Source organism: Xiphophorus maculatus, chromosome 4 (genome assembly GCF_002775205.1).
Source record: "Xiphophorus maculatus strain JP 163 A chromosome 4, X_maculatus-5.0-male, whole genome shotgun sequence".
In the NCBI taxonomy this organism is placed as follows: domain Eukaryota; kingdom Metazoa; phylum Chordata; class Actinopteri; order Cyprinodontiformes; family Poeciliidae; genus Xiphophorus; species Xiphophorus maculatus.
Genome location: NC_036446.1, coordinates 2995236 through 3135164, shown reverse-complemented (window position 1 = coordinate 3135164; position 139929 = coordinate 2995236). Strand labels below are relative to the sequence as shown.

General features: G+C 36.7%; 11 protein-coding genes across 14 annotated transcripts; 7 read left to right on the top strand and 4 right to left on the bottom strand.

Annotated features, from left to right (window-relative positions):
* Positions 1–14627: 14627 nt before the first annotated feature.
* On the bottom strand, positions 14628–19272 carry LOC102225850 (forkhead box protein N5-like). Its single transcript, XM_023332893.1, has 7 exons — positions 19136–19272; positions 18847–18939; positions 18393–18616; positions 16923–16985; positions 15956–16083; positions 15421–15653; positions 14628–15337 (listed from the first exon to the last, which is right to left on the bottom strand). The coding sequence occupies exons 1-7, from the start codon at positions 19254–19256 to the stop codon at positions 15300–15302; spliced, it is 900 nt and encodes a 299-aa protein (XP_023188661.1). The 5' UTR covers positions 19257–19272; the 3' UTR covers positions 14628–15299.
* Positions 19273–20666: 1394 nt separating this feature from the next.
* On the bottom strand, positions 20667–27999 carry atp6v0d1 (ATPase H+ transporting V0 subunit d1). The gene is made up of 8 exons (XM_005816446.3): positions 27792–27999; positions 26434–26605; positions 25501–25679; positions 25336–25415; positions 25125–25202; positions 24832–25008; positions 23770–23847; positions 20667–22019 (listed from the first exon to the last, which is right to left on the bottom strand). Exons 1-8 carry the CDS (start codon positions 27916–27918, stop codon positions 21858–21860), a joined length of 1053 nt encoding a protein of 350 aa, XP_005816503.1. The 5' UTR covers positions 27919–27999; the 3' UTR covers positions 20667–21857.
* Positions 28000–29541: 1542 nt separating this feature from the next.
* Positions 29542–44719, top strand: LOC102222199 (protein NLRC3-like). The gene is made up of 11 exons (XM_023332115.1): positions 29542–30348; positions 30446–30541; positions 32042–32149; positions 32411–32536; positions 33346–33427; positions 35351–35564; positions 37816–39595; positions 39682–39855; positions 41511–41684; positions 41810–41856; positions 42922–44719. The coding sequence occupies exons 2-11, from the start codon at positions 30453–30455 to the stop codon at positions 43488–43490; spliced, it is 3363 nt and encodes a 1120-aa protein (XP_023187883.1). The 5' UTR covers positions 29542–30348; positions 30446–30452; the 3' UTR covers positions 43491–44719.
* Positions 44720–68963: 24244 nt separating this feature from the next.
* Positions 68964–72328, top strand: LOC102222462 (high choriolytic enzyme 1-like). Its single transcript, XM_023332123.1, has 10 exons — positions 68964–69020; positions 69129–69234; positions 69403–69430; positions 69514–69564; positions 70199–70330; positions 70519–70639; positions 70730–70908; positions 71271–71352; positions 71469–71593; positions 71689–72328. Coding segments are annotated over exons 2-10 (780 nt in total). The 5' UTR covers positions 68964–69020; positions 69129–69174; the 3' UTR covers positions 71691–72328.
* Positions 72329–73921: 1593 nt separating this feature from the next.
* LOC102222716 (high choriolytic enzyme 2-like) lies at positions 73922–78312 on the top strand. Its single transcript, XM_014472151.2, has 8 exons — positions 73922–73975; positions 74196–74226; positions 74314–74361; positions 74540–74674; positions 75926–76052; positions 77673–77851; positions 77997–78078; positions 78171–78312. The coding sequence occupies exons 1-8, from the start codon at positions 73922–73924 to the stop codon at positions 78304–78306; spliced, it is 792 nt and encodes a 263-aa protein (XP_014327637.1). The 3' UTR covers positions 78307–78312.
* Positions 78313–80818: 2506 nt separating this feature from the next.
* LOC102222971 (low choriolytic enzyme-like) lies at positions 80819–84815 on the top strand. 2 transcript variants are annotated; one of them, XM_014472144.2, is made up of 10 exons: positions 80819–80870; positions 80954–81033; positions 81486–81516; positions 81599–81649; positions 82140–82277; positions 82664–82784; positions 83636–83814; positions 84060–84141; positions 84348–84472; positions 84536–84815. In XM_014472144.2, exons 2-10 carry the CDS (start codon positions 80980–80982, stop codon positions 84538–84540), a joined length of 786 nt encoding a protein of 261 aa, XP_014327630.2. In that variant the 5' UTR covers positions 80819–80870; positions 80954–80979; the 3' UTR covers positions 84541–84815. The 2 variants fall into 2 exon arrangements, with proteins under 2 accessions (XP_014327630.2, XP_023187890.1); XM_023332122.1 differs by having other exon boundaries at positions 84348–84815.
* A 1602-nt stretch (positions 84816–86417) lies between these two features.
* On the top strand, positions 86418–91647 carry LOC102223227 (low choriolytic enzyme-like). 2 transcript variants are annotated; one of them, XM_023332120.1, is made up of 10 exons: positions 86418–86528; positions 86615–86694; positions 86928–86958; positions 88064–88114; positions 88632–88775; positions 89459–89579; positions 90458–90636; positions 90737–90818; positions 91036–91160; positions 91259–91647. In XM_023332120.1, exons 2-10 carry the CDS (start codon positions 86641–86643, stop codon positions 91261–91263), a joined length of 792 nt encoding a protein of 263 aa, XP_023187888.1. In that variant the 5' UTR covers positions 86418–86528; positions 86615–86640; the 3' UTR covers positions 91264–91647. The 2 variants fall into 2 exon arrangements, with proteins under 2 accessions (XP_023187888.1, XP_023187889.1); XM_023332121.1 differs by having other exon boundaries at positions 86427–86528; positions 86601–86694.
* A 2415-nt stretch (positions 91648–94062) lies between these two features.
* On the top strand, positions 94063–98231 carry LOC102223490 (high choriolytic enzyme 2-like). The gene is made up of 9 exons (XM_014472145.2): positions 94063–94163; positions 94361–94391; positions 94468–94509; positions 95392–95529; positions 95633–95759; positions 96317–96495; positions 96596–96677; positions 97785–97909; positions 98003–98231. The coding sequence occupies exons 1-9, from the start codon at positions 94110–94112 to the stop codon at positions 98017–98019; spliced, it is 795 nt and encodes a 264-aa protein (XP_014327631.1). The 5' UTR covers positions 94063–94109; the 3' UTR covers positions 98020–98231.
* Positions 98232–98637: 406 nt separating this feature from the next.
* Positions 98638–101338, bottom strand: LOC102223741 (low choriolytic enzyme-like). 2 transcript variants are annotated; one of them, XM_023332119.1, is made up of 9 exons: positions 101130–101338; positions 100967–100994; positions 100835–100885; positions 100473–100610; positions 100244–100364; positions 99396–99574; positions 99223–99304; positions 98923–99047; positions 98638–98836 (listed from the first exon to the last, which is right to left on the bottom strand). In XM_023332119.1, the coding sequence occupies exons 1-9, from the start codon at positions 101181–101183 to the stop codon at positions 98769–98771; spliced, it is 846 nt and encodes a 281-aa protein (XP_023187887.1). In that variant the 5' UTR covers positions 101184–101338; the 3' UTR covers positions 98638–98768. The 2 variants fall into 2 exon arrangements, with proteins under 2 accessions (XP_023187887.1, XP_023187886.1); XM_023332118.1 differs by having other exon boundaries at positions 98638–98839; positions 101130–101337.
* A 2087-nt stretch (positions 101339–103425) lies between these two features.
* Positions 103426–107129, top strand: LOC102224003 (low choriolytic enzyme-like). The gene is made up of 9 exons (XM_023332125.1): positions 103426–103516; positions 103675–103740; positions 104048–104078; positions 104635–104775; positions 104888–105008; positions 105687–105865; positions 106395–106476; positions 106563–106691; positions 106791–107129. Coding segments are annotated over exons 2-9 (738 nt in total). The 5' UTR covers positions 103426–103516; positions 103675–103686; the 3' UTR covers positions 106792–107129.
* Positions 107130–108108: 979 nt separating this feature from the next.
* Positions 108109–118172, bottom strand: LOC102224257 (low choriolytic enzyme-like). Its single transcript, XM_023332319.1, has 10 exons — positions 118123–118172; positions 111486–111537; positions 111262–111327; positions 111085–111115; positions 110332–110472; positions 110117–110237; positions 109069–109247; positions 108799–108880; positions 108584–108708; positions 108109–108499 (listed from the first exon to the last, which is right to left on the bottom strand). Exons 1-10 carry the CDS (start codon positions 118170–118172, stop codon positions 108477–108479), a joined length of 870 nt encoding a protein of 289 aa, XP_023188087.1. The 3' UTR covers positions 108109–108476.
* Positions 118173–139929: the final 21757 nt, after the last annotated feature.

Here is a 139929-nt window from a genome sequence, read left to right as displayed (position 1 = left end):
CCTGCAGAACACGTGAAAAATTCAGACAGCTTGCAGTCAGAAAAAAGAAAGATAATGCATCTTGTTTTGATGTTCGCTACTCTATTATTGCTGCTATGACGACCAATTTTATTGGTTTTATAAAAATTGCTGCAAGCTGTAGCCCCGAGTCTTTACCTTCTCTATGGAGTCCAATCCAGATGGGAAAATTCTCATTGTGAACGTTGTTGTAAAGATCAGAACCGGCGATATTTGCCAGCTCTCCATTGTGTTGGTTACAGTACTGCTGAGCCTCAGACCAGCTCTTTGCTTCAGGTACAAAAATATAATCCTCATAATATGGACGGTTGTCCTGGCAGATGAAGAAGAAATCACTTCCACAATTCAGGCCATAGATTCTTTCAAGAGAAACAAAAACAAAGGAGCATAAATAATTACCATAAATTATTGATATAATTAGCCAATTTGTATAAGATTAAAAAGTTATTCTGATTTCCGATGACAGTACATAAACATACATAATAAAAAAATCTTTTTGGTTTTAAAAACTTATTGCTAATGGATCCACTTCCTACCTGTTGATTAGTAGTTTACTGTCGTTAGTGCAGAGCGCCAGCCATGCAGAATGAAGTAAGAAGCAAAGAGAACCCAGAAATGATTAATGCAAACAAAAATAAAAATCATGTTGAAAATTGAGTTATTTCATCCACTAACTGTCATAATCAAAAACTGCTAGTGTTTTTGGTTCTCATTTGGGTTTTATTTTGGATTACTATTGTCACTATGGTGTTTCCATACACATGTATGGTTCGTTCACACCGAACGTGTTTCGACGCTTCAAGTTCGACGCGTTTGCGCTTTGACGTCAGAGGAGTGAGATTTTGCTCTAGACGCGCCTCAAAGCCGCTCTGGGCGTCTTGAGAGGAGACTCCTCAGTATGACTTCCGATGACAGAATAAGCGTTAAATAAGCTTATTCAGCGTTTATTTAATAGCTCAAATAAGGGGAAATATTTTCAAATAGTAAAAGTTATAACTTACTCGACTATCCAGCTTCCTCGCAGGTCCTCTCCCAAGCAAGAGAGGATTCCGATTCGCGATAGGCAAAATCGGCGAAGTAGGAACCTTTAATTTTTTCCATAATACATTGAAACCAACGAACAAAACCTTTTTACAGGCCCAAACATTTCTTTAAGAAATAAAAAGTACTGTATAAACATTTTTTTTTTTACAAATAACTACTGTACTGTAAAAAAATAATTTTAATATGAACTGAAAGAGGATTCCTGTGCCCGAATTGCAGAGATCAGCGCCGCCCCACCGAGTTATTGGCTTAGAACGGGAGAAAATAAAAAATTATTATGAAAAAAAACTAAACAAAGTACAGTAGGACAAACAGTGACTCTTGTGTATTTCACTGCTCTTCTGACTGAGCCGCTGCATCCTGACTCCGCTGTGTAGCGGGTTTTTTTTTCTTCTAAAGCCCGCGGTGCAGGTGGGTTTTTTTGAGAGAAGAACATAGTTATCGGTAGATGTTGTCGCTCTTTTTTCTTCTGGGCAAGAAGATTCTTATAAACCGACATGCCACCATCGATTATGTTAAATTTGGCAAGCTGTTTTACCAAACCACCGCGGCCCGGTGGTTGGGGACCACTGCTCTAAATGAACTCCACATAGTAACTGCAATTAGTCAAAGTCTGAATTTATTGATGCTCTCATGCGACCAATTGTGGGTCACATGAGACCCAACTTTTGGGATTTTCAAGCATATTTAATTGGAATATATTACTAACTGTCATTTGTACGTATTTTCAAACTTGGTTTGCATACAAATTTTCATGCTAATCAACAGATTCATCCTTAAAGCAGTCTCATGTTACCTGTTATCACTCCAGACATGGTAGCTGGCTGCCACACATTCTGCACTGTAGGCCAAGTTTTGGTTTTGAAAAGAGTTGAGATAATATCCCTTCCCATCAGACAACACAAGATCAAACCACTGAGCGCCGTTTCCACCCAGGCCGATCCAGGCGTAATATCGCCCCAGGTTCTGGTACTGCACATCTGCTTTTGAGTAGACGGTGGCCAGGTCGGTGTAGTGGCTTTAGGGAATAAAAAAAAATCAGATTTATTATTGCAAAGTCACAAATAATTTCTTTAATTAATTTCATAGCTCCTTTACTGAAAACACATATACTCAGAAGTAAAACTATGCAGCTGAAAATGTGAAAATCTTCAGTATGAAGTGAGAACATTTATCTACTTACCTGCAGCTCAATCAAACCTCTAATGTTCGACTATCTCACATTTTCCAGAAATCAAAAAACTGATTATGGAAAACTGAGAAATTAGTTGCAAATTCATCCCTCTTGATGTAAACGCTTAAATCAAAGCTTAAGTTTTCAAAATTAATTTCTGTTGAACTGTCACTGCTTCATATTTTTGAGCTTCATCTGGATCTTTAGAAGAAGAATAACTGGATTACTTCAGTCAATTGATATTGTATTTTTCTTTCTTTCTTTCACCTGGGCATGTCTGTTTATGGAACAACAACCATGCCTGAAATGTCTGACATGTTGTGACGCTCCAATATGACTTGAGCAAAAATGAAACAGCAACAGGTAATTCAGCTGTTGCACGCAAGTTGAAAAAGACAAAAATAGCAGAACCTCAAAGTCAATCACCTTCACTGAGAGTTTTGGGAGTTTTCTAAACTCAAACTGAAGTTTCTTTTAAAGTCATGGACTCCACTCATAATACAGGTTCCACACACTGCTCTGTATGCTTTAGAAATCAAGTCAAGTTTATTTCTATAGCAACAAGCCGGTTCAAAGTACTTTAAATTATAAAACAAAACAAAAACAATTAATTGAAACATCAAATGTTCTATTTTTACACAAAATGTTGGTTAATGTTTCACTAATTATGCTTCAAAGGCAACTCTAGCCAGGTGGGGGTTTAGTCCGGATTTAAAGGAACTCAGTGTTTCCGCTGTTTTGCAGTTTTCTGGAAGTTTGTTTCAGATTTGTGGTGCATAGAAGCTGAATGCTGCTTCTCCATGTTTGGTTCTGGTTCTGGATGCAGAGCAGAACCAGAACCTGAGAGGTCTGAAAGGTTGATACAACAGCAGATCTTTAAAGTATTGTGGTCCTAAGCCGTTCAGTGATTTATAAACTAACAGTATTTAAAAGGCTATTCTCTCAGTGGAAGGACTTTCAAACTGGGTGATGTGCTGGGTGTGTGTCTTCCAGGTTTTAGTCAGAACTCCAGCAGCAGCATTCTGGATCAGCTGCAGCTGGAGGACTGATTATTTTAGGCAGACCTGTGAAGACGCTGTGTAATCAGTAATCAGTGTGACCAAAGATAAAAACAGATCTTGCTGAAACATAAGTCCTCTAATCCTGGAAATGTTCTTTACGTGATAGAAGGCTGACTTTGTAACTGACTTTATGTGGCTCTGAAGGTTCAGGTCAGAGTTCAGTCTGATCTCTAGTTTCCAGCTGTAATAACTGGAAACTCTAGATCTATAACTCTAGATCGTTCCTCTTTAGGTCCACAGATAATAACTTCAGGTTTGTTTCTGTTCAGTTGGAGGAAGTTGTGGCACATCCACACGTTTATCTGTTCTAAGCATCTGTTCAGTGATTGATGGGTTCAAAGGTCACCTGGTGACATCGTAATGTAGAGCTGTGTATCATCTGCACGGTTACGGTAGCCAATCTTATTTCCTGTTACAACCTGAGCTTGTGGGAGCATAAAGATGTTGAATAAGAGGACTGAGCCTTGGGGTGTCCCGTATGTGACTTCTGTCCACTTTGATGAAAACGAATAATTTTAAACATAGCAATCCCTCTTCTTCATGTAAGATTCAAACCAGTACTGGATTGGAGAGTTCTATCCAACTCTCCGGTCGTTTCATAATATTTCCTGAATCTTTCTTGGGCTGGGTCCTTGTGAGTATGTAGTTTGGGTTTTGGGCCGGCGCCAGGCCCTGACCCAAACCCAGGGTCCTTCAGGGATTTGATGGACCTTTGATGGACTTTTAAGGTCTCTTCAGAGTCGAGCTGAACTGTCACAATTGGTTCTCATCGCAGCTTCATGATGAAAATCCTGTTATTTCGTCCTCAGCCTCTTTTTTCCCACTCATATTGTGATTGGTCTGAATTTTGTGGACCAATCAGAATTACTCAACTTCCAGAAGCCATTATAATTTAACCACAGAACAGAGCAGATCGTTTAGAAGACCAATTGACACATTCACCTCCCCTTGCTCGGTTCTGGTCCGATGCAGCGGGAGAACGTCTCACCAACACTTTCCATCCTTTTTGCTGATAACACGGAAAATAAAATGAGATTTTCCAGAATTATTTCCGCCTCTTCCAAACGTGTGAACACATGTAAGGTTTTCATGATCGGAGATGCGTGAAGCGATAATTCTGACAAATCTGGTTCTTGGTGCCTGAGTTTGTTTTTCCGACAAAAACAACTTTTCATTCACACCTAGAATTCAACATTGATTAGTTTTAGTAATGAAAAGTACTATACAGAAATCTCGCCTTCTGCAGATGTCCCGCGCGTTCTCCCAGCTGGTTGGATAAACGCTGTACATGTAATTTCTCTCCAGTACTGATTTCAGGGAAAATGCAAAGCTTGTGCTGAGGATAAGAACGATCCAGGATCCAGAAAGGTTCTTCATCATTCAGTTTCTATAAAGAAAAGGCTTTATTAATGCAGAAGGTTAATTCAAAGTAAAGTTTTAATTTAACACACATTGCCTTGCAGTAAAGAGTATGAATAAATAAAATAATTCCAGTATTCCCAGTGTTGTGTGATTACCTGGTGTGATGCTTCGTCCTCTCAGGAAAGTGTTGCTGCTTTACGAGCCACCAGACCTCGACTGCAGGTCCTGTTGTTTCAGCTTCCATGTTTTAAACTCATTATTTGCGTAGCAGACAGAGTGAAAATCAACCTTCAGCCTGGTGTTGTCACTGTCTGTCAGAAATATTTGACTGCTGGCAAATGAACAAAGATGAAGAACAGGGCTGTGAAATTATTTTTCTAGATAAATAATTTTTAAAATTCTGTTTAAGTTTTTGGAGTAAAAGTTTTTAAAGTAAATTCCTCGTTTATTGCTGCATAATTTGAACAACTCATCTTATTAAACTGATTTTTTATGCATCTACCATTTTAAACCAAGAGCATCACAATAATGGGCAACCCCAACAGTTCCTGTAAAATAAAGATAACTAAATAATCTGTAATGTGACTTTGACTTGACTGAAGCTTCCTGTGTCTCTTCAGCAAAACTATGATAGGAAACATCAGCCAATTTTTCCCAACCACTCCACAAAATGACAGACAAGAGAACATACATTCAGCTATAGATTGAGAGGCTTGTAGCTCTCCAGTAAGGAGAAAACTGTGTCTAAATGTAACGCTACAGTCAGTTCAATAATTAATTATGCAACAGGAAACAAATCTAGTTTAAGGTCGATAACGTTTGGGAGTGATTCTGATGTCAAGATGCTAAAACTTGATATAGAAAAACTAATTTTGACTGAATCACTAAGTCCCTCAACACTGCTTCTTGATTTTCCTCAATATATTAATTTTTTTAAGCTTAAAGGTGATAAAATTACCAGATTACGATCTGTTATCAAGTTAGCAGGTTTCTGCCGCATCTAAGTTCCTTCATTTCATCTCCACTATGTTTAAAGTCACAGTTTTATTTTAACAGTATTGTTGCTTTGAGTCATGGCGTGAATAACAATTATGTCAGTAATAACATGGTTTCTATCAAGCTAGATCAGGAACATATTTGATACGACCACGAACATAAATATTTCAAGATTTGGTTTGTGTGCTGATTTTGGTGACATCTGGTGGTGGATTTCCACATTGCAACTATGGACGTTACTTTGTCACAATGATTCAAACTACATGCTATAAACCCACAAAAATAAAAAAAATGCACCTCATTCTTTTTAGCTTAAATTGCTTTATTGTAATTTCTACAAAAGAATCTCAGTTAAACACATGTACAAATATTTTTTGTGACACTCAAAACGACTTCAGACATTTTCTGAAAATTCTGATACAATTTTCAGCTAAAAGTTTGATGTGTCTGCTTGGAAAATATAGAAGAAATTCACAATTATTTACAACTTTATTGCAATAATGGTAAAAGTTACAAAGGTTTTAGCAATAATTTCAATCAGCATAATCTTGCTAACTATATACAATGATTCAAAAAGTAATTTTTTTCAGAAACAACTGAACTGGCACCTTAAGTAAATTAAAATTGTGGCTCAAATGGTTCAAGCAACAAAGTAACAATCCCAACTTCAGATTTTAGAGATAAAATCTTAGCAGTGGACTTTTAATCCAGCCCAGTCTTTCTCTTTCTCTCTCTCTCTCTTATTGCTGAATCATGAACTTCCTGAAGCCAAAGAAATCTCTAGAAGTTGCTTTGAATTGCTGTGGCCTCCAGATGAGTCGACGTTGCAGCAACTTCTCCACCGTTTCCTTATTTTCTCCATCTTTGTTTCTCCTGAGTCACAAAGTCTTAGAAACGGCAGAAACCCTTTCCAGACCGACTGACGACTTGAACCGATGCTTTTTCAGATCCTTTGGTCTACTTCATGTTGTCAGGATGGTCCCATTCTAGTAATTTCTTCATTGAAAATGTCTGACTTTAAATCAGGCCTGGGTGTGGCTTTTGAAATTAAACCCAGAAATGTGGTGAATTATAGTTATAAAACACAGGAAATAGTAAAACATGGCCAAATAAGAAAGATGAATAAAAGCTGATTAAATATTTATGCGTATAAAGTAAACTAAATGTAACAGATAATCTGTGGTATTTGCTAAACTTTAATATCCGTTTCTGTCAGAGGAAACAGATTTTTCTAAAGACCTTTATTTAGACCACAGGTGTGTAACTGTAACACAGGAAGTTTTTTCCCTCTGAACAATCCCTGGTCTCCATGCTGCTGTTGCTTTTGGACAGGATCCCACAGTGTTGCCCCGGGGCGGGGCAGAAGGGCAGATCGGTGTACAACATGTCTGCTCCGTTCACCCACAGCCAATCACCAGCCAGGAAACGCAGGCCGGTCCAAACCTGCAGAAACAACGGATTATTTTTTACAGTTCTGTAGAGTTTGGTTTCAAGTTTAAATATTAAACTTAAACTTGAAACAAGTTGCAAATTAAACATTTTGCTGAATGTAATGCCCCTCAGCCACATTTTAAGAACTAAATATTTATTTATTTTAAAATCTGCATTTATGAGGGAACAAGAAATTAAGACTTGAACAAGATCTGTGAAAAATAAAAGTTGTGTTTTTAAAGAAAATGTTTTCTCATCCTAAATTTTCCTCCCAGCTGGTAAACCTGAGCTGCTGCTCCATTTCAACCTTTAATAATATTTAGAGTGCTGCTGTAAAATGATCATTTATAAAATTAGCTTTTTCTATATAAGCTTCCATATAACACCAAGGGAATAAATATTATTCCATCATTTTATGTGGTTAAAAGTATTACTCCTGTATTTTTAATTAATCTTCATCGAGTGTTTTTTACTTTCACAGTTTTTCTGCCAACAGTTAGTTTGGCCCAAATCTACCTTATTTTCATTTGACTTCTTTTGAATCGTGTTTGATGCTTTAAAATTAAAATCAAGTTCTTCCTAATTTTTGAACACCTTTTATTCTCGTTTACCTTACATTAACAATGCAAATGTCTCATAAAATGATATTTTATAAGACATTCCTCTACGTTCATGTTTGCCTCCCACCTCCTCGGTGTCGGCCTGCATGACCTTGGTCTTGATGAAGTCCTGATTGTCTGCAGGCTGCAGGCTGAGCAGGTCGTAGCGCAGGTTGCTGTTGCTGGAGGAGCGGAGGCCTCTGCAGTGCTCCAGCGCCTCCTCCCAGCTCCTCTTCTCCTTCACCAGGACCAGATTGTCTGCGATGCAGAGGGACGGGAGAAGAGTATCACAGCTTTGGGGCGCCGTCTTCTTCTTCATTGAGGAGAGCGAGCCGCAGCCACTGCCGACACTCAGATCTCCTTCCAACCAGTTAGTATATTCGGAGTCTCCCCAGCTCCATTTCCACGATGCTCCTGTGAAAAAGAGGTGGGAAATTTATTGGCACGGTTCTGTTCAATAATCCTAAAAACACCCTAAACTCTTTATCCTGCACCAACTCTGCAACTTAAACCAGAATTGCTCTCTAAATGTTTGAAACTGTTGACTAAATGGGGTTGAATAAAAAATGCATGCCACACATTTCAGATAATTTTGATCTAAAAAAAAAAGAAGAAAAAAAACAACGAAGCAACAAAATTTAAACATACATTTGCAAGAACATTAAAGGTGTCAAAGGTGTGAAGGATTATGAGATCAGGTCAGTCATTATTTTCCCACTGCAGGTTGTTAAAAACTGCAGATGTTTGTCAATAACATTTATTTATGTGGCAGCAGAGAAACAATATAAACAGCCATGGTAGAGAAACAATAAGACTAATTTAAAATAACGATTCAGAAGAATCTATTCCTGCAAAATACACAAATGAAAAAGAGCTTTTAACAAGGAAGTCACACTGAATGATATTCATGTTGACTTTTTTGTTTGAATTGCAAATCAGCCAAATGTTTAAACAAGCAGGTTTCCTGATTTACTTAAACATGACTCACTGAGGGGCCGAGGGCGGATCAATGGGTTTCTTTCCAATCCTTCTCAGATTATTATTATTACTACATCAAAGTGTTATTATAACTGGTTCAATATTTAGTATTTCTTTGGAATAAAATCCCGATGAAAAATCTAAAGGTTTGCAGTAGAAACCAAAGCTTGGGTTGGCACTGTGAATATTTCAGAAGTGAATCGGTTCAACATGATCATATTTTTTGAAATCATGAGTCTGGTTTCAGCAGTGACCGTTTACCGTCTCTGTGCAGACCGATCCAGGTGGGAATCTCCCGGTCAAAGAAGATGTCGTCAAACTTGTTGCTGGAGAAACTGACCAGGTCGTAATAGTTTGACCTGCAGTACTCCGACGCTTCCGACCAAGTCTTTGCCTCGGGTTTAAAGACGCAACTCCAATTAGACATCCGACAGGTGAAAAACAGACGGTTTTCACAGTCTCCGACGTAAACCCTGTAAAGACAACATCGACATTTACTGAATCATCAACGTTTGAGAAAACAAGATTAACAGAAGATTCTGGGAGTCGTGTTGCAATGTTCATCCCTCATTAAAAATATATTTGGAGGGCTTTGATTCTTTTGTGTGCATTTCAGAAGTCTTTGAATCATTGGTGGCAGAAAATTAGTTGTAATTTTATGTTTTTTAATACGTAGAACAGCTTAAACTGCGATTCAAGGTAAACTTGATTGATTCTCCCACAAAGCGACGCCGTTTCCACCTGGAGGAAATGCTCATCTGCTGATATTAGGAAGCCAGCGATCCTAAAACCGGCTGTAAACGGCATAACAAAGGAGCACTGTTGTGATGACGAGTTAAAAGTGGAGTGTCAGAAAGAGCAGGAGCTTCTTAAAGAGACAGACGCCCAATTTCAAGGCGTAAAATCGTGAAGTTAAGTTACTTTAAAGTCATGTTTGATTTATTGTTACAATAAAGGTCTAAAGGTCTAAAGGTTCAGGGTTGGCAACATAAATGTGTCCAGAGAAAGGAAGGTGGAAATTTAAAATGACTTACTACATAAAGGTGGTTTCACAAACAAAACTAACACTCAATGTAAAATTGAGCTGTGATAAACAAGCCTGAACCCAAGATGAGATTTCTACCATCTTACCATTCTTCTCACAATGAAGAGGATGGTAATTAGTGAAAAATCTAGCAAAAAAAATAATGAAACATTTATTTAAGTCTCCATGTGGCTTTAAGTTTACCCGACAATGTTGACTTGAATCGCTTTGAGTCTCTCTTACTTTTCGTCTTTGTATGTGATAAAAGCACAGTTTCCCACGGCGTTTTCGACGTGGTCTTGCCAGTTGACATAGTGGGTTTGATGGTCAGACCAGACCCACTTGCTGTATGACGGAGTCGTTTCATTGTGCAGACCGATCCAGGAGTAATACCAAGTAAAGCTGATAGCGTTTACATCCGACAGTGAATAGAAGGTGGCCAGGTCAGTGAATACACTGCAGGGGAAAAAAAATTAAGTCATGGATTTGTAAGGAGACATTGCAGAAGATGTGCATGCTGTTAACTTTTAAAATGTATGAGTGCATGAAAAAGTTAAATTATGTAGCTATGTTTCTTTCTTGACTGAAAAATGATAGTAGACAGAGAAGCACAACACAGTTAAAGAATAGATGAAACAAAACAAAGTAAAAGCTTTTTTTTAAAAAGAGGTAAGAATGTAGTGCACCAGTGTTGCATAATTAAAGAGGTAGCTAAATCCAGAGGAGAAACAAGTCAGAGCAAAAAAAAAAAAACAAAAAAAAAACACCTTCTACAGTAATGGAAATGAGTAAACCTGCAGATTTAGAGCAATGTTCTCATAGGCAGTAAGTTTAGTAAGTAGGACATTCTAGACCTTAATTCAATCAGCATTTTATTTTATTTGTACCACATTCAGAATTTTACAGGCAACCATTTCAGTGATGAAGGAAATTCACTGCAGATTTCAGGAGGACTTTATTTTATAGCATTTTCACACTTGATAGTGTGATGTACGGAAGAGGATTAGGGCCACCGAAAAAAAAGTAAAAGAATTCTGAGATTAAAGTCAGAATTCGACTTTAATCTCAGAATTCTGACTTTAATCTCAGAATTCTGACTTTAATCTCAGAATTCTGACTTTAATCTCAGAATTCTGACTTTAATCTCAGAATTCTGACTTTAATCTCAGAATTCTGACTTTAATCTCAGAATTCGACTTTAATCTCAGAATTCTGACTTTAATCTCAGAATTCTGACTTTAATCTCAGAATTCGACTTTAATCTCAGAATTCTGACTTTAATCTCAGAATTCTGACTTTAATCTCAGAATTCTTTTTTTGTGTGTTTTTTTTGGTGGCCCTAATCCTCTTCCGTAAATTGAGGACGGTTAAAAAAAAATGAGAAAAGATAGTTGAGCGCTTTCCTTCTCTTTTTTTATGGATAAAGTGGACTTGAAGAGTTGGCTTTTTTTTCCCCCGAACAAAAGGTAAGAAATGTTTTACTTGTTTTGAATTTACACTGAAATATAAATCTGGAAAGTAATGCGTACTGATAGTGATGTACTGGTGAACTTTTCCTTAGTACTGAAGTCATGCTAAGCCAGCTAAACGTTAACCGAATGCTGGCCGATTTTACAGTTTGAAGGCTTTATCAGCTCCCAAAACAAACTAGTGTGGATGCTTCACTACTTAAACTTTACCTCGGCTATTTTTGTAATGGAGGGCACAACACACCGCAGCTGTTTATTCAGTCAAAATTAAAGTTGAGGACCGTTATAATAAAACAGCCATTTCTCCCTCCATGTCTGGAGCGCGTCCAGATGTGTGAGCTGCTATTACGATGACGTTCTTCCAGGTGAAAAATATAAATTGACCTGTTACTGTTTTTAACACTGAGTGATTTTTCTTTTAATTACCAAGAGAATCATAGTTTTATCAACTGAAGTGTTTTTTTAGCCTGACAGGATAATCACCAAACAACGTCATGTTATGCTGCTTTGTTTAGCAGATCAGAGTCACTCTGGCCAATTACATACTGATGTAAAAGTAGGACTCTGCTGTGTACATGAAATGTAGTCATGATCATAAGAGCTTTGTTTTATTAATTTTTACATTTCGTTGGAGGCCAGTGGTCCAGTGAAGCTCAGATGAGGAATGAATGTAGCAACAGATCAGAACAGCCAGGGACCTCATCACCTTCAGCACTGGAGAAGGAAAACTCCCCACCTGAGCATCAGGACCCACAGCACCTTCACCTGTGGTTAGTGGCACATATAAGAAGATCCCTATACAAGCTAACGTGTGTGTGTGTGTGTGTGTGTGTGTTCTAACCATCCTTAAAGACATTAAGGAGACTCAGAGGGTTCACAGTTGAATGCTACAGTCTCTCCTGAGACAACGTGAAGGACCAGTCACTGAGGTTCTGTTTTCCCTCTCTGGACCGGCACCGATGGTATTAAACCCGTTTCTACACATCTGGTTTCCACACGTTTATTGTCTGGACCTAATTTGGGGCAAATCTGTATGGTGTCATGGTCAGATGTTAAAAGTTGTTTCTGGTTCTCAACAGTTTCAAACAGAAGTAAATAAATTGTTGTTTTCTGTACATATTTACTTGTCTTAGAAGTCTTGATTCCTAGATACAAGTTTACTATAGTTTGCAGTTATGTCTTAGAAAATTATATGAGATTGACATGTGACCTCATATTCATCGTGAGAAGTGAATAATATGAAGAAACTGGACATTTTCATGGTAAAAAAGGTGGTCACATTATTTTATAATTGTATATATACAGTATATATATCACATTTCCATATGTAGAAATGTGTGAATCACATGATTTTACCACAAAACATTCCAAAATCACAAAAAAAAAAAAACGTGCTTTCACATGTGATTCACATCTTTCACATGTAAACATTTGTGTGATTTTCATGGGATTTTTTTATAAGGGTCAGACACTGAATATTCACAATAATCTTAATTCTTAAGTCACAACTAAGTAAATATGAGAATATGCGTCCTTTAGCTACTCCTCGTTTACACGTTGAGTAAATGCATCATCAGGAATCTTACCTCCTGCAGTAGTTTTGGGCACGCTCCCAGGTTAAAGGATATATAATGTGATTGTATGAAATGACCACCACAGATCCCAGGCCGTCTACAACACCGCTGCTGCCGAGGATGAGGAGGAGAATCAAAGGGTCACAGAGGCTGCTCTTCATCTTCAAACTCCGTTTTCAGAAACCTGCTTCGAATAAAGCAGGGAATTAATTCAGAGGCGAGTTTCTGATCAGACATGAACCAAATGCATTACTAGGGAATATGAAAAACTAAATATCGAAATGAACATGATTCAGTTCAAGACCTACAGAAAATCTTACCAAATGTTTTTGTCTAGTTTATAGCACAAATATCCTGTTAAAAGGATCTTTTCAGCAAGACATAAGAGCTTGTTTTAAGTAAATAATTCCTTAATACTGATGAAAATGTTCTAGTTTCATTGGCAAATAAATGAACGTATAACATGGAAAATGTCTTGTTATAAGTGAAATAATCTACCAGAAGAACTAGAACTTTTTCCATCAACATTATGGATTTATTTACTTAAAAAAAGCTCATCTCTTGCTGAAAAGTTACTTTTGTCTTATTTCAAGTTTACAAAGATATTTGCAGTAGAAACTAGACCAGAAGTATTTGGTAAGATTTTGGTTTTCTGCAGAGTGAATCCCGTCAGATTCAAATTAAACTAATTAAAGCATGAATGTGTTTAACTGCCATTACCTGCCCCGATTCTTCCAGTTGAGGATCTAGCAGCTTCTTCCCGTCTCGTGTGTTATTTACGACGCTCACTATAGAGATTTAAACGCAGCCATCACACCCACCTTAATCCTGCAGACCTAGAAAACATTTGACTTCTGGCAAATGAAGGACAGATTTACCTGCAGACCTAAACGACAAAACCATTTAGCCCTGAAGCTTTGGAGGAGCAGGCAAATGACCCAAAAGGTGTCTGTTTTCTGCAAAGCACTAATAACATGAGGTCGGTTCTTACTGAGGTTTACTTGGATCAAATTCAATGTTTCTGGCTTATAAATTCTGACCTTTAATAAAAAAAATTTAAAATATGGGTTTATTTTATTTGTAAAGTTCATTTAAACAAGGAAAGTGTGACAAAATAGACTGCAGTGCATTTATAAGCAAAGTAGTGACATCCTGAGCATCCGTTTAGATTTAGACAAAACTTAGTTTGAAGTTATAGACAATACGTTTTCCTTATTCATAGAAAAGTGTGTAAATCTCCCACTGTGTCACCTAAGAAATAAAATGCAACACATTCTAGTTATTTGGGACAGTAACGGTAAAACTGAAGCATTTTCAAGGAACTTTTCCAGCAGCACACTGTGGAGATAAAAATACAACCAGAAAAAAAAAGTTTCCATTCACTATATGATAATTATTACTGTTATTACTAATGTTATTGAAATATTTGACACACCCACCAATACACCTGACTGGTCTGAAAACAGAATGCTAATTTAATAAAAATTATCTGTAAAAAAATCTTCCCTTTTTTTCAATAATTGTTAAATTTCCACAATATGTTTTTTCAAATTTAGGGTTTTAATCAAATGTTGGATTGCATTTTATAACAAAGTTTGCAGGTTGAATATCAAGAACTTTATACAGAAATCAAGCACTTTCCAAACCTTGAAAACCTCCATTGGAAATTCAAGCATCAATATCAATCAAATTTTATTTGTATAGCACATTTCAGCAGCAAAGCATTTCAAAGTGCTTTACATCATTACAAACACAGAAACACAATATATATATTCCTTTATTTAATCAGATCTAGATGTCATTTTCAAGAGGGACCTGAGCAAAAAAATTTGCAATACAATGCAACATAGAATCAACAATCAAAACACGACATTAAGTCAGGTCTATATGAACCCATTAGCACTCGATGGAGCAAAGATTTCCTCCAGACGACTAAAGACCAAACATTGAAAGCAGAGTCAGATCGCCTCATGACAAATGTTTTATTCCCTTCAAACAGTTTGCATGTGAAACTGCTGCAGCTGCTGAATCAAGATTTCCCGCTTCAGCCTCCTGAGGGACGTCAGGTGGGTGACGATAAGATTCAAGGAGAAACTTCTCTGTAATCCCAACCTGCTGATTTATGCTGCACTACGCCGCCGATCAGGTAAATGCAAAAGGACTGAGCACACGTCCCAGAGGAACTCCAAAGCTCAGTTTGGTGAAGTCACAGTATAAAACAACAGACAAACATAGAAGTTGCATCTCAACTTTCAAAGGAGCAGATATGAAGTGTTTTCTTCCATCTATCTGGAAAACATGTCAGCAAGTCTTTGATCATTTTACCTCAACATCTGTAGATTGATTTAACTTGCAGTGAGATTGCTTGAAGCGTCCCTAGATGATACAGATGTAAGCAAGAAGTTGTTTTTACTTTGTATAAATAAAAAAAGACCACATTTAAAGACAACTCAACTGAATGATATGCATATTTTATTATGCATCATTTTAAGTGCATTGAAACCTGCAGGAATCACATTTTAAGTAAACTCCATATTACATCTGAAATGCAAAAAGAAAAGCATTTACTTTAACCTTTTATCTCACAAATGAGTTCTGCCAGGCCGGCTAGAAATTCAGAAAAAAGGAGATAAAATCAGATTTTTTTCTTAATTGAGATTTTTTTCAGAATGAGGACTTTGTGAGCTGACCTGGGTTGGACATGCTCCTCTTCAGCATCTTTAGGGTTTCGCCGGTCAGCGTGTGGAGCTCGTCCTGCAGCCGGCGGTGGCCGTCCAGCGTCAGGTGCCAGAAGCACGACTTCCTCTTCCCCTCTTTGCAGAGCTGGTTGCAGGTTTTACGGAAGCTGCTGCTGAAGCACAGGTTGTGGCGGATCGTGTTCTTCCAGCCGTCCGGAGCCGTCTGAAAGAAGGGGAAGTGCTCTCTGGAAGAGGAAACGAAGATGAACCACAATGCAAACCAGAAATGTTTTCCAGCACATTTCAAAGATTCTAGACAGAGACTGACGCCCGATCAATTAGTGTAAATTCTCTCTTAAAAATCAATAGAAATGGCTTAATTTCCCCCCCCCCCCATTCTAGTGTCCATCCCCCTCTCCCAGTCTAAAAGATAAAAACTCCCAGTCAAAAGAGCAGAACTTTAATGCAACATGTGGCAGTGGAAGACGGCTCATTTACTTTTAAAGGGAACCAGTGTGACTGCATTCACCAGCTCTGTGGTTCTGACCTGGTGAAGTTGTAAATCTGCTGGACCTTGAGGCTCCCCGTCTGGCTGCTCTTCAGTGCCAGAGCAACCAGAACGCAGTAATTCACCGGCGGACGAGGCCAGCAGCCCGGCTTCAGGGACTTCAGGTCCTGAGAGACGGGAGGACAAAACCAAACAAGATCGATTTGGTGTCAACTTTACATTTACAGAACGACGTTAGAATCACATTCATGTTCCTCTGGGTCTTCAGAAAATGGCTGCTAGTCTGAAGTTTAACAGGTTAGTTCAGATTGATTGGTTCATGACGATTCTAAATTGATTTCTAAGTTTTTGTGAAAGTTTAAAATAAAAGCATAAATACAATGTGAAATTGTAAAGACAAAATACCAATTATGCAAAAAAAACAACCAATTAATCTGAAATTTTCTAGAAATAGTCTCAAAATTAGAGTTTCAAAAGTCAAAAAATGTAAATTTTTTCAGCTTTCCAAGTTTTTTCTAGAACATTTCTGAGATTAATTTAATTTTTTTTTAATTATTGGCTAAAATTTACTCCAATAAGCCGTTGTAGAAAACACACCAGTAGCTAAAATTTCACTTCTATCAGCAGCAGCGTTTCCATTACAAATATGCACAAAACTTTGCCAATATTCCACTAACGTCGAAAAACAATTTTGCATTTGTGGCGTTTCCATTAAATAAGAAAAGCAATTAAAACCAGAGGTGAATAAGTTTGTCCACTCAAGTCAAAAAAAGCAAAACATGCTGAGGCATGATTCATCTTCGCGGTTTGTGCAGCGGCAACATCCAGTTGTTGATCATGTGACTCAGGTGATGGGAAAAAAACAAATAAATAAAAAATTATTGCGCCAAGAAAAGTTTTTTTCGAAACTGGCATGTTTATTTTTGAAATAGAAAATTTCGCCTTTATATGGTGAAAAGAAATACAGCTGCTGCCAAAACCCCGACAAGCTGCCGTTCTTCCTCACCACGACTTTTGTGATCTTCCCCTTCCGTCTGGTCCGGACTGGTTTGCTGGAATCTTCTTGTATCTGAGAGTTAAAGATGAGAATAAACAAAGAAATCCACATTAAAACTAATTATCGTGTCTCAAATGAACATTTAAGAGCCTTAACTACAAGAAATATTCAAATATAATCCTGCCATTTGATTACATTTGTTTTTACAGCAAGCAGAATAAAGATGGTGTTGATGTGCAAGTCTCTGCTTTCATTTAATTAAAAACTAGCTTCTTAATGACACTTTAGTCTGAAATTGGTCTGACTTAGTGGAATAATTTATTTCACCAATTAATATGTTTCCGTTGCATGCACTCTGACAACGTATTGTTCCACTTAAATGTTATTCATGAGAGAAAATGCGGCTGGAAGCTGAAAATGAGAATGGATTTGATTTTCTGCTCCAATCAGGTAGGAAATAAAAGCTGATAAAGCTCCATCAATCACAGGAACAACCGTCAACATTTAAACCGGACAGCTGCAGGTTTGTTCAAATATTTCACACTTGCCAGGAAAACCTTTGAGTGCTTTTGGACTTGGTTGATGCAGCATTTTAATGCAGAGCTATAATTTGCACAGTTCTTCTATTTTTTCTACTTGTACTTAGTTTTTCTTTGCAGCCTGAAATTACTCTCTCTGCAGAAGATACAGAAAAGGTAACAAGCTGATGCTCCATCTTTACCACACAAAAAAATTTTAATTGTGCAGATTGCTTAAGAAATTTGACTTTGTGACTCAAGAAAAAAAACAAAAACAAAAAACCCACATGCAAGTATAAATTTCTGAGAATGTAAATCTCACCTGGGATTGAATCCCATCATGAATGAAGGACAGGAAAATGATAAACATTTACTGCATGTTAAAGGGTTTATTTTTGCCACTACATTGCAAAAAGAAAATTTTACCAAGTATTTTTGTCTAGTTTTTAGTTCAAATATCTGAGTGAACTTGAAATTAGACCCATATAACTTACAGTTGGTTTTCCAGCAAGAAATATGAGCTTAATTTAAGAGAATAATTCCTTAAAATTTATGAAAATGTTCTAGTTACAAGTAAAATAATTACCAGTGGTGCTAATATGTTTTTATCAGCATCAAGGAATTATTTATTTTAAACAAGCTCCTACTGTACATCTTGCTGAAAAGTTATAGTTTTTCTTATTGCAAGTATACCAAGATATGTCCACTAGTAGAGCAAAAATACTTAAGATTTTGTGTTTTTGCAGTGTAGTATATGTAAAAAACTAAATTAAAACAAAAGGTTGCATGTTATTTAACTAGGTAATCTTCAGTTCTTTATGCATCTTTTTTTCTTTTTCTACAAAACTAAACCCTTAATTTATGCATCTATGTGTTTGATAAGTGCTAAAATCCACATGCGGTGCTTTAACCTCAGTTTTTTTAAGTGATTCTCTCAAACAGTAATGTAAGAGTTTGTTACCGTGTGTTTCTCTGTGGAGGAAGCAGAAAGCATCAGCTCCTCCTGATGGGGGCAGGTTTGCGGATCGGATGTGGACGGGCCCTCCGCGTCCCCGGGCTCCAGCTGGAGCAGCTGGTCGGCATGACCCGGCTCAGGCTGGAGGTCAGCGTCCGTCTGCACATACCGGACCGGACAGGCGATGTTGGGATTCACCAACAGCCACACGTTCGGTTTCACAAATGTGTCTGATGGAGAGAAAAAAAGATCAACACGTTGCATTAAAAAAATCTGCAACTTTCATCAGAGGCAAAAGTGGGAAAAATGATAGAATGTCAAAACAAAACCTAAATATTTTATAGCTGCTGGTTCAGAACATGAATCTTCTGTTCTGAGCTTATTTTACTTCACAGATTCATAATGGACAGATTGACAGATTGAGTGAAGCTGGATAAAGTTTCTCTCTGTGTGAACTCACCTGATGTCTTATCGTACCAAATGAACTCATCTTTTCTTCTGCAGGCCCTTGCAGAGGGTCTCTGGGCCAAATATTGATCATTCACTTTGTCTTCTGTCAGAGTAGACAAACCTCACTGACACACATATGAATAAATTACATTTTACACACTAAGAAAAGACAAATCAAGCTCCAGATTCTCACTGAATTTCTCTCTGTTGCATAAACAATCAAATATTCATCTGCACTGTTTCCAGTCAGTGGTTGCATGGCAGCTGCAGTTTATTAAAACAATAATAAAAATGTTCACCGTTACAGTTTTGGTCAGTGGTTGTTGCCAGTTTGAGCTCTTTGTCCATGTCCCAGTCGGTCAGACCCACAGAGCAGTGCAGGCCACAGAACCGGCCTCTGGTTTTCAGCTGGAACGTCATGCTTGGACCTGCTTCACATGGTCCTTCCTCCCTGATGAAGAGGAGGAAAGTGAGGCCTGCAGGCTGTTGATTCAGCAGCTGGAGCAGAACCGCCTGATTGGACCCAATCAGGTCTAATAGAGAGCAGCCAGTCCAGAACGGACGGTTCAACCTGAGGGTGGCTGTTTTATATAACGTTCATTTAATTTGTGATCTAGTTTGAGTGAAAAGCTTCTGGTTTGTGTGGTTTAGTTGTAGCAAAAGTCAAATAAAACTTTATTTTTCCATTGAGGAGAATTTAACAGCTTTTACTGAAACAAGATTTGAGTTGATTTGAATTTATTGACACATTTGAAGAAAAGTCCTTGAGTTGAAAAACCAAATCATCTTGTTTAACTTTCCTGGTCTGAGCGAACAATTTCCAGCAATTTTTCATAAACATGTTTTAAAATTATTCAAGGATAAACTAAGTTTTGTCACGTAAAGTATCAAACAATATAGCAGTCCAACATTTACCACATTCTTATCAACGTAAATTGTAAAATTGTTAAGTTATAGTTAATTTCTTCAAGTTAAACTTCCAAGCAACATCTCTAGATCTACAGTTTTAAGTTTTGCTTTGGACTTTAGCAACATTTCCTCCTCTACGATGGAACATTAGAGCCGAAGCAGAAAGAAAAAAAGGAGCAAATTTCAAGCAAAAAAAGAAATCAGAAATTTCAGATTAATTTCAGACATTTTCTAGGAAAAAAACAAAGACATTTCTGAGCTCCAAACGTTGGAAACTTGCAAGAAAAAAACCTGAAAAAAGTTGGAGATTAATCTAGAAAAGACTTGGAGATTTCTGAACTTGAAAAGTCAAAAATTATGAGATTAATTTGGGAAATTTCCCAGAAATAAAAAAGGAAAATTTGTGGAGATTGAAAAGTCAGAAAAAAAATCTGAAATTTTAACATTAATCAACTTTTGGTGCTTTACACAAAAAATTATTTAAAAAAAATTCTGGAGATGAATCTAAAAATTTCTGACTTTTTTTCTTGCACATTTTTGACGTTTGGAGCTCAGAAATTTCTTTGTTTTTTCTAAAACATTTCTCAGATTAATAGCGTCTGAGGTTTTGGACAGAAATGTTTTTTGTTTATTTTTAATCAATAAGGGCCCTGATATCTAAACAGTTTAATATTTTTTATTCTCTGGAGGCTCAAAATAATTTTTAAATTAGATCTTTGGGTTTGAAAAAAGCTGAGTCCTAAGATGGCACCGTTAATGATGCACAGAGAAAACCTGGAGACAGAAATATCGATTAATATCACTGCTTGGGAGGGAAATATTAAGAAAATCTATGTATTTAAATCAGAGCAAATGTTACTGAAAATACTTTGCTGGATTCATTTTTAATTGGTTGATGTAACGTGAATGAATGAAAAAAGATCCGTTTCTTCAGACTGTTTATTACTGTCACATTAATAATACACATTTCACAACAACAGAAACAAACATTAAGAAATCAAATTTTATACAGCATGAGAACAGAAAATCATATAATCATCTTTAAATATCTATATATCTTTTAAGGTTTTCCATTTAACCACAATCATTCACTTTGTTCATGTACAGAAACGTGACAGCTCAGCTCTTATTTTAATGTTTAACAATAATAATCAGATTCATTCGTTTTACTCGTCGTTTTGTTGGGAAAAGACAAACGACCAGACATGCAGACGAAACACCAGAACAGAAATAAATACGAGCTCTGACGTACGGACAGAGCAGAGGAATGTTTTCTGCTGTGAGCTGGACAGGAACTCCGATTTCTGGGTTTTTATTTTAAGTAACGTCATAAGATGGGAGGTGAGAATCGCATCCTGTGATTATCTAAGCTGGAGGAAGAAAAATCAGAAGCTGATGCGTGCCAACTACATCCTGGTTTTAATAAGTTGCAAATCTGGTCTGGAGTTTATTCAAGCGGCTGAAGGATGGGAGGACGACGAGCTCGGAAAGGTTTAGACAATCACACACACGTGTTTGAAAGTCAAATGGGTTCAAAACAGGAACAAAACGCCTCGGCTGATTTCTTCACACTGAACAACACTAAACCTCACCAAGCAATGGAACCTAGTTTCTGGAGCAAACATCTTATTACACATAAAATAAGAAAACCAACTCAAAAGTGACTTCTTTAACAAGATATAGACACTTGTTTTAAGTCAATAATTCTTTAATATTGATGAAAAAAATACTGTTCCATTGGCAGATTATTTATTTCACTGAAAACAAAACATTTTTCCCATCTAAAGGTTAATTCATCTGCCAGTGGAACTAAAACTTTTTCATCAATATTAAGGAATTATTTATTTAAAACAAGTCTCTATATCTTGTTAAAAAGTTACTTGTAAATTAGTTTTGTTTTATTTCAATTGAACTAAGATAGTTACACTAGAAACTAGACTAAATTATTTGGTAAAAGTTTGTTTTTTCAGTGCAGAGCAGAAAATGCACCACATAGAAAACCAACCTACATCTAGACGAACGTTTCGGAGCCAATTCTGGATCCAGGTTTTACCCTGAGACCAGATGAACTGCCGGGAGGGCGGGCGATGGGAGGAAGGTGGAGCTGAGCGCTCAGAATATTGGGATGTAGTTGTCGATTTTGGCGCGGTGCCGCTGGGCGATGCACTCTGCGATCCACACGATGTTCCTGCACTCCTGCTCCTTCAGCTTGACGTAGGCGTAGAAGACGCTGAAGTGGAACTGGTTGAGGAAAGCCAGCTTGTTCAGCTTCACCTGCAGGAAACAAACAGCAAGGAAATAAAAACTTCCTGTAAAAAGCTGTAAAAATTTATTATACTGCAACAGTAGGCTTTCCACGACAACAAACTATGCTGGATGATAAATTGTCCCAGATGTTTTTGCTGTTTTGAGACTATTTTCAGGTATAATCATAATGTGTAATAATAAAAGTTTACTGTATCAGAGATGAATAAACATTTAAATTTGACCTTCATTTTAAATGCACAAAATAAAACCCGATCAAAAAGAAAAGCCACACACAGCTGAAACCATGAATAACATGCATCATGCTGTCTCTGTAAAAATATGCTGATTATTCTGCAGAATGCTTAGTTTTACGGTTTATTCTGAATTTTGACACTGAGATAAAAAAATGTTTTCCTCTGTTTTACATCAAATGTCAGATTTTGTAACAGATTTGGTTACAATTATTTTCTTTTACTTTGTAACACATGAGGAATCAAACGCCGTGTTGATGGCAGTTTGTGAGAATAATAAATGCATCTCCTCTGAGTCCAGGTAAACATTGAGGTCTGGGCCATTTTCATTGTTTTTGTCCAGAATGAAGGGAAACAGAGAGTCTGTTTCATCCAGACTTTCATCAGAAGGCATCACGAAGCAGTTTTGTTTCTTGTTTTTTTGTGTTCAACACTATAAAGGACTACCTGGACCAAAGCCCGTAAACATTTGGTCCTAAAGAATCGCAGGTCAATGTCTCAGCGACAGCAGAACAAATATTTCAGAGCTGTGATTGTATTCAAGACTGTAAATATTTTACATCTTCAAAACAAAAACACTGGAAACACAAACCATCAGAACCAGATGCTGAGACGATCCAGGTCATCAGGATTTGACTAGACTAAACTAAACGGGTCAAAGCTGTTTGAACCAGTTATCAGTGTGAAAGCTTCAAATGCAGTTGGAAAAACCTAAACCGGGATGCCAAGTTTAGGTTTTAAATACAATAAAATCAATCTAATGTTTAAGATTTAAAATTCTTTTAGCAATTTCCCACAGAAAACTGCTGAGTGGCTCAAGTTTTCTTCTGTTTTATTAGAAAATCGTGTCAACTGCTGTTCAGCTGGCTGAAAGAAGGCTATGTTTCTTTCTCCCTTACAACAGAGACATATTTTCATCTTAAAATGTGTCAAACCTCAAAAACCAGACCGTGGAGCAGCCATCACTCTTATTAAAGTGTCTGTCTGACACAAACTGATGATGTCACATAAAGTGAAGCTAAGAAACAGAAAAATAATGTTGATCTCAGAACAACAAAATATTGAGTTAAATAGAAACTGCTCTAAATAATATGACCTTTTTCCACCATTAGGATTCACTATGTAATCACTATTTATTCACTGGAAAATGTGACTGTTTCTGGCGTTTAAGCAACAGAAAGAAACAGGGACACATTTCTGTAATTAGTAGTAATTTTATTTATGACTACTTAGATTAAAATCTAGTGTTAAATCTACATTACGTCTGGATAAATTTGATTCCTATCATTCTGGATTCAGAACAAATGTTGCTGTTTATGAATAATATACCTGGCAGATTACTTCCTTGATTTATGAAAGCGCTGCATATGACGGCGTGTTTACGAGCGAAAAGCTGTCCCGTTGCCTTTAATGACCTTCTCCTGGTGAAATGTGTCCCATGACTGTGACTCAGAGTGAAGAGAGGTTCTCGGACCGAGCCAGCTCCTGTTAAACGCAGGAATAATGTGTCAGAAAAAGTGACTCACCTCGTGCTCGAAGAAGCGGTCCTCCAGGGTTTTATCTCCTGGGTTGCTCCCAGCGCCTTCAAACAGCAGCTTGTATTCCTGGAAAGAGGAAAAAATCAAAAACAGTCAGACGGAGATCTGAGCTTTTTTTACTGGGATGAAAAGTAAAGCAGCGATGTGGGAAAATAAAATTAAAAACATTAAGAACTCCTTTAGATGTGTGAAAAAAAAACATTTTAAAAACTTAAATGTGGTGGAAACGTGTGGAGTGAGGCAGCGCCCCCTGGTGGAACTACTCTGTAATCTATTTATTGCCAATTATTTTTTTTGCAATGATTTAAATGAGCTGAATATATTCACATCTTATTCTTTGTTAGGTTATTTATTTTTCACGAAAAAAAATTAAAATAAAAAAAGAGTAACCAGTTACATTTCCTTGAGTAACTTCTTTGAAGAAATGTACTTTTAGGAGTATTTTTACTACGTTGTAGTTTAGGTCATTTTATTATAAAGTATTTCTATTCTTCTGTAAAATTCCTGCATTTTCTACCCACTGAATGAAAAACAAACATGTTTTAACCAAAATTCACCAAACACAAACACACACCAGCTGTTTCTGTTAAAGTTTCAAAAGTTTTTTTATTGAAAGAAACTGATTTGGAAAATATTTATTTTGCCCGATTTTGTTATTTTTTGTTATTTATATGAATTATTGTCATTTTGGTCCTTTAAATACCAAAACTCCCACTTAACTTTACATTTTGGTGCATCTGATGATATAATTCTTAAATATTAACTGATTAATAATTTGATCAGTTACTTGGGTAAACTTTTTTACCAAATACTTTTTTTAGTCTTACTTGAGTAATTTCTTAGATGGTTACTTTTTACTTTTCCTTGAGTGACAGCAGGTTGAAGTAGTGCTGCCATTTTTGGCTCTGCCTTCCTCACCAGTCAGACTTTGAGCTTTAACTAGAAAACCAGAGTTGATTTTGCTTCGATAAGGAAAATAAGACCCACTGGGTGAATCTCATTATGAATTTAACAAACAGATGATGACGTATTGAAGGTTTCTGGACTTACAGGATAATAATCAGCGACCGCCTTGACTTGCTCGTAGTCGTCGGCTCTGGCCAGCTGCGCCAGGCCTTCTGGGTAAAGCTTGCCGCAGTGCGGGAAGAGCTTGGCTCGGTCCTCTTTGGACAACTCTGTGCCGAAGGAGTTGATGGTGATGATAAAAGCTCGTCTGTCAGCCTCAAACTGCAGCAGAAACGGGAACAAAAACCAAAAGTGAAACCAAACACTGTACTTTCTATCACTAGTGGCAAAACGACAAATATCTGGATGCCGGATTACTCTGTAAAGTAAACACTGACCTCCAGAATCGGACACATGGTGTCTGCGGTCGTTCCTCCCAGATTAGAGCAGAACTTGTAGAAAGCCTCCAGATAAGCCTGAAAACACACAAACATCTTTTAGGAACTAAATAAACAGAAATAAACACAGGAATTATATTTTGTCTATTCACACTCAGCTAAAGTTTTCAGTGCATGATAAATAAAGCATCAGTGTAACAAGAGGATTTACCTTGTAGAGAGTGTTACGGATGATTTCAATGTTCATTTCATCCAAATCCTGCTCAGATATACAATCCTGGAAAAAGGCAGCTGGACAAAAACACAACAACATCCATCAACATGAGACTCGTCTGTGTTCCTGCCTCCAGTCCGGGGCTAACGCCGCCTCACGTACCCAGCGGCGTGTCCACCAGGATGGCGTTGTAGAGCTCGGCGGGGGTCTGGGCGATGTTGACCGCCTCCATCTGCTCGAAGCTGCCCAGCGGGTGACACTTTGGGACGAGCTCAGAGATGGCCCTCTGGTGCAGCGTGCCGGTGATCAGCAGGATCACGTTATCAATCATGTAGCTGTACCTGCACAGCACCAGAAATGTGGCTTTAATCAAACAATGAATCAGATTAATCGATTACTGAAATCATTGTCAAGTAAACTAGTAATCAATTAATTGTTAACTGGAGCTTAGATGCACAAAAACTAATTTGCTGACAGAATAACACTCAGAGCAGTAATTAAGTCAAAGCTGCACATAAATATGTACATTTTGCATTTAAGATAAAAATTCTGTTGTCTGTATCAAATTATTAATTGGTAATTTTAGAAAACCCCCATAGATCAGCTCTACATTGTATTGATGTTAAGTCAAGCAGAAAGTATTTTAGCTTTTCACATGTTGATGCAAAAAGATGCATCATTTGATGCAAATCATGACACGTTCAGGCAATAAAATGTTTATCTTCATATTTAAAAAAGAATTGTTTGTTTGCATCTTTTAATGTATTTTTTTACATTGTATGAAAAAGCTTCAGGGACAAATCTGCAGAATGTACCAAATTTTTATCCAATTAATCATTCTAATTATCAATAATTAGCGATTATTGGGACTTTAAAACACATTTTTTTAATGTGGTAGAGCATTTAGATCATCTATCTTTAAAAGAACTGTAATTTAAATTAAATTTACGATTAAATTGAATTTAAATTAACAACACTTAATTTCCCTTTGGGATTAATAAAGTCATTTTGAATTTGAAAATTCATTATAATGTGAGACAGGAAACAGTGAGAGGTTTTGTTAGAACAGATTCAATATGGCGGATTTCCACTTACGTGATGAAATCCATAAAACTGGCCAGAGGTTCGTACGACTGGTTCCTCATGTGGCGAAACTCCACCACCATCTTCTCCTTTAGCTTGTCGTCGATGACCGACACGGTGAGCGGAGACGCCTCGTTAGCGAGGAAGCTGCCGTAGTCGGTGCTCTGCAGATGGAGCTTCAGGTCTGCAGCGAGAACAAAGACAGAATAATGAGATTTACATGTACTAGGAGGGACGAGAATGTGCTTACATGAAAACATTTAGGTAATTAATAAGGTGATGTTAATAAAAATCTATTCAGAGCAAAAGAAAGTCTGACTTCAGGAAAATCTCAAGTACTTTTCAAGCTTCTCTACTTGTAAAATTGATTGAAACAAAATTATATTGTTCGATATTTTTCAAAATGTGACTTATCTATATTAATCCTACATTCCTCCAAACAAGGACAAATGCTTCATGTACTGAAGTTTTTGTCATATTTTATTGTATTTTCCATTTTATGGAGTTCTATCAACACATTTTATTATAAATTCTACCCTTCTGCATGAAATACAGAGATTCTTAAGTAGAAGATTTTAGGCTTTATTTGCTTGAAAATAAATGTAATTATGCTTTTGACAACCAAAAATCATATATGAAACTGTCACTACAGAGGTTGTAGTTTCAAAAATAAACAGACTTGAAAAGAGAGAAAAAAATGCCAAAAATAAAATAAACTTTAATAATAAATAAAAATTAAATGCAACAAGTGTTGAGATTAATCCAATTTCAAGGTTTCTCGTGGTAAGCACAATAAGAAACACAAGGATGCAAAAACAATCAGCAATGGGTAAAAAACAGCTGTACTTATTTTAAAAATAAAGAGGTCATACCAAACATATTAAAAATATTTGGCTTGACCTCATTTTGAAATTTGCTACCAACAGATTGGTTCAATTAGTAAATCTATTGTGGTTGGGAATAAAAACGAAGAAATAATTTTGGAAATTGTAATATTGTAAATAAGAGCTGAATATCTGAACGTAAGCTTTAACAGGGATTTATTTGTAATCTGAACAGAAACACAGTAATGGCAGTGGAGAAAGAAGCTGCTTCACTTCCTCTAAAAAAGCCCAATAATCTCGGGAACAATTTCCTACATTTACTGAGTAGCCAGCTAACATAGACATGCTAACTAGCATCGACGAACGGGAAGTTCCTCAATCGTTTAATGTTTTCAGTACATATTATTATTATTATTTGATGCTTATCGACTATTATAAGTAAAAATTGGGTTCTGCATGTTGCATGTCTGCAGTTAAAAGCCTTAATTTCCTCACAGAGAGCTGATGTTAGCTTTTAGCTGTTAGCTTCGGTCTCCTTTAGCTCACCTTCCAGAGTCTCGCATTGAACCAGGTTTAAGTAATCGCCCTGAGACAGTATTCCAGCTTTGAAGCCCCTGACCAGGCCCTCCAGGTAGCCGTTATCGACATTAAAATACAGCTCGGAGAAAGGCATCCTGGCCGACCGTCAGACCGTCACTGCCGCTGGGGAACCGTCAGTCCTGCTAAGAGTTAGCATCAGCTGACTGAGCCACGTGACCGTCATCTGATCCGTCACCTGCTCGTGCGTAACTTGGAGTAAAGAGGCAGTGACGCAGATCGACCAGTAGGTGGCAATAATGTCCTCACTGCTCGCTGCCATTTTTTCTAGTAGTATGTGCTGGCCAAATGAACAGTATTTAGTTTAGTTTTTTGTTTATTTTGAACATGATTGGAAAATTAAAGTGTAAATAAAACAGAGAATGATCATAAAACATATAATCAATAGAGATTTCAAACTATTCACAGAATTTGTTAAAACCTACTAAGTATCTCAAAATCAAAATTACCCCAGTCTCATGTTGATGATCCTCCGGAAGCCATTAACCATTTTTTTAGACACTCAACAGCAGTCTTTAACTTATGTCATAATAAAGGAATCATGAAGCTACATACTGCATTATGTATATGCATTCAATACAGAAGATGCAAATATATGATGTATGAATAGTCAGACCCTAGATAACGATAATGGGGCTATAATGCTGAAACTTATTGAAACAAAGCAGATTGGTGTATTCATTATCTAATAATTAATAAATGTAAGAATGCAAATGTGAAGTAGCATTTAACCGGAAATTGTTAGACAAAAATCACAAGGAAGTGGCAATGAATGTAATAAAATGACCACAGTATGTTTATGTTTTAGCTGTATGTTTTACAGCTAAAACATAAAGACAAAATCATCAGGAGAAATAACTCTCTCTTCAAGATCAAAATTTCCATGAATTCTCCGCTTTCACTGTGATCTGGAAAAGTTCTGGTAGAAATTTAAATGCACTCATCATTGGAATAAATGTCACATTAATTTTGTACTTTAGTTGATTTATTTGAACCATCATTTGTGCATGGCAGAATGATTTTACACAACACAACTTCTGTGTAAGCCCTGATTTATATAAAATGTATATATTTGTATAATTATTTCTTTTACGTCTCATATACTGTTTTGTTATTAGTCTGATGTAATATTTTAATCTTAAATGTTTTGTTTCCATCAGCTGTAAGCAGAAGATCATCATAATTAATAGAAATAAAGTATTGAAAACATTAATCACTGTGTAATTATCCTATATAATGTTTCAGTAACCTGAGTTACTAAAATAAATAAACTTTTCAATGACATTCTAATTTATTAAATATGTCTGTATACGTCCCCACTGATAGTTGAATAAATGTTAATTAGCAAGTTTCAACTTGATTGCTGAATATTTGATCACTCATCTTTGTGTCTGAATGAATGTTTCTTGTCACAATGTTTTTAAGCAAAGTAAAATATTTTTTATAAGAACAAGGTTGGTTTAATGTTTGCTTGATTTATCTATCCCAAAGCCAGATTTAATAAGTGTTTGATTCATTGCACTGTTAAAACACTCTGTTGGGTCAACTTTGACCCAAATTATCACCATCAGATGGAGAAGGAATGTTAACAAGTTCAAAAAGGAACCAGGAACAACCAGTGCTCAAACCTGTCATGGTGTGATCAATTCTCTGAACCCACATGTGCAGAACACACTCCGGAGGCAGATCAGGTTAGGGAAATTTATTAGAAAAACAACGTGCAGATATGTACAGGTGAAGGTGAGAGGTCTCTCTCTTATTCTCTCTGGCAAGGGCTGGATCTCTGGGATCTAGTGAGAACAGAATAGGGTGAGTACAGGGGCGTGGGAGCCCTCAGTCCCTAACCCGGCTATGGTCTTACTTGAGGATTTACAGGGGAAAGCTCGGCTGGAGATCTGGGACTGGTGGGTCCGCGAGGCCGGGGCTCAGGGAAGGGAGGTGGGCTGGTAAGCGGAAGAACAGGAATCCAGGGTGGAAAAACCTTCCAGCCAGTAACTCGGGTCAGGCGGCCAAGGCGTCACGGAGGGGCCACCTGGGAAGAGGTTACACGAAATTAGTTACTTCAAGAAACAGGTTGGTCAGAGGATGGCTAGTAACAACAGATACCATAACTGGCTAACACTCTGGCACTGGAGTGTCGGCAGCTCCATCCAGATATACTCCTCCAAATGAGTCAGATATGTGTCAGGTGTGCAGCCGCGAAACCACGCCCTCCAGGAACCTCCAGGAAGCCCCCTGGTGGAAAAAGTGGGAAAGAACCCCAGCCAGCCTTCCCCAGATCCCAACAAAACCTACCATTAACTGGTAACTGGTTATGCTCCAGTCAGTAAGTGGCAGTGTTCAAATTACATTGACATTGCTTCCTGTCATGAGACACAAACAGGTAAAAATCCCTGTGACTGACTGGTTTAACCAGAGTGACAAGGAAATCAGACTCACACACTGTTCTGGAAAATGATGGTGTGTTTTACTGGTTATCGTTCTGACGCCGTTTAAACCTTTACAGGTAGGAATCCTTAACTGCTTAAACTGTTTGTATTTAGTTGTAATGTATTTATTTTTATTTTTACAATGACAAATCATTCTATCTGATATTTCCAAAGGTGTGAAATGCTTTCAAATGAGGAAATGGAGGAAAACAATTCTTCCCCTAAAGCTGCTGTGTCTGCACAAATGAACAAACAGGCTACAGATTACAGGTAAGAAAATAAGAATATGAATTTTGTCTTTTACTGATGACTCTTCAGCTATTAGTTCTGCTCTAACATAAATGTTATCTGTTCATTTTGCACTGAAGCCAAATAGAAGAAAGACCAGAGTCAACTGATTTATGCTGTGTTTCCAAGGCGACTGAAAGGTCTAAATTTGAACCAGTTGATTTCAGCAACGTCTCATCTGAAAGTCAAATGTTAGATTTCTTAACTGTTATAAGATTTTACTCAGCTAGTAGAAAGTGCACTGGTTTGTCAAAAAGGTTCAACTCAAAACTAAAACTTTCATGTGACCAGTTTTATGTTATGTTATGTCAAAGCCAAATGGACCAGCAGAGACCAGAATCACCTGATCACCTCTTAAGATTTTACTGTCCTATACTCAGAAGAATATTGATTAAATTTTTTTTTACATTAAAACAAAAACTTTACCGGTCTAAAGTTGAGCTAATTGAGTTCAAGGAAGGAGGTTCCTCTGAAAATATACATTTTTAAGTGGTGGTCAATCATTTGACATTTTATTTGTGGAACGAGTTTTAATTTAAATGGCTTGTGATTATTAGTTTGTGTTGATGCCAAATGGCTTTCCAGAGAACAGATTTATCGATGTCAACCTGTGTGTAGACGTCCACGTAGTTGCTATGAACTTTGACCTGCAGTTAAATTGGTAAATTTTGACCTTGGTGAATAAATTTCAACTACCTTCAGTTTTGAAACAAAACCAGTAGATCTTCACATTGGGTTGAATCCAAAAGGCTCAGAATAGACAAGAATCACTTGATCACCTCTTATCTGATAATAAAATATAAGACTTTACAGAACCATACTCAGAAATAATTGATTAAGTATGTCTGAATTTAAAACACAATTTAAATTCAAACAAAAAAATGTAATAGCTCATTTTGATACACACTTTGTCTTGAAGCCAAATGAAGCCGGACCGACAAGAATCTTCCCAGGGAAAACCTGAGTCTATGGAAAATCACTGGTCTAAAGACGAACCAGTTGAATTCAATAAAGGACCCACTGAAAATAAAACGTGACACTAATTTTTAAAGGAAACGTATTAAGTGTTATGCATCTGACATTTTCTTTGTGGAACAAGTATCAAAATAATATGTGAATATTCAGCTTTTATATGGTATATAATACAATACATACAATCTAAATGGTTGCATGTATAAAGACCATCTTTATCTAAATCAACCTGTGTGAGGACCATGTTGTTACTATGAACTTTGACCAGCAGTTAAAACAATGAATTTTGAATTGATTTGTGAAATAAATTTGAACTGCCTTTAGTTATTAATAAATCTTAATATTGAGTTGAATTCAAAGGGCTCAGAAGAGACCACACTCATCTGATCTCCTCTTATAACAAAATCTAAGAATTTACCAAAGAATACTCTGAAATAATTGACTAAAAACATATTTTACATGAAAGCAAAACATTTTAAAAGCTAAATTTGATGTGGACTTTGTTTTAAGCCAAATGAAGCAGGACGGACCAGGATCTTCCCAGGAAAACCGTGTGTCCATGCAAAGTAAAGACGAACCAATTCAATTCAAGGAAAGAGAACCCGCTGGAAATAAAAAGTGAGACAATTTATTAGAGGATATTTAAGTTGTGGAACAAGTGTTAATTGAAACTATTTTTGAATATTTAAATTTTATGTTATGTTGACACCAAATGTTTTTGCAGAAACCAGATTTATCAAAGTCAACCTTTGTGAGGACAATGTAGCAGCTGTGGACTTTTACCAGCAGTTAAAATAATGCATTTCAAATTTATGTGTGACATAGATTTGAACTACCTTTAACTTTTAAATATAACTAATAAAGCTTATTGTTTTGAAGCCAAATGGATCTGGAGACACCAGAACCACCTCAACCAACTTGTGTGTCCATGTTTGCTGGGAGTACTGAGCAATCTAAAGATGAATCAAATGAACCCAAGAGACGACGCCCCTCTCTTCTTGAAATGTAAGACTTTATCACAAATATTAATGCCTTTTAAATTGGGATTATAACACAAATTCATTACATAAACAAAAACTTTAATGAATGTTTATGTCGTGTATAATAAGGACTGAAAGTACAACATGAAGATGCCATGGCAACAAATATGAAATGTCATGGCTGCTCTTGAATCATAATTAGTTTTAAAAAAAAAAGGAATGTCAGAGTAGTTTCTGAGAATAAATAAAATGTAACAAATGAAAACCAGACTGGCAGCTTTTTATAAAAACTATTCATAGATGAACCAAAACAATGAGAAGATACAATAGTTTAAGCTTTTTTAGATATACTTTATAGTTCTGCTTTATAGAGGTCCTCTCTCTGTTCACCTTGTTTTAAGAATCAAGATCTTTAAAACTGTAAATTTCCTCATTGTTGAATATAAAGTCACATTTTATTTGAGCTGAAGACAGCCTGCACTGCAGTGACAGGTTGTAGCAGGTAACAAAGAGAAATAAGGGACATTTTGAAGTAGGTGAATAATTAGGCACTGTAATAAAAATGTTTACAATCTTACCAAATCATTATTAGTTAAACTAATGTTCTTATATCTGTTTTTAAACAAGTAAAATGGAAATGAGCAAAATAAATATTTTAATCAACAGCAAAGATTTTCATATTAGTTTAATGCATGGAAACTGATTTTAGCTGAAAAAGGCTTCAAAACAAATAGATAACTGCCTTGGTAACACCAAGCTGTATCACAGTGAATGTGACTGCAGTGGAATAAAGTTTGACTGTAATCTGCTGTGGCCTTTCTTCATTTCTCTCAGGTTGGCTCGCCTATCGACTTTCTCTAACCAGAGATCAGAGGCTTTTAGAGACCCTAAAGAACACCTGGATTCTGTTTTCATGGTATAAGTCCAGCTTTATTTCTTCAGAACTTACACACATTTTGTCTTTGTTTTTATTTTAGCTTAGCTTCAGTTGAGTTCAGGACAAACTGTGGATGGCCTGCAGAGCAGCAAAATAAACTTTCTCAACTGGTCTAACTTTTTATATTTCAATTAGAGGAAATAATCCTTAAAGAGTTGGTTCACATCAGGAAAGTCCCAAGCTTTTAAAGACTTAAAACCTGTTTGTTCACATTGTTGGGGTTTACTGGCAGACGCAGCTTGTAGATGACCTAATTTTAGTTTCAGTCAATACAATAACAACAACGACAGTGTAGGAAAGGGAGGTGCTTAACTGATAATGAGCTGCTGGTCATAATCAGTCAATAACCAAAGAAAACAGGTGAAAAGTAGGAAACAGAGTTCAGTCAGTCTTTGGTCATGAAATAAAAAATTTCAATTGACTCAGTAAAAAGCTTCTCACTCTGTACGTGTTCACTTTATATGAAGCCAGGTACCAGGTGGCTCAGCAGTAAAGCGGGTGCATCATGTGCATCTGGGTTCAATTCCCAGCCCTCTGGCCATTTACTGCATGTCTTGTCCATCTTTCTCTGCCCTTCTTCCTGTAAAGCTATCGGTAGATAAAAATCACCAGGGCCAAAAAATATTTTAAAAAGAAAAATATATCAAATGCTCACAGTGTCAATGCCCTGCTCAAGAATACTTAAAAAGTAGACGACAAATTGATTCCTATCGTCAATTAGTGTTTTTTTTTTTTAACTTAAGGTAACTTCAGTTGAGCCAAAATAAAGAATTAATCCACATAGCGTTGGAGAATCATACAATTATTTGCAATTGGTGTGGATGCAACGTAAATGTGTAAATTTAGTGTAACACAAACAAACCCAATTAAGTTAAATTCATTTAAATTCAGTTTATTATGTAGTGCCAATTCACAACAAACGTCATTTCAGTTAAATCATACATACATTACAATTAATCCTAGTTATGAAACAGTGCATCAACTTTGTTTCATTATTAAATTAGTTTAAAAAGCCTTTTTTACTGCTCCTGGACGAGCATTCGGCAACAGTAGACAATTACTTGAGTTGTGTCATCCACTTTACACCAATCATTCATTCTGAGCATGCATGTAGCAACATTGGAGAGGAAAAACACTGGGGAGGAAAAACTCTTTTAACAGGAAGAGATCTCCTGCAGAACCAGACCCTGGTAACCAGAACCTGGTTCAGTACAATGGTCATTTGTCACGACCGATTGGTTCTTTGAGAAGACAGAGGAGATCCACACAAAAAACCCCAGAAGAACCGATGGAGGAGTCCTTTCTATCTTAATGAAAAGTAAAAATGAACAGCCAGAAATGGAAAATGTTCAGTTGTTGGCAGTATTATCTTAGTCAATGACTCTGTCCAGGATGGTGTCACAGCCAAGCAGAATGCCAGACCAGGCATAGCTACTATGGAGAGAAAAACAAGTGTTATGACCCGACTAGAGATGCTGAGATCACAGCATGAAGGATTCATCCTCCTCAGACCTCAAGCAGCCAACACACAGTTTTGAACATCTTATAATGTTATTAATTTAAAAGATGTATTTTGCATGAAATGTGACAACAATAGGAGTATAGTATGGCTTCAGAAAATAAACATTAGAAAACTAAGATGAAAAATGATACGCAGGCCGCCTTCTATGGAGAAAGAAAAGCACCAATTATGAGGAGCAGCCATGTTTAAATAGACCAGGGCTGGGTGTTTGCTGAAGCTGTCACACCACCCGCACCATCTTCCATAGCACGTAGACGCCAGTAGCTGTTATGGTTTCATGCTTTGTTCATTTCTGCAAGGTGGTGCCCAGGTGTTCCTATCAAACATCATTAAAGTTTTTATTGAAAAAAGGATGTCACAGGATTTTTGTGCTTTTCCAGGTGCTTGAGGATGACATTATCAGTTTTGTAAGAACTGAACTGCAGAAGATGAAGAACATGCTGAGCCCAGAGGGCTCAAGTTGCCCTAAAGTGGATGATGAAACAGCTGGGAATGAAGAGCAAAGGAGTGACAACAGAGATGCATTCCTGAAAATCACACTGAACTTCCTGAAGAGAAGGAATGAAGAGCAGCTGGCTGATTCTTTACAAAATAGTGAGAAATTATCACATTCTTATTGTTTATTAATGTATCATGATGGTATGAGGGGCCGTTTAGGACAAAATTTACGTTTTGTCTCTCACACACTACCAAAAAGTCTCGCATACTCCAAAAAACCGCTCCGGAACGGAACAGAGATGAGAGTTCTGAATCTACTGTAGCACTGCGGGCAGTCGTTGAATCGTTTAATGCGCCTGTCAAAGTGCTGGTTGCCTCCGGAGAAGATAGAATGGTGTTTAAAATGGCAGCTGCCTGACCAATTCTCTCTCGTTTCGAATTAGAGTTAGCCATGTTCGGTATAGCAAACTCTTTCTTCTTCGGCACTAGTTGGCGCCGGTTAATAATTCCTGTAATACTGGCACCCAGTGGACAGATTGTACTACAGCAATTTTGCTATTTTTAATCAATCAATCAGATTCATTTATTTCTATAGCACATTTAATCTACAAGAAAGTTAAACGTTCTATATATATTTAAAAGCACAAATATACTAAGTAATAGAACATACAGTGAGTCAACAATCGAAACTTATAGTTTAGGACAGGGGTGTCAAACTCCAGTCCTCAAGGGCCGGTGTCCTGCAGTTTTTAAATGTGCCACAGGTACAAAACACTGGAATGAAATGACTTAATTGCCTCCTCCTTGTGTAGATCAGTTCTCCAGAGCCTTGCTAATGACCTAATTATTCCATTCAGGTGTGGTGCAGCAGAGGCACATCTAAAAGTTGCAGGACAGCGGCCCTCAAGGACTGGATCTTGACACCCCTGGTTTAGGATCTACGCATGCGCAGTTTGATCCAAAAATTATGCCCCGCCTCTTCCGTGACAACTCTCACACATTCAAAAAAAGTCTCGCTCTCACACATTCAAAAAGAGTCTCGCTCTCACACATTCATAAAACGAGTCTTAGTACTGTGTGTGTGTTCAACTTTAGTCTTGTGTATGTGAGAGATAAACGTCTGTATGTGAGCGAGAAAGTTAACGTCTGTGTGTATGTGAGCAAGCTGGTAGTAGTGTATGTGAGCGAGAAAGTTAACGTTTGTGAATGTGCGAGCTGTTAGTACAGTGTATGTGAGCGAGCTGATAGTAGTGTATGTGAGCGAGAAAGTTAACGTTTGTGTGTGTGTGTGTGTGACATTTTAGTAGTGTGTGTATACGCAATTTGAGTATTTTTTGAATGTGCGTGAGTAATTTTTGAGTGTGCGTGGCTATTTTTTTGAGTATGCGTGAGTTTTTGGTAGTGTGTGAGAGACAAAATGTAATTTTTTTGAGTATGCGAGAGTTTTTGGTAGTGTGTGAGAGACAAAACGTAATTTTTTTGAGTATGCGAGGCTATTTTTTTGAGTATGCGTGAGTTTTTGGTAGTGTGTGAGGGACAAAACGTAATTTTTTGGAGTGTGCGAGGCTATTTTTTTGGAGTATGCGAGACTTTTTGGTAGTGTGTGAGAGACAAAACGTAATTTTTTTGAGTATGCGAGGCTATTTTTTTGAGTATGCGTGAGTTTTTGGTAGTGTGTGAGAGACAAAATGTAATTTTTTTGAGTATGCGAGAGTTTTTGGTAGTGTGTGAGAGACAAAACGTAATTTTTTTGAGTATGCGAGGCTATTTTTTTGAGTATGCGTGAGTTTTTGGTAGTGTGTGAGGGACAAAACGTAATTTTTTGGAGTGTGCGAGGCTATTTTTTTGGAGTATGCGAGACTTTTTGGTAGTGTGTGAGAGACAAAACGTAATTTTTTTGAGTATGCGAGGCTATTTTTTTGAGTATGCGTGAGTTTTTGGTAGTGTGTGAGGGACAAAACGTAATTTTTTGGAGTGTGCGAGGCTATTTTTTTGGAGTATGCGAGACTTTTTGGTAGTGTGTGAGGGACAAAACGTAATTTTTTGGAGTGTGCGAGGCTATTTTTTTGAGTATGCGTGAGTTTTTGGTAGTGTGTGAGGGACAAAACGTAATTTTTTGGAGTGTGCGTGGCTATTTTTTTGGAGTATGCGAGACTTTTTGGTAGTGTGTGAGAGACAAAACGTAATTTTTTGGAGTGTGCGTGGCTACTTTTTTGGAGTATGCGAGACTTTTTGGTAGTGTGTGAGAGACAAAACGTAAATTTTGTCCTAAACGGCCCCTCATATGATGGTGATTTGGCTTTCACCGCTGGATCAATAAAGTAATCCCGAGCTTAGAACAGATGGTTTTCATTTTATGTAGTTACTTAGTATTCACAACAAGCTCGTATGTTTTCTGTTGTTTCAGAAACTCAAGCTGCTATTTGCCAGGTGAAATTAAAGTCCAGCCTGGCCAAAAGGTGTCAGTACTTGTTTGAAGGTAATTCATGGAGAGGAAAACTGACACCTGTGAATCAGATCTACACTGAGCTTAATGTCACAGAGCAAGAGACAGGAGAGGTCGACAATGAACATGAGGTTCAACAAACTGAAGCAGCATCCTTGAAACCAGATGATCCAGAAACAACCATCAGCTGTAAGAACATTTTTAAACCTGGAAGAGATGAGCAAATCAGAACGCTGGTGACCAAAGGTGCCGCTGGCATTGGGAAAACACTCTTGACACAGAAGTACACTTTGGACTGGGCTGAAGGTAAAACCAACCGTAATATACAGTTTATCTTCCCATTCACCTTCCGAGAGCTCAACTTGCTGAAATCTCAAACCATCACCTTAGTGGGACTCATTCATCAGTTCTTTCCTGAAATAAGAAAAGCAGGAATCTGTAGCTTTGAAGAGTTCCAGATTGTGTTTATTTTTGATGGTCTGGATGAACTTCAACCTCCTCTGGACTTCCACCACACTCCGGTTCTGATAGATGTTACAGAACCCTCCTCAGTCCACACGATACTTGTAAACCTCATCAGAGGGAAGCTGCTTCCCTCTGCTCGTCTCTGGATAACCACACGACCCGCAGCAGTCCATCAGATCCCTATTCAGTATGTTGACAGTGAGAAAGAAATCAGAGGTTTCACAGACCAGCGGAAGAAAGAATATTTCAGAAAGAGATTCCAAGACAAGGAACACACCAATAAGATCATATCTCATATTGAGACATCAAGAAGCCTCCATACAATGTGTCACATTCCTGTTTTCTGTTGGATCACTGCTACAGTTCTGGATCAGGTCCTGAAAGAAAATAAGAAAACTGAGATGCCCCAAACCCTGACTGAGTTGTATATCAATTTCATGGTTGTACAGGTCAGTCAGGACAATGAAAAATATCACAAAAAAGTGTTGACAACTGATGCCACCTGGAATCCAGAGACTGGGAAAATCTTTCTTGCAATTGGAAAACTAGCCTTTGAGCAGCTGGAAAAAAGAAACCTGCTCTTTTATGAAGAGGACCTAAAAGAGTCTGGCATTGACATAAACACTGCTTCGACTTACCCAGGAGTGTTTACAGAGACTTTCAAGGAAGAAAGCGTACTGAACCGGAAAAGGCTGTTTTGTTTTGTCCATCGGAGCATTCAAGAGTTTCTGGCTGCACTTTATGTCTTCTTGGTGTTCATGAAGACTGGGGACAATCTGATGAGAAGAAGCCGCAGTGCTTTGCAACCTGAATCGAAATTTAAACAGTTTTACCAGAGTGCAGTGGACAAGGCTTTGGAGAGTCCAGATGGATACTTGGACATGTTTACCCGCTTTCTCTTGGGGCTTTCACTGAAAACTAACCAAGACCTCCTACAAGGCTTGTTGCAAAAGACCAAAAACGCTCCACAGGTTCAAAAAACGCTTGTCCAACACATCAAAAAAAATATCAGGGATTGTCCTTCAGTTGAGAAAAGCATCCGGATGTTTCACTGGCTGAATGAACTGAATGACCACTCTCTAGAGGAGGAGATACGGCTGTACCTGAGTGGAGAAGTCCTTGAAAAAGAGCTCACCTCTTCTCAGTGGTCAGCACTGATCTTTGTCTTGTTGTCTTCACAAAAAGTGCTTGATGTTTTTGACTTCAAGAAGTTTTCTAAATCAAAGGAGGCCCTTGTGTGGCTAGCACCAGTGGTGAAAGCATCAAAAAAGTCTCTGTACGTATCACACAAAGTTCAAGAAAATTTGACTATTTATTTAAGAGATAAAGAAAATAAGTAATTATTTGGAACTTATCTTTCAGGCTGTGTAGCTGTAACCTGTCGCAGAGAAACAGTATACATGTGGTGCCAGTATTAACCGCTGAGAACTCTTGCCTCAGTGAGTTGGACCTGAGTGACAATGACCTGCATGATGAAGGAGTAGATTTGCTTTCTTTTGGACTCAGGAGTCCAAAGTGTAGACTGAAGGTTCTCATGTGAGTATTTGGAAGATTGAGGAAATATACAATAACATTATTGTTCCATTCTTTGTATTTTTAATAAGAAAATGTAATACCACTGAAACAACTGAGAGCTGGCCATTTCCTAAGATGAAGAAAGGCCAGTTTGCCTATTGTCCATCTGTCCGTCCGGCCATCTGTCCGGCCATCATCTTATGCTTATTGGGTTGGGTCATGGCTGAAGCAGCCTAAGCGAGGGGCATAGACTTCCCTCTCCCCTGCCAATTGGGTCAGCTCTTTTGGGGGAATCCAAATGCGTTCCCAGGTCAGGCGAGAAACATAGTCCCTCCAGTGAGTCCTGGGTCTTCCACTGGGTCTCTTCTCCATGGGTCATGCCCAGAACCCCTCACCAGGTAGGGATCCAAACCAGATGCCTAACCCGTCTCAACTGGCTCCTCTCAATGTGGAGAAGCAGTGACTCTGGTCTGAGCCCCTCCCAGATGACCAGCTGACCACTCTATCTCTAAGATAGAGCCCAAACACCCAATGGAGGGGGGTGTGCTGTGGTGGCACAGGGGGTTAGCGCGCCCCACGTTTGGAGGCCTCAGTCCTCAACACAGATGTCGCGAGTTCGACTCCCAGTCCCGGCAACATTTGCCGGATGTCTTCCCCCCTTTTCCTGTCTGCCTACTGTCACAAAAAATACAAGCCACTAGCACAGCAAAAACTCTTCGGAGAAAAAAAAAACACCCAATGGAGGAAACTTATTTTGACCACCTGATCTATGGTCAGAAGCTACCAAAGCTTCTGACCATAGATGAGGGTAGGAACATAGATCGACCAATAAACTGAGAGCTTCGCCTTTTGGCTCAGCTCTCTCTATACCACAAGAGACCGGCACAGAGTGCACATTTCTACAAGTGCAGTACTAGTCCACTTGTTCATCTCCCATTCAATTTTTTTCCTCATTCGTGAACAAGATCCAAAGATACTTAAACTCCTCCACTTGGGACAGAAGCTGTTCCCAAACCCAAAGACTCGACCCAAAGAAGGTGGGTGTATGCATACAGGTGCAGAGGAGACTCAAGCAGGTATAGATGGAACACAGCAGGCAGCTGTAGTTGATTGCTTAGCAGAGACAAAAACCCATCGTGGTTGGGCAAACTTAAATGCACCCTCCAGGACCCTGCTGAGGGTGTAGAGCTGGTCCAGTGATCCACGGCCAGGACAAAAACAGCTCCAGTTATCCGCCTTGACAATGGAGGCACAGAACTGCCCACTCTGACTCTGTCCCTGCCTCCTCCAGGATGGGTTCAAAGCTGTGCCTGAGGTTGGAGCTGTCGTACAATCCAACAGGAAACTCTGCCAGATGTTTACCAGCAAAAATACATTTGTGTTTGCCAGGTCTGACTGGTATCTTTCCCCACCATTTTAGTCAACTCACCACCAAGTAGTGGTCAGTTGACCACTTCACCCAAATGTTCGGGACATTCGGCCACAAATCAGATAAAAAAGACAACTAAGTCAATCATCAAACTGCGACCTAAGGTATCCTGGTGCCAACATATGAACATCCTGAAGAAAAACATGTGTTAAGGCAAATTCTTTTAGTGTATGGTTTTTATAACTTGGACTTTTACATTTATTCATAAGTTGTTGATGTAACAATATGTCTTGATGAATATTTACAGCTTGTCAGGCTGTCTGGTCACAGAGAAAGGCTGTGATTATCTGGCTTCAGCTCTGACCTCCAACCCTTCTTATCTGAGAGAGCTTGACCTGAGCTTCAACCATCCAGGAGAATCAGGGCTCAATGCTTTTTCCGCTGGGCTCCAGGATCCAAACTGGAAACTGAAAACTCTAAAGTACATTTAATTATTTTCATCCAGATAAATAATTTCAGCACAGAAAGATTACTATGTGTACCTGTTCAACTCTTCATATTCACAGAATATTTTCAACATCTTTAAATTTCCTCTGTCTTATACAGGGCAGATCATTGTGGAAAACACCGCCTGAATCCATCACCCCAAAGGTGTAAGTAAAACCTTTCTAGTGTCCTACTTTCTATATTCCATTCCATTTCAGTTCAGTTTATTTACAGCAATTCAAATTGTATTGATTAAGTGACTTTAAGAGAAACCTCCAAAAAGGTTATAAAGACAGCCTAATTTAGTCTTTATGTTTTGTTGAACAATCAGGTGCTCATAACTTCTATGGTTAGCAGAGATTACACAGCAAACATTACCACAGTGTGGTTAGCATTAGCATGTAGCTCCTGCCATAAACAACCTCAAATATTACAGAACAACCAACCAATAATATCAAACCTGAGCTAAACGTGGCGTCTCTACAGTAACAAAACACACAATTGTCTATGCAGCTCTTATTATGTTAAACTTACGTGTTGTCAATGTTGGCACACAATTAGAGCTGCTTATCTTGCTTAACCTGTTTTAACTAAAGAGCGCACTTACCAATGTTGGCCACCAGAAGTCGCTTGACACCTTAACACAGTAAATGAGACATTCAATGCAAACTAAATATCTCTCAGTGCTCTAATTAACTGCCTTTCCAACAGTGACATTGACAATAAAACTGAAACCAGATGCCGCTAATTTGCTAAATTTGTGTTAAACAAGTTTTCTGAAATTCATTTTATGTAGAAATATGTTCATCAAGCTTGCTGAGCTCCACATCAAAGGTCCTTTCATTCTGTCCTACTGGCTTGATTTTGAAAAACTATCATGTCCAGAGAATTGGTGGCTTGATGTATGATTTTGGAACGACTTGGTGCAGCATAGATCAGGGCAAAAATCTTGTCAAGTGTTCAATGACTCTGGTAAGAAAAGAGTCTTTTAAAATGTCTATCAGTTCTGCCCTCCATGGAGAAAGCACACAGAGAACCTGAAGTTATTGGCTAAGACATTTGAGAAAAAAGAGATTAATATGATTACAAAGCATTATCTTTGAACCTCTAAATAAGTAATTAAGGTAGACAATACAAACTCTTCTATATAAAGCCAAAATGAAATAATGAGACAAATATGGATTTATGAAATGAAAAATGCGTATTGACTCCAGTCTTTTGTCGTTCATCAGTCTTCCTTGAGCAGTTACTGGATCCCAACACAGCAAACAGAAATCTGGTGCTGTTACCGGACAACAAACATGTGAAGGCTGTGAAAGAGGAGCAGCCGTACCCCGACCATCCAGAGAGGTTTGACACCTGGAAGCAGGTGCTGTGCACTGATGGTCTGACTGGTCGCTGCTACTGGGAGGTCCAATGGATAGGGACAGTCAGAATAGGACTGTCATACAAAGGAATCAGGAGGAAGGGGGAGGATGATGAGTGCTGCATTGGTGGGAACGATCAGTCCTGGGCTCTTTCATGCAGTCCTCAGAGTTTCGCTGCCTGGCACAACAACACACCAACAGAAATAAAACCGTTCGAAAAGACCAACTCCAACAGGCTGGCAGTGTATTTGGACTGGTCTGCAGGCACTGTGTCCTTTTACTCACTTCCTGGCATAGTTTCCTCCATAAAAAAGATTCACCTTCATACGTTTGAGACAACATTCACTGAACCACTCTATGCTGCATTTGGGTTTGAACAAACCCAGGAGCTTGAGGATGAATCCTCTTCAGTTTCCCTGATTCAAGTTGAATAATGAGGCCTGATCCTTTGGAGAAAAATGTTTTACAAAGTGAACTAAGCAGCAATCAAAAGTCAGGTGGACAGATAATCTATTCATGTATGTATTTATCTAATACAACAAGATTATAGTTCAGATGTGAACTCTCAATAAGTAAATGGTCCATTTGCAAAGATAATAATCAGAGAACATATCAAACAAAAATACACACACACACACGCACACACACACCCACACACACACATATATACACATAATCTATAAACTCAAACGTGCTTAACTTGAATTACCCAGAGAAAACCCTGCACATCTGGAGAACATCAAAGCTTCAGACCAAGAAGGTTTATCAGGTGTCTAGAAGCACCATCACCAGCCTCTCCTCTGCTCTAATCCATCCTGATAGAACTATTGTTTTTATTTGTTTTGATTTCATTTATTGCTCTTAATAAACTATTTAAGCCTTAACATTAAAATGTACTTTAATAAACAACATTGATTATATTTGAAAGTCTCAATATCAAGAACGACAACAACTATGAACTTATCAGAAGTTAAATCTTCAAAAGCTAAACTGGCTGTTTATGACAGCAAACCTTCAGGTTATGAAGATGATAATGTTTAAAAAACAAATAATTTTAAACAAACTTTTCAAGTTAAAGGAAAAACTGAAGGATTCACTAACAACAGCGCTGTCGAGTTAGTTTATTAAATTAAATTAACTTGTCCTCTGGGTTTATTGTCTGCAACGTTTTGCAGACAAAATAAACTAAAAGATTTATAAAAATGTGTCTTTAATTCTTAGCAATAATTTTTCCTTTGCTTTTCTAAAGGAAACAGACTTGGATTCTCAACTCGCCTACATTGTGAAGCAGTTTCTAGATTCTTGCAGAAAGGAACCTAATTTTGTTGTATTTATTTAAAAATGTCTAGTTTTTCTATTAAATGCCAAGATTTAAAATTTTAATGAACAAAACAAGCATTCTGTATGTGATTTTGTTTAATTGTTATTTAATGTTAATACAGTTTTCTATGTATCTGAAGTTTTTCTGACACTTTGATTTGGTTTTTATTTGATCAGATTATTATCTGCTGTAATTTTATTAGCAATTCTAAAGTGTTTATATGCTAACTATTATGACTTTCTTTGTAAATGTCCACTAATGTGTTGGAATGTGTAGTGTGTATGATAAATATAGTCTGATGCCATGTCATGTTATTAAACTAACAACTTAAGCTCTAAGAGATTCCTGTCTCAGTACTTTATTCACTTCACCTTATTATAACCTGCTCAAACAAAAATCTGAATGGCAAATGTATCAGAATCATTAATTGGAGAGTTGGGTCGGACTCTCCGGTCCAGTGCTTAACTGGTTTGAATCTTACATAAAGAACAGGGATTTCTTTGTTTCAATTGGAAACTTCTCATCAAAGAGGTCAAAGGTCACATGTGGGGTACCCCAAGGTTCAATCCTAGGAACCCTCTTATTCAATATTTATATGCTCCCACTAGCTCAGGTTATAACAGGAAACAATATTAGATACCATAACTATGCAGACGACACACAGCTCTACATTATGATGTCACCAGGTGACATAAAAACCAGGACGATAGAGCACATAACACCAGTTTTAAAGTCCCTCCACTGGCTCCTTGTAGCTCAAAGAATAGACTTTAAAATACTGGTGTTAGTTTACAAATCACTGAATGGCTTAGCACCACAATACATTAAAGATCTGCTGTTGTTGTATCAACCTTCCAGACCTCTCAGGTCTTCTGGTTCTGGTTCTGCTCTGCATCCCCAGAACCAGAACCAAACGAGGAGAAGCAGCTTTCAGCATCTATGCACCACAAATTTGGAAAATCACAAAAATCCGTGAGGGATGACGGAGTCCCAGAGCAAAATTCCGTGAGAGGTGTACAGAGCCTAGTGCCGGAAGAAAAACGGCGAGTGACTGAGGATCACTGCGCATAACACAAACTCTGTAAATTCTAGACACTAACAGGTACCATAGAATTGCACAAAAATCCGTGAGGGAGGGCGGGGTCCCAGAGCAAAATTCAGTGAAAGAGGTGTACGGAGCCTCGTGCCAGAAGCCCATTAAAATGCATCTACATCATTTTAAACTGTGACTGTGAGCGTGAGTGGGAATAAAAATAGCAACAGGTATTTTGTTCCATATAACACAGTAGGAGTGTAACAGGTAAACCTTTATGGATGCAAACTCGACTAAAAACCCACCTGTTTAGGATTGTATTTGAAACGTAATCAATTACAAATTTATTGATAGAACTTGACTTAATGTCGTGTTTTGATTATTGATTCTATGTTGCTTTGTGTTTCTGTGTTTGTAATGATGTAAAGCACTTTGAAATGCCTGAAATGCTGAAATGTGCTATACAAATAAAATTTGATTGATTGATTGACTGATTGATTAATATTCTATGTTTTAGTATTGACCCTGTGTATTATTCATTCAAAGGGCATTAAGCTTTACCTTGCAGTGCCCCATTCGACCCACCAGAGGACAGAACTTCCCTCTTTATCAGAGAAGCTGGATTTCCTTCCATCACATTTTCAGCTCATCATAAAACAGCAGAGTTTAACCAAAATATCCTCTTTCTATTTCAAAATAATTTTTAGTGTTTCATTTTCTAAAAGACTACAACAGAAAAATTTTAACGTTGTTCAAACATTTATATTTTAAACAAGAATCTCATTATTCATCACAAAGAACAACCTGCATTTACTTTAAAATGAGAACTTAAGATTTAACTTAAGGTAATGGTGTGTACACATATTAAAATTATAACATTTAAACATCATTATCAATCTCTGCAATGTTTTTACAAGTCACCAGTTCAGGTATAATAGAATAAAGTCAGTAGAATCAAATGAAAAAATTATCTATTATGTTGCCCATAATTCCTGTTAAATTAATTCCTTCAAAGTTAATGCAGTTATAAACGACTGTAGTTCAATGTCACATGTTTAGTGTGAATAAATTCATCAGCTGTGCAACATTTTCTGGGTGAAATAAATTGTGTTTAATTTTGTCCTCACTTTTCTGTTGTGAACATCCACAAGGGGGCGCCATGAGGTAATCCAGACTGGAAGGGCGAAGGTCTCATCTACGTTTTTCTCAAATGAGTTAGAGGAAAATGAAGATATAAATACTTAATAGAGATCCAGATACACTTGCAGTGTAAAAGAAACAAAAGACTCATAGCAACAACATTTGGGATATATTGTAGACAACATTCATTAACATCAAATACAAGCTGATGGCTTAAAAAGATTTTAAAAAATTCATCGAGTTAAAGAAACTTGATGAAGTTTGAGTTGTTTTTTTCTTGGTAATATATTGAAGATAATAGTAAGGACAGAATACTTGATGTAGAAATGTTATATATTTAAAGTACTAACCTCTTTAAAGTTGAAAAAGAGAAATCTCTGGTAAGAATTTTAAAACCTCTGGAAAATCTTAGACTCATCTAGATATAAATTCACACTGCATTAATATAAAAGAAAACTATTTTATCTCCAATAAATCTGTTCTTATGTCTAGTCAAATTACATTTTCTTTTAGTTTTCACTCACTGCTTTAAGGTGAAACCCAGTCAGCCTTATCTGACCAGTAACGCTACAAAATAATTTTCACAACAATATACAGCTCTAAAACAAAGACAATAAACTTCAAAACATTTCTAAATTGAGTTTTGCTGCATATATAAATCACGTTTAAGTTTTCTGACTTATTTGGCATTTCTATTATTCCCTTAAATATGACGATCTTTAATTGAAGCGACACTTTGAGGCGAGACATTTTTAATGCCTTTAAGCAAAATCCTACATTTCTTGTTGCTCTAATTACTACTGTGAACAAAAATGAGTTAAGACTGATTTTTCAGAACAAAAGAAATGAATCATTTGATGGGTTTTGAAAAGATTTTCTAGCTGCACAATTCAGTTATAAAAAAATCTTAAAATAAATTGGATTTGTGTAAGATGTTCAAATATAATCTCACATATTTTATTGTAATTAAATTGCTTAAGTAAGTTGTCTTGTTAAAGTTAAAACATCCATATCTATCTGTATTTCTGTACTTTCCTGCTTTATTTATATATTTTTATTATTTTGCATGGTAGACAGAATTTATTCGATCAACTTTTTGTTGTTTGGTGAGGCTGTAGCAGGTCTGTGGGAGCGATGAAAGATTTAATGAGAGGAAAACACAAATTCACAGTCATGGCAGGAGGACAACAAGAAAAGGAAACATTGAAAGAAACCAGCAGTAAGCAAGAAAAAACAGAAAATGTGAGATTAATGGCAGAAACTGGGTGAGTCTAATGAAGGGATAACTGAACAGCTGATGGAGACGACAAAGTAAAACATTAATAAACACAGAGGGAGCTAAAAAAAAGCACAAAAATAACTGCAAACCATTTAAAAAAGACAAACTGCAACTTTTTCTGTTGTAGTCTTTTAGAAAATGAAACACTAAAAATGATTTTGAAATAGAAAGAGGATATTTTGGTTAAACTCTGCTGTTTTATGATGAGCTGGAAATGTGATGGAAGGAAATCCAGCTTCTCTGGTAAAGAGGGAAGTTCTGTCCTCTGGTGGGTCGAATGGGGCACTGCAAGGTAAAGCTTAATGCCCTTTCAATGATTAATACACAGGGTCAATACTAAAACATATTAATGATTCTGATACATTTGCCATTCAGATTTTTGTTTGATCAGGTGATAATAAGGTGAAGTGAATCTATTCACATGGCAAACTTCACTTTAAAACAAGGAACGTAGTGAGACAGGGATCTGTTAGGCCTTACGTTGTTAGTTTAATAAATAACATGGTTTCAGGTTATATTTATCACACACACTACACCAGGGGTCACCAACCTTTTAGAGACGGAGAGCTACTTCACGGGTCCAGAGTAACACGAAGGGCTACTTGTTTGATACAGACATACATTTTCTTGGCTCAGCCTTTACAACAATAATATATTACATATCATATATATGTATATATGATTACACACTGCCTGATCATATTAATGTTAGGGACTACTCACAATAGTTATCAGTAAGGACAGCTATGGTTAATAATTGCCATTATGTGATCAGAAGTTCTTAGTTCACAGAGTTTTAAGTTTGATTCCCTTTTGGAGATTTTCTGTGATTCTAAATATCCCACAAGTGACTGAGAGTCTGGATTGTTGCAGTAACACCTGCAGCTGTACAGCTGTATGTACTGAGTACCCTGAGATTTTCCTTTGAATAAAAAAAAGAAAAGAATAGTTATTGTTTTATTATCCAACCCTCTTTACTATTAGCAAAATTGTGGAGAAAAAAAAAGATCTTTTGATATTGTACACACAGCTGTGTACAGTCTGTGACGGGTGAGGTGGGGCACAAAGCCTAAATTTGATTGTTCAGTTTGCTTTTGTTTATTTCACGGGTTGGCATTTTTCTGTAAGCTAAACATGAATGAGTGGAGTTTGAACCTCCCGTAGTTCTAAGATCCCGCCTGAACTTTTTACAGTGTGCGGTTCTGGCGGGTCGCCGGTTCATCAGCCTTGTTGTGGTTTCGCGAACTGAACAGCTGCCGGGTCACCCGCTGGTGCTGAAAAACAAAAAAAGGTCCGACAGATCGGAGGGTAGCACAAAACTATCACTGCACCTGACCTGCAAGAGCACAGCCACTTCCCCAATGCGCAAAAATCAGCACAAACCTAAACCACAAGAGCAGCGGCCATTTTGTTTCAGCCTATGCTAAATAATAAAGACATGGAAGCGAAGCCTTCCCTTGTGGTTGATGGAAAGAGGAGAGTGATGATGGCTGGTTCAGGGGGTGTCAGACGTTTAGAGAACGAGAAGGTGAAGCAACAATATTTGCTTAATTTCTACTCTACTTTGACTAGATTAAATTGTTTAACCCGCAGTCTTAGCACGACGCTCAGGAAGAGCAGCAGATGTCAGCCGACAGGTGACCCATCAGCTCTCCAGTTCGAGAAACATCAAAGAACCGACGACCCGCCAGAACCGCACACTGTAAAATGATCTGCTGGGATCCAAACGACCGCTCTTAAACCTACGGGAGGTTCAAACTCCTGTCATTCATTTTTATCTTACAGGAAAACCGCCAAGCCACCAAATAAAGATTTAGGCTTTGGGTGCCCTTTGACCCCCACAGACTCACACAGATGTGCGCTACGTACAAGATGTTTTGACACAAAATATCTTTTTTTCTCCACAATTTTGTTAATAGTAAAATTTCAGAAATTATTCTTTTCTTTTTTTACTTAAAGGAAGATCTCAAGGTACGCAGAGTGTGTTCAGCTGCAGGCGCTGCTGCCCTCCGATAAAATCCTGCAGGCGTCTGGGCAGTTCTGAACTTTAACCATAGAAAAGAGTTTTATGCACAAAGCAATTTATTTTAAATGTTTTTTATCATTTCCTTTTTCTAAACTCTAAATATAAACAAATGTTATTACGGGCAAGATTCACCCTGAACAGGTCGCCAGTCTGTCACAGGACACACACACACACCTAGGGAGAATCTAGACAGACCAGTTCCTAACAGTCATGATTTTGGACTGTGGTACCCGGAGAGAACCCACCATACACAGGGAGAACATGCAAACTTATTCCCGGGAATCGAACCCAGGACCTTCCTGCTGCAAGGCAACAGTGCTACCAACTGCTCCACTGTGCAGTCACAGCATTTAGCAATCTGATTAAATAAAAATAAAATAAAAGTGTGACAGCAAAACTCCAGATACATATAAAATTGTATATACATTAAACAACAATTAAACAAAATCACCCACAGAATGTTTGTTTTGTTCATTAAAATTTTAAATCTTGGCTTTTAATAGAAACACTAGACTTTTAAATAAATACAACAAAATTTGGTTCCTTTCTGCAAGAATCTAGAAACTGCTTCACAATGTAGGCGAGTTGAGAATACAAGTCTGTTTCCTTTAGAAAAGCAAAGGAAAAAATATTGCTAAGAATTAAAGACACATTTTTATAAATCTTTTAATTTATATTTTCTGCAAAAAGTTGCAGACAATAAACCCAGAGGACAAGTTAGTTTAATTTAATAATTTAATTTAATAACAAGTTGTTCAGAAACTGTTGGGTTTTTTAAATGAGGAATAAAAACATTATTATTTCTCAGCAGCTTTTGAAAACAGTCTCTCCAATTAACTTTATCCTAATTGCTGGTGAGTTAATGAAGCACCAGATTTCAAATTTAATCAGCATTTTAACATTTTTTGTTCATTTTCAGCAAAACTTTGTAAAGTTTAGAAAGTTTATTTGAGTTGCCTTCTTTATTAATTTGACAATAAACTTGCCTTTCAATGCAACACATGACTGATTAGCCTGGCATGAAGGAAGATATGTGATAATTCTTCCATTTCCCATAAGCAGCAGCTGTTGTTCCAGTAAATAACATTCTTCATTGCTTTTAGATAGCAGACCTTTTGTTCTGCGATGAATGTTGTACGGTTCATACGATTCAGCTGCTCTGTCTCTGTGTTTTCTTTTCTTTCTATAGACGGCGTCATTAATCTGCATTATCTGTTTAACCGTGTCTCTAATCTAACACAGGCCCATTGACTGAACTATCTGTGCATTTAACTTTTGAACTTTTGTTTTTATAATTCTGCTCTGGTTTTAACAGAAAGCAAACAAATAGAATAGAGAATTTGGAGACTTTTACTCTTGAAACCAGAAAACAAGATAAATAAAAATAACAAATAATACTAAATAAAACTCAAATGACTCTAATGATCATCATTTAGAGTCATTACCTTTGGATTGTTTTCATTAATTTGCAGTAATCTGACACGTTGTCTGCAGGTATGAAAGCTTATTAATTAGTTGGAAAGCCAGGACTTAGCATGTCTTTTGTTGGCTCATGAGTGATGAGCACATCATCTTTCTATATTTGATTCACCAGCAGTTTCATGTCTGGTCGGACTGGTTCTGCTGGGTTCTGCTGGATTCTGCTGGCAGCTTTTGTTCTGTTTGATCATAAATGTCACAATGTGAACACGTCTTTATAATTATTCCTCTCTTCTTTAGGTAATGCTTCAATGACTCAACATTTGATCATTAAAAGATAAACCCAGAAAAAATATATATAAACAATTAGTAATTTAAATAAACATTCCTTTTTGGCTCAATTTACATAATTATTTAAACATGCCATCTCTACGGCAACATGGAGGCAAAGAAATCTTCAAAAAAACAACAAAACCTGAACCAAAGGAATTGAAGAACTGTTTTAAATAAATTTATTGTTACTATGTTGAAGGTTAGAGAAACATCTCTAAGGCTTTTCGTCTCCAGAGAAAGTTAAAAATGACGCACAAAGGGAGAAAACCTTCGACATGATAAAACTTCCCCAGAGTTTTCTACCTACCAGAATTACTCCTAAAGTCTCTTATTGGCAAAAGAGTAAAAACATAAGGTTGTAGAGTGGCCTAGTCAAAGTTTGAACTGAAATCCACCTGAGTTGCAGTAGCATGACTTTAAGCAGGTCATTTACTGACCTGGTATAAAATGCCAGCAGGCAGGTGTTGCTGTGATATTTCCAGGTTTGGTGGAAAATCTGGATGTTTTTTCCTCTAAACAGATTAAATCAAAATTATGAACTTTTTTACATCATCATCTTGCATCATGTTTGTTAATTAGTAGCCAATCCTTCTTGTAGAAATAGTGATAAATATCCCCTTAGCAGTTTTGTTGTGTTGGGTGAACATGCATGATGCTGCCACAATCTAAACCAACATTATTAAAATGGATTCTTCATCCCAGGCTGTAAAGAATTGCTTCAGTTTTTCCTTTATTTTGGTTTCACTGGAAACACAAGTTGTTCAGAAACTGTTGGGTTCTTTAAATGAGGAATAAAAACATTATTATTTTTCAGCAGCTTTTGAAAACAGTCTCTAATTAACTTTATCCTAATTGTTGGTGAGTTAATGAAGCACCAGATTTCAAATTTAATCAGCATTTTAACATTTTTTGTTCATTTTCAGCAACACTTTGTAAAGTTTAGAAAGTTTTTTTGAGTTGCCTTCTTTATTAATTTGACAATAAACTTGCCTTTCAATGCAACACATGACTGATTAGCCTGGCATGAAGAAAGATATGTGATAATTCTTCCATTTCCCATAAGCAGCAGCTGTTGTTGCAGTAAATAACATTCTTTATTGCTTTTAGACAGCAGACCTTTTGTTCTGTGATGATTGATGTACGGTAAGACGATGCTGGTTTTGGCTCCAGGCCAACAGGCTTTTCTGTTTGGAGTCTGCAGATTCTCACTGGGTACTCCGGCTTCCTCCCACAGTAAGAAAACAAAACCAAAACCTACATGTCAGGTCACTGAGGAGTGTGTTGGTGTGTGTTCACACTCTGTGATGGATCGCTTCTCCGTCAACCTGCTCCCAACAACCTAGTGAAGAACAAGTAGAAACGATAGATGGATGAAATTATAAAAAGTGAAAACTGATCATGATGGGTGTTTGTGTTTTCTGTTGTTTATTAATGAACTTTACTTATTAGTTCATTCCTTGTATTGAGTTTCTTGGTTATTTTTGGGTTTTGTGCATTTTGGTTTAATCTTTTATCAGTGTTAGTCTTGTTTGAAATTAGAAAGAACCCGAAAGCAGAGACAAAGTTTTGTAAACAAAGTGCTTTAATAAAATAATGACAACCTACAGAGAAACTGCAGACAGAGCAGGCAGTGAAGAGATAAATGAATGAATAATGGTTTTGCTCAATCAGGTCAACTTTCTCAACTATGGAGCAACATGAGCATCAAAATGCAGGACTTGTTCTCACATGTGGAGAGATTCAATCAGGACAGAATATTCGTATTTCTCTAATTTAAATGAGAGAAATACGAATATTCTTAACTTCAATTAATATTTCTCATTAAAAAAAATGTTTTGGGAAAACAAAAATTTAAAATTTAGTGTATTAATTGAATGTTACAAACCTGGTTTTCTGTAAATTGAATAATAAACACTGATAAAGGTAAGTTCATTTGAATTGAGTATTACATCTTCTTTGTGCAAAATTCTCCGTCTCTATTCTGTCCTGATTGAATCTCTCCTCCTGCTCATCATTCACTGATCCAGATTCTCAGGAAACTGATCCACAGGTTAGAACAAGTCCTGCATTTTTATGCTCATGTTGCTCCACAGTTCAGAAAGTTGACCTGATTGAGCAAAACCAATTTTTGGAGTCAGAGAATCAAAATGACCCTAAAACAGCTGAAAAACCACAGACATTTCTTGGCTGTTGACCAGCGTTATATTTATGCTCTGTTGTTTGTGTTTGTTTTTATTTATCTTAGATTATTGTCAGACTTTTTCCTTTTTAGTTTGTAGATCTTTTAGTTCAGCTCTTTGTGCTGATTAGTCTCACTGTCTCTGTTTTCCACAACTTTGCCACATTTCCTCTGAGTAATTCATCTGATGTCGTTTTTCTCTTCTGCTTCAGTCATCAAATTTCTGTTTTTTCATTATTCATTCATTTATCTGTTCACTGCCTGCTCTGTCTGCAGTTTCTCTGCAGGTCGTCATTATTTTATTAAAGCACTTAGTCTTGTTTGAAATTAGAAAAAACCTGAAAGCAGAGACAAAGTTTTGTAAACAAACACTGATAAAAGATTAAACCAAAATGCACAAAACCCAGAAATAACCAAGAAACTCACTACATGGAATGAACTAATAAGTAAAGTTCATTAATAAACAACAGAAAACACAAACACCCATCATGATCAGTTTTCACTTTTTATAATTTCATCAATCTATCGTTTCTACTTGTTCTTCACTAGGTTGTTGGGAGCAGGTTGACGGAGAAGCGATCCATCACAGAGTGTGAACACACACCAACACACTCCTCAATGACCTGACATGTAGGTTTTGGTTTTGTTTTCTTACTGTGGGAGGAAGCCGGAGTACCCAGTGAGACTCTGCAGACTCCAAACAGAAAAGCCTGTTGGCCTGGAGCCAAAACCAGCTTTGTCTTACCGTACATCATTCATCACAAAACAAAAGGTCTGATGTCTAAAAGCAATAAAGAATGTTATTTACTGCAACAACGGCTGCTGCTTATGGGAAATGGAAGAATTATCACATATCTTTCTTCATGCCAGGCTAATCAGTCATGTGTTTATTTTAATAATGGTGAACTGAAAATTATTTCTGTCTTCTACACTGTAAAAACTCAAAATCTCCACGTGTTTTTAAGTCTAGTTTCTATAGCAAATGTATTAGTTCACTTGGGATGGGAGAAAACTAACTTACATGTAACTTTTCACCAACTTATACAAGCTTTTTAAAGTAAATAATTCCTTAGTATTGATCAAAAAGTACTAGTCTTCAATGTTTTCCCCTATTTCACTTGTGGGGAGAACAAGATGGCGGCAGAGCAGAATAATCTGATACTGGGAGAGAAAAAACTAATTTCATCAATAATGATCAGCTTGATTTCATTTATAGAAGTAAACATAACGTTAGGAAACCCAAATACTACACACTGTGAAGACATAATAATTAATAATATATCTAGAACAAATAAATCAAAATATAAATACATAAAAACAAGATAATGAACTAAAAGTAATCTTCAGCTAAATAGAAGAACTAACATGAAAAGAAGGACAAGTCCTAAAGCAAAGTGAAACTCAAAGTAGATTCAGCTGCTCTGTCTCTGTGTTTTCTTTTCTTTCTATAGACGGCGTCATTAATCTGCATTATCTGTTTAACCGTGTCTCTAATCTAACACAGGCCCATTGACTGAACTATCTGTGCATTTAACTTTTGAACTTTTGTTCTTATAATTCTGCTCTGGTTTTAACAGAAAGCAAACAAATAGAATAGAGAATTTGGAGACTTTTACCGTTGAAACCAGAAAACAAGATAAATAAAAATAACAAATAATACTAAATAAAACTCAAATGACTCTAATAATCATCATTTAGAGTCATTACCTTTGGATTGTTTTCATTAATTTGCAGTAATCTGACATGTTGTCTGCAGGTATGAAAGTTTATTAATTAGTTGGAAAGATAGAACTTAGCATGTCTTTTGTTGGCTTATGAGTGATGAGCACATCATCTTTCTATATTTGATTCACCAGCAGTTTCATGTCTGGTCGGACTGGTTCTGCTGGGTTCTGCTGGCAGCTTTTGTTCTGTTTAATCATAAATGTCACAATGTGAACACGTCTTTATAATTATTCCTCTCTTCTTTAGGTAATGCTTCAATGACTCAACATTTGATCATTAAAAGATAAACCCAGAAAAAATATATATAAACAATTAGTAACTTAAATAAACATTCCTTTTTGGCTCAATTTACATAATTATTTAAACATGCCATCTCTACGGCAACATGGAGGCAAAGAAATCTTCACAAAACAACAAAACCTGAACCAAAGGAATTGAAGAACTGTTTTAAATAGATTTATTGTTACTATGTTGAAGGTTAGAGAAACATCTCTAAGGCTTTTAGACTGCAGAGAAAGTTAAAAATGACGCACAAAGGGAGAAAACCTTCGACATGATAAAACTTCCCCAGAGTTTTCTACCTACCAGAATTACTCCTAAAGTCTCTTATTGGCAAAAGAGTAAAAACATAAGGTTGTAGAGTGGCCTAGTCAAAGTTTGAACTGAAATCCACCTGAGTTGCAGTAGCATGACTTTAAGCAGGTCATTTACTGACCTGGTAAAAAATGCCAGCAGGCAGGTGTTGCTGTGATATTTCCAGGTTTAGTGGAAAATCTGGATGTTTTTTCCTCTAAACAGATTAAATCAAAATTATGAACTTTTTTACATCATCATCTTGCATCATGTTTGTTAATTAGTAGCCAATCCTTCTTGTAGAAATAGTGATAAATATCCCCTTAGCAGTTTTGTTGTGTTGGGTGAACATGCATGATGCTGCCACAATCTAAACCAACATTATTAAAATGGATTCTTCATCCCAGGCTGTAAAGAATTGCTTCAGTTTTTCCTTTATTTTGGTTTCACTGGAAACACAAGTTGTTCAGAAACTGTTGGGTTCTTTAAATGAGGAATAAAAACATTATTATTTCTCAGCAGCTTTTGAAAACAGTCTCTAATTAACTTTATCCTAATTGTTGGTGAGTTAATGAAGCACCAGATTTCAAATTTAATCAGCATTTTAACATTTTTTGTTCATTTTCAGCAAAACTTTGTAAAGTTTAGAAAGTTTTTTGAGTTGCCTTCTTTATTAATTTGACAATAAACTTGCCTTTCAATGCAACACGTGACTGATTAGCCTGGCATGAAGAAAGATATGTGATAATTCTTCCATTTCCCATAAGCAGCAGCTGTTGTTGCAGTAAATAACATTCTTTATTGCTTTTAGACAGCAGACCTTTTGTTCTGTGATGATTGATGTACGGTAAGACGATGCTGGTTTTGGCTCCAGGCCAACAGGCTTTTCTGTTTGGAGTCTGCAGATTCTCACTGGGTACTCCGGCTTCCTCCCACAGTAAGAAAACAAAACCAAAACCTACATGTCAGGTCACTGAGGAGTGTGTTGGTGTGTGTTCACACTCTGTGATGGATCGCTTCTCCGTCAACCTGCTCCCAACAACCTAGTGAAGAACAAGTAGAAACGATAGATGGATGAAATTATAAAAAGTGAAAACTGATCATGATGGGTGTTTGTGTTTTCTGTTGTTTATTAATGAACTTTACTTATTAGTTCATTCCTTGTAGTGAGTTTCTTGGTTATTTCTGGGTTTTGTGCATTTTGGTTTAATCTTTTATCAGTGTTAGTCTTGTTTGAAATTAGAAAGAACCCAAAAGCAGAGACAAAGTTTTGTAAACAAAGTGCTTTAATAAAATAATGACAACCTGCAGAGAAACTGCAGACAGAGCAGGCAGTGAAGAGATAAATGAATGAATAATGGTTTTGCTCAATCAGGTCAACTTTCTCAACTATGGAGCAACATGAGCATCAAAATGCAGGACTTTGTTCTCACATGTGGAGAGATTCAATCAGGACAGAATATTCGTATTTCTCTAATTTAAATGAGAGAAATACGAATATTCTTAACTTCAATTAATATTTCTCATTAAAAAAAATGTTTTGGGAAAACAAAAATTTAAAATTTAGTGTATTAATTGAATGTTACAAACCTGGTTTTCTGTAAATTGAATAATAAACACTGATAAAGGTAAGTTCATTTGAATTGAGTATTACATCTTCTTTGTGCAAAATTCTCCGTCTCTATTCTGTCCTGATTGAATCTCTCCTCCTGCTCATCATTCACTGATCCAGATTCTCAGGAAACTGATCCACAGGTTAGAACAAGTCCTGCATTTTTATGCTCATGTTGCTCCACAGTTCAGAAAGTTGACCTGATTGAGCAAAACCAATTTTTGGAGTCAGAGAATCAAAATGACCCTAAAACAGCTGAAAAACCACAGACATTTCTTGGCTGTTGACCAGCGTTATATTTATGCTCTGTTGTTTGTGTTTGTTTTTATTTATCTTAGATTATTGTCAGACTTTTTCCTTTTTAGTTTGTAGATCTTTTAGTTCAGCTCTTTGTGCTGATTAGTCTCACTGTCTCTGTTTTCCACAACTTTGCCACATTTCCTCTGAGTAGTTCATCTGATGTCGTTTTTCTCTTCTGCTTCAGTCATCAAATTTCTGTTTTTTCATTATTCATTCATTTATCTGTTCACTGCCTGCTCTGTCTGCAGTTTCTCTGCAGGTCGTCATTATTTTATTAAAGCACTTAGTCTTGTTTGAAATTAGAAAAAACCTGAAAGCAGAGACAAACTTTTGTAAACAAACACTGATAAAAGATTAAACCAAAATGCACAAAACCCAGAAATAACCAAGAAACTCACTACATGGAATGAACTAATAAGTAAAGTTCATTAATAAACAACAGAAAACACAAACACCCATCATGATCAGTTTTCACTTTTTATAATTTCATCAATCTATTGTTTCTACTTGTTCTTCACTAGGTTGTTGGGAGCAGGTTGACGGAGAAGCGATCCATCACAGAGTGTGAACACACACCAACACACTCCTCAATGACCTGACATGTAGGTTTTGGTTTTGTTTTCTTACTGTGGGAGGAAGCCAGAGTACCCAGTGAGAATCTGCAGACTCCAAACAGAAAAGCCTGTTGGCCTGGAGCCAAAACCAGCATCGTCTTACCGTACATCAATCATCACAGAACAAAAGGTCTGATGTCTAAAAGCAATAAAGAATGTTATTTACTGCAACAACAGCTGCTGCTTATGGGAAATGGAAGAATTATCACATATCTTTCTTCATGCCAGGCTAATCAGTCACGTGTTGCATTGAAAGGCAAGTTTATTGTCAAATTAATAAAGAAGGCAACTCAAAAAAACTTTCTAAACTTTACAAAGTGTTGCTGAAAATGAATGAATATTTTTTGAAAAGCTGATTAAATTTGAAATCTGGTGCTTCATTAACTCACCAGCAATTAGGATAAAGTTAATTAGAGAGACTGTTTACAAAAGCTGCTGAAAAATAATAATGTTTTTATTCCTCATTTAAAGAACCCAACAGTTTCTGAACAACTTGTGTTTCCAGTGAAACCAAAATAAAGGAAAAACTGAAGCAATTCTTTACAGCCTGGGATGAAGAATCCATTTTAATAATGTTGGTTTAGATTGTGGCAGCATCATGCATGTTCACCCAACACAACAAAACTGCTAAGGGGATATTTATCACTATTTCTACAAGAAGGATTGGCTACTAATTAACAAACATGATGCAAGATGATGATGTAAAAAAGTTCATAATTTTGATTTAATCTGTTTAGAGGAAAAAACATCCAGATTTTCCACCAAACCTGGAAATATCACAGCAACACCTGCCTGCTGGCATTTTATACCAGGTCAGTAAATGACCTGCTTAAAGTCATGCTACTGCAACTCAGGTGGATTTCAGTTCAAACTTTGACTAGGCCACTCTACAACCTTATGTTTTTACTCTTTTGCCAATAAGAGACTTTAGGAGTAATTCTGGTAGGTAGAAAACTCTGGGGAAGTTTTATCATGTCGAAGGTTTTCTCCCTTTGTGCGTCATTTTTAACTTTCTCTGCAGTCTAAAAGCCTTAGAGATGTTTCTCTAACCTTCAACATAGTAACAATAAATTTATTTAAAACAGTTCTTCAATTCCTTTGGTTCAGGTTTTGTTGTTTTTTTGAAGATTTCTTTGCCTCCATGTTGCCGTAGAGATGGCATGTTTAAATAATTATGTAAATTGAGCCAACAAGGAATGTTTATTTAAGTTACTAATTGTTTATATATATTTTTTCTGGGTTTATCTTTTAATGATCAAATGTTGAGTCATTGAAGCATTACCTAAAGAAGAGAGGAATAATTATAAAGACATGTTCACATTGTGACATTTATGATCAAACAGAACAAAAGCTGCCAGCAGAATCCAGCAGAACCCAGCAGAACCAGTCCGACCAGACATGAAACTGCTGGTGAATCAAATATAGAAAGATGATGTGCTCATCACTCATAAGCCAACAAAAGACATGCTAAGTCCTGGCTTTCCAACTAATTAATAAGCTTTCATACCTGCAGGGAACATGTTGGCTTATGAGTGTCTGGTCGGACTGGTTCTGCTGGATTCTGCTGGCAGCTTTTGTTTCCTTATCTTGTTTTTACGTATTTATATTTTGATTTATTTGTTCTAGATATCTTATTAATTATTATGTCTTCACAGTGTGTAGTATTTGGGTTTCCTAACGTTATGTTTACTTCTATAAATGAAATCAAGCTGATCATTATTGATGAAATTAGTTTTTTCTCTCCCAGTATCAGATTATTCTGCTCTGCCGCCATCTTGTTCTCCCCACAAGTGAAATAGGGGAAAACATTGAAAACTAGTATTTTTTGATCAATACTAAGGAACTATTTACTTTAAAAAGCTTGTATAAGTTGGTGAAAAGTTACATGTAAGTTAGTTTTCTCCCATCCCAAGTGAACTAATACATTTGCTATAGAAACTAGACTAAAAATACTTGGAGATTTTGAGTTTTTACAGTGTAGAAGACAGAAGTATTTTTCAGTTCACCATTATTAAAATAAATGGAGGATAGTAGGAAAAAGTAGGTCAGGAAAACTTAAGCCTAAGAAGAACATCATGCAGCAGCACATTGCTTATTAAAGAAATGATGATGTGGATCAATCTGGAGGATATGAGTTGAAATTATTGTCACAATATGAGAATAAAACAGAGGAAGATGATAAAAATAAAGCAGAGCTAATAGCAACAGCCTTTTATGGAGCATTAACTGCAACTTCTGTCCAGAAATAACATTTTTATGTGAAGAATAGAGCGGTTGTCTTATGATGAGCTTCACTGTGTTTCCACCAAATAAAACATTAATAAACACAGAGGGAGATTTAAAAAAAGCACAAAAATATCTGCAAACCAGTAAAAAAGACAAACACTGTAACCTTCCACTGGTGTTTGTGTTTGTGATTTAATTATTTCCTCATTATTTATGTTCTCTGGGTTTTACCAAGTTCATTCATTTCTCCATATTGATTAATGTTGGAAATGATTTTATTCCTTCCTGTTTAGGTTACACTGGGTTACAAATAACTATTTTTTGGAAGTTGTCTCTGTATTTTGCACCGCTGAATCTCAAGATGACATAATTTTTTCTCAATCAGGTCAGGTTTTTATTTCCGTTCATATTTCTCCTCCAAAGAAGGTTTTGGGAAAACAAAAATTTAACAGAGTGTTTTAATTAAAAGTTACAAACCTGGAGTCAGAGAATCAAAATGACCCTAAAACAGCTGAAAAACCACAGACATTTCTTGGCTGTTGACCAGCGTTATATTTATGCTCTGTTGTTTGTGTTTGTTTTTATTTATCTTAGATTATTGTCAGACTTTTTCCTTTTTAGTTTGTAGATCTTTTAGTTCAGCTCTTTGTGTTGATTAGTCTCACTGTCTCTGTTTTCCACAACTTTGCCACATTTCCTCTGAGTAGTTCATCTGATGTCGTTTTTCTCTTCTGCTTCAGTCATCAAATTTCTGTTTTTTCATTATTCATTCATTTATCTGTTCACTGCCTGCTCTGTCTGCAGTTTCTCTGCAGGTTGTCATTATTTTATTAAAGCACTTTGTTTACAAAACTTTGTCTCTGCTTTCGGGTTCTTTCTAATTTCAAACAAGACTAACACTGATAAAAGATTAAACCAAAATGCACAAAACCCAGAAATAACCAAGAAACTCACTACATGGAATGAACTAATAAGTAAAGTTCATTAATAAACAACAGAAAACACAAACACCCATCATGATTAGTTTTCACTTTTTAAAATTTCATCAATCTATCGTTTCTACTTGTTCTTCACCAGGTTGTTGGGAGCAGGTTGACGGAGAAGCGATCCATCACAGAGTGTGAACACACACCAACACACTCCTGAGTGACCTGACATGTAGGTTTTGGTTTTGTTTTCTTACTGTGGGAGGAAGCCGGAGTACCCAGTGAGAATCTGCAGACTCCAAACAGAAAAGCCTGTTGGCCTGGAGCCAAAACCAGCATCGTCTTACCGTACATCATTCATCACAGAACAAAAGGTCTGATGTCTAAAAGCAATAAAGAATGTTATTTACTGGAACAACGGCTGCTGCTTATGGGAAATGGAAGAATTATCACATATCTTTCTTCATGCCAGGCTAATCAGTCACGTGTTGCATTGAAAGGCAAGTTTATTGTCAAATTAATAAAGAAGGCAACTCAAAAAACTTTCTAAACTTTACAAAGTGTTGCTGAAAATTAATGAATATTTTTTGAAAAGCTGATTAAATTTGAAATCTGGTGCTTCATTAACTCACCAGCAATTAGGATAAAGTTAATTAGAGAGACTGTTTACAAAAGCTGCTGAGAAATAATAATGTTTTTATTCCTCATTTAAAGAACCCAACAGTTTCTGAACAACTTGTGTTTCCAGTGAAACCAAAATAAAGGAAAAACTGAAGCAATTCTTTACAGCCTGGGATGAAGAATCCATTTTAATAATGTTGGTTTAGATTGTGGCAGCATCATGCATGTTCACCCAACACAACAAAACTGCTAAGGGGATATTTATCACTATTTCTACAAGAAGGATTGCCTACTAACTAACAAACATGATGCAAGATGATGATGTAAAAAAGTTCATAATTTTGATTTAATCTGTTTACAGGAAAAAACATCCAGATTTTCCACTAAACCTGGAAATATCACAGCAACACCTGCCTGCTGGCATTTTATACCAGGTCAGTAAATGACCTGCTTAAAGTCATGCTACTGCAACTCAGGTGGATTTCAGTTCAACCTTTGACTAGGCCACTCTACAACCTTATGTTTTTACTCTTTTGCCAATAAGAGACTTTAGGAGTAATTCTGGTAGGTAGAAAACTCTGGGGAAGTTTTATCATGTCGAAGGTTTTCTCCCTTTGTTTGTCATTTTTAACTTTCTCTGGAGTCTAAAAGCCTTAGAGATGTTTCTCTAACCTTCAACATAGTAACAATAAATCTATTTAAAACAGTTCTTCAATTCCTTTGGTTCAGGTTTTGTTGTTTTGTGAAGATTTCTTTGCCTCCATGTTGCCTTAGAGATGGCATGTTTAAATAATTATGTAAATTGAGCCAACAAGGAATGTTTATTTAAGTTACTAATTGTTTATATATATTTTTTCTGGGTTTATCTTTTAATGATCAAATGTTGAGTCATTGAAGCATTACCTAAAGAAGAGAGGAATAATTATAAAGACGTGTTCACATTGTGACATTTAGGATCAAACAGAACAAAAGCTGCCAGCAGAATCCAGCAGAACCCAGCAGAACCAGTCCGACCAGACATGAAACTGCTGGTGAATCAAATATAGAAAGATGATGTGCTCATCACTCATAAACCAACAAAAGACATGCTAAGTCCTGGCTTTCCAACTAATTAATAAACTTTCATACCTGCAGACAACATGTCAGATTACTGCAAATTAATGAAAACAATCCAAAGGTAATGACTCTAAATGATGATCATTAGAGTCATTTGAGTTTTATTTAGTATTATTTGTTATTTTTACTTATCTTGTTTTCTGGTTTCAAGAGTAAAAGTCTCCAAATTCTCTATTCTATTTGTTTGCTTTCTGTTAAAACCAGAGCAGAATTATAAGAACAAAAGTTCAAAAGTTAAATGCACAGATAGTTCAGTCAATGGCCTGTGTTAGATTAGAGACACGGTTAAACAGATAATGCAGATTAATGACGCCGTCTATAGAAAGAAAAGAAAACACAGAGACAGAGCAGCTGAATCTACTTTGAGTTTCACTTTGCTTTAGGACTTGTCCTTCTTTTCATGTTAGTTCTTCTATTTAGCTGAAGATTACTTTTAGTTCATTATCTTGTTTTTATGTATTTATATTTTGATTTATTTGTTCTAGATATCTTATTAATAATTATGTCTTCACAATGTCTAGTACTTGGGTTTCCTAACGTTATGTTTACTTCTATAAATGAAATCAAGCTGATCATTATTGATGAAATTAGTTTTTTCTCTCCCAGTATCAGATTATTCTGCTCTGCCACCATCTTGTTCTCCCCACAAGTGAAATAGGGGAAAACATTGAAAACTAGTATTTTTTGATCAATACTAAGGAATTATTTACTTTAAAAAGCTTGTATGAGTTGGTGAAAAGTTACATGTAAGTTAGTTTTCTCCCATCCCAAGTGAACTAATACATTTGCTATAGAAACTAGACTAAAAACACTTGGAGATTTTCAGTTTTTACAGTGTAGAAGACAGAAATAATTTTCAGTTCACCATTATTAAAATAAATGGAGGATAGTAGGAAAAAGTAGGTCAGGAAAACTTAAGCCTAAGAAGAACATCATGCAGCAGCACATTGTTTATTAAAGAAATGATGATGTGGATCAATCTGGAGGATATGAGTTGAAATTATTGTCACAATATGAGAATAAAACAGAGGAAGCTAATAAAAATAAAGCAGAGCTAATAGCAACAGCCTTATATGGAGCATTAACTGCAACTTCTGTCCAGAAATAACATTTTTATGTGAAGAATAGAGCGGTTGTCTTATGATGAGCTTCACTGTGTTTCCATTGACCATATAAAACATTAATAAACACAGAGGGAGATTTAAAAAAGCACAAAAATATCTGCAAACCAGTGAAAAAGACAAACACTGTAACCTTCCACTGGTGTTTGTGTTTGTGATTTAATTATTTCCTCATTATTTATGTTCTCTGGGTTTTAGTTGATCCATTTCTCCATATTGATTAATGTTGGAAATGATTTTATTCCTTCCTGTTTATTTTACACTGGGTTACAAATAAGTATTTTTTGGAAGTTGTCTCTGTATTTTGCACCGCTGAATCTCAAGATGACATAAATTTTTCTCAATCAGGTCAGGTTTTTATTTCCGTTAATATTTCTCCTCCAAAGAAGGTTTTGGGAAAACAAAAATTTAACAGAGTGTTTTAATTAAAAGTTACAAACCTGGAGTCAGAGCATCAAAATGACCCTAAAACAGCTGAAAAACCACAGACATTTCTTGGTTGTTGACCAGCGTTATATTTATGCTCTGTTGTTTGTGTTTGTTTTTATTTATCTTAGATTATTGTCAGACTTTTTCCTTTTTAGTTTGTAGATCTTTTAGTTCAGCTCTTTGTGTTGATTAGTCTCACTGTCTCTGTTTTCCACAACTTTGCCACATTTCCTCTGAGTAGTTCATCTGATGTCGTTTTTCTCCTCTGCTTCAGTCATCAAATTTCTGTTTTTTCATTATTCATTCATTTATCTCTTCACTGCCTGCTCTGTCTCCAGTTTCTCTGCAGGTTGTCATTATTTTATTAAAGCACTTTGTTTACAAAACTTTGTCTCTGCTTTCGGGTTCTTTCTAATTTCAAACAAGACTAACACTGATAAAAGATTCAACCAAAATGCACAAAACCCAAAAATAACCAAGAAACTCAATACAAGGAATGAACTAATAAGTAAAGTTCATTAATAAACAACAGAAAACACAAACACCCATCATGATCAGTTTTCACTTTTTAAAATTTCATCAATCTATCGTTTCTACTTGTTCTTCACCAGGTTGTTGGGAGCAGGTTGACGGAGAAGCGATCCATCACAGAGTGTGAACACACACCAACACACTCCTGAGTGACCTGACATGTAGGTTTTGGTTTTGTTTTCTTACTGTGGGAGGAAGCCGGAGTACCCAGTGAGAATCTGCAGACTCCAAACAGAAAAGCCTGTTGGCCTGGAGCCAAAACCAGCATCGTCTTACCGTACATCATTCATCACAGAACAAAAGGTCTGATGTCTAAAAGCAATAAAGAATGTTATTTACTGGAACAACAGCTGCTGCTTATAGGAAATGGAAGAATTATCACATATCTTTCTTCATGCCAGGCTAATCAGTCACGTGTTGCATTGAAAGGCAAGTTTATTGTCAAATTAATAAAGAAGGCAACTCAAAAAAACTTTCTAAACTTTACAAAGTGTTGCTGAAAATGAATGAAAATTTTTAAAAAGCTGATTAAATTTGAAATCTGGTGCTTCATTAACTCACCAACAATTAGGATAAAGTTAATTAGAGACTGTTTACAAAAGCTGCTGAAAAATAATAATGTTTTTATTCCTCATTTAAAGAACCCAACAGTTTCTGAACAACTTGTGTTTCCAGTGAAACCAAAATAAAGGAAAAACTGAAGCAATTCTTTACAGCCTGGGATGAAGAATCCATTTTAATAATGTTGGTTTAGATTGTGGCAGCATCATGCATGTTCACCCAACACAACAAAACTGCTAAGGGGATATTTATCACTATTTCTACATTCAGAACATGTGCAGCAGGTCTAACATGGAGACATCATGAACATTATGCCAAAATGTTTCAATGAACAATGACATTTTTCTAACATGCAATTAGAAAAAAAATCCTTGCAGGATAAACAAAAGAGTCGTATCTGTTAAACCAGCTCAACCGTCGTAGAAGTTCATTCAGATCTGTGTATAGAAACTGGGCGTCCCCCTTTTGTCAAAAATTGTGAAGTAACTTAATTGTCTCTGTACAGAAAATCAGACTTTCTGGTGCCAGAGCTGCAGCCAGCAGAGATGGCCGGGTTATTTTCTCAGACGTAGTGGTGGCGGAACATCAGACAGACTCCTGTTGGCTGTGATCTGATGCTTTTGACCTCAGAGAAGAACAATGACATCCAAACAACGAGAAACTTTCAGCTGCAGCAACTATGTAAAGTTCTCTCTTTTTTAAAAAAAAGTTACTGTTTTGATATGGCCTGTTAGTAAATAATTGCTTTAAAATAATAACGTTGCTACTGGTTATTAGTAAGTAAAACCTGTAAAATAAGACGACTGCATTAACTTGACATAGAAACAAAGCTATCTGCATGTATATGGCGCTGAAAGGACAGAGCTATTCCACAAACAGTTGGTTGTATTATAGAGAATTGATAATTAATGCAAATTCTTTCTTTCAGAAAATGAAATTCAATTACTTAGTAAACATAATGGTGAATAAGATTGTGCCGGCAAAATGAGGAGAATTGCAGGCGCAATTAATCTATTGTCTGCCTCCTGCCGAAAACGCAACGTATAAGTCAGTAAGTGAAAAATACTGGGAGGAGAAAATGCAAATGCAATGACTTGCCACCCGTAATGCGATTTACTAAACCTGAACCAGATTGCAGGTGATGTTTTTGTGTCAATGTTTAGTATTTTTCCTGTAAACTGGCAGGAAAATATGTTTGCAGTCACTGAGGCGAGAAAGAAGCATAGAAACAAGGACAAAAATCATTACTTTACAAAATATGAACCAAAACTATAAAAAAACAGGCTATAAATATCCTCCAGCAATGCAAATTTTGAATAATTCAAATCAGAATCACTTTATGGTACCATTATATTATGAGAAACGAACTCTCATGGTCTATGTGCCACATGTGAACTAAACATCAAATCAATTGTTCCTGGAAGTTTTGTGTAAAGTTTTTCCTCATGCCATCTTAATTAACCAGGTTTCCAGTTGTGTGAGTTCAATGCAAGCACACCTGTTCCAGGTGACTCCACTTATTGTTTCTAAAATAGTTCACATGAAAGGAGGCTTTCATTTGGTTAACGTGACAGACTTCACAGGCTTCTTTCTCTTTTGTGGTTGAAGTTCCTGTATTCCTTAGAATACATTTTAGTTTCTTGTGAACTTAAGAGCCAGATTAAACACTAACTCCTAATATTTCAGTCATATTAGATGTTAATGTTTAATCCAGTAAAACTACACTCATTATGGACATAAACGACAAACCTAAAAAGACATAATACCAACAAAAGGTTAAAATAAAAAACATATAAAGCCAAGATTCAGATTATTGTCAGATATACTTTGAAAATCCATCAGAACTCATCAAACATACAATAAATGGAGTTTACCTGACTGAACTATAATCTATTGATCTGATTGTTTACTTCATATTTTTATCATTTCCTGGTTTCCTGTCCAGCCTTTTCTCGTACAGGCAGATTAATGTGTCATCTATTCACCTTCTCTTACCTGACACTCATCCATGTTAATTTTTATATGACTTATTGATTTACAGAGTCTCTCTTTCTTTTTCAGCAGCCTGAGTGCTTTAAGTAGGCGAGAGCAAACATTAACAGCTGATAAGAAGGTCATGACGATGACATACTTAAAAAGAAAAAGAAACTCATCTAAAGGAAAAACTGAAAGAAATGTTTCATGAAAAAAATCAGAAAAACTTTTCCATCCAGAGTATCGCTTCGTCTCCAACTTTTTTAAAGGAGTCGGTTTGAGAGTTTGGAGACCCCTGAGCAGATCCAGAACATGCACATCAATACTGGCATGGGAATGTGGAAAATGTTGCTGAGCGACAGGGAAACTTTACTACCAATAAATAATTTAGCTTTTAATATCTCTGAATTCATTCTGTGAAGTTTATGATCATTAAAGTCCAAACTGTTCAGCTCAAAGCTTCTCCTATAATCCACTTCAAGTTTATTCTCAGGTCAATTAAATCACAACCTTGGATTATTTATACCGAAAATAATAATATAAGCTCAATAAAATTTACTTAACATTTAACTAAACATCAAAAGTCCAGGTTGTTCTTTAGCTCTTTCTGTTTTTGTGAGTAGATTTGACTTCTTCCAAGCATTTTAATTTTATTACACCTTTCCATTTCAAAACCATAAGTCAAGTAGCAAAGTAAACATTTGCATGAAACTGAAAATTTTACAACTTCCTTATTGTGATGGAAAAACACCCTGTGTTCTTATTTTGGTCCAAGATCATTGAGATACATGACAGGTGACTGATGCACAAACAATGAGCCCTGAGGCACACCCAGTGTCCGCAGCGTTTAAAAGGCGGGAGGCTGAGCTTCTTCTGCATCCAGCCTCAGACTCCTGAACTAACAGGTAACCTCCTCTCCTCTGCTCACACTCATCTCCTCTCTTGTTGTCTTAATAAATTGCTTTTATTTTCCAAGACTTAAACCTTTATCTCAACAACAAAACTCTGTTTAGATTTGGATTTTTCAGGTCAGAAACTTCCCTACAGAGAAAAAACAAGATGATTGCAATTTTCTTCTTCTTCCTTGCCATCCCGATGGCAGAGATGGCGGCTATTCTGGTAAGTTTGAAGGGAGACAAATAAAACTAATTTGTTTCATCCAACACAGGGAAGGCTAATGTGTTTAGATATATTGGGTTTGTAATGCAGGATCATAAATATCCAAACTGTCATGAAACAGAAGAAATGTGGTTGTCATAAAATGAAAAATCTCTGTCTGTGTTGCAGACAGCAGTTGGCAATGTAAACCAAATCAGTGAGTAGAAAAAATTAAAGAAAAAAAAACCTGAAGTGAAACTGAAATCTCTGACATGCTGATTTCTTTCCTTCCTCCCACAGATAAGACCATGGATGTCACGAATGTCATCGCCAAAGCAAACGCTGGCATAAGTAAGACAGCAATTTCACACAACCCAACAACTTCGAATGTAATTTCATATTTACAAGTCAAGACAAAAAAAAAAAATCATCATCTATTAATAAATCGACTGATTTATTTCTCAAAAATTAGCTTAATGTTTTGTCTTTGTCAAATCTACAAGCATAATAAGAAACCGGGTATTTTTCATCTGCATAGGGAAAGTTTGCAGACTGTCTCTACACTTCACTAGTTAAGTCATAAAAAAGTTATCAATCTGTTCATTTGCAATCTGTACAATTTATTACCAGGATAGCATAGCATTTAAAAATATTGTAATAAAGAGAAGGTAAAGTAATTTTATTTATACAGCACATTTTCAGCCACAAGGCAGTTCAAAGTGCTTTACATGAATTAGAAGGAAACACAAACAAAACAACAAAACTAAAAAGAGACAAAAGGGTAAAAGTATAAAACTACATATTGGTTCCTCATGTTGAATAAGAATAAGTAATAGTAAAGACCAATAGTAAAGTGGCCAGTGCTTGCATTGGCCAGTTTAATACAGTATGTCTTGTTCAAGAGGCAGAACTCAAAGAAATAGGAATATAAAAAAATGCTTTGTGCCATAAGGATAAATGTTTTGTGTGTTTTGTGATTCTGCAGAGACTCCACTGATCTACGATGACATTGCTCCGAGCAAAAGTAGGAACGCAGTCCCATGCACGGCCACCGGCTGCACATGGCCCAAAACTGGAAGCTATGTCTACGTTCCCGTCGACATCTCCCCCGTATACTGTGAGCACAACCAGCACCTGAATGAATACACAAAAAACTTTAAATTAGATGCAAACTTTTACATGTTTCTTTATGTTTATTTCAGAAGGCAGAGGGATCAGTAGATGATGTCTGTGTTGGAGTTTAAATACCAAACATGTTTTGTAGTTAGGACCTTGGTGTAAAATGTTTTGTGTTTTGTTTTGCAGCCTTGGCAGAGCGTAACATCATCATCAATGGCCTGGTGAGCTTCCACACCTCCACCTGCATTCGCTTTGTCTGGAGGAACTCAGCCAATCGGGACTATATTTACTTCTACCCTGGAACCGGGTAAGAACGCAGTCACACACTCACACACTCACACACTGTGACTTTTACTTCCACATATTTCCTCTGATTTCCTCCTGATCTCCCCGTCAGGTGCTGGTCCTACCTGGGCCGTCAGGGCGGACTGCAGACGGTGTCTCTGCAGAGCAATGGCTGCGTGTATCACTCCACGGTGCAGCATGAGGTCAACCACGCTCTGGGCTTCCACCACGAACAGGTCCGCTCTGACAGAGACTCCTACGTCCAGGTCCTCACCCAGAACATCACCCCAGGTCGGCTCACTCACACAACCGTGGCTTAATACTTCTACCTGCAGAACATCTTCAGCAATGAGAAGAGCAGATGGTTAGATCTGAAAACGAAAGTATTTTAAACAAGTCATACATTTCTGTATTTTACACATTTGGACAGAAATGGGAAAAAAACTATTTGCATTCAAATCCATTCAGCCATTCATAGGGAACTTCACACTTTCCAAATGACCTCAATGGTTTTTGTGTGGGAAGTTTGGAAACTGACATTTAAACTGTAAGGTCACATTCCCTCATGTTCTACTTTTATCTATTGCAATGGAAAAGTGACATTTTTCTAAATAAAGTGACAATTTAAAAAGTAAATTGTTTTTCTTAACCAGGGCAAGAACATAACTTTGTTAAGATACAGACTAACAACCTGGGCACTCCCTACGACTTCAACTCCGTTATGCATTACCACAAGTGAGTCTTTGTCTGTGGCTTCAAAAATACCTTCTACTGTGTTACACACAGCTTGTTGTTTTCAGTCTGACTATGAGTGCAGATGCATTTTGTTCATCACTTCCTCTTTCGTCCAGGTATGCCTTCTCCAGAAATGGCCAACCGACTCTCCTTTCCAAAGCTAATCCTTCCCTCGACTTTGGAAGGGCCACATCGATGAGCGCCAACGACATCGCCCGCATCAACAGGCTCTACAGATGCTGTGAGAAAAATATTAAGCTTTTTAAAAATTTCTCTAGCATTTCCAGCAGCTCCCATCACTTACGGTGCTTTTTCTCTCAACTTAAATTCCAACAGAATAAAGGAGAAACTTCAGCTCTCCAGCGTTACCCTTGATCGGCTCTGATCTGCTCCTCTGCTGTCTCATTTACTGCATATCTATATAACTACATAACTGCTGAATACAGTTGTCTCTACAGAAAGAAAGAGATTTTTTCATCAAATTTAAAGAAATATACTGCAGATTCTCCTGCTGGACGAGCGTGGTATTACATCTCAATCTGTTAACGGCAGAATACATATTGGTGTTTATCGGTGAAGGATTTCTTATCAAAAAAGTTTTTCTTTTGGGTTTGGGTTGGCTTTTTTTTGCATCTGCTATAAAAAATGGAAAGGAATGTTTCAATTGAAGATAAATCTAAGGGGAATTTTGGTTAAGTAAATTATGTTGTGACATAAAAACAATGCAAGATGGAAAGATGGATTGGACTGGTATAAAATGTCTCAATAAAAGTCAATTATTCAAGAATGTACAATCTATGGGAATGTAAAATGTAAAAGTTCCCCAATCACATTTAGCCTAAAAAATGTTACAGACATAATGTTACAAAATCTCATCCAACATGTTTTATTCTTGTGACCAACATGTTTTTTTTCTGAGATTTAATGCTATTGTAATCCATTCAATCAAGTACCAAATAAAATTTGTTCATTCCAACATCAATGTTTCTTTCTTCTCTGTAACTATTGGACATTAGGGACAAAGATCTGGGTTTCCTTTGTGCTGCACCTCCACCACAAAATAAAAGCCTCCACACATACAGTATGAAGTCGTTTTAAAAATAAATGCTAAAATGATGTAAAGCATATGAGATAAATGAAAATATATATGCATAGCCTTTATTTGTGCACTTATGCTAACCATAATCAGAGTTTTAGATTAGTTTAAATACAATGAAATGTTAATTATTACTTTATTTTGAAAGTAACATGGTTGTGACGTGTGAGACAGATGAGCAATGAAAAAAAAATTCAACTCTTTTATCTCCTCCTGCTATTGCCATCTGAAGAAATGTCCCTCTCCTGGTCAAAACCAACCAATCAGAGCCAGGAGGAGGGGCTTAGCGCTGCTAATCAACCTCCTGTACACTGTTCAATCTGCTAATGTTAGAAAAACAATTTACAGAAACAAACAGTTTATCTGCCGTCATCTGTGGCTATGCTAACTAGCAGGCTGTGTTGTGGTGAACCAGCTGTAGCTTAGTAAAAAGCAAGTGGATGAGAGTGATGGACAGCGCTAAGACCCTCCTCCTGGCTGTGATTGGTTGTTTTTAACTGAGTGGTTTGCTTCTGCACAGGATCTCAATTTTTTTCACAGATTATCTGTTTTATATGATACTGTCAGACCATAATGATAATATTAACAAATATGTAAAAATATTTTTTATATAAAAGTTACATTTTGGAGCTTTAAGTGATGAGTTACTGAAACTTTTGTGACAGATACTCCTATTACAAAGCATGTAACTTTTAATTTGCTAGCAGAGATACAGAAAAGTTGACTCACAAAATGCCAGTGTGCTTTGCCTGATCATATTAACATATTTCTGTTCTGTATATGGTTGATATCATGCCCTCCCTGCACAAATGTGGTAGAATCTTATCAGCCAATAACAGCTCTACTAAGTACAATAAAAGAAAAGGCAAAATAACAATGACACAAGATAAAATAAGCAATAAAAGCAGACAAAATAGTTGCATAACCGCAATAATCCTCCAGCTCCAAGAATTAAAAGCAAAGGAAAACAAATTAGTTTTCAGAAGAGATTTAAAATCACCCAAACTTCTGGAAGAAAACAGCCAAACATTTATTTTACTCACCTGTCTGGAAGAGCTAAAAGCATTTTGTTTTGATTCTGTTTCTTTTCCATTTTATATTTTATTCAGTGACTTTATAAAAAAAAAGATCTGCTTCTATATTCACATGAGCTGCATGTTGTTAAAAACTGCTACATTGTGCAAAGACCGGAGCAAACAGTGATAAATTTCACCGGCAACTTGTAACAGCATTGGTTTATTTTAGGAACAGATTGTTTAGTTCTGGATTTATCCCATCTGGATATAAAAAGCTTGGTCAGCATTTTCTTGTGTCAGACAGGATCTGAGCCTCAGCTGCTCCTTCAGGTAAACGGCTCTCCGACTCTTCTTTAACTCTCATTTATTTTCTTCATCATGTTTACATGTGTCGGCTTTTAAAATGGAACAAAAAGAAAACATATTTTTATGACGTTGAAGCTTTAGGACCTTCATCATGATCCCGGTTTTTCTGTCCCTTCTCTTCAACTCAGTGCAAACCGTTAACATGGTAAGTTTATGATGGGATTGAACTACGTTTTACTGATTCACCTCACATAAAACTGAAGATTTATGAAAGTCTGTGCTTGGTTTTGATTGTATTTCTTTTCAAAAATAAGTTTCAACATCTAAAAGATTTAGAACAAAATGTTTTTTTTGATTCATTTGCCAACAAACATGCAGCGAAGCGTGTACCAAAATGATGCAATTTTCTTACATCTGTGTTCCAGAGTCCTGTAGTAGAACCTGCTCAGTATCCCAGTGAGTTTGAAACAAAGATGCATTTTATCTGACACATCAAATGCATAAATTTAACCAAAGGTTCTGGCAACATTTCTTTCTCAAAAGAGCTTATGGATATCTTTAAAAACATCCCACAACTACAAGCTGACAAAGGTGAGACACAAGCTCACAAAACAAAAAAACCCAGCAGATAATACTGAGAATTTCTTTTATTTCAACACTAATCCTTAAAATAACAACAAACACGCATGTTTTTGATGTCAGATTAATTTAAAATTGCAGTCTTGTGTTTGCATTCCTGTCTGTGTTGGCGTGTAATTTCCTGTTGCAGAGCCAAAGCGATATGATGACATTGCTATGCCAAAAATCTTTAAGAGGAATGCAGACCCGTGCACCATCGTAGGCTGCAAGTGGTTCAAATCTGGAGAGCATGTCTACATACCGTACTACATCGACACTAATTACTGTAAGCGTCATGTGAACAAGGCAAAAATACTTACAGCTGAGGTCAAAATGACTACGCACTGTGCTGAAACTTTAAGTTTTTTCAAAGATTTCTCAAGTGCTGTTAAACAGATCAATGATGTTTCAGAATGACTTTCACAAACATCCTAGTTTTTATTTTGGATTCTTACAAAAACCAATAATTACCCCCCTAAAGAACTGGCCTTAGTCAATTTAGTTTGACCGATATTTAGCCAAAGCAAAAACCACTGCTGTGAAATCATGTGCTTTCACTTGTATTCAATCAATCAACAATAAAATTCTCATTAAGGCTTTGAGCTGTCACCTGAGAAAGCCTCATGCCAAAAGCAAAAGAATTCAGTTTAGACTTGAGAAAACGAAATGGTTGATGCTCACAAAGCAGGAGAAGAAAATCTAAAGTTATCACAGAGTTTCCAAGTGTCAAGAAGTGGAGTGAGACGTGTCGTCAAGAAACTCAAAGAGAGACAAAAAGTACAGAACAAGTCTGGCACAGGAAAGAAAAGAAGTGAGAGATGTGTCCAAAATTCCTGGAACAACCACTGAAACATCAGTAGAGCTCTGTATAGAAAAGGACTGCGAAGAGACGCATTCAAGGACAATCTGGACAAAGATTATGGATACTGAAGCCACATGGAGTTTGACTGAAGATCACTGTGAGACATGGTGGTGGAAGTATCATGCTGTGTGACTGCTGGAACTGGGAATCTCATCAAGGTTGGAGGAATGATGGAGAAAGAATGATGTTTGAAGATTTTGAAGGAAAACCTCAAGCAGTCAGCAGCAGAACCGGGTCTGGGTTCTCACTTTGTCTCCCAACAAGACAACAAGGCGAAACATGAGCTGCGTCCAGAAAACCAGGCTGAACGTTCCTGACTGGCCTAGTCAAAGCCCTGACCCATTGAAGAGCAGAGCCCATGAGAGAAGACCATCAAGTCTGGAGGATTCCTCCTGAGAGACGCAAAAACTTGCTACAGACTAGAAAACATGACTTAATATTAGCATCAGAGCAGCGATTCATTTTGACTGTGGAAGGTTTTGATTTTCAGGAAAGAATTTGGTTTCTGTGTGCAATAAATAAATAAATATAAGCATACAAAATAAATAGAAAAGCTGTATTTAAAAACACATTTTTGAATCTTTGAGAAAGACTTAGAATTTCATAGGATGCCTAATAATTTTGATCTTATCTGTATTTTTAGTAATATAGGTACTAAGCTTTTTTTTTTTGCAGCGCCGGAAGAACGACATCAAATCCTTGCAGTTCTTCAACGATTCAACAAGGCCACCTGCATCCGTTTTGTACCGTTTAAATTGCAGAATTCTGATTACCTATATTTCTATACTCGACCTAATGAAGGGTAGGAACACACACACACACACACACATGCACACACACACACACGCACACCCCCACTCGCACGCACACCCACACACCCTTACACGCATGCACATGTTTGTGCACACACACACACACACACACACACACACCCCACACAAGCACGCACCTTCTTATCCCCATTCATTTGAGCATTCTCGTTTCCTGTTTTGTTTGTCTCTTTATTGTTTAAATTCTGTTCTGAATTTATTATTTTATTTCACTTAGATTTTGGTTTTTGATTTGGTTATTTCATTTAGATTTTGCCTTTATTTATCCCTTTGTTTGTTTAGCTTTAGGTTCTTTTGTTGCGTCACAAACTTCATGTCCAAAATCCTCCAGTTACAAACAAAGCTGCTGTGTGTGATCTTTGGCATTTTTATGATCTTCTTCAGATTCTCCTTATTAATGTTTCTCAGGCCAGATGGACACAGAAAGATGAGACAATGTTTCCGTTTTGTCCTACTGCTTCACTTCCTGCTCCTGTTTTTGCTTCATTCTTGCTTCACAGCTTCACAGTTTTATTTGTAACAAGAGAGAAGGTTTAGGATACGAGTTTAAATACTTTCAATCAATCTTAGATTATATTTCTTCTTTTGCTCTTTCCTTTGATTTGTTACTTTGTTTGCATTTCATTTTAATTTTAATGTAAAGCATTTTGAATTGCCTTGTTGCTGAAAATGTGCTATATAAATAAAATTAACCTTACCCTTTAGTTCTTGGCACCATTTTGGAATAAGATTCACACAGAAAACAGCAGAAAATGTAAATAAATAAAATATGTATTTTATTTCAAATATTAAATAAAATCTTTAATATTAAATATTGAATATTTAATATTAAACACTTACGCCAAAAAGCATCAACAGATAATTATTTACAGTGAACCAAATTCTCCAAAAGGTAAGATTATGACGAACAATTATCACTTGGACCAAAATTGTCAAGTCAAAAGCAATCACAGGCGAAAATAAATAAATAAATAAATAAATAAATAAATAAAATCAAGCAAATAAAGTTGTTCATTTTCGTGGATTTTTTTGTAGGAAATAGATGTTATTTATTGTAGATGACAAACTTCAAATTTTGCATGTTTGCTGTGTAAAAAAAATCATCCAGTTTTCAGTTTCTTCAGGATTTGAGTCACTTTCTTTCAAAACTCTTGCCATATTAAGCCGAGTTTAATAAATTAAATAGAAGCTGATTTTTTTACCAATAGACGTGGTTCTACTTATTACAAAAGTGTAGTTGTGAAAAAAAAACAACTCAAATAAAATATTTGTGCCATTGTCAACATTTTCTGTTAAAGAAGATATAAACTTGGCATTGAAAACATTATTCTAAAAACTGACAAATCATTGGACGGCCAAATTTCTTGAATTGCAGTCAGGGCCACACAAAATTAATCCAAGGACGACGACTGGCCCCCGGGCCACACTTTGGCCAACCCTGTTATAGAATAAGCTTCTTAGATTTCTGACCTGTTTTGGATATAGCCAAGAAACCAAACAGTTAACAGATAATAATGGTGAAAAGACGGCAGAAACAGTTAGCGGTTAGCCTTTAGCCGTTAGCTGTGTGTGTGCTTGTGTTTGTATTTCAGGTGTTGGTCCTACATTGGCCGCCAGGGAGGAGGGCAGTTCATCTCTCTGGAGAGAAATAAATGTCTGCGAACCTCTACGGTGAGCCACGAGGTCCTTCACGCTCTGGGCTTCAACCATGAGCAGGTCCGCATCGACAGAGACGAATACATCCGCGTTTTATTCCAGAACATCAAACCAGGTCGGTAACATCTGTTTCCATATAAACATACACAGATGGTCCATTCCAATAAGTTGGTTTCAGTTTAGTTGTATCTCCTGTTTCTGTTAAATGGATTCAGAATGTAATAACAACATGAACTTTTCCTTTTTGGTCATTTACAAAGAGCAAAGGTTTAACTTTTGGAAGGTACGAACCAACAACATGGGATCTCCTTACGACTACAACTCTGTCATGCATTACAAGAAGTAAGTCTTTCCCATCATGCGAGGGTTTTTTATTTAAAAAGAAAAAATGCTGACACTAATATTTTCCATGAACTTTTTGCTTTGCTTTGCAGGTATGCTTTTTCTAAAAACGGGCAGCCAACCATCGCTGCCAGGTCTCATCAAATCCACAGCTTTGGAAACTCATACGGAATGAGCAACACTGACATCGACCGAGTCAACAAACTTTATAACTGCAGGAAAAACTAAAGCATAAACTTTTAACATTTCTCAAAACAAAACAAAACAAAACAACATTCTAACAGAAGGTTTTTAACACTAATCATTTAATGTCAGTGTGAACCAGAAATGATCAAACTTAGTTTACAGAAACCAGGAGTTATTTTATCTTTAACTAGTTACATTTATTTTATTATGTCTGATTGAGTCACATTTTTGAAAAATGTACTTTTATTAGCATTTTTTTACAATGCTGCACGTTTTACTTTTACTTGAGTAACTTTATTATGAAGTATCACTACTCTTGCTTGAATAAAATTTATGGAGTCTCAAAAACAAACATGTTTTAAAATTCACCAGACAGAGACACACACCTGCAGTTTTTATTGAAAGAATCTGATTTGGATAAATGTTCTTTTGTCTGATTTTTTTGTTACTTATAAATATGAGTTATTGTCATTTTCATCCTTAAAATACCAAAACTTCCACTTAACTTTATACTTTGACCGTCTGATGATGTAATTTTAACTATAAAATGACTGATAATATGATTATCAATCATTTGAGTAAACTTTTTATCCAAATACTTTTTAACTCTTGAGTAATTTCTGGGATGGCTACTTTTTACTTTTACTTGAGTAAAAATATCTTTAGATAGTGCTACTCTTACTTGATTACAATTTTTGGGAACTCTGCCCCTCTAATCTGAGTTTATCTTTCTCCTAATGCTGTTTTAAATTGAGCAGGTTCAACAGTTCAACAGTTTTTCACAGAAAATAAAAAACATATATTATTTTTCTGTTTTTAGCCTGAAGTAAATATCATGTTTTGCATATATTTAATGTAATAAATAGATTTCTTTTGAAGAGTTGTGTGAACAAACACATCTTGTGATTCTCACGCACTTTATTTTAGCTACATTCAGTGGAAATGCATCATATTTTCCTGAAAGGTGTGGCATGACATTCTCACCTCTGCCTCTGATAGCATCTTTGCAGATAAAAGCTATTTTGGTTTCTGTTTGCTTCTGCAGTTTGCTTTCTGCAGGTTGCTCATTGTTCTGTTGCTTAACCTCTTTCAACAGGGTTAGGACAGGATTTCTTCAATCAAACAATCAAGTTTATTTGTATAGCAAATTTCAGCAACACGGCAGTTTAAAGTGCTTCACATCATGAAAACATAAAAAGCATTATAAACACGACCACGCAGTCGTGGAAACTAATAACAGGCATTACATTTTGTCAGGTGTCGTCATTAAAATCATCGTTACACATCAACTATGTTGGGCAATGTTCCTTTTAAAGCAACTCTAATCAGCTGGGTTTTTAGTCGGGACTTAAAGGAACTCAGTGTTTCGGCTGTTTTGTAGTTTTCTGGAAGTTTGTTCCAGATTTGTGGTGCATAGAAGCTGAATGCTGCTTCTGACTGTTTGGTTCTGATTCTGCTCTGCAACCAGAAGACCTGGGAATGATTTCTAAACTAACAACAGTGTTTATTTTCCTTCTGAACCAACGGTACCGCCGGTTCTGCCCAAAACTTGCAACACCAGCAACCCTCCTCTTCTGGACAAGAACAAGTTTTATTTTCTGTCCCTTTTTCATCTTTTTTTTTTTTTACCTCTGGACAGGAACATTTTATCTGATTATCAGGAAAATTTAAGTGTGCTAAAAAAAAGCTGTTTGGAACAAAACAATTTCAAAACAAAGATTGGTAACAGATAGCTTTGTGTTTGTGTTTTTTACCCTTTTCTCTAAAACCCTGAAGTCATTTCAACACTTCCCCTGATCTTATCTGGTCTGTGCTTAAAAATAAGGTTCTGTGCAGAAGTCAATTTAAAGTGGTACCATTGTTAGTTCAAGAAACCTTAGAATCTACAATGATTAACATGCTTTCCCTACAAAATACAAAATAAATCAAAATAAAATACAAAAACAGGCCATTTTATTTGTTTGATTTTATTTATTTATTCATTTTGGTCTGAAAGTACTTTTGACTTGACTATTTTGGACCATGTGACAAAAAGTTTGTCACATGAGATTTGACATGAGATTTGATTCAAACCATTGCAGATTAACTTCTATCCAAATCTAAATGTCATTATTTAATTTAATATCATTTCAGCTTCAATCATACAATGAGAAATTTTAAAGGAAATTTACCAATAGGAAAGTTTCATGGCGTTTCACAAGACTCTTTTTTACAAACTAAATATTTTGTTTACCATTTTAATGTTTAGTTTGGAACTGTGACATGACTGTATGGTGTAAATATGACTTTAAAAAATGAGCCCACATTTTTTATTCTACAACAGGCTAAATAACATAAATTATAGATGCTAATTTTTGGTTTGTAGCTTTAGAAACTGGAGCCCATATAATGATAACTGATCAGTTTGGAAGTTTCCGTAACTCCTATCTTATTTGTGAGAATCTACTTATATCAAAGTGTGACATGACTTCCTGCACCTAAAATTATGAAACTCATCCTGTGAGAAAAGATCGGCTGTGGTCACTTCTACTGGTTGAACTGGTTATATAAAGGAAGAAGCTTCAGTCGCTGCTTCATCCTCGCTGACTTCATCTCATCAGTTGCAGGTATTGAAACCTTCAGCATTTCCACGTTGTGGATCTGCATGTTACAGGCTGAGAAAAACATAATTTTACTTTTATTTTCTCAGGTGTCGAGCTGCAGAGAAACTCCACAATGACTCCAAATGTTTTCTACCTGCTCTTTCTTTTGATGGCCGACATGTCTCTGGTGGGTTTTACTCTCTGATTTCTATTAGTATGATGTTAAAATTTGCATTTTTGAAAAGAATAAATAGAAAAAAGGAAATGAAATAAATGAAGCAGTAGCCTAAGATGTTAAGTTGACAATAATAAAACATTATTAGCTTAATAATTGTGTGTTTCTTCTTAGAAATAAGCACTCGAAGGCAGATAAATAAACAAAACAAATTAAAACACAGCATTATTGTACAATAATGCATTAGGGCCATTGTAGACAGAACAAATCTGCTCCTGTCTTTTACAAAGATGTTTTAATGTGTATTTATTTATCTACCTTATAGAGCTCAGCTCTTAGAAGAAACACATAACTATCAAGCTAATAATGTTTTATGAATTTGGTCCATTAGGTTACTGGTTCTTTTCCTTCTGTTTTTATTTTGCATCACTGAGACATTTTGTAACTCTGTGTCTGTGTTGCAGAGTGCTCCAACTAAAACTGAGAATCCAGTCAGTGAGTCGGATTAAGACCATTTTTTATGTTATATTTGACTGATAAATATTGTAAATCTAAAGTCTTGTAATCTGTTTTCCAGATGAAACGGACAACTCTCTGGAAGTCATCCCGAGACCAAAAATTGATTTTGGTGAGATTATTTTTCAAATCATAATTTCTGTAACAAGAAGACAAAATATACGTCAACAATTACTCTGTTTGTTTTACTGAATGATAAAGGAGCATTTACTTAAATGAAAATCAAAAAGGAAGATTTTTTAAATCAAATTGCCAAATTTTGATTAGTAAGAATTTAACTTGAGGTAGAAAAAAATTATTTGACCTTCACATAAAGATGTCTAGAGTTTAAATGTTGAAAGATTTTCCCAGGGTGGTGTCTAAGGAAGAAGTAACATTTAGTTTGATGTTATTTAAGGTCCTAGAGGTGATTCACACACAGAGCAGGTAGCTAGTTCTTCTGGAGCTCCAACAGTTTGTTCAGTATCAGCTCCGAAGGCCTCGGACGATTCCTGGTTTTAAAAAGTTCACTGCCAGGCCTCTGCACAACCGTTTGCATCATTCCTGATGATACTATAGTTTTTTCTGCTGTTGTACTTGAGTCTCTGTCTTTATCGTTACAGAATCATACATATTCCAGGGAGACATCCTCGTACCGAAAACCACAAACAAGAATGCAGATCCATGTGTTGTGAAAGGCTGCCTGTGGCCCAAACATGGACGCCACGTCAATGTGCCGTACGTCATCTCTCCTTACTATAGTAAGACGTTCTGCTTGGAAAGCTTTTAAATGCACATGTTAACTTAGTATAAGATAAGAAATACAATGGTTTAAAGGTATCACAGTGTTAACACAGAGACTTAAGAGAGCTACCGTTGTGCTCTTCATTAAATTCTTACTGTATTTCTGCTGCTGTGTTTACAGACATTCTCTTGGCTGCTTAACAGATGCTCATGATTTACAAAATATAATTTTTAAAAAATGCCAGTTTCTCTGAAAGCTAATTGAAGGAACATTTTAGCTCCTTTGAAGACACTTGGTTTTAAAAACCCTTGGAAGTAACCGAGCCACGCCCACTTATTCATGTTGCATTACTCAAGAATGAACTGAAAAGATTTAAATAAATGTTATAAAAACATTTTACAGCTCAAGAAGAACGCAACATCATTGTTACAGCACTCTGGAGCCTTCAGCGGACCACCTGCATTCGCTTTGTCCAGCATAGTTACAATACTCGGGACTTCATCTACTTCATACCATTGGATGGGTAGGAACACACACCTCTCACACACATTCACGGAGATCGCTTGACCGCATCCATCAATGGTTGATTTGCATGGTGTTTCATCGCATCATCCAGTTTCAGTTTATTCACTCACACCATTTAATAAATCCCACGATGTACTTACAACAAATTGTTTTACCATTTCATAAAGATCACAGATCAACACGGAGCTTCACTGCAAAATTACAGTGAGCGAATCGGGTCTCCCAACAAGTGTTGCACCCTTAAAAAGACTCATATAGATTTTTGCTTTTGTGCAACTTCATTAAACAAAATCAGCGTGTGTAGTTTTCTCTTTTTTCAACTTTTAACTCCCATCATGCATTGTGTCGCTCTTAAAGGGGTATTATCATGACAGAAATCTATTAAATTAAACAATGAAGTAGTTTTAGCACATATTTAGCCATAAATCAAATGAATTGTTCTAAATACTAAATCAAATAATTGCTTGCCCAATAAGATAATTATACCTATTAGTTGAACATTATCACGTTCTTAACCTATTTTCAAGGCTCTCAGAAGCTTTTTAAAGTCAGTCAGATACAAGTGAGCTCAGAAGTACAAATAAAGCCTAATTTATCAAAATCATCAGGGTTATGCAAGCATTAATAAACAAAATCTGACTATTTGTCATCAACATTTGCATTTAATTAAAGTTTATTAGCTGAAATTTGTAAAAGTACGCAAATTACAAGCTAAGCACAAACCAGAAACTTTTTTACTAAATGAAACCATCATGTGCTTCATCTTGAGCTCAAGGCCAGTTATAGTTATAGAAGATCATCATAAACATTCTTTTTGTTTTTCTCTGGTTTCCATGTGGAACATGTCAGGTGTAGGTCCAACATGGGACGTCAGGTTGGAGGACAGTACATCTCCCTGGCGAGACCTGGATGTTTGTCCCACCGCACAGTTCAGCATGAGGTTCTTCACGCTCTGGGTTTCAACCATGAACAGGTCCGCTCTGACAGAGACGCACATGTTAAGATTCTCTTTGAAAACATTGAGGAAGGTAAGTTTGAAGTTACATAATTTGAAGTTTCATAATTTTGTACTTCACTCACAGATAAAAATAGAACATATGTCAATATTCTTTAGTTTTAGAAAATGTGTATCTTTAAAAACATTGAATCAGGCCGGCTTTACTGTTCAAGTCTTTTTACTATGGTTTTCAAACTACAACACATAGAAAGTATTTCAGATTAAGTGCTTGAAAACAACGGATAAATATTTTGTCTTTTCTTGACTGCTGCACAGGAAAAGATAACCAGTTCAGAAAAGTAGAGACCAACAACTTGGGAACTCCCTACGACTTCAAGTCCGTCATGCAATACGGAAAGTGAGTTGCAGGCAACTTCTCTCCCACGATGTGATTCATTCAAACTTATGAAACTGCAGGGCGATTTAGTCTGCCATGGTTGTTAAGTATTTCTGATTGAAGTTCAGAAAGGGGAGACTCAACGGGAATTCTACGGTCAAATGAACAGTTAAAACATCTTGATGAATTAATCAAACTGTTAAGGATATATTTATGTCTTCTTTAAGATATGCATTCTCCAAAAATGGGCTGCCTACCATTGTGGCCCAGTTCAATCCTAACTATGACTGGGGGCGAGCCACTCAGATGAGCGCCAACGACATCGCCCGCGTCAACAGGCTTTACCAATGCAGTGAGTCTTAAAAATCTCTGAAACTGCTATAGTACTCTCTAAATGTCTCCTTTTTTATCACAGACTAATATAACATGAAGGAATCAGCTCAACAACCGCCAACAGCCAAGAATTGGTCTACTACAAGAACATTATCAGCTCATAAAACGTTAAACAGCAAAAACTTTGGAGCATTTTTAAAAAGATCATCTAGAGCCACCTGCTGGTCAGAGGTCGCATTGCATCGCCTGTTGATGGGAGGTTCCTCAGTCAACTTCTTGCAACTTTGATTTGAATTTGCCTTCTGCTTTTTACTTTACATGGAGCCTGTATGTAATAGAATAAAATGATCGTTTTGATTAAAGCTATATGCATTTCATTAATATGTGTTCCAACATTACAAACACTGTGGTTATTCCATAATCCATATTTAAATTGTTATCATTGAATACTTGGACAAGGGCAGTCTGCTTGACAATTGTGTTTGCCTTTTCATAAAGATCCGGCTTGTAGTGTCACAAAAATCAAGTTATAGCCTCTGTTTCTCTCCCTCAATTCACTAAAGTTCAGAGTTCACAGGCGACTCCATTACAAAGGTCCACAAGATGGAAGTTTACAGCTTTGTTGGTAAAAGGGACAAAAGCTGAAAACGTCTAAAATATATACTACCAACCAGATAAAAACTGGCTTATGAGAGCATCTGTCTGCAGACCTTACCAATCACACATATTTAATGCTGTAAGTAAATAAGTGGCCCATAGACCAGCTCATTGGCTTTATTATTATTTTTTATTTAAGTTTATTTGTACAGAACATTTCAGCTACAAGGCAGCTCAAAGTGCTTTATCTCATCAGTCACCAAACAAGCAATCAACAAAATCATCAACCAAATTCGCAGCTGACATGTTGGTCAAAGTTCCTAATCAAAAGCAACTCTATCGAAGGTGCAGCCATATTATGCTTGTCACTGGCTCTGTTAGCATATTTTCACTGAATCGTTGCTTTAGTTTCTCTCTGCAGGTTGTCCTGTTATGGTTTCCTGAATGTGGTTGCTGCTCTCCATGCTTCTTCTTTACTGATGCACGGCTGCAGAGTGACGGTTTGCGGTTGAGCCAAAGCAGTGATCAGCACATTGAATTGGCTTAGAAAATGTATGTTGTGTGAATAACAAAGAATGGCCTAGTCAAAGTCCAGATTTAAACTAAGTTTTGTTGTGGCATAACCTTAAACAGAACATTGATGCTCAGAAACCTTGTAATATGTTTCAGTTAAAAGAATTTAAAGAAGAAAGACGACTGGGTCAATATTGATTAGCCACGTATCATAAATGCTTGATGGCAACCAGTCGACAGCTAAATACTTTTAGAGTCAAGTTGCTTTAGTTTGTGTCTCTAAAATTAAAATAAAACATTGACAAACCCTTGTCAGGTAGCAAACCAACATGGTATTTTACTAGCTTTTATCTGATGGACCCACACAGGAACTGAAGACAGAGGAAAATTGGTTTGTAGTTTTCCGTTTTCATATTGCCTTCAAATTAACCTCAAATTTCTGATTAAATTTCTGTTTAAGTCTCGGTGTATCAATAGGCTTGCAGATAAGATCAGGCGATGTTTTGAATTCATCTTTGTGGTTTTAGGTGAATCAGAAAGTTCTAACCACAAACTGACACACTTCACACTCTGTCACCAGTCTTTGTTTTAAAACTGATGTGGTTGCTTACATTTTTCAGATTATTGCAAACATTTCAATATCAACATTGGTCATTTTCAAATAAGGATTTTGTTTATTACCCTGCGTGTTACAGCAGCATTGCACAAACATATCCAGCACATATTCTGCAAGTCTGAAAGTTTCCATAACACATGACATTACCTATAACGTCAGAATTGACTTTTAATCAAGTGTGACATTTCCTGTCACTGAAATAAAGAGGAGGTGTTATTTCTCTTGAAAGGAAAAGATAGTGGTCACTTCTAGTGGGAGAACTGGTTATAAAGAGCAGAGCATCAGTTTCATGCAGCGTCAAACAGCCACTTCTTCAGGTGAACTCCTCTCTGACTTTGTCTCTCATCAGGTAATCTTCCACATTTGCACATTGGGGATCTAAATGTTACAGGCAAAGCAAAACATAATTTAACTGTTTTAGTTTTATTTCATCAGGTTTTGAGTTATAAAGAAACTCCACAATGACTCCAAATGTTTCCTGCCTGCTGTTTCTTTTGATGGCCGACATGTCTCTGGTGGGTTTTACTCTGGGATTTCTGACAACGGGATGTTAAAATTTGTTAAAACTGTGAAAATTTACAAAGAAAAAAGTGAAAGAAACAAAAATTAAAGGAAAATATTTGTATTCTTATGTTTTGCTCTCAGTGCGAGGGCATGAGATGCCATAAAATAAGGCTTAAGAATAGGAAGGCTAAGGAATATAGATTAAGAGAGTAAATGAAACATTGTGTGACTGTGTGTGTTGCAGAGTGCACCAGCTAAAAATCAGGATCCAGTTGGTGAGTTGAATCAAATCAGATATTATTACATATCATTATGTTTGACCAGAGTTGGGTAATAACTAGTTACGTTTACTTGAGTGACTTTATATATATATATATATATATATATATATATATATATATATATATATATATATATATATATATATATATATATATATATATATATATATATATAAAAATTCCCTTCTCACCCACCGCGGGTGGTTCTTATCCTCTGAGCTCGGGTCCTCTACCAGAGGCCTGGGAGCTTGAGGGTTCTGCGCAGTATCTTGGCTGTGCCAAGGACTGCACATTTCTGGACTGAGATGTCTGATGTTGTTCCTGGGATCTGTTGTAGCCATTGGTCCAGTTTGGGGGTGACTGCCCCGAGGGCCCCGATGACCACAGGCACCACTGTGGTCTTCACCTTCCAGGCCCTCTCCAGTTCCTCCCTGAGGCCCTGGTATTTCTCTAGTTTCTCGTGCTCCTTTTTCCTGATGTTGCAGTCGCTTGGTATTGCTACACTACATATATATATATATATATATATATATATATATATATATATATATATATATATATATATATATATATATATATATATATATATATATATATATATATATATATGGAATATACTGTATATTTATATATATATACGTACTTTGAGGAATATTTTTACTCTACTTCACTTTTTACTTTTAGTAAATTTTTAATTTGAAGTATTTCTGTTCTTACTTGAGTAAAATTTCTGGATTTTCTTCCCACTGAATGAAAAACAAAAATGTTTGAACCAAAAACTCACCAGACTCAGACAAACAGCCCCAGGTTTTGTTAAAGTTTTATAGGTTTTTTGTGGAAATAAACTGAAAATTTTGTAGTGTTATTTTTTGTTGCTTATATGAATTATTGTCATTTTCGTCCTTAAAATACCAAAGTTTCCACTTAATTTTCTTTTTTTTAATATATTAAATGTATGATAATGGATGGATACTTTTTACTTTTATCTGAATAAGATGTTGAAGTAATTTTATTCTTACTTGAGTTCAGTTGATGGATTCTCTTCTGCATTTCACTGAGGGACATTTCAAACCTAAACTCCTTGTGTTCTGTTTCCCAGATAAGTCTGACAACATCCTCGAAGTCGTCCCAAGACCCAAAGTTCAATTTCGTAAGACTAATTATTTAAATTATAAGTTCTGCAATAAGAAAAATACATCAAGACTTAATTGTTTCTCATTATTGGGTGATCTATGGACCATTTTCTTGCACTAAATGAAGAGTAAAATAGCATTGCTGACATAATGCTGCCAGCAACAAAACATCCTCCTCTTGCTTCTTACTTTTCTTTAAGATAGAAAATATTTTTACATCAGTTTTTGTGTTTTTTTCTCTGCTCTGTTTTCTCAAACTGCCTGTCAGTGGTGGAAGATGGCCGCCTGCACTGAGCCAGGTTGTGGTTTCTTCCTGTTAAAGGGGAGTTTTTCCTCTCCACTGTTGCTACATGCATGCTCAGCAGGAGGGGCTGCTGTAAAGCCAATGACTCAACGCCATCTGAGGATTCCCGCAGATGGAAAACTAGAATAAGAATGGATGCATGATTGAATTGAAATGTCTTTTTTTTGTGAAGTGACGTGTTGTGATTTGGTATTGTATCATTAACCTGAATTAAACTGAGTCTTTATTAGTTCCAGAAACATTCATACTGCAAGGCGACATCGCGGTTCCTAAAGCTACCAGCAGGAATGCCGACTCCTGCACTCTGAAAGGCTGCAAGTGGCCCAAGCGTGGATCCTACGTCCGTGTGCCCTACTACATCTCTACTAACTATAGTAAGCGCTTCTGTCCCAATTAGCAGACATGCTAATATATATATTTATATTCTAAATGTATAAAATAAAACAATCCATATGTTTACGGTACTATTAATACAAACATTTAAGAAAGAAAGGATGCATGATCTAATTTATTGATTCAAAAGCAACAATTGTTCCCACTTCTTTGAAACGACATGTACTTTTAAGTAAAAAATTGTTTTTAATAATTATTTGTTATACCTGTCTACAATGGAGAGCTAGGGCTATACTAAAAAAAAATAAAATAAATAAAACTACAAACAAAATCATGAAATTATGAGAATAAAGTCAAACTGAAACAAGAATTATCGTAATAATGTGAGAATAAAGTTGTACGATACTGACTTTATTCTCGTAATAAACTCAATATTCTTGTGATATAATGAGTTTATTCTTAGAATTTTATTACTTTATTTTCATAATTGTATTTATTTTTTTATTGCCTTAGCGTGGCACTAATAATCTGTTGTACCTTTTCCGTTCTTCATAAAATTAAAAGAGTAAGAAACTGATGTTATGTTTTCTGGGTTCCTGCTGGCATTTTTAAAAAAAAACTTTGATGCACCTGGACACAAGTTACCGGCCTATTCCCAATTATTAGTTTCTCATCAGTCCAGAATGAAATGAAATGGTTTATATAAATGTTACATTTTCTGCAGCTCAGGAAGAACGCAACGTTATTCTTGAAGGACTGAAGAGCTTTGAGCAGACCACCTGCATTCGCTTCGTCCCGTACAGGAACAAAGATCGGGACTTCATCTACTTCGACTCAAAGGATGGGTAGGAACACACTGTTCTCACACACACACACACACACACACACACACACACACACACACACACACACACACACACACACACACACACACACGCACACACACACACGCACACCCCCACACACACACACACACACACACACACGCACACACACACACGCACACCCCCACACACACACACACACACACACACACGCACGCACACACACACACACGCACACCCCCACACACACACACACACACACACACGCACACACACACACACACACACGCACGCACACACACACACACGCACACCCCCCCACACACACACACACACACACACGCACACACACACACACACACGCACACCCCCACACACACACACACACACACACAAAATCCTTGTACTTACATGGAAACCAATGACTTTGTGTTGACTTCTACTCATTTTCGTAACTGCATTTATGCCTAACTCAGACATTTTGTCTGACACTAACCTTTAAGACTATTCCTTAAGCATAAATCACAAAAAAACCTATAAACAAAACAAACAAACCTTTAGAAACGGCAGAATGAGCTTCAGAATCACATGACTGAGTCTCCTGAACACACTTATAGCCGCGCCTTGTTATGCATGTTATTGTTTTTCTTACCTTTTTTGTGTGTAAAATAAGAATATGTCTAAATGTAGACAATGTGGTTTCACTGACATAACCAGCAAAAAAAGAAGAAAATCATAAGTATTGTGTCTTAGGGAGGTCAGAGGTTCAAATTTCAGGCTCTTTATTTTGCAGGAAAACATTTAGAATAATTTTCTAGTGTAAGTGGATTAATACAGAAACGCCTCACCATGAACATTGTGTTTGTTTTGTTTTCTGGTCTCCATGGGGAACATGTCAGGTGTTGGTCCTACTTAGGACGTCAGAAGAGAAGACAGTTCATCTCCCTGAATAAAGATGGCTGCTTGTCCCGCCGCACAGTTCAGCATGAGGTTCTTCACGCCCTGGGTTTCAACCATGAGCAGGTCCGCTCCGACAGAGACCGTTACGTTTTGATTTATCACCAAAACATCAAGCCAGGTCGACTTTCCAGCTTGTGTTTTTACAGATAGAAAAAATTTATGGTTAAATGTTTGAAAATAACTGATAAATACTTTGCTTTTTCTTGACTGTTGCACAGGAAAAGAGAACAATTTCCAAAAAAAAGTGACCAACAACTTGGGGACTCCCTACGACTTCAAGTCCGTCATGCAGTACGGAAGGTGAGTTCCAGGAAACTTCTCTTCCTCGATGTGATTCATTCAAACTCAAATAAAAGCTGGGAGGTTTAGCCTGGCACAGTTTCTTAGTTTTTCTGATTGGACAGCTTTTTAAACTTTTGGAAGAGGAAGGCCTAACTGGAGTGTCATACTGAAATAAACAGCATAATCATTTTCGAGAATCACTCAATTCTAAGGATATATTTGTGTCTTGTTTCAGATATGCATTCTCCAAAAATGGGTTGCCTACCATCGTTGCCAAGTCCGATTCTAAGTGGGACTGGGGGCGAGCCACTGAGATGAGTGTCAACGACATCGCCCGCGTCAACAAGCTTTACAAATGCAGTGAGTACTAAAAATAATAAATAGAGTTTAAAAGTCTTAAAAATCTCTGAAACTGTTTTAGTTGTCTTGAAATGTCTCTACTTTCTTTCTTTTCTCAGAATAAAATGTCTTGAAGAGATCAGCTCAACAACAGCCAAGAATCTTTCTGCTGCAAGAATATTTTCTAATCTGTTAAATAAAATAAAACCTGGCAGCATTTTTAGAAAGATCTAGAGCCACCTGCTGGTCAAAGCTTGCATTGCATCTCCTCTTAATGGGAGGTTTCTCACCCAGATTCATAAATAGTTTTGATTTGAATTTGCTTTTTGCTTTATGCTTTGCAGAGAGGCTGGAATGAAATCATGGCTTTGGTTATAACTGTATGTGTTTTTATTGACGGGCAAAATATCTTCATTACAGAATTAAAGGCTTCTAGAGATGGATAAAATGAATCCATTTTTGCTGGTTGTTTTTTAAGCTGTCAGTTGAATAAAGTTCAACATCTGTGTTGAAGTTTCGATCATTGACTGTTAAGAACTAACAAAGTAAACGTTTATATTTACGCTCTTATTCTGAAGTTAGTGAAGGATTTTTTGTTTTATCCCCAGAAACCTTTTCAAACAAGAAAAATGCAAGAAAAACATAAAAACACAGACAATGGAGAACAAGATATAAACACGAATTCAGCCTTAGCTTCTGCTAAATACCATGTGCAAGAATGGACCAGGTGCAGTCCAACACATAACAGCAAAGTTCACACCAGAACCAAATGACTGAAATATTGATCAGGAAATGAGTGTCAATATTTCAGACTCTCAGTCAAACTAGAAAACCAAATCAAGGTCCAGAGGGACTTTCTGGTTCTGACTCATAAACACATGATGCCCAAACAAACCGCAGGCAGCGGCGGTTTTCAGGAGAAAACAGCAAATTAGGAACATTGCAGACAGAAAAAAGAAAGAAATTTCCAAGTGTTTTTTACAGAAAATTTCTCAGATTATTCACAAAATTTCTGAGTTTCTTCTGGCAAATTTTCAACTTTTCAAACTCAGAAATGTTCACTTTTTAGTAGAATTTTTTTTTAGATTAATCTAAAAGAAATGTGAGTTTCTTGTAAAATTTTAACTTTTAAAAAAATTCTTTTTGTAGAAAATTTCTGAGATTAATCAGAATTTTTTTTTTTCTAGCACATTTTTGACTTTTCAAACTAGTCCTAGTTTTTTTCTAGAACATGTCTGCGATTATTCTCTAAATTTCTGGGGCAGAAATTTACTCCTTTATCTTGTAGAAAAGGAAAATACCAAGAACTCGGAGGAAAGCAGTGGCGTGTCTGACAGTGTCGGTGCTGTTGCCCTGAAGCTGGAGGGAAACTCCAGGATATTTCAGGAACAACCCTGGAGACCTGCAGTCTTTTCCCCCTGTTCCTTTATTGGACCATTTTTGATCAATACAGAATGAAAGCTGCAGGTTTGGAGATCATCCGACTCAGTACTCTGGTTATCACAGTTTGATTTTTGTCCAATTTCCTCAAAGCTTCATGCTTGTTCATTTTCCCTGCTCCACATCACATCACACATCAATTTTGAGGACAAAATGTCAAACTTACTGCCGAAAATCACCCAGCCGCTAACAGGAGCCATAAAGAAGAGATGTACAGCTCTGGAAAAATGAAGAGCCCACTGCACTGAACCCATTAAAACCTCCTGGTTATTCCTCCAAATATTGATTTCTGAACCCTTCCTGAGGTAAAACATTAGTTTTGTTGTTTCTAAATTAATATTAACTTATTTTCTTTGCATTATTTGAGGTCTGACATCACTGTGTCATTTTAGTTAATTTGACCATTTATTATTTTTTGCAAATAAATACAAAAGTTTTTGTTTTGAAATTTTGGAGACATGTTGTCAGTAGTTTATAGAATAAAAGAACAATGTTCATTTTACTCAAACATATAACTATAAAAAGTAAAATCAAAGAAACAGATCATTTTAAGTGTTTCTGTATATGTGTGCTAATTCTGTATCTAAAACCAGTTGAGATAATCTCTGTTTGTTCTTCCTCAATAATTTAAATATGGAAGTAATAATGCAAAGGTGAAGTCTGTCGTCAAAAGAAAAGCTTTTTGTGGGGGTGGAAATGTTGCTCAAGGCTTATATGACCAAAACAAATCATCATGTGCTGCATGTGTTTCATTTTCTCTGGAACTGTCTAAAAAGAGACAATCAGAGAGTTTCAGATGAGACAGCAGATACAAAAATCCCCAAGAATCAAGTTAGTTGTGAGTGGGAGTGTTTTTACTGACATGAATGCAGTGAGAGGTGGTGAGGAAGACGCTGTGGACCCAGGTTGAAATGAGGGAAGTGACGATTTTAATGATGATGAAAAATACAAAAGTCCAAAATCCAGGCAGTACAGAAAGAGCAGAAGGCTTAGAGCTCAATACTGGCAGAACAATGAACATAAACAACAACAAGACGGTTAAACAAGGACCTGACGAGGAACCAGGAACACAGGAGGGTTTAAATACACGGGGGGACAATCAGGGCGGACAGCTGGGGACAATCAGGGGGTGGAGAGGACAACACAGAGACTCAATTAACTGAAAATGAAACAAAAACGTAAATTAACACAGAGAAAAAATCTAAACCATTTACAAACCGTGCAAAGACAATAGTGTAAGGTTAGGAAACATGTGATGAATTAGATGAATCACTGTGAGTAATTTATTCTGCCATCATCTCCTGCGTGTGTCAATAACAGCATTACTGTCTAGTTTACTTCCTATTTTTACTCTTCCCATCAGACAACGTTTTGGATTTATGAATGACCTTAAAAGGACCTTAAGACATTTTCAGATGAGTTTATAAACCGAGAGGAGATGAAGATCAGCTGATTTCTGACTCTTGGCTCTTCAGACAAGCAGCTCTTTTGTTTCTTTACTTCAACATAAAACTTGTGAGGACCATCATCATGACTCCAGCTTTTATTTTCTTCTTCTTCCTCTCAGTGATGGATGTCTGTCGGGTAAGTTTGGGATTTCTGGTTTGATTTCCTCAGCTGACAGAGACCAATGTGAAGCAAAAAAGCAAATATTGACAAACATACGTTCTTTAAAAAATACATTCCTTATTATAGAACCGGAAAGAAAACAGTAAAGCAGATTAGGCCACCAAAGGTTCATTAACTGGCTGTTCATGTGTAAATCTGTGTTTGTGCTGCAGAGTGCTCCGGCTGAAATGAACAATAAAACCGGTGAGTTGAAAACGAAGCTTTACTCATGTAAAACGTAAATATTTCAAACCTAAAGATCTTCTGATTTCTCCTTCAGACGAGTTCACGGACGACGTCTCAAGGCCCAAAGTTGACTTAGGTAAGGCACAGATTATAAATAAAACTTAAAATGCACAAAATTAATCAGAGGAACATTTAAAGAGCGAAAGCGAATAAAACTTCCAGCACTGATAATTAGATAAATTTGCTTTAAACATTTCTCTCACTTAAAAAAACTAATTTTTAATTTTGTTTAGGATGACAAGTGCAAAGGCCCCATTTCTGCTTTTAGGCTTCTGAAAAGGGCAAAGAAAACTCTTCATATTAGATAAAAATGCTTACAATTCTTATAATGGCGTTGATTTTACTAAGTTAAATTACATGCTTAGTTTGGCTTCATTTGTCCGTTTAGTGTCATTGCACCAATAGCTCTGAAGTATCAAATTACAAAATGTTTACATTTTTCAAACTTGCCATGTTTACACGAAGCAAATTTATTTTGGAATGATCAAATTGCTCAATTATGTCGTCAATGGAAATGCAGCTACTGACAAAAGAAAGGAAAAACTAAAAATCACGGCTGAAGAAAAAACCTGATGAGCAGGGAGCGAAAGAAAAACTGACAGAAAGTGAAAAGACTTCATTTAGAATAAACTAACAGAAACTAATCAGGAAGAGGAAAACCAGAACAGCTTATAAAAACAGACCCGGAAGAACAAACAATGCAAAAACTGTGAACCATAAATAACCCATAAACTCCCAGGAATCATGTTTTTTACCATCTTATTCCTTATTTAATGGAAACAAATCAATTGCTTTCTCGGTGAACATGTCGAACAACCAAAGCTGATCTCGTTGGATTTGTTTCTGTCTTTGTTTACCATTTTACAGATTTTTTTTTTATTCCAGTGTTTATTTTTACTTCAAATTTTCAGTTGTACCAAAATGTACATTAATCTATTGTTTCTATTTTTTACTGTAGAAAATCTCGTTCTCCATGGAGACGTCGCCGTAACAAACACCTTTCTGAAGAATGCGGACCCGTGTACGGCCAGAGGCTGCAAGTGGCCCAAATCTGGCCCTTACGTCTACGTGCCTTACCAGATCTCCTCTAAATTTTGTAAGCAGTTTTAGCTTTAATTTACAAACTAAATGTGATCAAACCTGTTAAGTTATTTACAGAAGCAAAGTGTTAATGGGTGTAATTTTTCTGTTGTCTGTAGCCCAGAAGGAGAAGGACGTCATCATTAAAGGCCTGCAGAGCTTCAACCAGGACACATGCATTCGATTTGTCCCAAAACGTTCCGGTCATCGAGATTTCATCCATTTCTTTTCTCAGAGTAACGGAGGGTAGGAAACAAATGTTACTGTTCATTTAAACTCTGCTGCTGCGGGTGGAGGCGGCTCCATCCTGTCTCTGCTCGGCTACAGCCGCATTTCCATTAACCATAAAATGGTGCAAATTGAAATTAGGAAAATAAATTGGCAGAATGGAAACACGGCAGTTTTGTATTTCGCAAACACTGGAAACACTTTTACCACATCAAATGAGTCACGTGATCAACAAGCGGATGTTACTATAGGAGCAAACCACGAAGACAACAGGAAGTAGTTGGAGGATGATTTTAATGACTTATCACACTAATCAAGTTTATTCACATGTGAATTTATTTGTGTCTTAAATAATATACACAATTTTCAGATATTTGCGAGGAAACGCAGCTTGTGTCTCGTTCACAAACCAAACACTGATGACTTAACGGTGCAAATTTAAATGTTAAATATTTATTGTTTTTGTTGCCCTCAGCTTGCAATGTTGAAACCTCTCTCTGCCTGTCTAAATGTAAAAACCAAAAGCTTTTACATTTAGACAGATGGTATATAAAAGTAACGGTGTCTTTGTGCAGGTGTTGGTCCAACATCGGCCGTCAGAGCGGGGGTCAGTACATCTCGCTGGACAGAAGAGGATGTGTTCACCACTCCACTGTGCAGCACGAGATTCTCCACGCTCTGGGTTTCCACCATGAGCAGGTCCGCTCCGACAGAGACAGATACGTCCGGATTCTCTTCAACAACATTCAGCAAAGTCAGCAGTTAAAGTTTTAACAGTTTATTAAAAAAGTGTAGAGTAATAATACTTTTAAATTCTGTAACTCTTTCAAAATTGTCTCCTGATTCATGAACAGGACAGAGGGGCAATTTCAGAAAAGTTCAGACGAACAACTTAGTAACTCCCTACGACTTTTCCTCGGTCATGCATTATGGCAAGTGAGTATTGTTGATTTAAATTACATCCCTGTCTGTTAAAAGCGCCATTTAAAAACAAATATCTCCATGTACGAAGATATTTCAACTTTTAATATTTTTTCTTATAAGTTGGATTCGGTTTCTCTTGAAAGGGTTTCCAGGTTTATTATGCATGTACAGAATTTGAAGAGTCAAATAAAATCAGAAAATTGAAAATGTGCATTTTAGCCCGACTCCAGGACAGCAACACAAAACGCCAAACCTGTCATGAGTTGTGGTGGAAGCGGTGAGGGAAACGCAGCAGACCCAGGATGAGACGAGTAATGACGGTTTTAATGGCAAAATAATAGTGCAAATGAATCCAAAAACAGTCCACAATCCAGGCAGCACAGCTAAGCGGAAGCCAAGGCTAAATACTGGTAGCACTGGACAAACGAAGGACAGAATAGACAGCACATGACTAAACATACAATGACGAGGACGCACAGGTGGCATTAAATACACAGAGGGTAATCACAGAAACGAGACACACCTGGGAATGATCAAGGGGAGACAGGACAACACGGAGACTCAGAGGCACAGGAACTGAAAATAAACAGAGAGAAAAACACAGATCCTGACAAAACCAGTCTGTCTGTTTTCCTCTCCATCTCTCCATCACTCATTACCAAAACCCCAAGATGATTCAACTCTTCAGCTGTTTTACATTTTTTTATTAAAGTGTAAAAACAAATGGGGACAACTATCAGGTTTTTGTTTTGTTTGATTGCTAAAAGGACTAAATCTTATTTACATTAAAGGAAACTAAAAACGTACTCATGCCTTTATCTCTGTATTTGACAACAATATTTGAACATATTATACTTTTAAACCGTTAACCTGTAAATCCCAGATTCCACAATTTCATTTGAGGCTGAGTTTATCTTTTAAATCCCATTTAAAAACCGTCTTTTTTTTACATTGTCATTTAACTCAAACAGTTTTATTTCTTTTATTAAGCGTTGTCTCCCCGGTTCAGACAGTTTTTCTTGTGTTTGTATGTATTTTAGTTTGCTCATTTTGTTGAATCATCGTCATTTTGTTGTTTTTTCGTGGCCTTACTTTGCATCTGTTCCTGTTTTCTGTAAGATACGACTTCTCCAGTAACGGACGGCCAACCATCGAAGCAAAATCAAATCCTAAACAGAAGTTTGGAAACGCCCGTCAAATGAGCGCCAACGATGTCAGTCGTGTCAACAGGCTTTACAAATGCAGTAAGTAAAAAAATAAAAAGAAGCAGTGTGCATTCTCTTTATTTGTTGTTCTTGTTTCTTTATGAACATGATTTTTTCCCCCATTTAACCCAGGTACCTCTCGTTACTGAAACACAACGTCTCAAAGCACCAAATATGGAGCCACGCTGCTGCCAAGTTTAAGAAGAAAATATTTTTCAAAGTCTTATTTTTAACATTCACATTTTTATAAAGAAAAACTATGGGAGGCCTTTTAAATAATAGTTGTTTCAATAGAGATTCATAAGCGAGCTCCCCCTGCTGGACAAAGACGGTACAGCATACTGTAGCTCAACAGGAATGGATTAGTCAAAGTAAAAGGTTTAATAAATAACTGCCAAATTAATGAATAAAAACGGTTTTGTTTTTTCTTTTATAAATGATACAGCCAGCATCAATATTGTATATCTTTGCTATCTTGTACAAAGGAATAATACAATTTTGCATAACAACTCTAAAGCTCTTTTAGTGCTTTTTTTAAAAATATATGATTGTTTAAAGTGACTCTATAAACATCTATAAAAAGTGTCAACATTAAAGTGGTATTTTCAAGAGTTTAATAATGTAGAACAAAAAAATGACATCAGTGGTAAAACATGACTGGACCTTCCTCCAAAGGTTGAGCATGTTTAAAAAGCATCGTTGGAACCGACAGCAGCTTAACGTCCAGCCAGAATCATGCTTTCAATAAACAGTCAAAACCACAGAAATGATGCAAATGCTTTGGCTTTAATAGTAATTTGTACAGAATAAATGATATAAAGGAAATATGAAAGAGGAAAATGCATTAGAAGCCATTAAAACGATGTGATATATTTCTCTGATTGCATGTCGTTTATGCCTAGAAGGGAAGTTGTTCATTTTTAGGACGTTTAGGCCTGGAGGCCGACCTCTTCAACCCAGGAAGTCCTGCTGAGGGAAGAAACAGAACCAGGTGACATTAGCATGTTTGAATGTCAACAGCATGATTCAGTTATGCATTATGTTTCACTCACTGCATTCATAAAGTTTGTTGATGCGGATGATGTCATTGGCACTCATTTTCTTTGAATTTCCAAACTTAAGGTTTGGATCACACTTGGCAACGATGGTTGGTTTTCCATTTTTGGAGAAGGCATCACTAAAAATAAGGCTTTTGGTTATTAATGACAATTATCAAATTAGTTTACTGTTTCACATTTATGCGAATTTCTCTAATTATATGAAAAATGTGGCATAACAACTACACACAGCAGGAGAAAAGAAGTTCATTTATATTCACATAAAGTAATAAATGCATTGTCATAAAAACTCACTTCCTGTACTCCATGACAGAGGTGAAGTCATAAGGAGTCCCCAAGTTGTTCGTCTCCTTCTTTTCAAAAGCAAATTTAAAATCTATACCAGAATTCAGAGCAGAGGTAAACCTTTACGCATCATTTTTACACAGACATGTGAGCCAATTTGCAGCTTTTCTTTGTGAACTAACTGGGTTCAATGTTGTCAAAGAGGATCCTGACGTAGCTGTCTCGGTCGGACCGGACCTGCTCATGGTTGAAGCCAAGAGCATGAAGAATTTCATGCTGCACAACTTCATTGTGCACGCAGCCTGTTTTCTGCAGGGACAAGTACTGTCCCCCATTCTGACGGCCCACATAGGACCAGCACCTAAAATGTAAAAAAAACCTAAATATTTGCAGTGGCACAAAGTTTAGTACTGCAGTAGTAAGAGGAACCGAGAAGGCGATACATCACAATCAAATCACACACGTACAAAGTTCATTGTAGTAAAAATTCCTCTAAAAGTACATTTTTAAAATAATTACCCAAGTAATTGTAACCAGTTGCTACCCGACTCTAAATACATAAAGTTTTACATTAAAGTTTTAATTAGTGATAAGAAAAATCTTTTAAAAAATTAAAAATGTAGAGTTTATTTTACTTTATAGTGTGTGATGCAGTATTGGTCCTGTAGTTTCTATTATTAAGCGTGTGTGTGTGCGTGTGTGTTTCTAATACCTTGTGGGGACCATTTGATACATACTACATTGTGGGGACCCACTGCTCCTTGTGGGGACCGAAGCTCGGTTCTCACAAGGGGAAACGCTGTTTTTGGGTCAGGGGTCAGATTTAGGACTAAGGTGTAAATTGAGTTTTGGGTAGGTTTAGGGTTAGGTATGTAATGGGTAGGGTTAGGATAAGGGTAAGGGTTAGGTTTAGGCTGTAGAAATGAATGGATGTCAATGGAAGGGTTAGGGTTAGGGTTAGTTTGTGCAAAGATAGCTGCACAAACGTGGGCGTGTACGTGCGTGTGCGTGTGTGCGTGTGTGTTCCTACCCATCCTTCGACTCGATGAAGATGTAATCACGATCCTCAGGCTTCCATGGGATGAGGCGGATGCAGGTGGATTGGTTGAAGCCTTGCATTCCTCTGATGATGACATCACGCTCTTCCTGAGCTACATACCGGTGTGAAACATGGAACTTTGTGTAAAGTTACATGATGACAAAGAGAGCTAATTATATATTTGTTTTCATGAGTCGACGGTAAAACCAAAGATCCTTACAGAAAGTTTTAGAGATGTAGTACGGCACGTAAACATAGCTTCCTGATTTTGGCCACTTGCAGCCTCTTTCGGTGCATTTATCTGCATTCCTGCTCAAAGTGTTCGGCACTGCGATGTCACCCTGCAGCACAGCTGCGTCTGCAACACAGCAAAAAGGAAATGCAACATGCATTATGGGGAAGTGTGAATGGTTTGCACTGTGTCTGCCTGTTGTGAAAAATTGGTCTTTTTAGTTGCAACATGTACTATTAAATAAAACCAAACCAAAGATTTACAAATTTGACTAAGCAAGTGTTTGCGTCTCCAATCGGGTTCCTTTTATTGTGACTATTTTGACTTTCTGTTTTGAAAAATTGTCTTACTGGAGTCAGCTTTGAGTCTTGGAACAATTTCAGAATCACCCACTGACTCATCTGGATAGAAACAAGTAAAAAAAAAAAGATTACAGATTTAAAGATCAATGCATCAAATGTCTGGGATATCACTGCACTCACCGTTTTTATAATCGTCAACTGGTGCACTCTGCAACACAAATAGAAGCAATTTCAACAAATGCAAACTTTATCAGATCACTTTCTTTTAAAACATCAAACAGGTTAAAAGTTCCTAAATGTTTTTGGTTGCATCAAATTTTAAACTTTGAAGAACTAAACTCACCAAAGTGACATCTGCCACTGCGAAGATGAGGATGAAGAGCAGAGCTGTAGTCATGACGGTGACTCTGAAAGCCAAAACCTCAGCAGTGATGGAAGAGATGCTGCAGTGGGGGAGTTAAAAAGAACAGAAGTCTGAAACTGTGCAGCTGATGCTCTTATCAGCTCTCCTCCTTATAAGACGTTCACTCAAATCAAACACAGACCATTTAAGGCCAATCAGTCTGTGCCTTTATGTCTGATAGGCTGAGTTAAAACCCACAACATGTAAAACCTCAGTATGACAATGGTGCTGTTGCAAGAATCTTGCCCGGATGTTGAGGTCTTGAAATATATATGACTTCACCTTTACCCGCAATATGACTTTTTAAAGTTCGATGATTTTCAAACTATTCTAGCAGCAGCAAAAAAGTTTCTCTGTCCTTACAGTCCAGACTTCTATACTTTCCAGGTTGCTTGTCTCTATGCACTATTCACAACTCAAAGTCACATTTTAATGTCAGACAAATAAAAGTCTTTTTTTTTCTAAAACAAAGAAAATTGGCCATAACTACATTGGTAAAGTTCAGAACATGTTTGTTTTGTGCAGTAATAGCAGCATGCATCATGGCATCTGAAACATTTCTGCTAAGAAGTTAAAAATCTAAACCGTTCATGTCGGCCATGTTGTTTCATCACCACCAAACAGAAAGTTGATTTAGCTCCTGCATGAATTGTCTCATTTCAAGCCAAACGTTATTTCAGCATCAGAAGAGGCTTGACCTGAATGTTGTTGATGCCGTTGTGATGCTCAGGGTGTTTGTGGGTATAAAAAAATGTCTTTTTTTAATCTATGTGCTTTCTTTACAGAACAATTTTCTCCTCAGAATGTTGCACTTCCTCCAGTTTGGCTTCAAGATTTTATTCATTTTGGTAGAATATTTGTGCAATAGTTTTCTATTCTGTAATTCTCCTCTCTACAGAAAACCTATAGAAATAGTTTGGTTGGACAATTGTTCTTGGCTGAATGTATTTAAATACATGTTCAGCTACCAGTGAGCTTTTTAAATTATATATATATATATATATATATATATATATATATATATATATATATATATATATATATATATATATATATATTAAATGCCTCCAGTTGACATTAGTTATGAGCTGTTGGTCTAGATAGATAAAATTAATTGAACTGTTGGAGGTTTAACAATTTTTTTTAGTTCTTTATTCATATGCAGCTTCCTGTTTGATGGTGACAGTTCTAAAGAAGCTGCACAGAAGGAAATGCATGTAGAAATACATAAAGAAACACAATTATTTGGTACGCTAAAAATAAAACAAAGAACTGCTTCAAAAAATGCTCAGGAAGAGCAGAAATGTTGTAAGATTATACACTGACTTTGCTCATGTCTGTAACAAACACAAACACCAACAATTTAAACATTCATTCATTTTGCAGGTCTAAATATATTACACAGGTAAGATCTGATACATGCACAGAATAAATTCATTTAAAATTATTTAAATTCAGGTAATATTACACAGCTTTACGGCTGGAATTTTATTATTGTTGATTTTAACCAAAGTCGACCCTCTGATGACCTACTAGCTTCCTTCATGTTCTTCCTGTGACAGAACCATCGGTGGTGTCCATTTTTATCTCCAGAAATTATCTGCAAGGATTAACTTTTAAAATACTGCTTATATGTTTTAATTTTGTCCTGATTCAGAAATATTGCATTGAACAGAACCTTATTGTACAGTTTCCTTGTATTCGTTTGCAGGTCATTTAAAGAGGAAGTGGCATTAAAGCTGCACAGAACCAAGCATACTAGCATGAAAGAACAAACTTCAAGGATAATCTAACATGTTTTATTTCTGGAGCGGTGACCTTAGAAGAAATTATATTTAGGTGAAAAAGAGATTTTCTTACAGTACAGCAACATTTGGAAAATGTGCAGGATGAATGAGCTTTAACTCCTTCCTTTAGATTTTTTTCACCTTATGTAATTAGAGTGTGTTTTTTTAGACTTTGTCCTTTTTAATATTCATAAAATCATCAAACTGTAGCATTTATTTTCATTCATCTTTTGATGATTACACATAGAAAAGCGTAAACATTGATCACATTAATTTCACCCCTAAAAATCTTGATGATTCTGGTGACATGTCCAAACTCTGGTGAAGGCTCTAGTTTCGGGTGAAAAGTTTAGTTCACTTTCATTGTTAGTTCTCTGTTTTGAAAATTGTATTTTCACAGTTTTTTTTCTTTTCCACATTTTTCTCAAACCTGTGAAAACCCAAACAGTCGAGTTCAGCCACTCCCCGTGAGCTGCATAAAAACGGAGAAGAGACGAACCTGAACTCCATCCTGCATCAAACTCCTGCAGCATCTGGAAGGTATCAGCTTTTTATCCTCACAGGATAATAATGTTTCTGAATTGATGGTTAATTTAAACTTTTTATGCATATTCTTGTAAATGTTTCCTCATTTTGGAGGCATGTTTGTAATTTGGCACATCTTTGTAGATGAATCTCTGTTTGTGATTTGACTTTAGGTCACCTTCATCATGATTCCAGCCGTCCTCTTCCTCCTCTTGTTCTCAGTGACAAATGTCCTGCTGGTAAGTTGGAAATAATGAGGTAAAGCTAAACTTTACCTCATTAAAGCCAATGAGGTAAAGTTGAACTCTACTTCAACCTTACTATTGTAATTCTTGAAACGAAAGACTAAGTTAAAATGAACTAGCATCTGAAACTAGGAATGAAACTAATAGTGTAAAAATATTGTAAATTTAGTGAAAGGGAAATCCAGGGTGAAAAACAGAACACTTCTGCTTTTAGTAGAAAAACTGCTAAAATTAACCTTGAAAAACATTTTTAGCAGAAAAATTATTGTCATTTTGATGTTTTTTTTATCTTTTTTTGCAGAGCACACCACTTGATGATGACAATGAATCTGGTGAGTTACATAAAATCTACATTAAATATATATATATATATATATATATATATTTTAATTATAGAAATGTTTAAATAAAGTCACCATTTTTCTGTTTTTTCAGTGGCATCATGTCTTTATACATGATTAAGACAGAGAAAGTTTAAGTTTTGCTAAAAGATAAATGTGCAACGTAATAACTGAATATTCATAATTTAAAGAAACATTTCGATGATGTCATTGAGAATTGTGGCAAAATTGCCCAAGATTCAGGTTGCCTTATTTACGTTGGATGTTTGGTTTGAAGCAGGAAGAATAAAACGGCTTTCACGTTACCAAAGTGTAGAAAACACAGATGAACACAGACAAACGCGGCTTAATTCTTAATATGAAGTGATCTAAGCTTTAGAGAAGACAATAGGAGAATAACACAAAGACAGTGCTAAAGGTTAAGTCTAACTTACTGCACATGAAAATCTAAGTTAGTTGTTGTTTGGGCTTATTTGGGTAGATATTGCACAATTAAAAGAGTCATTATTTTAATATTGATGTTGATTTTTGGGTGTTTGATTTGCAGTGGAAACCCCCGAGCTGCTTGATGACATCGCCATCCCCGACACTCGGAACAGGAATGCGGACCCATGCACTGCCAGAGGCTGCAAGTGGCCCAAATCCGGACGCTTCGTTAACGTGCCCTACGAGATCTCCTCTTTCTTCTGTGAGCAGAGCCGATTGGATAATTATTTACATGAAGCAAACAATGTTGCCTTAATATTGATTTCATTCAACTGAAATTGGTAAAATATTCTATTGACTCAACGTATCTGTAGCTCAGAAAGACCGCAAGTTCATCATGGATGCCCTAAGGAGATTCCATAGGCGCACCTGCATTCGTTTTGTCCCAAAGAGACCACGTCATCGCGATTACATCCGTTTCATTTCAGGCGACGGGTATGAACACACACACGCAAACACACACACACGCACACACATACAAATCCATGCAATTCTATGCAAACTGTGGACTTTGTTCTAACTACCATCCAGTTTAGTAGCTGTATTTATGCCTAAGCCAGACCTTTTCCCTAACCTTAACCTTTGCTGGTCTATTCCTAAGCCTAACCTTAGCACAAACTTAATTCACTCCATACCTCTAAATGTGGCTTCTCTGCTTAAAACAAAGCACATTTAACACGTTTAGTGTATTTATCGGCTTTGCAAAAATCCCTCATAATGAGCATTAATGAGGAAACAGTGAAAATAAAAACTCTTTAAAAGGGAAGAAACGTTTGGCAGTACCAGTGTACCACAACCGACTGGGGATTTGAGAATACACAGCATACACTGCAAAAACCAAATGGTTTTTTTATCATTTCTATTGCAAATAACTGAAAAACGACTAAAATAACTTAGAAATGACTTTTCAGCACGATATAGAAGCTTATTTTAGGTAAACAATGATGAAACAGCTAAACACAAAACAGGAAGTCACATTGAAGCTCAGCCAACAGCTTAGCAGCACAACCACAAATTATCACACGAGAAACAATAATCAAACTTTTATTGGGTCCCAGCCTGAGAATGAAATTATTTCCTAAAAATACGTTTCAAATATTGCCTATATTTCAGGTGTTGGTCCTATCTTGGTCGTCAGGACGGAGGACAGAAACTCTCTCTGCAGAAAGACGGGTGTTTTTACGACGCCACTGTGGAACATGAGGTTCTTCACGCTCTGGGCTTCGACCATGAACATGTCCGCTCCGACAGAGACAAATACATCTGGATTCGTTACCAGAACATCAAGAAAGGCAAGATTGAAGTCAAAAGAATCCCTTTCATTTTTATGTACTTCACTAATATAGATGATTAAAATAAAATCTTTATGAAATTTGTATCTTTAAAACATGCTTTATTCAGGTCCAGAGGATTGTTAAACATTACATTCCCACAAAAAGTTTCAAATATTTGTGTAGAAATTATTAGATGTGTAAACAAAATAGTGATGGAAACAGAATCACCAGTAAAATTTATATTTTTGCTCAAAATGTGCAAAATAGAACAGCTTAGCAGAAAATGTGTACGTATATATTTTCATAATATTAAGTAAACAGCATAAAAACATAAATATTAAATACCAAAGAAGTTCATTACTACAGATTTTGTGTGAATTAATAGCATTTTAGTTCCATTTGTAATATAGAAACTAAATAAAATAACAAAGAGAAGAGAAAAAAAGTGCACTTGATTCGCTTTTTTAACTTTTGCAACAATCACTTGACCATAAGTTTAACTAACAATTGTGACTGAATGTTTTCTCTGTTTTGAATCCCTGGATAGGAGAGAAGAGCAACTTTGACAAAAAGAAAACTAACAACCTGGGGACTCCATATGACTTCAAATCTGTCATGCAATACTCCAAGTGAGTCTTTCTGAGCATGCATGCAGTAATAAAGAATAAAGTTTGCTCTGCTTTAATTATCTTCACTGTATTTGTGTTTTTTAAAGCGATGCCTTCTCCAAAAATGGGAAACCAACCATCGTTGCCAAACGCGACCCCAAGATGAAGTTTGGAGACGCCAAAAAATTGAGCGTCAATGACATCGCCCGTGTCAACCGGCTTTATAAGTGCTCCTGGTAAAAACAACAAAGATATATAATAAACAGCTCTTTATCTAGATGAAATAACTTATTATCTTTTATATTTCTTTCTTTGTTTGTTTTTTTTTTACCCAGAACTACACAGGCTGAAGAGGTCGGCCTCCTCCTGCTGCTGCTGCTGCTGATCTCAGGCCTCACACCAAAAAGCTGAGCTGGCATAAACATATAATATTCTTCTCTCCTTTTCTTTAAATGAACAAGTGGAAATCATTGTCCTGTCTGGTTCTGGAAGAAGTTTTTGTCACCAGGTGGATCAGAATTTTAATGCATGTCAGCCTTTGTACTGATAACCACTGAGAAATAAACAGCAAGCATATATACTATCTATAATCGCCACATTTATTTCCCTGCTTTTATGTTTATGCTTTGATCATCAAAGGATATAATTAATTTGCATAATAAAGAAGCATATTTCAAAGAAAAGATGGTTATGGTGGAATTATTGTTTGGATTTTTGTTTGAAATACAGAAGAGGATGAGAGCCTGTCTAGGCTCTGAAAATATATGCAGAGTATATCTTTTCACACACACACACATATATTCTACATAATGAACTAATCTCAGAGAGATTATGAGAGATTAAAGACAAAGATTTACTCATGTATGAGTAAATATGTATATTTACTTCAGTGACTGAGTATAGTTGAATGAGAGTCAAAACACTCAGACAGACACTGATTATACTTATTTACCTGTTTAAAAGAAAAGAGAAGTACAACATATAAATTGTTCTTAGGTACAAAAGTAAAACCTATTCAACAAATATTTGGCAACAGTGGAAAAATACTTCTTTTAAATAAAATTGTAGAAATCCAATATATTTTTGGCCTCTTGGTTTAGTCAGGTCTGTCATCTTTTCACTGGATTGCACAAGTCAAGACAGCTTAAGTTTAAATTAAAAATTTAGCTGATGCCTTTTCATTTACCTGGAATTTCCTGTGTTTGACTCTGAATCTTATTTGCCACCTTGGCTGTGAAACCTCCAGGTGTTCCTGTCTTCCTCTTCTTCCTGTTAGCTCCTTTAAACCCCAAACTACCTAAATAGCTTATTTGAAACTGTAGAAAAGCTTTGATAGAGTGCAACTAATTTGAGTTTTGATAAGTAAGAACACAGAAAATAAAAATATAAATAGATGTTATATTAACAAAACTGTTGAGATCTTTTTACTTTATGTAGCAAAACTTTGATAAATAAACTTGAAATTACAGCTATTTAAAATTTTACAGCACATTTTGCCTTAAAAACTAACGTTAGGAGATTTTATTATTTAATCTTTCTGTTAAATATATCACATAAAACATCAATAGATGACAATGGTTTCCAAGTGTGGGGATATTAAAATAATCTATCAATTCACAGAAAATTATTCAAGAAAATAATTTCACCACAACGTTTTTTAAAATATGCTTCTTTATTAGGCAACTTAATTACATTGCTGCATAAGTAATCACTGCAAAGAAGAATTTTCTTTATTCCTGTAACATTTCCCTCAGTATTTAAGTAATTAATTTAAGTTATTAATTACTTAAATACCAAAGCAAATTCAAAAAAGCAGAAAGATAAATGTGGCGATGCTTGCTGTTTATGTCTAAATGGCTATCAGTGATCCACCTCGTGGCAAAACACATTTTCCAAAACCAAACCATAATTTCCAGCTGTTAATTAAGAAAAGGACAGAGGCAGACGTTATTTTTAATGCTAGCTCAGTTTGGTTTGTGATGAAGCTTCTGACCAGCTGCAGATTCTGGAGGCCGGCGTCTTCAAAACATGAATTTCTTGTTGGCTAAAAAGCAAACATGAAAAACAATAAGAAATTTCCGATCTGGATACAGACATGTTTAAAATACATATATTTGTTTTTCCTTACAGCATTTATAAAGCTTGTTGACACGGATGATGTCATTGACGCTCAATTGTGCGGCGTCTCCAAACTTCATCTTGGGGTCGCTTTTGGCAACGATGGTTGGTTTCCCATTTTTGGAGAAGGCATCGCTTTAAAAAACAAAAACAAATACAGTGAAAATGATTAAAGCAGAGCTGACTTTCCAATTTATTACTGCATGCATGCTCAGAAAGCCTCACTTGGGGTATTGCATGACAGATGTGAAGTCATATGGAGTCCCCAGGTTGTTAGTTTCCTTTTTGTCAAAGTTGTGCTCCATTTCTATTCATGGAATCAGACCACAGAAAATATTGAGAACTTATAACAGTCATAATTGTGTGACTGGTGATTTCACAAGTATTTTTAAGAAACAAATTTGCTGAAACTAAGCAGCTATATTTTAAAATCTTTTTTTTCTATATAAATGAAGTACAGAATAATGAAAGGGATTCTTTTGACTTCAATCTTACCTTCCCCGATGTTCTCGTAGTGAATAGAAACGTATTTGTCTCTGTCGGAGCGGACCTGTTCATGGTTGAAGCCCAGAGCGTGAAGAACCTCGTGTTGCACAGTGGAGCCGTACAAACACCCGTTTTTCTGCAGAGACAATTTCTGTCCTCCGTCCTGACGACCTAAATAGGACCAACACCTGGGAGGTATACACAGAGTCACCGGCAGGAAATAAACATGTTTTCAGTTTAAATATCGTTCCCCTAAAAGCCCAGGTCTTTGCTGGATTAAAGTGAACTCTGACGAAGTTCAAATGCAGACGTGAACGCCAAGTGGACCGAAAACTGCTCCAAAAGCAGGAAGCGGACTACAGCGCAGGGCATTCTGGGTAAATTCAACCAACACAAATGCGATAGCCTAGCGCTAGTGGGAGAAATGACTCATTATCTTTCGCCAAAGACAAAAAGAAATCCTACATCGCTAAAATCTGACGCTTTTGTTTACATTTTGTAAAGCAGAAAGTTTTGCTGATGTCTTCTTTGAGGGTTTTTGTGTAATTTCCTTCAGTATTTTTTGGTGCATCGCCCCCACAGGCGAGGAGGTGAAAATGTTTTTCCAATTGGTTTGACTGATGTGACAGTGCAGTGTGAAAGCAAACCCCACCAGTTGAAAATGTAACAAATGTCGCAATTTGTTGCAACACAGAGGTCTGAGTCCTCTGAGACTTTTATTCAGTAATCACCACCACAGCTTAAATAAATATAAGTTTAATCTGTTCTTTGCCAGATCCACTGGTTTTGATTGCAGAATGTTTTTGCAGTGATGTTTGCATTTGTTTTTTGGGGGTTTTTTTTATGTTTGTGTGTTTTCTAGTCCGCATCATTCATGTGTTTGGCTGTTTGCTGCATGTCTGCACCTGTTGGCCTCCATAAGGTAATTAGTTGGGGACAATAAAATAAACTAAAATGTGCTAAAATATATTCCTTCCAAAACAGGTTTTCCACTTTACGTTGGAGCTGTTTGTTTGCGTGTGTGTGTATTTGTGTGTGTGTCTGCGTGTGTTCATACCCATTGCCTGAATAGATATGGATGTAATCACGATGTTTAACACCTTTTGGGACAAAACGAATGCAGGTGCTCGCATGGAATTTCTCCAGGCCATCAGTGATGAACTTGCGATCTGTCGGAGCTACAGATACGTTGAATTAATTGAAAATTTTACATAAATAATATTAAATGAATATTAAGACAATGTTGTTAATTATCTAATCGCTTCTGCTCACAGAAGCCAGAGGAGATCTCGTAGGGCACGTTAACAAAGCTTCCGGATTTGGGCCACTTGCAGCCTATGGCAGTGCATGGGTCCGCATTCCTGTTCCGAGTGTCGGGGATGTGGATGTCATCAAGCAGCTGGAGGGTTTCCACTGCAAATCAAACATAACATCCAAAAAATCTACATCAATATTAAAATAATGACAATAAATGTCAAATTTGCTTCGCATTATTACACCTTGATTGTGAAATGTCTACCTAAATACATATTTATGTAAGTTATACTTAACTTTTAGCACTGTTTTGTTGTTTTCTCCTATTGTCTTCTTTAAGATTAGATTGTCTCCCATAACCTTTCCCTTCAGAATTAATTTGAATCTAATATCTTCCCTGAAACCAAACCATTCAACTCATTAAACGTGAAGCCGTCTTCATCTGTGTTTGCTACATTTTGGATAATATGAAAGCCGTTTTCACGTTATCCAGCAAACTAAACCAACCAATGTTTGCAAACCAAACATTCAACGCAAATAAGGCAACCTGAATCTTGAGCAATTTCACAATGATTTCATCAGAATGTTTCTTTAAATTGTGAATATTCGGTTATTAATTTACAATAACAACCTGTACATTTATCATTTAGCAAAGTTAAAACATCCTCTCTCTTAATAATGTATCAAGACATGATGCCACTAAAAACAAAGAAAAGGAATTATGTTAATAAACATTTATATTGTTTAAGTATTCATGTTCGATGCACTCACCAGATTCATCATCATCGTCAACTGGTGTGCTCTGCAAAATATATAAATATTTCATTAGGGAGTCATTCCCAAGTTCAGATGCTAGTTTATTTTAATTGAGTCTTGCAATCATTTTCAATGATTATTATACTTTCACTGGGCATAAACCTGAGCTTTACCTCATTATTTCCAACTTACCAGCAGGACATTTGTCACTGAGAACAAGAGGAGGAAGAGGACGGCTGGAATCATGATGAAGGTGACCTAAAGTCAAATCACAAACAGAGATTCATCTACAAAGATGTGCCAAATTACAAACATGCCTCCAAAATGAGGAAGCATTTCCAAGAATATGCATAAAAAGTTTAAATTAATCATCAATTCAGTAACATTATTATGCTGTGAGGATAAAAAGCTGATACCTTCCAGATGCTGCAGGAGTTTGATGCAGGATGGAGTTCAGGTTCGTCTCTTCTCCGTTTTTATGCAGCTCACGGGGAGTGGCTGAACTCGACTGTTTGGGGTTTTCACAGGCTTGAAACATTTTTAAAACTCCAAATTTTCAGAAGAAGGAACTAACATATAAAGTGAACTAATTAACACCAACAACCAGAAACATCACCAGAGCTGGGAGAGTCATGTCACCAGAATCAACAACAGCTAGAGGAGTGAAGTGAATATTCATATGAAGCTTATCCTAAATGTAACCATCAAAAGATTAATTTCACAACATGCAAGAAAATAAACATGCAGTTTGATTATCTAAAAACCAAAACCTGATCATAATCTAAGGAACAAAAATCTAAAAGAAGAAGTCATAACTTGTTCATACTGCAAATTTTCCTGACATAAGTAAACTTATTGGTTACCTAAATCTGATTTCTTTATAAGGTCAATACTCCATTAGCTTTCTTTTTTTTTTTAAAGTCTCATAACCAAGACAAGTGTGAAGTGTTGCATCATTATTCAATTTTTTTTTTAATTATTATTTTGTATAGATTTAATGGAACTTCCTCTTTAGGCAGCAAACAGCAAATGAATACAAGGAAACTGCAAAACAGTTCAAAAAAGCTTTTAGTAGACAATAACGGTTTGATTATTTGCTTAGAAGGTTGAGTTTGGATGATACAGTCCTCTGATTTTACTCTTTTTAGGTACATGTTTAAGTAAAATGAAGACAACATGTCTCTGAAATTCCAAGCAAAAACTTAGTATTTATTTTTAGAAAATGAGAAAAGGTCAAAATAACAAAAAGAGATGCAGTGCTTTCAGACCTTGAATAATGCAAAGAAAACAAGTTTATATTCATTTAGAAACAACAAAACTAATGTTTTAACTCAGGAAGAGTTCAGAAATCAATATTTGGTGGAATAACCAGGAGGTTTTCAATGGGGTCCAGAGCAGTGGGCTTTTAATTTCTTCCAGACCTGTATGTAGTTGTTAACAGTTTTAGTTGGACAAAACTATTTAATTTCTTATGTGAATGTATGTTAATAAGCAGTGACGTTTAGAAAAATGCACTAATGAATAAATCCTCTTGGGTCTTTGACCTGCTGGGGGCTAAGCACCCCTAAAGGTCAGATTCTAGAATCGCCCCTGCAATACAGTCATAAGGAGAGATAAAACGACAAATAATTAAATCCTTTCTGTGGTAAGATAGTTCACACATTCTGCTCACCATGGTATTTTTTTTACTGCTCATAAAGTGAACAGTGAGCATTACTGTGTTAAAAAGGCCATGACTGGGCTCCTCTGTATCTGAAAGCTGGTTTTTAAAACCTTAAAGAGTACGGTTTGTGATTTCCTCCATCAGATAAATGTCCCAAACGTTCTGGATCCATGTGGGAGGCTCAGGTTTTAGCCATCGAGTGGTTATCCATTTCAGTGTATAAGTAGTATTTTAAAAGTAAATCCATTCAAATTATCAACAAGTTGGCATTATTAACTCAGCCAATATTTTCTGTTTCATTTTTTTCAGATTATGTTCCTTTCTTTAGGGTCATTTAAAGAAGCTCACATGGAGAAGTTGATTTTATCTTTTGGAGGAACTTGGTTTGCTTTATCTTAGCCCGTGCTAATCTCATTACCACAAAGCACATTTTCATCTCTAGATGCATGCAATACAGAAGCAACATCAACTCCCAGAACATCGCCGACACTTAGTTTCTGTAGGTGTGAGAAGAGATGTTCATGTTAAAACCATTGCAGCAAAATGCAGAAGTAGAAATTGAAAAATTATGTCGCAAGATTAGGCTTCTTGTAAAGCAGCATTTTAATCTGATTGAGTTCTGGTCTTGAGTTCATCGAAACACGTTGATTAAATTTTAGTTCAGATGTTCAGCTTCGTGTTCTGGATTATATTTCTATTAATGAACCAATTTGACCGAATTTGGTACCAGGTTTCAGGCGTCTGGTTGCAACAAAAAATATATTTCACTGGAGTTTTGCTGATGGATCAGCAGAAAGTATTGCATAGTTGTAAAAAAAAAACAACAATAAAGGCTCCCTGGTTTCAACATGTCATAGTATGTTCACATTTCGCAGGTTTTTCTACATCCATTCAGGTTTCTAATGCTTCTAAAAACAGTCCAAGCACTTTAAAAAAATAAAGCGGTACTTTGTCAATACGTTTATGTTTTTTGGTGACTGAAAAATGACCTGTTTCAATAACCTAATGAAGGTAACTTCACAAATCAGCAAGCCCAGCCTTCACCTAGCAACCCAAACAGATCTCCAGCCCATTTGGTCAGCTGGTTTTACCACTGTATGCACTGTACAATGGCTGCTGGAAAAGACAAGTATTTTGTTGTTACCATTCAAAAACCACTTGCTGCGTTCTTGTTAGTTGTGGAGGAGGCTCCACTTCTGCCTTTCAAAGATACTGTATATGGTTGTATAATTGTACATCTGTTTGCAGCTATTTTCACGTGTGAGTGTAAAGAATGAGTTAGGGGGCGTGGCCAGCAGTACCTTAGTTGGATTTAAAGTGACTTAGGCCCTAAAACATCTCATTCAGACAGGAGCTCAAAATAGACTGAACTGACCAGGCTGAAATCTCAATTTGTGCAAAAAAATGTAATGATCATGTTTTGTATCTCCCATAGATCTATGCTAACCTGTTCAAGGACACATATATGCTTATAACATGAGGTATCGTCCATTTAGTGCTATGGTGCCTTTAGTGGTTTTTCTTGATATTTTCTTAGCCATTTTTTTTTTTTATACTTCCCTAAAGAAAGCTCATGCAGCTTCCTCTTAAATTGTCAGGTTCACACATTAAGAAAATAACAAGACCCAGATTTAAAAAAAAAAGAAGAAATTAAACATGAAACCGTTTTTTAAAGAAAATGACCATGACTGTCAATGCGGGCAGAGAATAAAACGAAAGACACTCTGTGATCCAACATTTTGTTGAAGAGGTCTGAGTTTTTGTTTTCTTTTTGACTTTTGTCATTTCTTTAACTGAAGTTTTTTAACTTTAATTTGAGTAAACATTTGACTGAGACACTTTTACTTATAGTTAATGAACTAGAAAAAGAGTTGAGTACTTTGTCCATCACTGAGCATTGGACACACCTGACCAATAAACAGACTGAATTTCCCCGCCTGGTTTGTTTTGATCGATTGGAATTGCCTCTGTGAGAAAAGGAACAGCATCACTGGAAAAAACAGGAAGTTACTGAACTAAAGATGTGAAAAATTCCTGAGTTGTAACTGTGAGGCGTCAAAATATAATTAAATCTCTTTTTTTTTAATTTCCATACAAATTATACTGTAAAGATCCTCAGCTTTCAGTAAAATGTACAATATGCCACCTCAGTAAACACTATAGGTTTAGCGTTAGCATAGACATATAATAGAGCTGTTTCATGTATTTGTTGAAATTAATCAGTAAAGATAATTTTACCACAACTTTCCTTTGCTTGAGATATGATACTTTTTTGGACAAAAATTATTACATAGTTGTGTGCAAAGCAGAATTTCCTTATTCAATAAATGCTATTTTTTCCATTAAAACAAATAATTATGATGTTACTTAAAAAAAAAAAAAAAAATCTGCAATTTAGATCTCCCTAAATCAAAGCAAAAGCAAGAGAAAAAGCGACCAGATCATGAAGACTGCTGGTTGGTTCTGATTGGTTCTCAGTACCAAGTCTGACCCCCAACAGAATCAAATCAAATCACATTTTATTTGTATAGCACATTTCAGCAGCAGGCATTTCAAAGTGCTTTACATCATATCAAGCAGAAACACAATGCAACATAGAATCAACAATCAAAACACGACATTAAGTCAAGTTCCATCAATAAATTTGTAATTGATTACGTTTCAAATACAGTTCTAAACATTTGGGTTTTTAGTCGAGATTTAAAGGAAGTCAGTGTTTCAGCTGTTTTACAGTTTTCTGGAAGTTTGTTCCTAATTTGTGGTGCATAGATGCTGAATGCTGCTTCTCCTCAGTGTGTTCTGGTTCTGGGGATGCAGAGCAGACCAGAACCAATATTTTAAAGTCTATTCTCTGAGCTACAGGGAGCCAGTGGAGGGACTTTAAAACTGGTGTTATGTGCTCCAGATCATGGAACCAATGAAAACATCAACTTGTGATAAATGAATGTGTTTCACTTTGATAACTGAGTTACTGAGATAATTAGTATTTTCACTAATTTACTGAATTTAATGACTGATTAATAACTAGGTAACCAGATGCATTGTACTTGTTTGACGCTTCTCTTTAAACATCCATCTTTCCACCAGAAGGAGGCAGTATCGCTCCGCTGTTTCCCTTCTACACAGTTTGTGTGATAGTTGAGGATGAAGCAGAGGATGTAACACGCCATAAACATTTGCTACAAATGATCAACTAAAGCAGCTGTCAGAAAATTAGAGTAAATAAACAAACCTCTGGAATTGTATCAGTGGAAAAAATTACATTTACTGGATCATAAAATGTACTTAAGTGGGAGTGTCGTGTTCAAATACGGCAAACTCTTCATCAGTCACACCTTTCTGAATTTAATTTCTACTCGTTGTTTTTCCTCCAGGCATCACACCAGCTCATACTTTCCCACCTTCACTTTCTAAAGGTGACACTGACTCAGTGTGTCAGGAGTTACTGCTACAGGGAGGAATTTATAGATATACTGTATGTATCTGGGCCTGTTCTTCTGTGTGGAGAGCTTTGAAAAATATTCATTATATTAACACGTTTTCTCTTTTTTTTTAAGTCACAAGAACAAATACAGTGTAATCAAATGTGACTAAGACACACAAATCAGTGAAAGTAGAAGATTTCATGGCTTTAACCATTTATTGAAAGAAAAAATCTAAAAAGTGTGGCATGGATGTGTATTTAGAGACATTTATTTTGGTACTTGTTCTGGAAAAATACCTGATGGGACTCCATTTTTGAAATGAGGTTTACCAGAACAATAGCCCTTTTAGCATCAAGAATGATAAAAAAAAAAAACATATTTAAATGTTTCTTAACTCAGAGATTTATTGAGAGAAATTTTCTGTGAATCAAGAAAGCTTTATTTACTGAGTGCACCAACAAGCTTCAGGCTGCAGAATGAGCCAAAAAGTCAGATCTGTTCCTACTTATGTTGCTGCATAACTTCTCATCTCATGGTTCTGAATAATATAAGCTCATTAGCATAAGGAACTGATGATTATGCAGCAAAACTGGGCTCAGTTGTCTGTTTGTAAGCTTACATTTTCCCACAAGTTACTCAAAATGTAAGCATTTCTATTTCTTGTGTAATGTGCTTTGATATAATTTCCAGCAGCATCTCCAACATGTTGGTTCTTTATACCTTGAACCATAACAAACAACTACTCTTGTGTTTTCAGCTTCAGTCTTTTGAAATGTCAGGATTTGTGCATCAAATCATTTCAGCCATTTTCTAAAATGTTTGGTGAATTTGCGGTTGGGAGCAGTGACTTGGTTTTAGGGGATCCTGAAGTTCGCCTCAATGAAAACAGGTGCAGTGGATAATTGCATCAGGTGCTGCCTTGGAGCAAACTGACACTAAACATAGATTTTCTACTGTATGCCTACTAATGTGAATATCAGCCTTCCCTCCATTTCCTGACAAAACAATGTTTAACTTACAACAGAAAAAATGCCACAAAAAATCCCATTAACTTTTATAAATCCCGTGTGACATTTTGAAGAACAACCAGACAGTAGCTGCAATATTTTACTTTAGCTGCCGAACCGGCCGATGGACAAGTGAAGACGTCTACATTATAAATAGTCAAATTTAATTGATTTTGCTTTTACTACAATCATGATGAGGCTGAGAAAATATGACTACATTAATATGAAATCTTACTACACTGACATTATTAAGCTGGTGTGAACACTATAAGGAAATATAATATATCATATCAAGCAGTTTCAATTCCTAAAATTTATGATATGGCTCTCTGACCAGGGTGCAATTTATAATCGTATATTTTAGATATTGTTAAAGACAAACATGTGGATGGATGGATGGATGGATGGATGGATGGATGGATGGATGGATGGATGGATGGATGGATGGATGGATGGATGGATGGATGGATGGATGGATGGATGGACGGATGGACAGACTCATGGATGAATGTTTACAATGGTGATAAATGGAGGCATTTTGTTTGTTTTAACCATATTCCCGAACAAAAAGAATTACTTTCTAATTGCTCTGTTTCAAGTCTGAACGCTGGTTAACCAGACTTGTAGTGATGTGTATTTAAATTAGATGTTTTATCTCATTATTGTAATGAGATAAAACACACGGTTTGGGTTTGTTTATGTCTCTGTCTTCCAACTGGTTCTTGGACTGACTGTATAATAAGTCTCTGTCTTTTCTGTTTGCTTCTCAGTCTCTTCGCCTCTCAGCAGTTTATTTGACTCGAGTGAGTCATCTCTCATTGCGTCCCGTCTTCGAGCTCAGCAAATTCTCATCTCTTCTCTGGCAAAACTAAAATTAGGAGACTTTTTAAATCCGGCAGACAGAGTGGCTTATTCTGAGAGGTGTCAGTTTAATTTAACGTGCTGCAGGCATTCTTACTTATTATCAATGGGAACCACTGTGTACAGAACAGCAGCAGTATTCACCATCACGTGTTACTGACTGATCTGATCACATTCACTCACTTATTTCTACCACAAAAAATCCATAAAACGTTTAGATAAAATGATAAACACTGGTTTTTACCTGCTTTAATGTTGATTACAGTGTTTTTTAAGGAAAATACATTAGTATAGAACAGTTTTTCTCAGACTGTGGTCCCGGAACTATTGGTGGTCCGTGGGCGCCCCCTAGTGGTCCGCAAGGTACTGCATGTAAACAACCGCTGATTTGCCGTGACGTCAGCTCGAAGAGCGACGCTACAGTTAGCTTACTGAAGGATTGTGTTGAAAAATAATAATTATGGGTAAAACTGAACATGCAGGTGTCAAGAAAGGGACGTCAGGGATACTTATATAGTCGGAGGAAGTTTAGTCCTCCACACTTTCTGAATCTGTAAATAATAAGGACTGAACTAAAATAAAACAGAAACAAAACGGATCAAAGACTAAAGAACAAAAAATAAGAAACCTCAACACAGCTCAGGATCCCAACAGTTTGAGCATCAGAACATTCGAAACAATTACAGTCTGTTGATTTTCTCTTCTCAATCACTGTCTCATATAATTACTCTATTATTTTTATGATGTAAAACACTTGGACCTGCCTTGTTGATGAACTCTGCTATACAAATATCTTGCTAATTATTCTTGCATTTGGCAAATAAAAAAAATATTTCAGAAAACATTTAAGCCTCAGATTTGTCTCAGGACAGATGGCAGATGGAAACCCAAAGTGTTGCCCACTTCCACACTTCCTAAACCTCAGGGGAAATGTATTCCTACCATAAAGATAACAAACCAATAAGGATTTTTATTAAAACAAGTAAAAGAAGTCGCTGTTTAAATCGTTCCAGCTGCTCTCTGCTTAACACTGGTATCTATATTTACATTTTCTGCAGGTTTCAAGAGGCGGGAACAGGTCTGCAGACACATTGCAGAACAGGTGACCTTTTGAGGTGTGAAGCTATGATTTATAGAAGTGTGTGTGTGGGGGGTGGTGTATGTGCGTGTGTGTTTGGGGAAAAGATGTCTCACACACGAACACAGCCTGTTTGTGAGTGGGGGAGTAAAGATCTGCGGCTCGTATCATAGCAACAGCACGTTAACGGAGGAGAGGGGAGAATGCTTCAGTGATAGTAGACAGGATACCAAACTACCGAGAGTCTGCACACACACACACACACACACACACACACACGCGCACCCACACACACACACACACACACACACACACACACACGCCTTCAGTCACCAGAAGGTGCACATGTAACGGGTCGGTTTGTTGCCAGAACCTCTCATTTAAACTTTGTGATGTTATGTTGCATCAGTGTGTTTCTTTCTGATCTCCCAAACAGATTTAAAATCTTCCAGAAGTTTCCTTTTTCTGTTCCAAATCACAAAATCACAGCAACATTTTTGCGCCATGTATTTTACAACAAATTCAACTTTTAGAGCCATAGCAGCTGTAAAATTTATATAAGTAGCAAAAAAATTATTGAGATCCAGAAATAGAGTCATATTCAGTTAAAAATTACATCAGATTCAGAACATTGCACCAAGAAGGAATAAGTAATAAGATGCATTAAAAGGCCTGTCAGTCAGAGAGCAGGGTTCAGGAAGGTCTGATCTGTTTTTAGCTCCTGAGTGAGAAATGCAGGTGAACCCCATGTGGGAGCATTTCTTTCTGCTTGAAGTTGCTGCAGCACATTTAGAAGGTTTTAGTTTTTAGAGCCTGTGGCTGACGGTGTAATCCTGTTAACAAACCGTGAGTGAAACTGGGGCACGTCTGGCCACTTCTTAAATCAAATGTGGGAAGAAAAAATATCATTTATTTTCTGTTTGTTTGTAGAGACCTCTGCCTCTGCATTGAGCTCCTCAAAAACAAGAGTATCCGTGTTTATCTGGGACTTACAGCCAATGTCCTGATCATGTTCTGTACCACATCGCAGTGGAAGCCTTTGGACTTCCTGTTTCTTCCATGACCCAGCCTCTCCGTTCAGTCAGTCTGCCTCCGTCTCACCCCCACAAACACACATCTCCTCTGAGGTGTTTCTATTTGCAGGGTGTGAATGGGATTGGCGTCACCTGGGAAAAGGCACATGGACAGACGGGGAAGTCTCAGCGGCTTTCATGAACAAAGCGAAGTGTGGGTGCCGTGAAGTTAGAGCGGCTGCAGCAATGATCTGTGTCTTGAGTTTGATCTGATATAGATCCGTTTTTTCTTTGAAAGCAGAAAGAAAAAACTGAACCAAAAGAAAAGCTGCAGATAAAGGAAACTCGAAGGATCTAACTGGGAGAGTCTGAGAGTGTGTTCACACCAGCCCTGCTTAGATCGCTTTAATTGAACTCCAGTTTATTGGAAAGTCCGGTTTGTTTCAGGTTGTAATCAAACTCTGATTCGGACCAAACATGAGAACTCTGGTCCGCCTGCAAATCTTCCTCTGGGTTCGGTTCAAGTGAACTCTGGTGCTGTTCAGATACATTTGTGAACACCAAACGGACCAGAGACCACTCCAAAGCAGGAAGTGGACTACGGCGCCGGGCATTCTGGGTAAACACAAATAAAACAAATGCAACAGTCTAGCGCTACTGGGAGAAATGACTTGCTGTCTTTTACCAAAGACAAGAGAGAAATTATATGGTTGCTAAAATATGAAACTTTTCTATTTTTAGTTATATTTCCTGAAGAAAGAAGTTGCACTCAGTCTCTTCTTCTGAGGTTTTTGTGTCGTTTACTTCAGTGGTTCTTGTTGCAGCGCCCCCACAGGTGAAGCGGGGAACAGGATGGTAAAACAGTTTGGCTCATTTGACACAGTGAAGTGTGAAAGAGAAACACAGCAGCTGAAAATGTAACAAATATTCCAATTTTGGTCTCCAATCCATCTGAGTCTACCAGACAATCATGTGTGAAAAACACCCTAAAATAAGAAATCAGTAGCAAAATGTTGAATGAATCATTTGAAACTATGATGTTCTGATTTTTGTCTTGCGTTGCTGGATATATTTTTATTTTATGTACATCTAGTTTAATTTCTCAGGTTTTACGTTTCAGAACTAAATAGTAATAAATGTCTTTTTGTCAGGTGTAATAAAAACCATCCTGGAAGCTTTACAGACGTCGTCTTTTTCCATAATTCTCCTTCAGGGTATGTCTGAACAAAAATCAGAGCCTGAACTGAGACAAGCTGACTTGTCTGAGCTTCGACTGCTTCTCTCCTGCTGGTGAAAAGTAATGACTTCCCTCCGTCTGGATCACATGCTACTTGAAATGCAGCAACAGCTTCACCTAAATTTCAGCTGACACATCTCAAACGTTGCTCTGCAGGAATATTGTCACTGCACTGGACATCTGATTGTAGCATCGTGGTGTGAAGATGCAACCATAACGACTTTATTCCTCCTTTTCTCATCAGTTTCTCCTTGTTCTGTTGATTCTGTTGTTTTATGTTGGTTGTAAAAGAAAGGTAATAATTCTCCATTTACTGGAAGAAATCTATGCTTTATGACTGAAATAACATAACAATAATAAAGAACGATTTCTTTTTGCTGCTCTTCAAAATAGGAAAGTCAAGAGAACATAATTTTGTTTGTCCCAGGATCCAATAAGAGCCATTTGAAAAATACTGTAGTCCAATATAGCATTAAATCTGAATTAGTATTAATGATCCAAATGTTGCTGGAACCGTTTTTCTTTATTTTCTTGGCTAGACGTTGGTCCAGAGTATTTGTCGCATCGGTCAAAAAATGTGTCAAGAAGAGAAATAACAACGTCTTCAAGTCGTTTTAGACTTTACACTGCAATACCAGATGAACTGTGAAATAAATTTGGAAAATATTTTGTCCCAAAAGTGAATTTTGGCCATTTTTCACCCAAAATATCAGATCACCTCCTTTGACACATAAACCTTAATTGCATCCCATTCCTACAACAAATAATCAAACTTCTTCTTATAATCTTTATCTGCAGGGCGTATTAATAATTTTGGTCTGAACTGTTGCTTTGAAAAGCAGACAATGATTTACTAAATGCCTTGGCAGCAGACCCTGATATATGACAGGCTTGTGTTCTGAGTCTCTGTTAATTTGTCAAAAACGCGCTGTGCTATTTGTTAAATGGTGTCTGAGGCATCTGTTAACGGGGAAGGAAGCGCTGAATGATGAACAGCGCTGGTCGGGACGGAGGAGGAGAAAAAGAGATGCTGGGTATCAAAGTGAAAAGAGGGGAAGGCGGAAGGAGGTTGATCAGCAGATGTGTTCAGAGAGGAGGAAGGTTTTTGGCACGGAGCATCATCTTCCTCCCACTGGGCGTCATTACAGCCTCAGCCTCTGATCAGTGGTTTTAAAGACTCCACAGGGCCTCACGCTGTTAAGCTGATCCAAAAATACACAATGATGACGCGTGTAAATAACAAAAGAAAAATAAACCTTTGTTTTTACTTTTATCCTCTGCAACCTTTGTCCCTTTGCAGCTTCAGGCGGTTAATCCTCAAATACGGTAACAGAAGACATGCTGGTGTTATAAGTCTTCACATTAGTTAACTTTTGAAGGACAGCAGATTCTTCACGGAAGAACAAATGTTCACATTCTGACACAAATCCAAATGGACTCGAATGTTTAAACTGTTCAAATATTAATGAATAGTTGTGTCTGCATTCGATAATTACTTCTTTACATTAATAATATCAAACATATTCTCACATTGGCCAATGCCTCCAGGATTTTGTTGGTTGTGTTTATTTTTTGCAATCAAAATAAACATTTTGTGGTGCTAAATTAGAAATATTTGCAAGGAATTTTGCGGTATTTGCCCTAATGTGTGACGTCCAACATAACTTTTTGTTTCTCACCTTATCGATCAGGGACTGTAACATCACATCATGTAAGGCTGAGGCAGCAGAATAAATCCTGCCACCAACAAGTGAGAGTTATTCTTTAAACCCAAAGTGTTTGATCGTTTTTGATGATTTTTGTGGAAAATTTTCTTCCACCACCTATCGAGCACCAGAGAGTGGGAGTTACATCCTGAACAGAGATCTGCAGAACAGCAGGGGGCTTCCAGGCATTTCCAAGCCAGACCTGATACGTAATCTCTCCTGCGAGTCCTGCTTCTGCCAAGAGTCCTTCTCCCACTGGGGGACGGCTAAAAGAACATTCTTGGAAGGAAACCAGAAAGTTTGCTAACAAGAAGCTCAAAACAGTTCTTACAGTGTAGCTGCACTGCAAAAACACAAAATCTTACCAAGTATTTTTAGTCTGTTTTGTAGTTCAAATATCTTAGCAGACAAAACTAACTTCCAAGCAAATTTTCAGCAAGATACAGGAGCTTGTTTTGAATATATAATTTCTTATTTTATATTGATGAAAACATTCCAGATCCACTGGAAGATTATTTCACTTTTAACATGGGAAAAATATCTTTTTACAAGTGAAATAATCTGCAAGATCTGGAATAGTTTGCCAGGAAATCTTAAACTAAATAATGATATAACAGAGTTTAAAGGGTGTTTATGTTTTATTGAAAGCCATAAAATCCGGTGATGTAAATCTACAGGGCCAATCAACAAATTGACTCCTGCCAATCACGTCACTGCAAATGCAGACAAATCTGACTAGTGCTGACTGTGGAAGAACCAGTTTAAGCCACCTACATGTAGAAGGGGCTAAAGAAACCAGTTTGAGATGATTTGATCCTTTAAGCATGGTGCGTGGTACACTGTAGCCATAAAGGGATGGACATGGTGATAAAGGGTCCAAAGTATGCCTAGAAAATATCTCTCTCCTGTATAGTATTAAGACAAGGCAAGATGGATTCATGTTTCATGCAGTTTATATCAATGTCTTAATCTTGCAGATAAAATTGAGAACCATCCGACCAGGCAACATTTTTCCAATCTGGTTTCCAGTTTTGGTGAATCTTAGAGAGATTTCACATCAGTCCTGATTGGTTCGCTTTAATTGAACTCTAGTTTGCTTGCATGGAAATTTCGGTTTGTTTAGGTGTGAACGTGTAATCGAAAACTGAACTCAGGAACTCCTGCGAACCTCAGTGTCAGTCTCGATTTGGTTGAAGTGAACTCTGGCGATGTTCGAATGCCAATCATACCAGAGACCGCTACGAAAACAGGACTACATCGCAGGGCATTCTGGGTAAATACAACCAAAACAAACATGCAGGTTTAGCTCTAGCGTGAAAAATGGCTGGTGGTCTTTTACCAAAGTCACAACGGAAATCCTCCAAAATCTGACTCCATATTTATTTACATTTTATGAAGAAGTTGTGTTCAGTGTCTTCTTCAGAGGTTTTTGTGTTGTTTCTGTCAGTGGTTCTTATTACAGCACCACCACAGGTGACGAGGGGGAACAGGTTTTTAAATTAGGTTGGTTGGTGTGACAGTGCAGTGTGAAAGCGAACCGCAGCAGCTGAAAACGTAACAAATGTTGCAACTTTGGTCCCCAATGGAACCAAATCTAGCGGACAGTCTGGTGTGGAAACGTTGATGTTCTTCTCAGCAGACAGAATTGGCACCAGTTGACTCTATTCAACATATTTAGCTGGAATATGTTTTTATTGGAGCTTCTGTTGCTCCAATAAAGCTTTAACATGGATGCAGAACCACTTGAGTCGACATGATTGGTTGATTTGCCATGAGTCAGTTTAATTTCATAAACCAGGGTGTTTTCATTTTTTAGAAACATATAAATACGTTTGTCCTGATATTTTTGATGTAGTTCATTGTATTTACTGTCCAGTTCTGTTGTTGTTTGGACATTTCAGTAATAGATATTCACAGATAGTGGATGTGTTATCTTGTAGCATGAAACTAAACATTGCACGGTGGATTTGTGAGCTTTAAAATAAGCTGCAGGGTTAGTCGGTAGCTTCAGCTGACAAATCTCATCTGAAGCTTTTGCAGTAGAAAACATTGAATTAAGAATATTTGTTTTGCTTGTGCAGAGATAAGACTGTTGGCTAAGCAGTGGAAGCAACGAATACAAAAACGCAACCGCAGCGAGAATAATTTTCCGGCTTCAGCCACATGATTAAATAAATTCAGTTTTGTTAATTAGACGTCTGAGAGTATAAACAAAGCGGCAGCGGCACACGTTAAATTTGAACAGAATCCTCTGCCTGGTGTGTGTGTGGGTGTGTGTGTGTGTGTGTGGGTGTGTGTGTCCAGGCCTTTCTGAAGCTGAGTTTATGTGAAAGTCAGAGGCTGTCAGAGCAGGTTGGGAGGAGGTGGCTGGTGCCGACTCGATCTGGGGCTAAATCTGCACCACCACCCGTCTGCTCACACAACACGCTGTATAATTGGACTCAGAGGAGCGAGGAGATCTGCCCACAGGCTTCAGATTATGCTCCAAAAAGGAATTCATTGCCCTACAAACATTTGGTTCTTACACTGAGCCCCGACCTATAACACCAGCAAAGCAAAATAAAGGGAAAAAGCTTAAAGGCAATTTGTTTGGGGAGGGAAAAAATGACTGATGTTGGAGATCTGGGACAAATTAAATTGTAGCTGCTTGATGTCGATTGTAAGAAACACAAAAAAACATAAATTACTCCTGTGGGGTGTGATGAACGCAGACAAGCAATCAGACATAACCTACTTGTGACATGACGATGATTTATGTTTTTCAGAATCAACACAGCAACAGAATGCCTGAATAGTCTTGGATAAATTGATAAATAAGAGCAATAACTGGGGAGTGGAGCAGCACGACAAAGACTCGATTAAATTAAAATAAATTTCAATTATGGACATTTCACATGATTAAATTGATTTAATTAACAGGTTCACAAGCAAGGAGCTGAAAATTCACTTGAATAAATTTGAATAAATGGATTCCCTTGAAAATCTTGATGAGAGAAACACGTTATTTTATCCTTTTTATATCTTCTGAATTCTGGCTTTAACCTTCTGAGCTCCAAACTAAGAATTGTAAGATTAACTGGTTAATTTGCAAACGGTTAATGCTAATTCTTTTCATCTTCAAGATCATCTCCTTTGGTCTCTTTCCTGCAGTCGTTGCTCCAATGAACTCCAGCAACTGAGACTCAACTTTACTGCAAAACCTTTTTTTCTTTACTGCCTGCAACTCCATAAAAAATAGCAGAACAGTCGCTGTCACTCTCATCTATACCTGTCCACCCGCCACTGTGTCACATCCAGTACAGCGACAGAAACTCTCCATAAGTCTACAAACAAGTAAAACTCATTTTCTGTAGATATGTGCAACATGTATTCTACTGAGTTTTCTTTTAGACCAAACCGTTGCTTCAGTAAAACAAGTTCACTTCGGCTTAATGACCCATTTCACCTTGCTGAGGATTTGTGTGGTTCTTCATCAGAGTCTAAATCTTATTAATAGATTGTGATCATGACACGATTGATGAATGTAGCCTCCAGTCATGGGCAAAGGATATAGCTTCATTTCTGCAGCATTTAATTTATGAAGATTTTATCTTCATCGTTTATATTCATATTTGAAATTTGCAAGTAAAATGGAAAAACAAAAATACACTGAAAGTTTTCAATTCTCTGTGAAAATCCAGACCAATAATCAGACCCTCCAGGATCTGTGATGTTTTTTGTGATTGTTGCAGCAAAAAATGACTGATTTTGTGGCAAACCTTTCAGAAAGTCTTTTTAAGCTTTACTGTAATCATTTAGCTCTCTGCAAAATATGGCATAACAGGGACAACAACGCAACCCCAACGCAAATCCCGGTTTAGGATTTTCAAAATAAATGATCCGGAAGACGTTTATTGTTTCTTGCGTGGCCCGGTACCAATTGGTCCGGTGGTTGTGGACCACTGATGTAGTGCCTTTGTAGACAGAAGAAAAACCAAAAAGTGGAAGAGTAAATTTTGGCAAACGATTTTCTAAAAACAAAATCTTGGAAATTTCTGAGCTTGAGAAATCAAAAGTTTTTGATTTTTGAAACTCAGAAAACTAGACAGATTTTCAGATTAATCGCAAAATTTCCAACTTATTCTTGCAATTTATTTTTTTAATTTTCAAACTGAGCAACTTCTAAGATTTTTCCAGGAGATTTCTGAGATTAATAAAAAAAATTCTTAATTTTTCTAGCAAATTTTCAGTTTTTCAAACTCAAAGATTTCCTTGTTTTTCCTAAAAAAATAATGAGATTAATCTCAACATTTCTGATTTTTTTTTTAGCAAATTTTCAAATTTAGAAATCTTCAAGTTTTTCTAAATGTCTGAGGTTAATCTAAAAATTGGAGGTGTTTGGCATAAATTTACTCCTCTTTTTTATATATTTATACCTAGAAAGGTCCTAACAAGCCGTCGTAGGATTCCAGGGCCACAGTGTCGGGTTTTGCGTTTTGCTGCATTTACACATTAGAATCAGCTCAGGTGCCTGACAGTCTTGATGACCTGTCAGGTGAGACTTGCCGGGAACCGAGGCTCAGCAGCTTTCTGTGTCCCTGTCAGCTCTGATCAGGGTGATGGAGCAGAACGCCGGCGAACAGGGCAGCGCTGAGCTTCACAGGTTAAGGCAGTATCAGGAAAACCAATATCTGCTTTTGCAAAGTTTCAACTTGAGAATTTATTTCTTGTCTCCCGAGAAACACTTTTTGCTTTAGGTGATCTTCCAGTGATATCGGCTGAAGTTTTTGCTTGTGCAGGTTTGTGCTCTGTGGGTTGAAAAAAAAACAAGTAATATCTCCTTTATATTTGAAGAAAGTTGAACCTGCAACACTTATTATAAAGTCAGCGACACTGATAGACGAAAAATAGAGACCAAAACTGGGTTGTTTTTATCCTCCTGCCAGTTAGAGTGAAATGGGCAAAAAAATGATTAAAAAGTCAGAATTGTTTTGCTTGGATAAACTTTGTCTTTTGGAGTCTTTTATTACAATAAGAGTTCTAGAGAAATTCTGATTTGCTTTCATAATTTCTTGTAAAGCATCTAAAATATATGTCTTGTTTTTGGTGTTTTTTAGAACAAGAGACTGAAAATATGACAGAAACAAAACGGATGAAGTTGTTTCTCAGAAAGAAAAATTGTCTCCTTCGTAAAATAATAACCAAGGTCATCTTTTCGAATTTATATTTTTGGCAAAAAAGGTGATAATTTTTGCAAAAAAGGAAAATTGTAGTGTGTGATTTTACAGAAGAGCTATGGATTCAACGCACAACTTTTTGCTGCACATTGTACAAAAAAACCAACCAACATCCTCCTGCTACTTCCTGTCGTTTTCTTCAACGTCTCCACCAGTAGTAGCATCCGGCTGTTGATCATGTGACTCGTGGTGCGGAAAAATGTTTTCATTGCAGTTTTGCAAAATATATTTGTATTGATAGAGTGTTTTTTCAAAATTGCCATATTTCCATTAAGCAAATTTATTTTCAATTTGCATAATTTTTTATGGCTCCTGGAAACCCAGCTCATGTTGTCTTGTGATGGCGGCCTGCCCAGGATCAAGCTCTTAACGTGAAGGGTGGCTGCTCTGTGTTTGTGTCAGGATGAAGCAGTAGCTCTTACTGCACCGTTTGAAACTTCCTGTCTTTGTTACCATTATTTTCTCATGGTAACATGGTGAAGGTGAGCCAGCCTATCAGAGGCCCTGGAGAACAGCGTGGGAGCCGAGTCTTTGCTCAATGACACTAAGAGGCATGAACGCTGCGACCTTGACAGGAAGAGTAAATTTAACTCCTGTTGATGATTTCTGTCAGGATCTGCTCCTTCCTCTGATTTCATGCATTCTGCCAAAGCGTCTCGGAGCCTTTGATGAATTTATCATCCTGAAGTAGATTTGAGAGAGACATGTATCCACTATTTCATAAAATCCTTGCTCATATAAATTGTCTAACGGTAGCTAAGCAACAATAACCCTACATGGCAGCGTTATCTCTGCTAACATGCTGAAGCAGCACACTTGGGGCTAAAATGAAACTCTAAGTAAAGGTTTACTGAGTCATGCCGTTTTGTAAACTTGAATATTAACATTTCAGATGATGTTTATTTCTGACTGACTGAGAGGAGAATGTGTTTCTCCCATCAACCACTGGAGACAAACACCATCCTGCCTGCAACATGCACAGAAACGTGGCAGATGGATGAAAGGAGTTTATTTTAGACCCAGTAAATGGATAAGTATGTCCATGGAAAGCTGTTTGGGACTTCAAAGGCTTCATGAACAGGATTTAGATCTGCAGGAATGCTTCGACATCCAATCGGGTCTAACAACATCACATTCTCATGTCTTCCTTACTTTTCTGCACCAGTTTCTGTGTGCTGCTGAATATTAACACACTTTCAATCAGCTGCAGATTATAGAACAATGGGTGTGGAGAGAGTGATGTAGCATTATTATACGCTCTTTTACTCCAGTAAGAGAAGCACTATTTCAACTTATTTTCACTTAATTATAAAGTTTCTCTCCAAGAAATTACTTTGGAGTAAAAAAAGTGTATTTGGTAAAAAGGCGACTCAAGAACAGAGTAACTGATCAAAAAATATATTTTAGAAATTTTGATCAGACAGATCAAAATGAGGAAAAGTTGGTATTTCAAAGATCAAAATGACAATAATTAATATAGCTAACATAATTACAAAATTACAAAATCAACTTCTTTCTAATTAAATCAAATTATGACAGTTTGATCAAAACATGATAAATCTTAATTCACTGAAGTTACTCACAGTGGGTAGAGGGTACAGACATCTTACTCAAGTAAAAGTACAAAGTAATCAAAATACTCCGAAAAGTACATTTTTCCCAAAAAGTTACTGAAGTAAATGTAACTATAGTTACTACCCAAATCTGATCTCTTTTGCTAGACAGACAGACAGACAGACAGACAGACAGACAGACAGACAGACAGACAGACAGACAGACAGACAGACAGACAGACAGACAGACAGACAGACAGACAGACAGACAGGTAAAAGTTCATTTGGTTCAGGATCCAACACACCTGGAGACTGTTGTTGTTAATGAAGCCTGACATCTGCTCAGCTTATCAACTCGAAATAAATCGAATCATTTTAATGCCTCAACATGTTGTGATCAGTTTTTATGTAACTTTAAGCCCCTGTTCATTGTGAATCTGTTTTTTGCGGATATTTTAGACTCTGCGTGCGTCTTTGCTCCTCTCTGGTCCCAACATGCTGAACTTCGTCCCGTTTGGCATTTCCACCCGAGCGTGAGGACAGAGTTAGTGTAACACTTCTTCAGCAGACCTGCAGAATGTTAAATCTACTCCACGCTCCAAATCGCTGCTCGTTTTCATGCCTACCTTTGTGGGTTTCTGCTTTCTTTATCCCTGCTGTTTCCAGAACACACACAAAGACAAAATGCACAGATATTCAACTTACTCACAACTTAAAGGCTAATATTATTATTTCTATAAAGCTTTAAGTTTCAGATATTATCTCCTCCTGTTCTCCAACTTAATGAAAGCTTAAAACCTTTAAATCTTTGCATTTAGGAAATACTTTGATATTTTAAAAACAACATTCACCCTGTACCATTTTGCTGCAGGTCTGGTAAACGTATACAAATGCTTTTAGTATTCCACTTAGCTTAAATAAATAATGTATAAATATATAATCAAGTTATCCTGTAGCATCCTCTCACGGTAAGAAATATTAAGAAATAGATCTTTAATTTAAGTACATTTATTCAGTTGATTCGTGCCAAGAGGTGTGAAATCGAATCAAATAAAAAAAGTGAACCTCTGTCTCCGTTCCATTAACATGAACTCTGGTGCGGTTCAAATGTTTATGTGAACGCAAGCAAATCACTCCAAAAGTAAAAAGTGGATCATAGTGCAGGGAATTCTGGGTAAATACAACCAAAACAAACGAAAGTCTAGCTCTACGGGGAAAAATGTCTGCTCGTCTTTTACCAAAGACAAAAAAGAAATCCTCCAAATGCTAAAATCTGAAGCTAGTCCATTTTGTGAAGAAGGAAGTTAGGCTCTGTGTCTTCACGGGTTTTCATGTCGTTTGCTTCAGTGGTTCTTGGTGCAGCGCCCCCCACAGGCAAGGAGGCTCAAAGGGTTTGGTTGGTTTGACTCAGTGCAGTGAGGAAGAGAACCACTGCAGCTGGAAATGTGACAAATGTTGAGATTTTGGTCCCTGATCAAAATGAGTCTAGTGTGAAAACAACCAGAGTTGGAAGCCATGGCTCTTTGCAAAAGAAGTTCGCATTTAAACAATGTCCCTTTTCTTTTTGTTTGTTTCTTTAATTATTTCAAACCAGCTTTTTTTTCCAACTTTATAATAACTCATGCTCTTTTAAGAACCGCCTGACTGTTAGTGAGCTGCAGGTACAGCCAGCCTCAGCTGTTCTGAACATCTCGTTCCTAAACGTGCCTTTCTGCTGAAACACCTCAAGCAAAGCCTCTTCACACACTCATTTACGCAGAGCCGTAAATTCCTCTTTTGAGCTCTCCTCACTTCTAATGCCCTGTCTTCCTGACTCCCTGCAGGCACAAGTCAACGTCTTCTGCCTTCTCCATCTGCATCCACCTCTGTAATGAAGTCCATCAGTTGGCCGGTCCAAATCTTCTTTCATCCATTTAGTGCAACGGAGGCCGTGTAGAGGCTGGAGGCCACTCTCATTTTCCTTAATACCCTCATCATCACTAAACTCCAATATGTCTAAGACCGAGTGTGTGTTAGAGTGAGGATAATACTGCCGCCAAATCCCATTTGGCTCTTTGCTGTCAGATCAGTCAGAGAGACACAACGCAAAAAAATAAAAACCTGGCAGAAGCCCGGGGGAAATATCAGGATCCAACCTGAGACGGGAAACGAGAGAGATGAAGTGAGAGAGTCAATGGCGGTGAAACAGAAAGGTGTGAAATAAAAGGACGAGTAACATATTCAAGAAAAAATGAAGGGATGAAGAAGAAGGAGAGAAGGAAGGGACGGAGGAGGAGTGGTGAGCACTGATGGAGAAGCGGAGAAATTGCATTTTGATGGAGGCAAATTGAATCACGTCTGCGATGGAGGCCTCGGGACATCCAGGCAGATTGAGGCGGTCATGTCAGCGCGGAGAGATTACCGCCACCTGTGTGATGCCATGATTGCCTGCCGTCAGCATCGGGGATATTTGCGCTCACGCTGTGGCAGTAACTCTGCCCACCGCCTGGATGACTGAACACGCAGCCGGCATGACAAAAAGGACGGGAAGAAACTCTATGTCTGTCAAGGACAGGTGTATAAAAACCGACAGGATTTCCAGCTGAACCTGCATCAACCTGCTTTAATGGGATTATAGTTACAAGCGAGAAAAATAAAACCTACGAAGTGGGTAAAAAAAAAAAAAAAAACCTCTGAAAGTCACGTTGAAAACATTTTGGAAAGTGACTCTCAGCACGGGGCCGAATTCATCACCCATCTTCGTGGATGAGCCCACATAATCTGCTTTTAATTGACACATCCAGTTTTTAAAATGCATGATCTGTGACAAACAGCAGATTGCATGTTCCACGGAAACAATTTCCATTTCTGTCGGCTTCTTATTGTCACTCACAGCTCACATGAGTCACGAATCGACTCGGCTGCAGGCCCAGGGAGTCTGTTTTACAGGTCAGTGATTTAAAGTCAGTCTGTGTGCAAAAACAAATGCAGAAAGATTTCCAAGCCATAGATGTAGGGCTGGGCAGTTTGGTTTAAATATAAAATTTCAAATTTTTTTTTAATACCAGGTCTTTTTTCTGATATTAATCAATATACAAAAAAGAAAGAAATTACAAACAGCAAAATATTTTCAAAAAGTTGCTTTTACCTCTGAGTTTTATAATGCAAGAATTTTTACTGACTAGAATATAGTCATAATGTTAGCAGAGTAAAAACGCAATTCTACCAGAAAAACATTTTAAAATGACAAGAAAAGTCATTTTAATTGGAAAAAACTTCCCAGAGTTATGGGGATGTGTGGTTTTCTTCTAAATAGACTCAGTCGTTTGCAATTCCATGTTGATGTTTTAAAAAATGAAGTATTTCCTATTTCATAGATAAGTTTCCTTTTCTATGAAACTGATGCCAAAGTATAACTTCACAAAATAGTCAACGTTCCTTATTTTAATTCATTTGTACTTTTCGTGAAGGAGTTAGAATAAAATTATTACCTCATTCTCCTAATATTACCACTTTATTCTGGTAATATTAACATTTTATTCTCCTATTGTTATGACTGCATTCTCAAACTTAAAATCTTAGACTGGCCCTAATGTTTAATTACTGAGTTGACCTGAAGTCAAAGTCCAAATAAATAAAAGCTGTAAAACATGCTTGTCAAACAAGATGGCCGCCTGGGGCCAAACATTTCTGATTATCTTAATCAATAAAATCAGTTAGTCACTCAGCCCGACATAGAGGCAGTAAAGTTAACAAAATAATAAATGTGTGGTTGGACTGAATGGAAAAAAAACATTTGAAATTGAGTCAAATTAATCACTGTTAAATTTTACAGTTACATTTTTTCACATAGATCTCTATTGTCCTCAGTCCTTCATTTTTTAATTCATAAATACAAAACTTCCCAGTGAATGCACAGAATATATTTCTACAGTCTGTTTTTAATGTTTCTACATAATTAAAAAGATGAAAGAAACAACAAAGCGATGAAGGAACGGACAGAGCCACAGACAAATGGATGAATGTCTGTTCAAAGCAGACGGACGTCCAAATGAACAAAGAAAGAAACAAATGAACAGATAAACAAACAAATGGTTGGATAAATGAACAAATGGAAAAAAGAATAAATGGATGATCCAACAAATGGAAGAACGGCCAACCAACAGGCGGATGGACAGACAAACAGATGAACGACTGGATGGTGAAACAAACCAAGACAAGCAGACCAGACATCAGCTGGTCAGATGAACGAATGAAAGGAGCAATGAAAGGAGAAATAGATGAACGAACAAACGAACATATGTAAGGACAAATTCTGTAAGTATCGTATTTTTCTGACTATAAGCCGCTACTTTTTTCCCACACTTTGAACCGTGCGGCTTACGGCCCGTGCAAGACGCCTGGGTGGGTCTAACCCCGCCTTCCAGGAGCTAGGTCCGGTCTTCCACGCTGCCGCCTCACAGAGCAGCCATCCCAGTGACTGCCCCTCTGAGCTCCTTCAGACTAGCCAGCAGCAATTAGCAAACACCTGGTGCTCAGTAGGTGAGCTGCTGCTCAGAGCAACGCTGGTAAAAATGTTGATAAAGGGTTAATGGAGGAGCCATGTTGTGATGACTTCCTGAAGGTTTCAGAAAGTTTCAGAAAGAACGGGAGTTTCTTAAAGAGACAAAGGCCCAATTTAAAGGCGTTAAATTATAAAGTCGATTTTTTAAGTCATGTTTGATATAACATTTTATGACAACTGAAGGTAACATAGTTACTTGATTGTGCTATAAAATGCCACTACCTAAAAACACAGAATATGCTTTTTTCTGAATTTAGAAGTAAAACATTCAAATGTTCTTAAGGTTTTCTTAAGAACATTTGATTTAAGTCATCAGGCTTTTAAATGTCATCAGCTCTGCAATAGAAATGAATCTATTCCACTCTTATAAATGAAACAGTAATAATTCCTAATGAAAGTATATCTAAGGGAAACATTATGAGCCAAGAACAGAAACCTGTGGAACTCCACGAGAAAAGCAAACAACTGTTTTGAAGAAGCTTAAATGAGTCGGTAAAACTGAAACCAATCTGATGCGTCTCCTGTAACCTTCATTTGTTTCAGTAAATTACAGGTTTCTACAAACTGAAGTCACTCTGAGGAAACTGCTCATTAGCACCCAGTTAGCCTCAAGAAATGTGTGTTAAAATTCAAAAACCTGAATAATTCATAACTGTGATTATTTTAAAATGGTTGGGTTTGAAAGAAGGAATTATGTTGTTTTCTATTGGAAGCGATCCTTGAATGTAAAAGAAGCAACAGCGTTTTTGGTTTTTTTGTCATTTCTGCAGGGAAACTCAATCCTCTGCAGCTATATTTACTGCCAACTCTCCATAAAAAAACGACCAAATGATGAAACTAGGGCAGCCCACGGCTGCAGAGCCCTGCTCAACCTGAAGCAATGCTCTCCACAGCCCTTCATGTTAATAATAACTAGTGCTTAAAACAGCAAAAAGGGTTTCTGAGCAGCAGAGGATTCCATGGAAGTTAAAATATGTTTCATTTGAGACGCAGGCTGTATCTTTTTCTCATCGCGTTTTCATATTTATGAGGCAGAAGATGATTTATGGCTGCAGCATGACCACTGCTTAGTATGCAAACACAGCCCTAAAGGTTTGCACAGGGTCCGGTTTACACCTGGCTGCCATCTGCGTTTTATAGAAACGCAGGATGAAACACTGGATTCAGAGCCAGAATTTATCAAAAAAGCAGCTCACAGATTAAAAAATCTTTCAAATGATCAAATAGTGAAACATTGAGTGCAAAGACAAAGCAAAGGAGAAATGACTTTATAAAATCTCCATAATTAAGACAGTGAGGGCAGTGGGAGCCGTGCCTCGGCTCCTTAGAGGTCGGGTCGGAGTGTGAAGGCTGCGAGTTCTGCTGGATCACTGTGATGAATAATTAACCAGAGAGAAATCAGCATCTCTTTAATGAAACCGGACTCTTTCAGCACAGCGCTGGAGGAATACTCAATCATTTACTCATCTACTCACATTCATATTTGCACACATTTCCACAGAGACTTAAGTCAAACGCGAAGGATGCGAACGTCTGAGTCATCTGACTCGGTTCTACAGACTTCCTCCTTAACAGAGAAATAAATGTCTCCAGGTTCTGTTTTCTCACAAGTTCCAAACAAATCTTCTGTTTTTATTTAAAACAGCGCAGTATATAGAGAGAGCGCTACATAAACATGAATGTCATGATACATTTGGTTTTTAATTATTAATTTAAACCTTTAACTGACTCCATTTGCAAGCCTCTGATACAAATGTAGCAAAGAAGTTCATTTCTACCATTAAATTTCTAGCCAGTCGACTTTTAAATGTAGTTCATACATTCACAACAAGCCTCGTATTAGCCGTCTTTAACAGGCAGAATAGAATAGAAATACCCATCATTCACACAGAGACAGACATGTAGATTCACACAAAGATAAACAAAGTAATAAGAAGTACAAACTTTACTCTCAGACCAGCTCATATTTACATGTTTTTGGTATGAAATTAGAAAATGATGCAATATTTTCTGCAGAGAGCCTTCAGCCATCTTCCCTTCCTACGTTTTACACTTTAATAGTTAGCACCTTGTCTTCTCGTCATCCAATGATCCATCCGTCTTCCTCCTCTCTATATTTGTCTGCATGCGGCACCAAGCAATAACAACATAATGTGAAGAAAATTAAGATGTCATTGCATCGCTTCATCTCTATTTCTGCAGATGAGACGGTCGTTTTGTTTAATAAAGACCCCGCCTTGAGCTGCTCTCCATGCCGTCACAATGTGTCTAAGAAAAGATCTTAATTCTAATACTGGTAAATTAAAAAGTAAAACGATTCTGTTTGTGTTGATGATAAATTATCTCCCATTTCTGCTTATAAACACAGCCTGTTTGCACACATTTCAAAGGTCTTCCAGGCAGCCGCTGCATTTGCAGCAGATGCTTTTCTCTCTAATTAATGCCAGTGAAGACAACTCTGACATTCAACAGAAATGCATCTTCTCACTTCATCACACTTACAAGTAGAAAGAGCAAGTTTCTGCCGCTTCTCCTCCCTCTGCCTGGCACATGTACACAAGCTATAGGTTAATTGGCTGATTCCCATGTGGATGGAGGGATTGTGATGATGAAAAGTCAGAAAGACAGAGTAAAAGACTAAAAATAATGTTGAGTGGGACAGGAGAGGAATGAGGGGGACACTGGGACCAATTTACCGTCTTCTCCCATCATTAAGTGGGAGCGGGTCTGGGTCATTAGCTGGTCGGTCCTGTAAGCCGCTGTCATGGAGCAGGATGGAGGAACACCTGCTGAAGGTGGCAGATGGCAGAAAAAAGAGCCAAGAAATAGACGGTCATTAGAGCTGATTCAGCTCCTGTTATATTTTTCTAATTAATCATTTAAAAACAGCGTAATGTGGAGTGTCATCACTGACAGACGGGTATTTTTAATCCTTCAAGTGGGAGAAATGAAAACAGACAGGATGGTTTGGGATTTTAATGAGTAGAATGCAAAATATTCATACATACAGCATATATAGTCATTTTCCCTTTTTGCCACATTTTTATGTCCTAAATAATAAAAGAATTTCCATATCATTACACAAAGATAACCCGAGTATATAGAACGTAGATCTGAAATAGTTTTCTCATCACTATTTTGTATTTAATCAGGTTTACTTTGTCTCTTATTAAAATTTGTTTGACAATTGGAAACATTTAAGTGCAACACAAAACAAAAAAAACAATAAAGAGTCACATACTTTTCACAACATTTTGGTTCTAATTGTGAACAAATCTCTGAATCTGTTGTTCATTTTTAAATCCTAACTTAGTGCGATGGATTAAAGAACAGTTACGATATCCACATTTAAACGACAAGGCGTAACATATTCAATAAATTAGAGAATATGTCCCAATGAGTCTCGTTTTTAAGCAGGTTTATTTATTAAACCCGCATTTCTGTTTTTGAAAATTGTTTTTTATTGGTATGATGTAATTTTATACTTTAAATGTCAAGTGAAACTGGAAAATCATCAACTAACAGAAATAGAGTACTTGAAAACTCAGTCTGTGTTTAGTTAATCTATATAATGTGCTCATTTAGTTATAAAGTTCCTAAATTAAGCTGTTTTTTCAATAATATCCTAATTTACTGAATGGGTCTGTACAATGTACAATCACTATGATGAAATATGATATAATATAAACTTTTAACCAACAGCTTTTCTCACTATAAATGCAAAAAATTCCAACTAAATTAAATTTTGCACAGAGTAGAAGATTGAGGGATGGGAATAAAATCTATAAAAATAAATATTTTCCATACTGTAGAACATTTTTGGTGTTTTTATGAGGATGAATTGCATCAACATCAACATGGTTGCTACAAATGATCCCATTTCTTAATGTTGCTGCTTTTCTTATCATTGTTTGCCTCTTTCTTGCAGTTTTGTGCCTGTTGATTTGTCTCGACTTGTTCTTTGTCAAACTGTTCCTCTGCAAGATGTCACAGTCACAGAAAAGTAACCAGGGTGCGAATGTAGACGTCTCACATTCAGATGCTCTCAGATTACACAAACCCTAATCTAATGTTCTGCTCAGAGACACAAACAGCCACATTTACTCTCTACTTCTCCACATAAACCCTTTAACATGCACATGTTTGGGGAAGTGTAGAAGAAATGTAGCAGACGCACGAATAAAACATGAAATAGCATGCAGAGCTAAAACTACCAGCAATTCCTAATGTCAGTTTTGCTTCAGAGAAACAATCTGTTGACGTTGGCTTTACTCAACAAAGGAATATTTTATGCATCAAAAAGAACGGATCTGTGCACCAATCTGGAAGAATCTCAACCCAAATGTAGAAAAATCCCTTTTGATCCCCAAACATGGCTTCTTTTACAGACTTCCAGACGGCGCTTATCCAGAGCCATTTCTGACATTTCCCAACATTTGGGTCTATCTTTAAGCACACAGGCACACATTTTTTATATTTGGTGCAGGAAGTCCTCACCAATCCTTCACAATGTAACAGGAAGTGCCAATAACTCCTGTCTGGAAGGTCAGATTTGGGCCAACTTTCCAGGATTTCAAAAGACCACGAGCCATTTCTCCTGCTAGAGATAGGCTAATGTGTTTGTTTTGGGTATTAACTCAAATGTTAATACATACATACATATATATTATATATGCACATATAGACATATATAAAATAAAATAGTAATGATATCTATGATTATATTAACAAAAGCACACATTTTCATTGTAAAGTTGTGATTTTGTTTTACAATAACCTATATTTCATCATGTAGTTTTGTAATTTTTCTTTATATGGGCAAAAAGGAAAAAATAAAGTGCTCTTGGGTTCCCCCTGGTGGCCGCGGTGCACGGTGTTCATCCAAACCTCTAAACTCCGGTGGAAGATAAGGAAGCAAAACGATGTCGAGAAAAGGTAGAGGAGAAACAGAAAAATGTCAAGATAAAGGTTTGTTTTTATGTGGTAATGTAATGTTTATCAAAAGATTGTGCAACTGCTAATAGAAAATTAGCTTAATAGCGACCTTGAAAAGTCCAGTTCAACAACCAAACATTTATACTATTTATGCTAGCCTCTTTGTATTTATATGAAATTTTAACTTTAAGTTACTTGATTCTTGTGATTGGTCCTAAATATTTCTGAGGGGTTTTTTTTATTGTTTGTTTTTTTTTGCTTTATAACGGTTGATAACAAGAATTAAAACTTCTCAATGTTTGACACAGTCTGGCAAAAATGTTTTTACATCAGGCTACATGGCTACTTTATTAATATATCAGTGAGCTACTCTAAGCTTAAGTTGGTGATATGTTGTTTGCTGCTCAGCATGATAATTTAAAGCAAACATTATTTTTAGACCAACAGAACGTGAAACTTCTCCAGGAGTCATTAAATTATTTGAAAGCTCAGAATCAATCAATCAATCAATCAATCAAATTTTATTTGTATAGCACATTTCAGCAGCAGGCATTTCAAAGTGCTTTACATCATTACAAACACAGAAACACAATGCAACATAGAATCAACAATCAAAACACGAC

What these genes read in the sequence shown, in the direction of transcription:
- LOC102224257 (XM_023332319.1), bottom strand. Translation starts at nt 118,172, where the DNA reads ATGGTGAATACTGCTGCTGTTCTGTACACAGTGGTTCCCATTGATAAT. An exon ending in CTACGAGAACATCGGGGAAG is followed by an intron (nt 108,881 to 109,068) that starts GTAAGATTGAAG and finishes TTCCATGAATAG; the next exon opens with AAATGGAGCACAACTTTGAC. An exon ending in CAACAAGCTTTATAAATGCT is followed by an intron (nt 108,500 to 108,583) that starts GTAAGGAAAAAC and finishes TTTGCTTTTTAG; the next exon opens with CCAACAAGAAATTCATGTTT.
- LOC102222199 (XM_023332115.1), top strand. Translation starts at nt 30,453, where the DNA reads ATGCTTTCAAATGAGGAAATGGAGGAAAACAATTCTTCCCCTAAAGCT. An exon ending in GAACCCGCTGGAAATAAAAA is followed by an intron (nt 32,150 to 32,410) that starts GTGAGACAATTT and finishes ATTGTTTTGAAG; the next exon opens with CCAAATGGATCTGGAGACAC. An exon ending in TGGAAACTGAAAACTCTAAA is followed by an intron (nt 41,685 to 41,809) that starts GTACATTTAATT and finishes TGTCTTATACAG; the next exon opens with GGCAGATCATTGTGGAAAAC.
- LOC102224003 (XM_023332125.1), top strand. Translation starts at nt 103,687, where the DNA reads ATGATTCCAGCCGTCCTCTTCCTCCTCTTGTTCTCAGTGACAAATGTC. An exon ending in TTACCAGAACATCAAGAAAG is followed by an intron (nt 105,866 to 106,394) that starts GCAAGATTGAAG and finishes ATCCCTGGATAG; the next exon opens with GAGAGAAGAGCAACTTTGAC. An exon ending in TCTGTCATGCAATACTCCAA is followed by an intron (nt 106,477 to 106,562) that starts GTGAGTCTTTCT and finishes TGTTTTTTAAAG; the next exon opens with CGATGCCTTCTCCAAAAATG.
- atp6v0d1 (XM_005816446.3), bottom strand. Translation starts at nt 27,918, where the DNA reads ATGCCTTTCTCCGAGCTGTATTTTAATGTCGATAACGGCTACCTGGAG. An exon ending in AGTTTTATGGATTTCATCAC is followed by an intron (nt 25,680 to 26,433) that starts GTAAGTGGAAAT and finishes GGTGCTGTGCAG; the next exon opens with GTACAGCTACATGATTGATA. An exon ending in TCCGTAACACTCTCTACAAG is followed by an intron (nt 25,203 to 25,335) that starts GTAAATCCTCTT and finishes GTGTGTTTTCAG; the next exon opens with GCTTATCTGGAGGCTTTCTA.
- LOC102223490 (XM_014472145.2), top strand. Translation starts at nt 94,110, where the DNA reads ATGACTCCAGCTTTTATTTTCTTCTTCTTCCTCTCAGTGATGGATGTC. An exon ending in CTTCAACAACATTCAGCAAA is followed by an intron (nt 96,496 to 96,595) that starts GTCAGCAGTTAA and finishes ATTCATGAACAG; the next exon opens with GACAGAGGGGCAATTTCAGA. An exon ending in TCGGTCATGCATTATGGCAA is followed by an intron (nt 96,678 to 97,784) that starts GTGAGTATTGTT and finishes GTTTTCTGTAAG; the next exon opens with ATACGACTTCTCCAGTAACG.
- LOC102222716 (XM_014472151.2), top strand. Translation starts at nt 73,922, where the DNA reads ATGATCCCGGTTTTTCTGTCCCTTCTCTTCAACTCAGTGCAAACCGTT. An exon ending in CAGTGCAAACCGTTAACATG is followed by an intron (nt 73,976 to 74,195) that starts GTAAGTTTATGA and finishes TCTGTGTTCCAG; the next exon opens with AGTCCTGTAGTAGAACCTGC. An exon ending in CTACATCGACACTAATTACT is followed by an intron (nt 74,675 to 75,925) that starts GTAAGCGTCATG and finishes TTTTTTTTGCAG; the next exon opens with CGCCGGAAGAACGACATCAA.
- LOC102223227 (XM_023332120.1), top strand. Translation starts at nt 86,641, where the DNA reads ATGACTCCAAATGTTTCCTGCCTGCTGTTTCTTTTGATGGCCGACATG. An exon ending in TGATGGCCGACATGTCTCTG is followed by an intron (nt 86,695 to 86,927) that starts GTGGGTTTTACT and finishes TGTGTGTTGCAG; the next exon opens with AGTGCACCAGCTAAAAATCA. An exon ending in TAAAAATCAGGATCCAGTTG is followed by an intron (nt 86,959 to 88,063) that starts GTGAGTTGAATC and finishes TCTGTTTCCCAG; the next exon opens with ATAAGTCTGACAACATCCTC.
- LOC102222971 (XM_023332122.1), top strand. Translation starts at nt 80,980, where the DNA reads ATGACTCCAAATGTTTTCTACCTGCTCTTTCTTTTGATGGCCGACATG. An exon ending in TAAAACTGAGAATCCAGTCA is followed by an intron (nt 81,517 to 81,598) that starts GTGAGTCGGATT and finishes TCTGTTTTCCAG; the next exon opens with ATGAAACGGACAACTCTCTG. An exon ending in TACTTCATACCATTGGATGG is followed by an intron (nt 82,785 to 83,635) that starts GTAGGAACACAC and finishes GGAACATGTCAG; the next exon opens with GTGTAGGTCCAACATGGGAC.
- LOC102225850 (XM_023332893.1), bottom strand. Translation starts at nt 19,256, where the DNA reads ATGACGTTCCAGCTGAAAACCAGAGGCCGGTTCTGTGGCCTGCACTGC. An exon ending in TTGGTACGATAAGACATCAG is followed by an intron (nt 18,617 to 18,846) that starts GTGAGTTCACAC and finishes TCTCTCCATCAG; the next exon opens with ACACATTTGTGAAACCGAAC. An exon ending in CCTCCACAGAGAAACACACG is followed by an intron (nt 16,986 to 18,392) that starts GTAACAAACTCT and finishes TTTAACTCTCAG; the next exon opens with ATACAAGAAGATTCCAGCAA.
- LOC102223741 (XM_023332118.1), bottom strand. Translation starts at nt 101,183, where the DNA reads ATGACTACAGCTCTGCTCTTCATCCTCATCTTCGCAGTGGCAGATGTC. An exon ending in CAGTGGCAGATGTCACTTTG is followed by an intron (nt 100,995 to 101,129) that starts GTGAGTTTAGTT and finishes TTTGTGTTGCAG; the next exon opens with AGTGCACCAGTTGACGATTA. An exon ending in TCTGTCATGGAGTACAGGAA is followed by an intron (nt 99,048 to 99,222) that starts GTGAGTTTTTAT and finishes CCTTATTTTTAG; the next exon opens with TGATGCCTTCTCCAAAAATG.
- LOC102222462 (XM_023332123.1), top strand. Translation starts at nt 69,175, where the DNA reads ATGATTGCAATTTTCTTCTTCTTCCTTGCCATCCCGATGGCAGAGATG. An exon ending in CGACATCTCCCCCGTATACT is followed by an intron (nt 70,331 to 70,518) that starts GTGAGCACAACC and finishes TTTGTTTTGCAG; the next exon opens with CCTTGGCAGAGCGTAACATC. An exon ending in CACCCAGAACATCACCCCAG is followed by an intron (nt 70,909 to 71,270) that starts GTCGGCTCACTC and finishes TTTCTTAACCAG; the next exon opens with GGCAAGAACATAACTTTGTT.